The sequence below is a fragment of the Aplidium turbinatum genome, chromosome 2 (assembly GCF_918807975.1).
Source record: "Aplidium turbinatum chromosome 2, kaAplTurb1.1, whole genome shotgun sequence".
In the NCBI taxonomy this organism is placed as follows: domain Eukaryota; kingdom Metazoa; phylum Chordata; class Ascidiacea; order Aplousobranchia; family Polyclinidae; genus Aplidium; species Aplidium turbinatum.
This window is the reverse complement of record NC_137473.1, coordinates 55,249,340-55,393,518: the sequence shown is the minus strand read 5'-3', so window position 1 is coordinate 55,393,518 and position 144,179 is coordinate 55,249,340. Positions and strand designations below refer to the sequence as shown.

Sequence of the window (144,179 nt, the reverse complement as noted above, 5' to 3'; positions counted from 1 at the left end):
TTGTGCTATCTCGCAGAGAGAAGTCAAAAGAGCGTAATCATTTAGCTTGCCGTAGAGCTCCGCATTTAAGGTCTTTAAACAAATTCACCTACGAGTTGGTCACTTGACACGTTTCAATTTCTCATCCAAAAGGTAATAAAATTGACTGGTCATGTCATGACAGACTGTGTCGTTACCTGTCTGGTCTAGCCAAGTTGTTAGTATTGTTGTTACCTGTCTGGTCCAGCCAGATTCGAATTTGGTGCATTCTGAGAGCATGTTCAACAAAAATTTGGGTATGAATATTACTGTAAAATGGTGCTGTCCAGTGGCATAGCAAAAGGATAAGATCATGTTTTCTTTGGAAATTTTCAGAAATAAAGCTGAGTCTCTATGTTTTCTTGTTGCTAATTTCTGGCTGAGATATTTGAATGTTTCATTGGAAATGACAAAAATTACTGCATTTTCTGAGTAAATTGCGATCGCACGGTTTGCACAGCCCAAAGACCGGCACTGGTCAGTGGTCATAGTAGGCCTACCGGTGCCAAAACAAAATAAATTTATCCGTTTGAAAAGTTTATAACTACTTTGATGATGATATAAATCATAAATTCCAAAATACGTCGGAAGCCCTTTCAAAAATGGAAATCTTGCAAGAATTAGTAATCTGTTTTGAGACAATATAGAAAATTACTGCCAAGCTTTCTCTTCAGTCTAATATTTCGAATTTGGGAATGGATTCAAAAAAACAAAGAGTTGGAAGTTCTGAAAGTAAGCATGTTGATCAATTATAATTGCAGTAAATGTGTGATGATGAATAAAAATTTAGATACGATTTCAGATACTCTAGGCTAGACCGCAGTTTACTTCCTCAAACCAAATATTAGCCTCATACAGTAGCCTACTTAGTTGCTCATTGCCGATGCTAGAAGATGAAGTAGTTGTTGAATTGATTTTGTATTCAGTCAGTAGAGAATCGGTTGTTGACTTAGAAGATAATGAAGAGTGGAATCCTCCTCTGCCGCAACACAGAGATGATGACGATGATTTTGACGTCACCAATCCTGCTACTGTTGACAATGTGGATGCTGATGTCCAGTCAGCAAACTACGGCCAGTCCGGTAGATGTGAGATGTACATAGCATATTGCTAATAATAAAATTGTGTTTTTATACATTTGCAGAGATGAGGTTCAGCATGCTCAAAGTCTAAAACTTGAGTTTTTTACAGCCATTACACCCCTACAACATTGCTGGAAAATCACTGAAGTGTTACAAAAAGATTGCGATCTACTTGCTTCAAATTGCTTTGTTGAACGGCTGCACTTTGACGAGCATCAAAGAAGGAAAAAGAGTTACTCTTTTATCTTATGTTCAGGAAGTGAGTCAATGCTAAAACTTTGACATTAGATGATTTTTTTATTTGATTTATCTATTTTGTTTTGTTGTCAGGTTCTGTCGGGGCTAATCTTTCATGAAGTTCTGCTGAAAAACGACACCCAAGCAGATGAAAGCATGCATCGTCTAGTTGGAAGGCACTTCATCGGAAAAATACCAGCTATAGTGAGAAAAAATTGCCTCTTCAGAAACGCTGCCGGGTGTGCTACAAAAAAGGAATGAAGTGAGAAGTGCGCTACCATTGCACCTATTTTCCAAGCAAACCAGGCTTGCATGTTGGAGAATGCTTTACGAAATACCACACGAAAGTGAAATATTGGAAGTAAATTGTAATATTTCCCCAAATAAAAGCTTTCACAATCATAGTGTGCTGAACAGTTAGAAAAAGAGATATTTTAAGGGAAAAAGGCAAAAATAATGACGTCATCAATGATCATTTTTATGACGTCATAGAAACCATCGATGACGCAAAACATATCCTTGTCAGTTCCAAATCTATTTTGACAAAACAACCTAAATCAGCCTTTCAAAAAGGCCCCGAAATTCGTATTTTATAAAAGTGTCAATTTTGGTAAAATACCCTTGGCATAGACGTAAACCCAATTGAAAAAAGCTGTGGCAGTCAAGGGTTAACAATTTTAAACTTTGCACCAGAGCGTCGCGCAGTTTGAGAACCACTGGATGAAGCAACTGATGACTGTGATATGACGTCACATGAACGCATAATAGCAAGGTCAAAGGTTGACAGTAAATTTTTTCCTGTGACAGTTGATCAACTCATTTGAAGAACAAATCTTTATATAAAGTTTAACCTGGTTTTCTATCAAACCAAAAAATTCCCTCTGATCAACTTTGAGAAATATTTACACTTCCGCAAGTAGTCGCTCTTCAGCTGGAAAGTTTACTTATTAGAGATTGCATACATGTTATGTAATTGATTACAGTTATACATATATCACACATTTCACATCAACGGAATAAGTTACCATTACTTGTTATTCTACGATTGAAATTTCGATTATTCAATGTTTCAAACACTCGACGATGATTACAAAATTTCAAACGAGTAGCATTGATACGTAACAATGGTGGGGTGAAGGATGGGTGAAGTAATTTTCTGTTCGATGTTGATCACATGCAATACGATTGTTGCAAAAAAGGTTGTTGTTTGTTTGTCGTATCCAGGTTTACACCTGGTGGTTGAAGATTTAGATTAAGTGGACGGGAAGGCAAGGAAGCCAATCTTCGTGTCCACCTTCAGTGTCCTGCGAAAGACACAGCCGCATGCTCTTGAGCGGTTTCGAACCAACGCCCTTTCGATTGCCGTTGGCTCTCACCACTCGACTATGCAGTCATTCTATAGACAAATGTCGTGGTAGAGTTCAGTTGGGTAAGAACCCGATCTTAATGCACAAAGATACGTCCAGATACTGCAACGCTGGTTTAACTTTCGGAAATTTCATTCTGTCAATCTCGGTGACCGGGTCGCATATTTACAAAAGGTTCCCTATTTTGTGCCTATCTCGAAAACTGACCAATCAGATGCCGTATCGCTTTCTTACGTCATTGCGTCATTTACGTTTTCTTTCTTTGGTCTTCTGCTAGTTGAGTAGTTGTCTAACTTGTCTTAATGTTTGGTACAGGAGCAGGCTTGTAGCTTAAGTTCGCAAGTTAGTCAGTTAATTGAAATGAATGAAAGCGCGCATAAAATAATTATTTATCAATGGAAAATGAGTTAGTGTAATTTTCTTGGCACTCGATGTAGCAGTTATAGCAAGTTAGTCAGTTAACTGTAGCCTAGGTACTGGTGCATGTAAAATTGAGCCTGACAAATTGGCAATGTTAATTTTTTTTTTCGGTAGCCTAACCTAGGCAATTGCTGGCATCATGGCTTCTCAGGTAGCCTACCACCTGTGCAATTGGTAAAGCGGTTAGAACAGGGGTGTGCAACGTGCGGCCCGCGGGCCAAATGCGGCCCGCGAAGAAAAATTGTGCGGCCCACAAAGATGTGCCAATTTTGAATTGTGTGCGGCCCGCGAAACGAGTTTATAATTTAGTTTAGTCTGGTACGTGTGAACAATTCATTGTGGAGTGGATTATTGTAGATTTCTCATCTTCTGTTAACCATTTTAGAAATCTCCCACCGGCCACCGCTAATCCATTGTGTTAATTATTTGGAACGTGAAGATCTATGGTCACATAAAAGGCTTTATGAACAAATTACGACTTTGGAAAGCTCACATACAGATAGGAAATATTTTCCACTTTCCAACTTTGAGAGACTATGGAATGCATCCTGAGAAGAAAACTAAATTTGAAAAATTGTTGTATGAATTTTTGGCTCGTTTCAAGGACTTCAAATCTCATGAATATTTGTTTGGTATATTCTCTTCGCCATTCGACACAGTCATTGACAAAGCATCAGCTGATATCCAACTTGAACTGATTGATCTTCAAGAGAAAACGGATTTGAAAGCAAAGTAGGCTATTTAGAAATGAATCTTGACAATTTTTACCGAAAACATCTCTACCAAGATGACTTTCCACATTGGAAAAAATTCATTGCTTCAAAAATGGCTCTTTTTGGCTCAACGTATTTGTGCGAACATTTTTTTTCTAAAATGGGCGTCATGAAATCTCCCTATCGATCGGTTCTGACAGACGAACACTTGGAAAATGGACTTCGAATCGCGAACACTTTCATTAAAGTACGGTAAATTTGGAAAAAAGCCGTCGGAAAAAGAAGCCGACCGCAAATTTCTCACTGAACTCGTTTAAAAGGACGGTGTGACAATAAATTTGAATAGCAGTTTTCTTCAGAAATTTATGCGTCTTAACTTATTATTTCTGCAAGGAGATAACGCTTAATAATACCAAAAGAATACAATGAATAACAAAAAAACTACTGTTTTGTGACTGCAACTATTATAGAAATCATATGTTAAATAAACGTGCGGCCCGCGGTTACACCCAGATATTTATATCTGGCCCTCCTGTAATAAAGGTTGCACACCCCTGGGTTAGAACGTTGCGAACTTGATAAAGCCTGTGCAATTAATATCTTTCTCCAAGCTGGCTAATAAAACCACAGATAGTTTAGGCTGGGCTTTATTGGTGAGTGCAAAAGGGCTTCAATTGTGGCAGGTGGAAAAAAAGGTTTTTGAGGGTATAGTGGTAACAGTGCTAGTTTTAGGATTGAAACATTATGCTGATGTGATGATACAATTTATTGATAGCTAGCTGTTAAGCTATTGTTAGTTTAGCTACAGTTACCAATTACTTGTTGATAGCTATAGTAAGACCATTGAAGTTATATACTGGAATCGGGGATATAGTGAGCTCGGGATATGAAGTCACATGACCTCGCGAGAAGTACCGTACTTCTGCGCACAGTAGTGTCACTGTTTGGCAAGTATTCAAAGTTTAAACAGCGCTGTTGGTGATTAGGCTGCACGTTGAAGACTAGTTAGTAATGAAGTTTGGTTGTACAATAGGGTCAGAAAGGCTAATGAATGTCTTTTGCATGCTAGTTTTCTGTAGGCTATCTGTAAATACACATCTGAATACTTTGCAAGTGAATTTAAACTAGGTTTATAAAACATTACGGTACCGTATTACATTTTCTATTTCTACGCATAAATTCGTTGTCCTTGAAAGATTTATGATTTCATCAGAAGTGTAAGGCATGCAGTGCATGCCTTACATGTATGGAGAATATGCCACTGAATTAAGCAATGTTTCATTAAAATTGCACACATTTTGCCCCCTAAGGTGGTTTTGTACGGTTATAGCTGTAGGCCCAGGCTATAATATGAAATAAATCAATATAGGCTAACTAAAGGGCTAGCTTGTTAGTAGTCCAGAAAGTTATTTATAAACAAAAGTATATAATAATATCATACATATGTTAAATTTCAGTAGCAATCCAAGGTTTTAATCTGATCTTTCATTTAGGTTTTATTATGATTAATTCAGTGCTTTAAAAATCTATATTTGTGAAATGGGGTTTGTGTGTTGTGTAACACGCTGTAAAAGTGGGTATGTACAAGGCTGCAGTGAAAGTACCAATGTTTTGATTTCCGAAAGATGAAGAAATGAAAAAAAGATGCTGCCTGTTTCTTAAATTTAGTTGCAAATGTGTGGAAAGTTATGTCTGTTACAACACCTACAAAAGGTAAGAATAAGATCAAAAGAATGGCTTTAGTTTGGTTGTTAAATTTAATTAATTAGGTTAAAATTGTGTAGAGTGGCAACAGTAGGCTACTTATTACGGCCCAGCAAATAAGTTTTTGCTCATTTATTCACCATCTTCTGACTTTGATTCGAGGCAAAAAAAGTTCGTTCTGGCGAGGATAGTAGGTCTAAATTGTATGTTGTGTACCAATGTGTATACACTACTCAGAAATTGCTAATGTGCACTGTATTTTTTCAGCTTTTTGAAAAAGAGATGAGATGTGTTCTCCAATTGAAGCTGATGGAATCAAGCAACAACCGAGTTTGACCTTCTTAGGAAAAGTTAGAGATCTATTTATACTTTAGAAAAAAGAAACCTTTCTGGGCTCACTTCACAGACATTTACTGCATGCCTTCAGACCATGGGTGCGATTCCAGAGTTGGCGCAACATTGATAACCAACCATCATTTCACCTATGTTATTTGTTATACCTCACAGCAAATAGAGTTGCTACTCTCATATACACCTTAACAGTTTTTTTCAAGCGTGCATGGTATTGTACTCTAATGTTTATTGTATGCTTACTTCACATTTATTTACAACCAATCGTATGAAGTGAGTATTGGTGAAGTTGCTGTTGTATTCTTATTGAATAAGATCAAATTTTCATTGATTAGCAATACCTTATTGTGGCAGGTTAGATTGTTTATCAGTGTGCTGTGATTTGATTACATAATCTCCTGGTCATTCCGGACTATTTTTGATGGCCATATCTCAAAGAAGTATTTGCTTATTGTTTATTTCTTTTTTGTAATTTGTGATATATTTTATTAAATACAGGTTATCTTTACGAAGCAGACACAAAATGCTGACTTTAATAAGTAATCACTCTATCTACGAAGGGATAGGCCTATAGCTGTTTGCATGATTAACTGTCTTAGTCATTGATTAAGTATATTTACGTCTACTTGTGTATATCACGAAACATAGCGTAATCTAAATGGCGATACATATATAGTAGATATTTACGCTATAAAATATTTGACTTGGTTAAATTTGATCAAAGTGTTGGAAGCATTAATTACGTTGTTCAAATTGCTTGTATCATCAATCTTATCATTTACTTGCTTCCTTGATTGTCACTATTGCATGGTATTGTGCTCTGTCATGTTACACCATCTGATGTATTTTCTTGAAGAAGTAAATTGTATTGATTGACGAAACGTACGAAAATGGATTTATCGTTTTCATGACTGTGTAGCTGTTAATTAGTAACATGTTAATGTTAATAATGTTAGGTAACATGCGTAACTATAATGTGTCAATGAAAGTAGTCTATGTACGCGCTTTAGTGCATTCAATGATGTGCTGGTGCGTGTACTGTAGAGCCAGAGGTAATGAATTTGCCTGTTGACTTCGTGTAGGCCTAATCGACAACTTTTTTTAAACCCCAAAGTAAAAGCTTGTCCTTTTACAGCTGGTCCTTTTACCTCGAGACGTTACCAATATTACCCAATGACATTACCGCACTATGGTGTGACTCACAACCCAGGGAAAGTTGTCACAGAAATTTGTCGCGTCTGCACCAGAAACAATTAACGTTCAACCTGCTCTCCTACCTCCTTACAAGCGCTGGCAGCAATTAGGAAATTGCATCGCTAAGCCTATCTTAGTTCGGTTCTTGTTAGGTTGTTAGTTGTTGCTATTATTGTTAGGTTCTTGTAAGTCGCAATCTTCAGTGAATTTTATGCATAACGTTTATGTTTTCATGTTAACAATAAAGTACCGGTATCCTTAAAGATGACAATCATATTCCAATCACATGCAGGACATATTTAAGCAGGATGAAGAGCAGCTGTTTACATTTGAATCATGCCAGGTGGTAAGATTACAGGTCTTAAAACTCGTGTTTTTTACCGGCAGCCATCGTGGCCTACCGAGAGCTCCTTCTCGGCGGCCAAATCGGCGTGCTTGGAGGCCAAAATACAATAACGATAGCACAAGTAAATAGCATTAAACTTGCAACAATTTTAAAATGATTACTTAGTGTTGTTGAAGTCTGGGCGACGTCCTGCAATAGAATCGTTGTACCACGCATTAAATGCTTTATCGGGATTGTAATCCGGTATTGCTGGACCATCTAACGACCCTAAATTGTTTTAACTGCTCGCAGCTCAGTAAATTGTTTCAACTGCATACCGCCTTGCGCCTTTCATAAAACCTGACCATTTATTCCGTTATGATGTCACCATTGAGGGTGTGAAGTCACTAACCCACAGCGTTCTCAACTATGAAGACACGTGTTTTACCCACGGATGTCAACTAACTTAGTTCTCCTTTTTAACAACGATTCAATGTCCGACAACATTAAATCGATATAAAAACGACAATATTGCCAGCCGATGTAAATTAGCACTTCGGATTAACACTTCGTTAAAATAAACATCGGGAATTGCAAACAAGACTTACAGCGCTGGTGATCGCAGCTGGATATATTCAATACAACAGCAGTGACTATGATGCGCTAACCTAATTCTGCATCACTCTTTGATTCTACATATTTTCGACATTTAATCCACGATCATTCTATTGCGAAATTAAATAATTGGCTAGAAGAAACCGGCGGCCAAACTTGGCCGACGGAGGAGGTAGCACAGGCGGTCATTCAAGCACTACTTAGCGGCCATGGCCGCGATGGCCACCGGCTGCTTTAAGGCTTGAGATTATTGGTATCAACGAGCTCCTGCAGAGCGTGCTCTTTGTGACCATAGATCAATATAACCTGTTTAAAGGTATGAACACTGATCCTCTAGACAAGTTCCATGCAACGCACGTTTCTGCAGTGGCGTAGCAGCCACTTGGCGGTTCTGGCTCTGCGCCAAGGGCGGCAGGCTGCAAGGGGGCGGCAAAATGAGGCTGCACAGTGCACACAGCACGAGAAATGAAGTAATGCAAAAATAAATAAAAAGTAAAACAAGAAAATGATTTACAAAGAGGCAGCTAGTAGCCTATACACCTTAAAAAATTTAAGGATATAACAACAGCTAAAAAGCTCGAGTTGCTTCTTGCGTGATGTTGGATAGCTGTAGTCTGTACTCCGTCTGTTATTCAATTTTTAGTACGGTAACATTTATTACGTCATAAATCTAGAGGAGTTTCTCAAAATGATAAAGTCGTATTTACGTTCTACCCATGAATGATGATCGGCTAAGGGCTATCAGCTCTATCGATTCTTTCTATAAAAAGAGATTTCGTTCAAAAACTTGATTTTGAAGATATTATCGCTGATTTTGCTTCGGCGAAAGCTCGAAAAGTTCAATTTTGAGGCGGCTATTGATCTTTTATTTGCCTAATACATTTGTTGTCCATTTTTTGTCTTTTATTTTGTCGTTGAGTCTTCCACATTTTTCTTTTATTTCATTAGAAAAACAAAGATATCCTCACTTAACGCCAACGGTTTGATTTCTATTATGCTTTGCATTTTGCATTTGGGTTGCAAACGCAGAAAGTTATGAGTCAAAATTTGTAAATTATAAAGTCAACATTTCAAGTTTTTATGTCAAAAAATTGGTTGCCCTAATAAGCAACATTGTTTGAGTATCCTAGTGAGAGCATCATCTTGATTCTTGGGTCATTGTTTTTTAAGAAAGGAGGAATGTTTTAACTCAAGCCTAGTAAACTTAGTTTAAAGTAAACACAACAAGAAAATCACTTTTTGTCCAATGACTAATTATATCTACTTCAGTGAAATGTTTGCAGCATATATAGGAATGAGATGTAGGGGTGAAATACTTTCTTTTTGTCCGATAGTCCAAATCTAAAATTGCAGATAAAACGTATTGTAAGAGTTGGATAATCATCACGGTTCATTACTGCACATTGTATATTCAGTGATTATTTGATATATACAAAAATATTACAAGATATAGCCTGCCACAGTACTAGCCTAGCGATTAGCCTGCAAAACAGCAGAGCAGACACGAGCAGCGAGCAAACTAAGGTGCCAGATGTTTTTAAAATTTATAGCCCAACTGCTACTGAAAGTAGCCCAGTCGACGAAAGTGATGAAACAAGTCCAGAATATAGTCAAAATTTTTTTTATGAATATAAAATAAAATAAAATAAAAAAAGACGCCACTGCTAGCATTTTTCCGTGACTTTGAAATAAAACTAGCCTACTCCAGGGGAAAACCGCAGAACTGGCAATCCTGGAGAAAACCTACGAACTCGACGCAATCACGCAAAGAAACTTTGCAAATGAGTTGACGTAAAAAAGTGATACGGCTTCTGATTGGTCAGTTTTCGAGATAGGCACAAAATAGGGAACCTTTTGTAAATATGCGACCGGGTCTGCGCCAGTGGTTCAAAATCTCTAGAATTATGTAAAGCCGCCATGATGAAATTTGTCAAGAGACTTTTTTGTTTCAGAACTACTGAAAACTTTTAATTTGACTCAGACGCAAGTGGTAATTTCGAAAATATTTATGGAATAATGATTTTTTATAACTAGAATACGCATAATAGTCTCTATCAGTTTATTGTGAAGTGTAATTATATACATCCGATTATGTTAACATATCATTCAATCCTACAGGTAAAATATATCTTTTCAAATCGATTACAATTATACGAAAAATTGTTTATGATTATTACAAAATTGTTACTCATTGTTGTCGATGAAGAACAATGAGATTTTTCTATCAATGTCATTTGACGTAAAAACAACATTTCATCAGTTTGTGCAGAACAGAAGTAGCATCACTGATGACAATGAATGATATCGAAGGCGAATGTTATTGATTGTTGGCGTTGATTATTTGCATCTTGTGTGTAGTTGAAAGTTGATCATCTTCAAGAATTAAAGTTTGATAAGCTTTGTCAGTCACCTATTTAACATGTGACGTAATCCATTCGCAGTGAAGCATATCTACGAAACGTTTGAACAACAAGCCGGAAGTATCTTGCCACCAGAGGGCGTGGGAAATCACGGAGGACGTGCGTGTTTCTATCAGTGTTACCTTGGAACATCTGTAGATGTAAAAATGTTATGTCGTGTTTCTCAAGCTTTCATGAAACAAGCATACCTGGTATTTGAACCGGCGTCGTTTGCATTGAAACACTCACATCGACATTTGCCTTGACAGAGTCGAGTAGTTTTAACAAGTACAAACATTACTTACCTTGTCATTCCCATGCTTGTCCTTTATAGTTTTCAGGGTTGAAACAGAGTTTCCATATTTGATTTTGTAACTTGTTATCCATTCATTTTGATCAGACTGTCCTTGAGTAACAACACCAATAACACGAGTTGGCTTCAACAAATCAACTTGTATCCACGCACCAGCTTCTGCAAATAAAATCAGATTATTATTTTGATATAATGTTTTTAATATTCATCGTTATCTTATTTTGTCAGATTGACTTAAATTTTTTTCGGCAGTCGAGTGAAGTCAGCGATGGAAAACCTGACGCGTATAACGCTGGGCTTATCAGTATCGCACCAAAACTAATGTAGCCTACTGTACCTTCAAAGTTTCTAAATTCTCGGTTTGGAAAGAATTTTGCAAAAGTTGGAAAAATTTAACCCAATCCTGGGAAAAACCGGGATTTTTTAAAGGCAGTAATTTAAGTCGGCTACTTGCATATACATACACAGTCATCATTCATTACTACAATCATCATTCATTATCATCATCATTTTCAGCTTGTGGTGGCCCACTACTTGAGCGAAGGTCTTGCGCTTTTATTGCCTATCCAGTCGATCGTGTGGATTTGAATACCAGTTTATTGTCCCACAATGTTTGTCAAGGTCGTCTTTCCATCTCATTTTGTCTTTCCTTGTTTGCGTTTGTTTTCCCAGGGAGTCCAAGTTGTTAATTTGCTAGTCTATCGGTTGTCCTGATATCTTGCTGTAAGACATGCCATGACCATTTTAGTTCATACTGTCTTGTAACTTGTTTGATTTCGAATTCATCACAAGTTTTTTGTCTCGTCATGTTAAACTAATTATAATTAGTTCATGTGTTCTTTGCATTGATCTTAGTTTAAGAGTTAACTTTTTTGTAAGGTTCCAAGTTTCCGCGCCAAATGTAACAGTTGGAAAGATGCATTGGCACCGGAGGGGAAGAACAGTCGCCTTCACACGGTCCCCCTGTAAGTAGTATCATAAAAATGCGAAACGAAGACTGTCAAAACCGAACCTCGACCCGGAACGCTCAGCACAAGACTCCACGAGGACCGCTCTTTTCAGAGCGCGGCAGTCCCACTGTCGACAAGCACCGTCATCCCACCATTTTACAGCTGAACAATGAGGGCATCACATCCAGCAAGATTGATGTGATCGAGCAGATCGCTCATAAGAACCAAGCTCTTGTTATCCTCCTCCAGGAGACCCACTGCACTTCTGCAGACAAGTTAGTAATTCCACAGTCCACACTACTCACTATAGCTGGGTCTACCCAAAGCAAGAAAACATGGCCTTGCCACGTTTGTCCATGAAAGCTTGAACTGGACGTTTGCAAACTCCGCACGGCCAATGAGGAAATAGAATGGGTTTGCGTAAGCATTGGATATTACATCATCAATGTATAGGAGTGTGGCAAGTGAGTGTGTGCAAGGAGGAACAAACCGCAGACCACACCATCTGTAACTGCACCATCTACCATGTGCCAAATGGTGTGATCTGTGTGAACTGGATGACGAATCAACTAAATGGCTGCTCGACACCTGCCCAAACATCTAGACCGCGTCGCCGCCACTGCCCAAGGGTGGTAAAAGGCAGAGCCCCTCGACCCTTGAAGTGGCAAAAGAGGTTCAAACGAAGAAGAAGAAGAATGTATAGGCTACAAGCCACCATCCTTTCGCCTATGAAGCACCTGCGGTTTTTCTTACGCCCCCTTGTGTCTCATTGTCGTTGTGAAACCTGTGTTTGTTAGGAATTTGAAACGCTACAATTTGGGCGTTGCCATAGAATTTGCACCACTTAGTAGGGCTTGATATACATATTAGGCGGGCTCAAAATCTCGAAACAAATTTTTTTTTCTTTTAAATTTTTCGTCAGTTTGTAAAATTGTTCCTTTTGGTAAATGTATCTCCTACACCAAATTTCACAAAAAAACATTAACGTTTGACCCTGGTTCACCTGGTTTGAATTTTTTCAAAATATCGAGTTTTCGCTTGTCCCTGAAACTGCTCACTCGCCATCTTCTAATGCACTGCAGCATCTCAATGGACACAATAAGAGGCAGTAACACAAACTTGTAGCAAGTAAAGTGGTTTAATTAGCAACTCCATGAACACTGACACGTGTATTACTTTCAAAATGTCGAATTCTACCACATTTCAGACATGATTTTCTTTGTGCAACGTTCACTGAGGTAAATGTCTACTGCTTTTAGTTTCTTGAACCATTTGACGATGTTTATCGATTTTCATAGGCCAACAATTTTTTTTTTATAAAGGCAGGACATGTGAGAGTCATTTTAAGGTATTTCGAGGCCCCTGATTCTGAAAATGCACTAAGTTATCTCAAATTAGCTCTAGTTTTTGAGTTAGCCAAGATTGCAGATACCACTTTTGATAACTAAATTTTTAACTACTACAGTAGGTGGTAGAAATAGTTTTGAGAAAAAAGCTTATCATTACTTCAAAACATTACTGAAGGTATTGAGGTTACTCTCAGCCATGCCCGTTTTCCTATTGTCTCAAGCAAATCAGCACTTGAAACAAGAGAGGGCAAACAAAAAATAGAAACAGCAACGTCCACGCAATGACTGCCTTGTACACTCCATGTAAACATGATGTTCCAACTTCCTTCGAACATGCTCACCGTACAGAAGTATGAATTTTCATGGTGATTCCACGGCTCTCTTTATGCCATGGCACTCTGAACTTCTTAGCCTTGAGCCCAGAAACGGGTTTGAGTGCAATGTTTGCATACTTTAGGAGGAACCCAGGACTTATCTTGATCACCCTGTTACGGCCAATCTCTGTACAAATCAAACGTCATATAAAACCGTTCAGGTCTACTGAATCTTACGTCATGGAAATTCCTAAAACATGAGCAGAGATTGCACCATCGTTTGTAAGACCTGATGAAACATTGCATCACCACCTTTAAACACATGTTGAGGATGGCTTCATAATGATTATCATTATTACGTCACAGTATGAAAGTTATGCGTTTGAGATATTGAAATCTATTCTCGTCATTTTAAAATTGTTGATTCGAAGGTTGGTCGCATATTTAACTGTTTGCTTGGTGCTTGCCAGCTGGACAAAATATCCGTCTTTATCTAAGTAGTTTGTTCTGTAGTGACAAGGTTTAGTGGTGTACGGTGTTGCACCCCGATTTCGATAGCCGCGGGCTAATTTTACAGGAATACACTTTTTGAATTAGACGTTTCAAAAGAGAGATTATGGTTTACCGCTGTGACCACACCCAGCTTCATGTCAAAGTAATTGCCTAACTTAATAATAATTAATGCTTGTTTTTATATAGCGCTGTATCTATCCCAGATTGCGTTGCTCCTCTGCGTTGTCTCATGCAGTAAAATATATCTGGGTTATTTGTACAGCATCCTACTTGTTAAAGGCATATTTTATTAGCCTATATGCCATTTATTTAGCCTTTAGACCAGAAAAAACTTCTTGCAGCAAAGACTTGGCCTTAGCAAAGGCTTAGAATAAAATTTCATTTGTACAATATCCATTTCAGTATGCCTATCTTTTCAATATAAAGCTGCATTCATAAACACATGACTTTCTGGATATTTTTCTTGTGATGTAGGCCTACTGATTCACAATTGTTTTCATTGAATATTTATGTCTCCTTTACGTTAATCACAGTTCATTTCTCCCTTTGCTTGCGTTTTGAATTTTGTGCAATATGAACCAATTGAACTAGACAAATGCAATTATGACATCATAATGGTAAACAGGGCTGAAAATAAGTAATTTGCTAATTGAATGCTTTTGAGAAACGATTTCAAAAATATTTTCATTGTCGAATATCTCGAAAACTAGAGCCAATTCGAAAAAACTAAGTGCATTTTCGGAATCAGGGGTCGTGAAGTACTCTAAAATGACTCTCATCTTTTGTGCCAAAATTTTTTGTTGGTCTATAGGCTATGTTATAGATTCACTGACTGCGAAAAGACTGTAAAATCAACTAAAATGAGACTAAAAGCATGCACTATCAGTGACTCTCAGACTTGGAGTAGGGTGAAAATGTTCCACGTGGAAATTAACAGAGGAAGTAACGTCAAAATCACGCGGTCAAATTTTGAGAAATCCCCTCTTCAGATACTGCAAAACCAGTTCGAAATTTACTAATTTTTCAGAAAAATTCAGAATTTCTCCTTGGGTGAACCAGGGTCAAAGGTCAAAACCCAACAAAAAATTTTGGTTTGCAAATATCAGTGAGCAAAATGGAATATTATTCCAAACTGACAAAAATTTTAAAGAACATCAAGAAAAATGAGCCACCCTAATTACATATACGTAGTTTTATGACGTTTCAGCTTTGTGCATCTGCGACATGCTGCATTGCTTGGAACACTGAGCTTCCTTAAAATCTATCGCTTAGTGCTAAAACAAACAGTCTGTATCAGTGTCTTTTGTTCAGTCAATTAGATGGTGTGTTATTTTAGTTAATTTACCACGGATTCTTCTTCTTGGAAGTCACAGTGTCAATTTAGTTACGGTTATCGTTTAGTTTTCATGTTCTAAATCAGTTTAATTCGTTCTATTTGTAATCAAGGTAATGTTTGGCTGTGACGTTTTCAATCTGGAAGTTCGTTACTTTCCTTACAATAAACTCATAATCGAAAAAAAAAAAGTTTGTTTTCCCTTGTATCATTCCTCAGATGATTCTCACTACCAAGTTGGTGTAGCGTTTACAGCTAGATATAGGCGGATGTTCAGACAAGACAATCCTACGTCCGCTACACCTGACCCCATCATCTATACCCGCATTCCCCTCACCCAGTATTTATGCCGATGACTTTAACTGCTAGCACACCTAGGGTTACAAGTACAGCAACAGCGACGGAGAATGCCTGGCTACTTGTGCTACAAATAACAACCTCGTCCCCTTTAAGACTCAAAATATCCGGCCAGCTTCTGGTTCGTACGCTGGGGAACGGGCATAAACCTCGACCAGGCCTTTGCAAGCATGGATACAGACAAATTTCTTCTAGACAGACATGTGCTGGAGAAATTCTCACGTTTCAAACACCTACGTTCGTTTATCACTGCCCCTAAGCTAGGGCTTCCCGATTCGTTTATCACCCCACACCCAAGGATTGATGAAGCCAATCTCGCACTCCCTGTTTTGAAGCGGAGTGGTTCTGAAACAAAAATTCAAAATACGTACGAAAACGTCTGGCAGCTCACCGGCCTTTGTATGGCTAACAAATAAGAAAAAGGGCAGCCCTTAACAACGCAATCACATAAAATGCAAAGCCATTAAATAAAGAAATAACACAAACTGAGAACATAATGACGTTAATCAAGATCTTTGGCTTTTCTTCTTCCTCTTCTTTGCAATTATTTGTTTGAAACGTGGGACATTGTGTAACAAATTGTGCGCAGATGATTTTCTGGGTCCAGGAGGTTGCGGTATTTATTCTTCATGTAAAGTAGAGATGAAAATCCCGATTCACACAGCCAAGTGGTAGCAAGTGGAACAAACAATAAATGAGCAAACAATTGCAAATAATAAGCAAATTGCTGACACAACATTATCGCATTATACCACCACCAATCACGTGACGTTCGGACCACAGCCTTTTTGTTATCAGCAACTTGTCGGGTGGTATTTTCTTGTTATTGTGCATTGTGCTGTATAGGCCAATATAGAATGCTCTGAGAGATAATCACCATCTCCCTCGTTAAACAATATCCATCTCAATATACGGTATAGCTCTTTTTCCTCGGTGGATTCTCGCACCCCGAGCAACAGCCACTCGCACCCCTAGGGGGTGCGAGCACCCCCAATCGGGAAGCCCTGCCTAAGCTTATCTTTCTCATCCCAAATGCCCTAGTGAAGCGATGGAACTTCAGAAAGGCCTATTGGAATCGCTACAGCCTCATAAGCAATCAAACCGTGGCGAAAATATACCATCATCTTCTACCACCAACGTGGATGAGGCCAATAAGACTTCTGCCGTGCCATCAAATCCGCAGCTAAACAAGCTATCCCCGCGGCCGCTAAAAGAACTGCACGCCGTGCTGGGATTCAGAGTGCGAAATTTTATACCGCTCTTATGTTTGTGACTCAACAGTTGTTGCCTCTAACTCAGCCGCAACAAGACTGCTCGATCGGCTGGACTCACAGGGCTAGAGCAATGGAAAGACACCGTCAACACTATTAACTTTCACACTCTAGCCGGATAGCATGGAGTACTGTCAACAACCTTACGGGCCGTTCAGCACGCCCTTCCCGCCAACGTCCCGTTACTGCCAATAACATCGCATCACAACTAGTGAAAAACAGGACCTATAAAACAGGCCACCGCAAGTTCTCCAAAGTTGTAAAGAGGAAAACGTCTAATCTCGGGAAAATTCCAACACCAGACGAGGAAAGCATTTCTGGTGAATTTCCATCGAATGAGTTCACTGCTGCCCTCTAATTAACTAAGACCCGTTAGGCTCCTGATCTTAACAAATCTGCCCCAAACTTATACTTCATGCTGGCACCGCCATAAAGTCTTGGCTGCGCAAATTCCTGTCTTCCTGCTTATACCAATTAAAAGTTCCCAAAATCTGGAGAAGAGTCAAAGTATTCGCGATCCCGAAGCCTCATAAGCCACAAGAGGATTCGAATAGCTATCAACCTATATCTCTTCTCATCATCTTATCTAGACTTATCTATTCTACACTCGAGTCTATTCTACACTCGAGTCGAACCAATTATAGATCTACTCTTGCATAGGGAGCAAGCTGGTTTTCGACGTGGAAGATCTACTGTAGACCAAGTCACTCTCATGACTCAAGACATCGCAGACTGCTTTGAAGCAAAGAAGAAGGCTGGTGCTGTGTTTCTTGGACTCACAGCCGCATACGACACCGTATGGCACCATATCCTCCATATGCTCCAAAACAGGCACATGGTCCACATGGAGCTGGTTTACAACAGAAGCTTTACTCTCACCATCAGAAGTTGTAAACCAAGCAGGTTACGAGGCCTTAAGAATATCGTCCCTCAGGTATCTGTCTGGGGCAACCTTCTTTTTAACATCTACAGTCTACACCCACGACTTGCCAAACACAGTATCCGCAAAGTACGCCTATGCCGATGATTTAGTCATTCTACACCTGTCGAATCATTGGGAAACATTAAAAGGGACTATAAATCAAGACATGTTGACACTTTCGGTATACTTTCACAGATAAAGATTGAACCTCAGCGAAGCCAAAATTGACGACAGCCTTCCACTTCAACCACAGGGAAGCAAAGCGTGAGATCAAGATCAACACCAATGGAAAACCCTGCCCTTCTACCCAAACCCTAAATACCTAGGGGTAGTCTTTGACAGGTCGCTTCAAAATTTGAAGTCACTACACAAAAATATCTCAACAAGCACAGCTTTGCAAAGGCGTCTGTCCTGCTCAGGCTAGGGAGCCGGATTTGACACTCTGGGCATTGCCACTATTGCGCTAGTTCACTTTCCAGCTGAATACTGTGCACCTGTGGAGCCACAGTGCCCACTGCCATCAAATTGACACTGTCATATACGACGCCTTGCGTATCGTGTCAGGATGTCTGCGACCTACACCATTGGACAATCTCCCTGTCCTTGCAGGCATCCAACCAGCTGAGCCTCGTTGCGAAGAAGCCATCCTGTCTCTCTCTCGTCGCGCTACGAACCCCAACCACTTGCTCTACTCAAGTCTCTACGAGTCTGTGAACGAGAAACCTCGGCGACTGAAATCGAGACACCCATTTGTACGTGCCGCACAACTGCTGATGAAAACCGCTGAAGACCAATCCATCAGTGCGGCTACCTGGGCGGACCACCAATGGAGCTCGGAGTGGAAGAAGAACTCCTCAAGACTCCAAAAGTTCATCTCCGACACCAGCCCCCACCCAACCGGAATGCATTTGGCAAGAAAGGCCTGAGTGCGTCCCAACTGCATGCGTACTGGCGTTGGACTATTCCTCTCCAACATGCACAAACGGGGTATGCTCGATCCTCGATCTGTGAGTGTCGCCGCCACTGCCCAAGGGTGGTAAAAGGCAGAGCCTCTCGACTCATGGAGTGGCTTAAAAGGTTCAAAAATAAAAAAGAAAATCAAGTAGCGACCTAATGTATAGGGCTGAGGCGCATTCGACGAATCAGGCGCAATTGACAATGCAACGTCTATTGAATCCTTGTCCAAGAAAGCTAAGAAGAAAAAACGTAGCAACGATTCATACTGCTCTGGTCTTTCGTCATTCAAACGTACCACTTTTGTCAACAAGGCACAAAAGTCTGACTTGATTACTCGCTTGGTGTTCCAATCAAATCAATGCTTTTGAGATAGACGAAAAGTGGCTCCTCGTGCCCACCCTATGAGTAACACCTGCTTTCAACCAGATGAGAAATAGAACTGGTCAACCAAAACCCCTCACCTGGACGACACAGCACCAGGGGGCAATGGACCAGTTCAAACGCCCCGCTATCCTGCAGCTCAATATTGAAGGTTACACAACAAGCAAGATCAAAGTTGCGGATCAGCATACCAACCGGACACTTGTTATCCTCCTTCAAGAGACCAACTGCACATCTGCAGATAGGCTAACTAGTCCCAACTACACGCTAGCCGGGTCTACCTTGGGCAGGAAACACAGCATTGCCACGTTTGTGCATGTGATCCTGAAGTTGGCCTTTGTCGACCAATCTCCAACTGATGCCGTGATTGAGTGGGTGTGCATTTGTATTTCAGACTACAACAACATCAACATCTACAAGCCCCCACCCTCGCGAATGTTGCTATCATCCCTTCCAACGTTTCGCTCTCCCAGTCTCTACGCTGGTCACTTCAACTGCTAGCATACCGACTGAGGCTGTGCCAAATTTCTTTCAACTCAATAACTTACTTCGGTCATTAGCACGTTTTAGCGTTCGCGTTTTGTCGCTTCTACCTTTTTCTCGACCTTTGCTATGTTGAAGTGTATTGTTTTTGATATGATGGTCAGAAATAAAAACAACTGAACTGAACTGAGGCTACAACGACACAAGCAGCGACGGAGAATTGCTGGCTGACTGGGCCTCTACAAGCCATCTTGCCCTCCTATTCAATCCAAAGGAACCAGCCAGTTTCCACCGCAGTTGCTGGGGAACATGGACATACGCTGACTTGGCCTTCGCGAGTGTCGACAGCTCTCATCCAGACAGACGTGTGCTTGAAAAGTTCTCGCGGTCCAACACCGGCCGTCTCTCATCCCTCAAACATCGCGGCTCCTGTCCCGAGTTCGCCGGTGAAGCAATGAAACTTCAAAAAAGCCGATTGGAATCAATACAGCCTCTTGACCAACAAGTCTACTGCACGGTGTACAGTTACCACCACCTGAAACATGCAACGCAGACTTCATGCAATACACACGCAGGAAACAATATCCGAAGATTTCACTCCAAAGTTTTACCACCGCCTTTCGCCTAATGAAACCACACAAGTCTCCAGGGCTGGATAAGATCTGCCCTGAGCTTGTGCTCCATGCCGGCCCTATCCTAAAGTCCTGGTTACGTAAATTCCTCTCTTCCTGCCTGCACCACCTCACAATCCCAAAAATCTGGAGAGGAGCTTTAGTAGTTGTGATCCCTAAGCTTCACAAGCCACCAGAGAACCTACAGAGCTATCGCCCGACATCTTTCTTCTGTGTTCTCTTCAAAATTCTCGAAAGACTGATCTATAGGTGCAAGCTGGGTTCTAGTGCTGAAAATCTACCGTAGATCAGGTCACACTCTTGATCGAAGTCATTGAGGATTGCTTTGAGGCAAAAAAGAAGGCCAGCACTGTATTTTTATATCTTACACCTGCTTACGACACCGTTTGGCACGGTGGCTGGCTCATTTTTTTTATTTATTTATTTATTTGCATCAGGCACTAAAGAGACAGGCCCATATTCATAAACACAACACAAGTCACAAAACACACAAGCTGCTTCGCTTGTTTCTATACCAACACATGGTCCATATGATTATGGAACTTTCCGGTGGTGAAGGCGAAGCTTCGATTCCTGTTCATGGCTCACGGCGAAGCAGACTGAGACGTCTGAAAAGTAGCGTCTCACAAGGATCAGTCTTGGTTTCACTTCTCTTTAACATCTACACCCACGACCTGCTACGGTCTTCGTAAAAAATGCATATGCGGACGACTTGGCAATTCTCCACCACAAAACCGTAGCAAAACCTAGAAGACACCACCCCCAGTACATAAAAAACCTCTCAGCTTATCTCCAGAAATGGCGACTAAAACTCAGTTACAATTGCAAGTCTGGTTAGTAATTTAGCATTTGCCTAATATGTGTTGATAATTTTTTTTTGTACATTCTTTTAAAAGTTGTGAAGGAGGATTTGCGAATTTCAACTGGTATATTAATCCAAATTTTTGCGCCATAGAACGTTGTAGTTTAGTGGTTGTGCGTCGATAACAGTAGTAGTCTAGGATGGTCGAGTTTCGAGTATCCCAGTAAAGAAAGCAACTTATCGTCCTGATTGCTTGAAGTTATATTTCAGATAGTGCAAGAGACACACAGATAAGCAATGACGTGCGATAGAATTGTAAACTATACGACGCAAGTACGAACGCGAGTAATTTCAACCTCTGTATCGAAAACGCGGGAAGTCTTCAAGTAAATTATGTTGAGAAATTCAATACAATGAAAAGAAGTGACGTAATAAATGAGTTTAACAAGAGCAAGAATTGTTGTTAAGAACTTTGATCAGGCATAGTAAGATACATTCTTTGCTTATAACGTATCACTCCCTACTATTTCCATCAGTTGTTTACTCATGTAGGAACATTATAACTTCTTACGTCGAGAACTACGAGCCAACCAAAATCCTCCATCAGATGGAGTATTATCCAATCGTCCATGCGCAGCAATGCGGTAGCTATTATATACAGAAGAAGCAGTTAACTGGGAATCCTGGATTCTTCTATCCTTCATTCCCACGGAACAGAGAAGTACTGAAACCAATAAATAAAATCAACTAATATCACAGATGGATGCAACTACTACATTTATAACAAATTTAGTTTACAAACCACAATGATAATAATCATCGCTGTATGTGAGTCAGTATATTTAATTATAAATATGGCAGATCCTTGAAGATTAAAACATGGATAGTAGTTTGGGTGGTAACGTTACATAGTTGAGCAAAGCTGCAAAACTTTAAAATACTATTTAATAGCCTGTTAAATAAGTTAGTTATTATTGTTGTAAATGTTAATGTTTCTATGCTTGTGCAATTATTTTCTCCTGTATATATCACCTGCTCTAAGTTATGTCACAGAAAGGAAATCGTATTTTTTCGTTATCCTGCACTGGCTGCATAAATCCATTATAGTTAAATCTTTCAAGGATGACATCTCGCCCGGGACAAATTTCCTTCAGACGTCCAGACTACATGCCTTTGTGAATAAAAGTGCAAAATCGCCCAATACGTAATCTCAAATACTCCTTCTAACGGAAGGAAGTCGATTTACAATCGTGTTTATCTGCCTACCATATTATTTCTTTATTGTTACAGTAAAATATTTCTCCTATCTAGTAACAAATGCACGATGCAGACTTTTGACGTCACCATTGTTGTTGCATGGACTGCTTCTTTGGGGAAAAGCCTTCAAACGCTATGTATGAATCTTTTATGTAACTGTAACGATATATATGTGTGTGTCGCTTTACCTTGAAAACCAGAAAGGGTTATTAGAATGGATGTATGAAGTTATAGAATTATTACTGTTTGAAGTTGACATGGGCTAATATCTGTAACCCTGTATATTTCATAGTCTTTACAAGGTTAAAGTGCCCCTGACAGGTTGGATCCAAGTATAGTAACTTTTTAAAGCATTTCGCGTAGAATTATACTTAGCGAACTTTTTAATCTTAACCTCGTAGCTCGACTGGTTAGGGCGTAATTTACATCAAAGTACCGCTCCGCAGCGCCACCATAGGCGAAACTCCATATTTCACTGCTCTGGGACGACTTTGTTGGTATTACGTCATACTAAGTGGACGTCGTTAGCAACGGATGAAACGAACATTTCCTAGATGTAATTGGTGGATCACAGTTTAGTCGGAGTTGGTACAAGCGGTTGCTTTTTTAGAAGATCTATTGTTTTTGCAGTTTAATAAAACTGTACTGGATACGTTCCTACAAAACCTAAAATATACTTGAAGTGAAAAATGAAGAAATCGTACGAATCATCATTCATATTTAATTCATCATCACTATTCAAAAATATATAGAAGTTCTCTCTCTTATAATGTGCCTTCAGTTGGCCACTGAAATCCGGTGTAACGGCCATCTGGATCTGGAAAATTGTTTCGGATTCGCCAAACAATGCATGACGGCATCACAATCCGATTGTTGCTTCCGAGAGCATCACCTTGTAGTAATGTAGTATACACTTCAACACATGCCTGCAGACAAATAACCGATACTGCCTGCAAGGAAATAAAATCACTTCTTTTAGTGTACAATCTTTAGCGTTTAGGGTATTTTTAGCCTAATGTAGCATCCTTACTGGTTGGATAGGTCTCCGTATTCTCCTTTCGGTTTCTAAGTGGCCTCACCAGTGAAGTAGGCAGTGCCGGATTAAAAGGGGGGGACTGGGCTGAAGCCCAGGGCCCCCACTTTTGGGGGCCCCCACCTCAATGAAAAAATATATTATTTTTTTAGTTGCACAGCTGGAGATTGCTGCTTTAATTCGTATCTCAAACAAGCAGGGGCGGCTCGCCCATATGTGCTGCGGTGCTGCAGAACCTCTGCCCCGCCCCAGTTATTCATTATTTTTTTAACAAAAAACATATTTATATTGCTACTTTCATATCTGGAAATGGTACGGATTTTTTTGAAAACAAAATTTCAATATTGAAAACACGGCTTGCGCTGTTTTTTTTTTTTTTTGCCGCCGCCGCGTCGGTTGGGTAGGTTGATGGGCTAGGCAGCTGGGTAGGCTTTATCAGATGTGCCAGTAGGCAATAGGCCTAGCTGTGCTGTAGAAACATGCCGTTCTGCCGCTGAGCTTTTTGAATTGTTGCAAAGCCTTTATTCATGCCTACTTGTCGCTGGCAATTCCATCGAAAATTCCTAGATGGTTTGAATGTTTTAAAGACATTATCTGATACAATAGATAATGGTCAACTCATATGGTCAACTAGATATGATACAGTCAGTGCATTAAACAAAGGATCAGTGAGACCATTTTAGCGCTTGAAGAACTGGCCTCTGATGATGCTCAATCTCGAGAGAGCAAAGAAGGATTTGTAAAAAAGTTGAAACAACTGGAGACAGCTATTTTGCTTGAAATGTGAAGTGCAATTTTGGAAAGGTTTCGAAAACACCTGTCCCTTCAAAAAAGTGGATTGTGTTTGAATAATGCAGTACATTTGTTACAAAGTCTCATGAGCTTTGTCAAAATTGAGAAAAATCCAAATTTGAAACGTATGAAGAAAAGGTAAGAAGAAATGTGGATCCAACACCTGCGCAAGTTCTTCAAAACGAATTCAAACCCAACGTTATAGGCATTTTGATGAGCCCTCTACAGAGCCAACGATTTTTTCCTCAAGAGATAAATTTAGAGTTGAAGTGTATCTTGCCATAATTGACAAACTATCTGCAGAACTGGATGCGTTTGAAAGCATACCGTGACGTCGAAAGTAAGTTTGGTTTCATTTCAAAACTGACGGATCTTAGCGCTAACGAGATTCAGCAAGCTACTGTTGCATTGATGAAGGAATATCCCATGGATTTCGAAGCCAATTTTCCAACTGAAACAGTTCATTTTGCAGAATTTTTCAAAGTGAAAACTGCTGATGGTGGAAAAGAAGCCTCAGAAAACCCTGATAAACACGAAGTGGAAGATAGTGTTGAGTTCAACATGTTCTTACTTCTAAGGGAAAACAGGTGCGTTGAAACCTTTCCCAATGTCTTCGTTGCTCTGCGAATGTATTTGTGTATGATGGTCTCCAACTGCAGTGGAGAAAGATCTTTTTAAAAATTAAAGAGAATCAAAAACGAATTCGAAATTCTTCGCAGCAAGAGCGAGTTTCGAATCTTTCGCTTCTAAGCATTAAACGCGATATTTTGGATTCATTGAATTTTGAAGAATTGATCAGCGATTTTGCCACGAGAAAAGCAAGAAAGCGTCCATTTTATTTTTTGTGAAACGATTCAGCTTACTTTGATCGCTCTGTATCTCAACAGTTTTGTGTTTAAGTATTTGACACCATTCACACCAAGCACTAAAAGTTTATTGTCATTCCTAAATTTGCTTTTCAACCAGAAAACGAATCTTTTCCGAAACAATACTATTAAAAATTAACCAGGTTTTTCCTTACAATTTTCTTGGTTAGGGTTAGGGTTAGGGTTAGCTGAGAAATGCTTTTAGCGTCATTGATCGATAACCTTTTTAGCGAAAAATGTCACTTGATAAGGGCCCCCACTTTCAGCTCAGCCCAGGGTCCCATAAACCCTTAATCCGTCCCTGCCAGTAGGTACACTGAAATGACTACGAAGGTATATACCTCCGTGTGATGATTTTCCATTAACGTAAAGAGCCACAGAAATGGTACTTTCGCCAACCTTACCAAAGTGCTGAAATTGCAAGCAGTGAGCATTGCGCAATGCAAGTTGTCAGTGCCGGTGTTAACAAAGTCTTAGTTATACAGTTACGTACATATCAGAGTCTATACATGTAAAATCCTAGTTTACCTGTGCAAGGGTACGTTTTTGTAAACGTTGTTGTTTGGAAGTGCTGAAATCATCATCAGCAACTGGTTGCATCTTTGCTTTTATAGATGGTAGCCTATGGCAAATTTCTTCAAAATGTAAAGTTTGCTTAAGACTATTTTTACTTAAGTGGTATTAACAAAATCATCTTCAGTGAAGTGAACATATACGACTAGTTTTGTATGGCCCATCCTACTTTCGAACACTTGAAGAAAACTTCGATCATTTTCTTCTCAGCACCTTGTTTTGTGGGAAAGCGTGAAAAGAAAGCACACTGTTTTTGTCAATAACACTGTCACATATTTATTTATTATTTATTTGCGTCAGACAAAGCTGTCCATATCGAAAAAAAAAACAACGAAATACTGTAATACACAAACTGAAAATGCACAAAGGTCACAGAGAGCCACCTTGGATGCCGTCGGTTTAAAAGCTCACTAAATAGGCTATCTACTGTTACAAATTTACATACAATGAGCGTTGGAAGAGTTGAAAGTATTCAGAACGATAAAAACAATCAGATGACATCATGTCTGATATAAAGCGATTTGAGGAATGTATGCAACGGTTAGCCCATATAAGACATGAAAAATAAAGATGCTTAAAAATTTGTGAAAGTCACATATCATCTTTAATTATGTGTAAAGGGATGATAATTGCCAAAAAAAATTTTAAGTTTTGTTGATTTATTGAAATATTTGCAAAAATCAAACGTTGCGAAAACGCATCGTTTGTCATCCCGCCGGCAGTGGATGTTGCGAAAACGCATCGTTTGTCACCACGCATACTATTGCTGTTGTCGCAATTGATCCGTACAGACTTAAAACATATATATAGGCTATGTCTGTCTAATCTCTTGATCTTCCTAGCTATTATCTTCATCCGTTTAGTTGTATGTATATCAGTTTATGATCTGTCTGCAGTGTTTTTCTGAAATATTGTAATATTTAGTACACTAAGTCAGCTTGGCAGTTTGCAAGATTTATTGCTGGAAAAACGGTTACATTATCATGTACTCACTCGTAAAAACGTATTCACTGTTAGTGGTAATGTTGAGAGCATTTCAAATGTAAAGGAACATCGCATTTCTTGCAGACGTAGCCTATACTGTTTGGCTCTGGCATTGTCTGCATCTTCGGCAGCTTTTGGGTTCACTTGGAACGATATCATGAACAATTTGATCAAACCGCATCTCTGCATTGATCGCATTTGTTAGCGACCGTTGTCCTCCTGTTTTTTGCAGAGGGACTCCATATTTTTTAAGCCAGATTTGTACCAGTGATCTGGTAAAGGTCAGCATGTCTTGGCTGTTGGCGAGTGAAGGTGGTTATTACATTCAACACACATACATTCAACATGTAGGAGAGGATTGAAAAGTACCATTTCTTGCCTCGAATATTTATCCTGTATTGTGAGACTGAAGGAGCCGGGCGTTACCACTATAGCTTCAGCCGTAAGCTGATCACGCGGTAAATGGCCCAGCTGCACATTTCCTTCGTCACCTGAATCTTCATCAGTGATATTTCCATTATCCGGTGGAGCGATAAACACTCTAATTTCTTCAGACGTTTGAACGACAGTGATGTTATCATCATTTTTTTCTTCAAAACTTTCTTTGTCAGAGAATCTTTCAAGTTCTTCCAACTCTTTATCCAATCTCTTTTTCCTAACAATGGAGACAAAAATAATTAACCACACGTGTGGGAAAACTAGAATTAGAAAAGTAAAACAACAATGTAATTTGCTTTCGACAACAATCACTAAATAAGGACAACAGTTAGCTCAAAATATTTCCTGTAACACTGAAAAATTGTTATGATATGGAAGATAAGTCGGGCTTGTGGGGTATTACTTGAAAACCTTCAACAGATCTTTGAAGCACATTGTAGAATTTTAATAATTAATATATAATTCTTGACAAATAAATTCTAACTTGGATAGCGGTTAAATATTTTTCCATGAGGTTTTCGTTATAGGCCTACTGTAATTATGTACGAAACTAATGTAATATGTTATAAAAAATTCAAAGACAGATAGCAGATGGATTGAGTTGGGTCAGATTATAGTTTGTAAAGAAAACTTTATTTACAGATTAGCATATTTCATTATCAACAGCAATCAATTCATAATAAAATACAAAGCGTTCCTACATCGAAAGCTCACGGTATGACAAACGTTGCGAAAACGCATCGTTCAGCGCATCCGTGATGACAAACGTTGCGAAAACGCAACAAAAATTGCCACTCATTTTGAACACGAAAACACTTCTACTTAGAATACAGCTAGATTTTATGTAAGTGAACCAAGCAATACCTAATACATTAAATTAAGATACACACTAAAAAAAATTGTAAATTCGTCATATAAAAATACAACTTACCTAATATTTCTTGCAGCCATCGTATTCCAAAAAATTGTCGAAATTCAGAACTATGTTAAAACTTCAGTATGGCTAATACACAGATAAGCAAAGTTGTTTCTGACTCTGACAGCACTAAACTAACTAATGAAACTGGACTGACCGCAAAATCTCAAGCAGTTCGACCTAGAAATAGAAAAAAGCGCGACCTACTTGTCTGTTGCGAAAACGCAACGTTTGTCTTATATGGGTTAATAAAAGAAAACATGTTTTTCCCCAATAAAGCATCAAACGTAGTTACATTATTAATTACTTGATATTCACGGACACTGACATAACGAGGCAAATTGTGCAATATTCTGAAAGAGTCATTGTAAGTAACACGTAATCGTTTTATACTAGAAGATCTAAACTTGTTCCACAACTGGAATGAGTAAAACGACATACAAAAATGTCATGATCACCAGTTTTTACAGTCGAGTTATGACTTATACGTCTTTTTTTATCATTGTCAAAACATCTTTGCAAATGAAATTGCAATAAACTGTTTTATGTTGTTTAAAACAGACCTAATATAACAAATTTTAGGTGGGTCATGTGTACTGAGCACTTGTTTATACCAAACTAGATTGATCGCGTGATTTAAGGTGTTGGTCTTAAGTACCAATTGTCCACGTGGGTTCGAATCCTACATCTAGTATTTTGATTTTGGGTTATTTTTGAACACACAATTCGATTTATTTTGCTTCTATACATCACTTCAGTTGCTTGTACACACGGTTGTGATTTTTTTTCTCAGTCATAACATGATTCACTTAAAAAACGCAAAAATCTATGAATTTAAGTCACTTTTGTTTGCTCATATTCCAACGTAAATAGATGAAAAATTCCTTTACCTTTGATCTATTTTACTATTTTCTGACAAGCAATCAGGTTTTTTCTGACAAGCAAACACTTTTGCAACAACTTATTAGGTTTTTACGTGTGTTCTAGCTACAATCTACTTATCACGAGTTTACTTATAATAAAAACGGTGGATAAAAAATAAACTCAATTTAGAATGGTGTAACCTTCGTGAATTGCGATAATTTTGTGCGTACAAAATTTCAATTTTGAAACTGAACTAAGATTAAACACATAAAGCAATAACATTTTACTTGTTTGTATACAGTAATACCAAAATTATTAATTTTTTCCAACCATATAACACCGTCCATTGGATTAGAATGGACATAACTCATCATTTTTTTAACCCTATTCGGACTAAGCTATTTTTGTGAGGTAATGGCCTGACGTGTGGACTTATTCCATCCACACTTTCATTTGTTAATAACTTTTGATATAAAAACGTTACGAGGTTGCTTTTTTCGCAAATTTAAAGCAAAATTATTGACAAACTGGTTAAAATTTTAAGTGGACACACATACTCTACCAGTTTTTTGCTATTGCTTTTTTGCTAAAAGTAGTCATTTTTTTTTAATTTTTCCGATGTCTCCGTCATAAACTCCTAAAATCGCTAATATCTTCGTTAAAGGCACATGGTCCAGTCATGCATGTAATCCAAAATGGTCAGTAGTCATGTAGGTCTCGCAGTAAATCTTGGAAGGCACAAAACCATACAAATGTTTGCATACTTGCTTGTACAAGATGATAAAGTTTTTCAGATGACCTGGCAATTTTAGGAGTAGGGTGTCAAAAACTGCTGATAACTAAAAACCTATACCACATAAAAATGTCATTTTATTACTAAAACAAAGATGAATATTTTTTAGGAAAAGTCATAAAACTTCAGCTAATTTGACCCAGTAACTTTTACGTAATCGATGAAAGTTTTAGGTATGGACGGAACCCATCCACCCGTTAGTCCGAATAGGTTTAAACAAGTCTGAACATGATTTATATAAAAAATTAGTGGTTTATTTTAAATCGATCACAATAACGTTTCAACTTGATTTTGTGACAATTAAGTTATTTTTTAGTTTTCGGTGAATGTTCATTTATTTACATCATTTAAAGGTTTTTTTTTTCATTTCACCGTGTTGTTGTTTGCAAACTTTCGTAAGTATCTCAATCTTTTGTGTAACTTTAAGTGTTTTGTAAGATCTAAATAAAAATCAAGCAATGTGTACATTTTATGGTAGCTTTTGAACAGGTCTAAACCGGTTTTGATAAAAAAAATATGCTTGAAAATGCATGATGATGCTTTATTAAATGACCCACGTGTATCAACCACGAACAAAACCAGTTGCAATAATCTTGTTTTACAACATCAAGAACCTTTGTGTTTGTAGATTTTAATAATTGTTTGTCTGTAATCGTCTTTACCAGTTTGTTTACCATCAACTTACGTTTAAACATAATAAAATTACTTGAACACTCACACTTGGTTACATTGCTAGCACATCTTACACAAACAACAATGACATAGATAACCTATTTATGCCTAATATGTCTGAAACATATGTAGACTCAAACTCAACAACGGTCAATAAACTAAAAATGGACTGCTCACTAGGGCCAGTCTTCTCTTCGTTATGTATCAATGCTCGGTCTATTATTAATGTAAAAAATTTCACCAAACTTGAGGCCCTGCTGATCTCTATAAACATCAGTCCTGATTTAATTTCTGTAGTCGAAACATGGATTCAGCCTATTTCAAAAGGTCCTTACTTAAACCTACCGGGCTATACATTCATATCAAATGCTCGAATAAACAGTCGCGGTGGAGGAGTAGGAATATACTTAAAAAGTGATATTATGTATACCAAGCGTGATGACCTAACCATTATGAAAGAAAAAGTATTTGAGTCTATTTTTATTGCTATTTTCGTTGGTGGTAAACAAGTGACCTGTGGTAGCATTTATCGAGCACCTGCATTGGATGCTAATTTGGAATTTGAAATTTGGAATTTCTTGAAATTTTGAATTTTTTGATCTGCTTAGTGAGTGCATTAATAACATAGGTACATCAAAACAATGCTACATAATGGGAGATTTTAATTATAATTTATTGGATTATGAAAACATCAATGTAGGCAATTTTACAGACTTGATGTTTTCAAATTCTTTTTACCCACTCATAAAACTACTAGAATAATTGACACCAGTGCAACAGTCTTAGATCAAATATGAAAGTCGGTGTGGAATTCTAATTAATGCAATCTCAGACCTCTTCCCAGTTATGCATTGTACAAACGCTGGAAAACCCTTAGTTACATGTCATCAATATACCAGATAATTTAATCTCTCAAACATACAAAATTTCTCTAATGCTCTGGAAAATATGGACATCACTTGTTGCTTAAATCAAACTGATGCTGATGAAGCTTATGAGTCATTCATAAGAGAGTATAGCCTACTAGTCAATTTAATAAGCATTTTCCTTTACAAAAAACACTTTTCAAAAAGAACAATTCTTGGTTTAATAAAGAACTACTACATTCATTACGAAGAAAAGAGTGTTTGTTTAAAAATTACAGTAGAATTCGCTTAAAGTGACACCTGAAGGGACCGCGGAAAATGTGTCACTATAAGCGAAGTGTCACTATATACGAAGTCAAGGTAAACTGGCCGCAGATGACTACAGTAGAACTCGCATATAACGGACCAGTCGGGACCAACGAAATTCGTCCGTTGTATGCGATATCCGTTATGTACGAGATATTTTACATTGTTTTCCTCAAAGGGGCTGGAGAATTAGTCCGTTGTATACGGTTATCCGTTATATACGTGTCCATTATATGCAAGTTCTACTGTAGCCTACATAGTGATTGTTGAATCAGCTACTTCAGTATGGTACAATACAAAACTATAGAACAGGCTACTGTCAGAATATACTGTGTACAAACCCAAACCAGTAAACAAACAAAACAAGCCGTTAATTACAATCAACACATCAAATAAAGTTACTTTTTGAAAAAATCGAAAAACGAAAGCCTGAAACTAGCCTAGCAGCCACAGTAGACTCTTTGCTTACGCTTTTATTACATCACAACTATGAAGCCTATTCATAAACCTTTTTTATCATCTTGCTTGCGCATGGAGAAAGTATATATTATTGTATCACAAACTAACTAGTGTCCTTATACGGAAATTTTTGAGCCAAAGTGTAAGCAAAGTGTTCTTATACACGAAGTCACTATAGGCGAGTAATTTCTTTGACACCATTGACCATAAAATATTGTTAGCTAAAATTATATCATTTCGGAATAAGATGCGTATGATTGGTTCATGAGTTACCTGAGTAATAGAAAACAAAGAGTGGTTTTCAATGGCACTCTATCTTTTAATGTTAACAACATATCTTTGGGTGTCCCACAAGGGTCTATCTTAGGCCATCTTCTATTCCTGATTTATGTAAATGACTTTCCTAACTGCCCTAACACGGAACTGCAATTATGTTTGCAGATGACACCACCATTATATATAAAAATAAAACCGTTTCTGCCGTATATGATATGGCAAATCAAGAGCTTGTATGCATAGATCAATGGCTATCAACAAATCGATTGTCTCTAAATATCACCACAACCAAACATATATTATTTTGAAGTCAAGGAAGCAAGACACTATCATGCAACCCACCCTTGAATATTCGAAAAAACAACATAGAACAAGTTACCTCAATAAAGTTTCTAGGAATAATTTTAAACGAGCATTTGTCATGGAATCTCATTTGGACATCTTGCTTCAAAAAATAAGATCAACACTCTGCGTGACAAAAAAATTAAGCCTTTCCAAAACAAACAGGCACTTCTCTCCATTTACCATTCTCTAGTTAAGAGTCAGATATTATATTGTATCTCAATATGGTGTCATGAAAACAAAACTACGTTTCAAAAGCTACAACGTAGCCTACATGCAATAACTTTCTTCGTAAAGTATTTGACATTGACCGCAGAGAAAGCATAAAAGGTGTAATGGAACTCAATAATTTAAAATAAATTAACCACATGAAAAATACAGAGATTGCAACTTTCATGTTTAAATATTCAAAAAAGCTACTTCCCACAACAGTCAATGTTATAATTATGTGCAAACAATCAAGTAGCCTAACAACAAGAAGTAATTCTCCTTATATTCTGATATATTGCAAAGTTAACAATTGCAAACAATCAATACGGTACATGGGGCCAACAGTTTGAAACAAGCTTCCCCCTACTATAAGAAATGAATGCAAAACTGTAAAAGGCTTTAAATCAAAAATGAACAAGTTAAATCTTCCTTGAAATAATCCTATCTAAGTATTATATGCACCAAACATACTAATATTTTTTGCCCGGAAATGATAGGCCAATGTGTGTAGATTTATTAGCAAAATAGTAAGGTTGTAAGTACTCCTACTGGCCTTCTGGTTCTTGTGTTTTTTGTCCACAGAAGTTCTACAGAATCTGCAAAAGTTTTTCCATCCTTTTCGACTGATCGCCATCTTTCGGTGAAGCGGTGGCCATGTGCTCCAATCAGTTGTTTTTATATCAATATCTTGGACTGGATCGTCATGCTATTGTCTGATTGTTCATCTATTTTTCTCATATGCCAAATTGGATTTTTTATTCACTTTTGTTATGGTTTAACGTGTAAAATATACGGTAACCCAAATTTATCATATTACTGTGACATGCCACTACTACATCTCAGCTGGCGATGCCTGTCATTTTGCATTAATTCAACGTTCGCTAACGTTGGATCAGTGTGGAGGTGACGTGTTTAGCTGACTGGGGTCTAGAATTATCGCTTTGTCAACGCAACTTTTATCAAAGCACGCTTGATATCTTTAAGACATAACTTCCCTGGGTATAATTGAATTTCCGCAAGATGATGATGTTGTATTTGCTAGTGTGTTTTATTTGTTTTTGTCATTGTTTGCATGTCGTCAAGTTATAGCCTATCTATTTTGTGAGTCGTGCAATGCCTGGTGCGTTGCGCTTGAAATGGCTTTGCTCGTGGTAGAATTTCTTTGTGGGGTTTTCTTTGCCTGCCTTGCTCTTCTTTGCTATGAGCTAAACGCATGGAGACGTGTTCCCCTTACGAGCATCAGCCCAGCGCTCTTGATAACGCACCATGGCCGATCTTCATAGCAACTGTCCATACAAATCTTAAATATATCAGCTGAAGCTATGTGGGCTAATAAAGCTATAGCCTAAATATATGTTGTTTATTTGTTTTTGTTTTGTAACATTTTCTCTTTTTTATTTACTCTTTATATCTTAAATTTTTCTGAAGGTGTAGGGACCGTGCCAATTTTTTTTCAACTCAATAACTTACTTCGGTCTCAAGCACGTTTTAGCGTTCGCGTTTTGTCGCTTCTACCCTTTTCTCGACCTTTGCTATGTTGACGTGTATTGTTTTGATATGATGGTTAGAAATAAAAACAACTGAACTGAACTAAACTGAGCACTATAGCATTTACGTGTGATGGTTTCTTATAACAACTACAAACCAATGACGCCAATTTATTCAACAGAACCATTAGGTAAAGATTTGTTTTTCATTATCAGCAACTACTTCCATTGTTTTTTCACCATTGAACCAGTTTCTTAGACTTTCTTTTGTCGTATGTAATGTTTAATTCTTAAAAATATGTTATTTGAACAATTTTCCGCTTTTCTGCTTATCCTCATTTCAAACAGATTGCTTGTGAAGACTATACTTTAATAATTTCCGTATTTTAATGAAGATTCTAATTTTTTATTTAACTCTTTTATCTTGCTCCTACATCTAAACTTTTTGTTTGGTTTCTCTTGAACTGTGTTTTGGTTACATGTTCCTGACGTTTCATCTTTATTACCTTATCTCACTTAAAATACATTGGTTTGTGGTTAGTCTATGTAGCCTAGTACTGACATATGCACTTTGTACTAGTTTTTACTTCCAGACATTAGACTTATCCTCTTTTTCTTCACTTGATCTTACAGTACAACTGCTTTTCAGTAAGTTCTTCCCAACACCTTAGTTTTTCTCTGACCTTATTGGATCAAAATTTAATAAGTTTACCAACGAGTCTTTCTGTCTTTACATATCCACAGTATTTTATCACCACTCTTGTGTTTTTTTTACATATATTAACTCAAAGGTAGGCCTAAAGCTTTAATTTTGTGTAACATTTTCAAAATAACTTTAAACTATTGTTTAAGACATGTATAAAATATCATAAAATTGTGTTTGAATCTAAAAACAAGAAAAAAATGTATATTTATGCAATACTTATCACTAAGCACAGATACAAATTGTTAAATCACTCATTCGTTGATAATTATTCTTTGCTATACAAAAACAGTCTATTTTTTACTTGAGCAATCATTTTTATCTTGTATATGAGTCACATATATGTACACACCTTTCCACAGTGATTTTCTACCAAAATAGTGTTTCTTCCTCAACACTTGTTTGAAATATTTGTGGTGGCCTACTTGTATTTAATATGATTATGGTACGCTAAATGCAAACTTTCAAAAAAAAACCTAAGACAATGTAAAACATTCACCAAAACGCATTCGTGAAGAAAAAACTAGAATATAACGCATTTCTCCATAATTTTCATATTTTAGTGAAGCTTTCTTTCTATCTGACTCTTCCTTGTTTCTTCTCCATCTAAATTTGTTGTCTTATTCCTCCTGAGTAACTTTGTTTTTTGCATGTTGCGGATGTTTTATCGTTGAACTACTACAACACACTGACTTATGCTTATACTGTGGTAATATTCATGTTTGAACACTGTGTTCTTTTCACCTGCACAAAACCGATATTTTTACGTTTGAACACTCCGTATCTTTGTTTTAATAGATCTCCTCCATAGAGTTCCTCTTCTCTTATTAAATTTAAACATAATCAATTTACCGACAAGTCATCAGATATTCATTGTATTATATCAAAGCTCTCGTACTTTTACGCTAATGTTAATTGCACTTTCAAGATACTTTCGAAAGATTTGTTCTTCAGACATGTACAAAAAACTTCCCGAATGGTTGTCTATCAACGTCATACTTCTTCCACAGGGTTTGTTCTATTGGCATGTGTTATATCGTACTTGTGATTGATGTTACACAAACGAAAATTTATCAATCACCAAGCCAAGTAGTCAACAAAACAACTTGTTTACAAAAACTAGAATATTCATAGTATATATTACTGAAGTTCCTATAAATACATATACTGTATAATATATAATACTATATTCTACTTAAATATGTATAATACATTTTATAATATATGTATTAATAACATAAATAGCTATAATTTTGTAGGATGACCTACAGTAGTTATAATATGTGTTTTTTGAACATGTTTTGTCTTTGGCTTGGTGATTAAAGCATACGCTAAAAGGCGCTTAGCGTTGTCTAAAAAAACTCGCTAAAGGTGTTCTCTAAAAGCGTTCTCTTAACTCAGGGGTTCCGAAACTTTTTTACACCGTAGCCCCCTTTGAAAATTTTAAAACATCCGAGGCCCCTCCATTTTTTTCATCCTTTTGAAAAATTTAAGAAACGTCATAAAAACCGGGAATAAAAGACCATTTCATGAAGATTTGGACAAAGTGTAGGCCTACTAGTATTTTTATTAAATTTTAATTTATTTCTTTTGTTATATAGTGTTTGAGTGGACTTGAGGTAATAAATTAAAAAAGTTATTATGTATCAAAATTATCCATAGCCCCCTTGAAGAAGGCTCATGGCCCCCTAGGGGGCTATGTCCCCCAGGTTGGAAACCCCTGTTTTAACTGAAGCTTCCACTATGCATTTAACACTACTGTCCGGGTACGCCCGAATGTACTGTATGATGATAAAAATGATGATTGGATAAAGAAATGTGAAAAGAATGATTTTTTTTCGTCATAAACGTTGTAAACTCACTTTTTGCTTGATCGCTGAACAAAGCTGAATTTACAACTGCGGCTTGATCTGCAAAACAATAAAGTAAATTTACAACAACACTTTATGTGCTGAAGGACTTCAATGGTAGTTGTGTTTCAATCTGGTAGGTCTAATTAATATCTTCTCCACAGCAAATTCAAAATGGCGTTGGCATATGTTGCAAAAAATAAAGGAATATCGTAATAATGCATTGAATCACTTTAAACTTCAATGAGGTAGCAACCTGAGTATTAACCTAATCACTACATGTGTCAGCATCAATCCAGATTTTTGGTGTTAACAGATGGCACACGCACCAGCTTCTGCAAAGAAGCTGTGAGATTTTGTTACAACAGGGTTGCCATACGTAGTTTAGATACCATACGATCTTGTTACAATATGGCTATCATACGTAGCTTGATTACCATACAGTTTTGCCATGATAGTTCGAATCTTATTGTGTGCAGCAATGAGTACTTTTGTGCATGTTTACATCAAATCAACAATCCGGCCGCATTATTATCCTGGTTTATTTTGTAATACGACCCGACCTTGAATTGAACCATTTTCTACTAGAAACAGAGATGCACACGCGAATTGCTGAGCTGAAGGTTGTCAATAGAACGTAAACAAGGATACATTAACTGGCACCATGTGTAAACTGACACAACTCATATTTCTGCAATTTATAGTGTTCGGTGTCTGCTTCAATTATTGTAAAAATTATTCGGCATTTAAATACTTTCCAAGAGAGATCGTTTACAAGTAAATTTCAAAATACCTAAATTTTCAAACACTTGTCATAACTTTTTATGACAGATATACAACCTTCCAGCACAATTATACACATATTCAACAAGCATATACTTTACAAAATTATTCACATGCAGTTATTCAACATATTCAACACATATACTGTACACAATTATACTTACACAATTATTTAACATGTTCAACACATATTCTATACACAATATTATACTTACACAATTATTCAACATATTCAACAGATAAACACAATTCAATATTTTAACTTGACGAGTGAGAAATCGGCTAAAATGACCAATCTACAAGGTCACGAGCAGAGGGGCAGTAGCGCGCTACTTTTTTGGTAGAAGTAGCAGTAGCGCCAGATACATTTTTGTTGGAGAAGCTCGGCTATTTTTTGTCAATGTAGCGGTTGCGTAAATGCGTTACATTTTTTTAGTTGCACTCCCGCTACTTTCTAATTAAAGATTTTTCATGGAAACAATGCGTAAAAAAAATTAAAGGAGAAGTCTTTCGACAATTGCGGGAAACATCAGGCCATGTTGATACCGACAAGAATGGCACCAACACTTAGGGATGGACATTTGTAAATAGTTGGGGATTTGAATCTATTCTAGAATAGTTTCTAATTTATAATAGTTTAAAGCTTTGGTAGAGAGTTTGCTTTGTTGAACCATAGAGAAATAAAACATAGGCTACTAACTTTAGCGGATTTAACATACTTTATTTCACACAAAATATAACATAATTAAAATAAAATAAACTCAAACGTTTTCGACACGTACGTGTGTCCTCATCAGGAATTAAATCTGCAATACATAAAATGAGAAATCGTAAGATAAATTTGACTATGCACTGTAACTGTAACGACACTCTGGACTGAAAGCACAAACTGAACAAATGATACGAGAATGATTGCGAGTAAATTATGCGCTGAGAAACAGATCACGTGAGGTGTAGGCTACAGGCATTGGACAAAACAATTAGAACACACACAAAAGGAACGATGAGCCACAGGCGAATAACTGCCGGTTGAGAGATGGATTGTTACATTTGATTCTTAAGGCTTCCATGATCTTAGTCTGAAAATCAGATCTGCCTCGAGAGATGATTTTGAATTGGTCGATCGAGACATTCTATTGCAGATTTAATTCCTGATGAGGACACACGTAAGTGTCGAAAACGTTTGAGTTTATTTTATTTTAATTATGTTATATTTTGTGTGAAATAAAGGATGTTAAATCCGCTAAAGTTACTATGTTTTATTATAGTTTATAGAATATTTATGTCAAAGAAAATGATTCAAGCACCAAATAAAGTCAAAGGATTGTTTGGAGCACAAATTATGTTCATTTAATGGTTAAATAAATGCTGTACTGTGTTCACAGCTTTCCAAACATTTTCCTGTTAAACGTTGTCTCAATTTGATGGTGGTTATCTCTGCAGTAGAAAGTAATAATGTGGAGACTCACGCAATGCACTCGCTGTTCCAGTACCCCTGCGATTAGCAACGTGACATCCAGTGAGAAGATTTTATTTTGCTCTCATTGATATAATACAGTTGTTCAAAACGAAGTGAAACTAACCAACAGACAACGGTTTTCATATTGATTTACGGTCTGCAAACGTTGAAACAAAATAAAAACGACGGTTTTTTCTATCTAGTGAGTCACGCAAGAAAATCGCAGATTAATTTTGGTGATGAAGTGTTATTGAAGCAAATGATTATATTGAAGCAAAAGAGATAAGGACATGTCGTGCGATTGAACCCAACGAGGCTCCTTCGAATAATGCTTTATGGTGAACTGGAGACAAATGAAACCACCCCCAGAAGACTAAAAATGAGATACAAAGATCAGCTAAAAGTCTCCCTCAACCATGCAAACATTGATCTGGATTCATGGGAACAACTTGCTAGTGACAGATCACCCTGGAAAAAGAAACTACGGAAAGCACGGAACTTTTCGTAAAAAAAGGATACAAAAAGCCCAAGATAAACGAAACACTAGAAAAGGAAAGACAAAACTACTCTTTTCCATCGTAGACTGGGCCTCCAAGCCACACACGACATCACCATCCAAGGCCAAAATCGACTTGAAGACGAAACCAATGCTCGGAGACGAGCTGGAGCAGACGACGACGATGATTACCCGACTTATCCTCACTGCGTTATGCAAGAAATAATACAACCAGTACTGTTTTTAAATTCTTCGGACTGACCCGATCTGGAATCGATCTCAGACCTACCAGTACCAGAGCCGAAGGCAAAACCACTCGACCACTGAGCTGGTTCAGCCCATCAGTTATAAATACCGTAAATGTGACGTGAAAAAAATGAGATAGATTACATACCGAATCTTATTTTCGGGCTCGAATTATTCAAATAGTTTAGGAGTCGAATCGATTCAAACCCTCTATTCTGAATTGCTCATTAGGGTGTAGCGTTTTTTAACTTTTTTTCTTAATCGCTTATTATACTGCGGAAAAGTTGTGCACTGACATTGTAAGCACAACACAAAAAAAAAAATTCAAAAATTTTAATATCTTTGGTTGCCCCAAAGAAGTTGAAATATTAGAAAAAGTGGAAAATTTCCAAAAATTTTATTTTTTGTTTTAATTTTTAATCGCTTATTACAGGGGTTCCCAAACTTTCTGTTGATCGGTACCCTTTGGTCAATTTATAGATTTGCTCGTGTACCCCTTAAATTTTCTTATATTTTTGGTTTTAGAAAGTTTAGATATTGCAACAAATTAACAGTAGAGCTGCATTAGAAGACTGCATACATGATATTTTGTACCAATCAAAGCACACAAAGTTATTCATAACAATGTAATCCAAGGTTAAACAAACACTACAATCAATCAATCAAACAAACCATATATCGGCTGAATAAGCCCAGCAATCCTAGCTAATGTGATGGATGAGCCTGCTTTTCATCAACAAGCTCATTAATACGAGGTGAAACATTAGCTTCAGCACAACGAAGATCGTGTTCAGGTGTTTTGAGCTGTGATCTGTTTTTTGATTTGATTCCAAGCAGCACTGAAAATGTTGACTCACACAGCCATGTTGATGGAAGCAACAACAACGCATGAATAGTTCCGCAATCTTTTTGTACGACTTGCACATCGTAAACCAAAAATCACTTAAATTTCTCTCGGAGTAGCCTACACATCGCGTGCAAAGCCATCATGTTGGAGTTCAATCAGATCCTCTTGCATCCCTGTCCCAGCCTGCATGTCTGAGCCTTGGCGGTCAAAGGATTCCTAAGATATGCAACTTCGCAATATTTTTAGGCAGATTAGAAGTTATGCAAAGAATACCCTTATACTTAATCTAATGTACCCCTTGAAAAGTCGAAGTGTACCCCTGGGGGTACATGTACCCCAGTTTGAGAACCCCTGGCTTATTATGAACGCGGAAAAGTTGTGTACTGACATTGTAAGCACAACGCAAAAATAAATTTCCAAGAAAATTAATATCTTGGAGGTGCCCCAACAAAGTTTAAAATTCAAAAAAGAATTGCAAATTTTTAAAAATTCCATTTTTACACATTTGTAGCTGCACTACCTCCCGTGAACCATTGTAAATTACGCAGAAAATCAATATTTACAAGTCGAATTACAAGTAGATGTAGGATACGCAAACCTTTTAAGAACATAATCTAATATCTTGTTTTGTATTGAGACGCAGCACGTCTTTCTTGGACTGTAGCCGACTTCTGATGAATCCACCGCGGAAGAAGATCAACAGTGCTGAAATTTGATTCATTCGTAGAATGATGGGAATTAACTGGATGGATAAAATCATTAACGAAAAAGTGTGGAGACGCTCTGGGTGCACCCCTGGCGTCCTCATCACAACTATCAAAAAAAGGCAAATGACATTTATCGGGCATGTCTACCGCAAACGCAGAATTGAACACTCGGCAATGATGGAGCAATTTCCTGGTCAGAGACACCAGGGGCGTCCACATTTGGAAATCTTCAAAAATCTTTCAACGTGGACAAACCAAAATTTTGAAAATCTAATTAGAAGTATGGACAATCGATCGTTGTGGGGTATTTTTCTATCTACTAATTGATCGAAATATTACTTATAAAGCTGTGCGGTTCAATTTCATTACCATTATACTTGACGATGCTAATTTACTACACTTGCAATACGGTCTGTTTTGTACAATATTTCGCACAAGTCATATTTTTTTTGTGACTGGAATTTCTTGTCTTCGAAAAATTTTGATAAGTCAGTTTTTCTCAATGCAATGACGAGCTGCATGTCTTCATTTTCAATAAACAGTGCCTGGATGACATTATGTGTTTCCATTTTTGCTGATAGGCATTACTTTCACAGATCAAATGTTTGTACTGTTTCAACGTCTGACGGTGGTGAACCGCTGTAAAGCGGCCGATATTTCCTGTGAAAGTTTTGCATAACAAAAAAGCATTCATTCAAGAGGAATGCAATTTGAAACAAACGCATGACTTTCTTAGGTTGTATCGCAACACCGCTGAACGTTGTATCGACATAAGCAACGTATCTATAAGTGTTAGCGCTCGCAATGACACGATAGGACATATCAAGCTGTGCTTATTTCTCTACGATGAGAATTAGGTCAGGGCAAGAGCGGCAAACCAAAGTTGACCTTTCGCTGCTTGATATTTGAGCAAACAAATTATATGGTAGATTATAAATATTAGTGCAATTTCTTTGTAATGTAAAAACGCCCATAAATGCCTTATATTTATAAGGAAAAGTAAATTTTTGTTTAGTTTAGCATTACTCCATGTTATAATTCAAAAATATGCGTTCGAACGGTCAATTTTGAAGCTGTTTTCGTGAAATTAGAATAAAAACCTACTTTCTATCCTTTTTTCATCTCAAACACTTTATTTCAATAACTTTGTGGGGTAAAATTTTAATTTCCACACGCACAATACACATGGCTATTATCTTGCAAAATATTTTGGCTCTGTGATTTTCATAGCTCCCGTTATTAGCGATTAATTAGCACGGGGCTAAAATAGCCCGTGTCGAATATCGAATATCGTGACGTCACACGCGTGCCAAAAGGGGGTTGTAACCCCCAACCCCCTCCCCCCCTTGGCTACGCCACTGAGATGCTGTATCGGAGGATGGGGTAAGACACATCAAAAGACGCATCGCTTGGCTGTAAATCTACACTGTCTTCGCCGTTCGCAATGAAGCGTCCATGTTATAAGTTGCAAACTCTTTCACAGTTCAGAAGAGCTTTGCCAGCGCAGAATTGCACCTTTTGTTGTTACCCAACCAGACATCTCTCACCAACCACAATTTACAAAGCTCGCTCTAAACTATTACTTACATACGTTCGACGTCTGTTGATGTTGTGTATGTCTTGTAAAAGCGGCGCGATCATTTCGGTTACAGCTGCACAAGCTAACGCAAGGCGACGCACGAAAAGAAGACGCTCATAATAATTTGACGTCTACTGGCGTCGAATCAATGCAAATAGGGTGATGTTTATATAAAAGATTCAATTATCCAAGCTGGGCACGTGCTATGCACCAGCGCGTAACACCAGTGAATAAAGAAACAACAGGAGAAAACTTTTGCTCCTAAAAAGAGCAAACTGCAAAAATGTTTCTGACAAGGTGTCATAAACCACGTTGTATTTCAAAAAGTATCTGAGAGACAAATTTTTGAGTAGCATCTCCAATATGCGTATGAACTTTTTGACAAAGTCATGAAATTTTAGCTTTTTAGAATAGTTTTATCGTATGGTTCTCAGCGTTTAAAATTTCGTAAGGCATGAGATGCCCTCGCCCAGGCATGAAAGAGTTTAGACAAAAATACAGGGAGAAGTAGCGGTAGCGCGTACTAGTTTAGCCCAAGTAGCGGTAGCGGATAACGCGCTATACATTTAAAGTAGCGGATGCCTACCTCTGGTCACGGTAACACTGCATTAAATTGTCAAGTTGCAATAAATGATGGAAAAGTTTCCATATCAAAAGGCTTTACCATCGAATGTCATTCATTATGCCCAGATGGTAAAAATATGATATTTTGAAAGAACGATCTTTGAAAGCTCACTGATCATTCCACAAGTTCAAGGATTTGTTGCATTTATGGTAGAGATGTATGCGCCTGATCTAAGTAAATCTTTGAAACAGTGGTGTTGTAAATTTTTCTTTTACTCTACAGTAGTGTGCAGTAGAGCAACACACTGCCCAGATAGTTCTTAATTTAACGACATCTACTGACTGAAACAAATGCTTTTAAACACATCCGTATATCACAAGACCAATGCGTCCTTTCAACTGTTAAGCCTGGTCTACACTACAAGCCCGAAAAGCGCAAACGCTGGCCTTGTCAAGCCTCGACTGACTAAAAACTGTCTACACTGGCAAATTTGATCTTGCGACCGTGTGCATTCAAGCGCTAACAACGTCACTTTCTGCTTGGTTAAGTCATTTGGCTGGAAATTCGCCTTCAATTGATTTATACTTATCAATCAAACGCATCCATCGCTGTACTGACACAGTGTAATAGGTCAACTGAAAATAATCTAGAATAGTATTGTAGACCTAGAGTTATCCTTTAACTTGTACAGTTGAACACTGCAATCAATGCAAGGCTAGCAGGTAGGCCAACCCAAGTTTGACCAAAAGCCTGGTGAAATGCTACCTGAACCTGACCAACAGCTAAAGATAATTTGAATCCGTCTAAGAGGTAGGACCACCATACTAGCTGGAAGGCCAACTTTAATCATACCAAAAGCCTAGTGAAGTGCCACCTTAACCAAACTAACAGCTAAGTAGATCTATGTAAGACTTTTTTAAAGCTAACCTTTTAATTTTTATCTACACACACCAACTAACCTATTAACTGAAACAGAGTACCATTTTTACAGAAAACTGAAACTGTCTTTCCACCAAAATCCCACAAAATGCCAAGACCTGAGCTCAAACTAAATTCTGAGCCAGAACCTTGGTCAAGCGAATCTCTCCAGAGCGTAAAAAAAGCTCGCGATGACCAGACGTTTTCAGGCCGACGTCGGCGCTATTGCCGAGAGAAGCTTTGTGTTAAATAAACAAAGAATGCGCCACGCTCAGCTCAAAATATTTTGTAGTGTAGACCAGGCTTTAGGCTACTATGGCGCAGAAACTTAAAACATTAGAAAAAAGTCAACTCCTAAACTCATTCAACTCCTAAAGTCAACTTCTAAAGAATCAATGCAATGAGCATATAAACTAACTTTCGTTAGTTAACATGGCAAAACCAAATAACTGTTGAATGGATTCGAAATCAAACAAAAGTGAGGGAATGTTGCAAAAACTATCTAAAACTGAACTGGTCATGGGAAGGTCATATAGCAAGACATCTGGACAGCAGGTGGACTAACAAATTAACAATTGGATATATTGGAAAAAAAGACAAACGAGTAAAGCCAAACATGTGATGGAGAGGAGAGATTGACAAAGAATGGGGAACAACAAACTGGTATTCAAGAACACACGATTGACTGGATTGGCAGGAAAAATGAAAGGCCTTCGGTCAGCAGTGGGCTACCACAGGCTGAAAATGATGATAATGAAGATATCACAAGAACTACAGTTTCTTCAGCAGATCATTTGTAGTTTTCTCAATTTAATAATATGCCACTTGTAATTACTTTACGAGTTTTTACTTCTACTCACCACGAAGCGCCTGGACTTGTTCACGAAGTTCTTCTACATCTTGGGGGTCACAAGTGCATGTCCCAGAAGGTCCCATGGGTCCCGGAAGCCCCTGAACCCCAGGAACGCCAGCAGGGCCAATTTTACCGGGCCGTCCCTGCACTTCTACTATTTGAGGGGTTGGAGTTGTGGATTCTACATCTTTTCGAACAGGAATACAAATCTCATCACTTTGTCCTCTCTCACAAATCGATAAGAAGATGAACAAAACAATGCAAACCATTCCTGATGACATAATATTTTTGTTTTATTTGATTATGATGTATCACTTATTGTTGTGACAATACATTAGCAGTAAACCTGCAAATGTAAGATCAGATGTTAAAATCAGATCAGAGCTCCATCTGGACCATCAGAACTCCAATCAGGGCCAATACAAATCTCATAACTTTGTCCTCTCCCACAAATTGCTAAGAAGATGCACAAGACAATGCAGGCCACCTTTAATGGCATTTTTATTTTATCTGTTTCTAGCTTATCACTTATTGTTGTGACAATACATTAGCAGTAAACCTGAAAATGTAAGATGTTAAAATCAGATTAAGAGCAGAAAACCTTTTGCTGAGGTAACAAGCATGTGCTTCGTGTCTTACTACGCCATCCAACAAAATATTTCGTGTGTCTGGAAATTTTCGACTGGTTTTGGCTAGCTCTGGGACGCTGATTTCGAATCTGAAGCTGTTTCAATCACGTCTAGTTTTTGAGAAACTGGAAATAGCCATTTTTGTCTATTTATTTAAGTTATTACGTAATGGTGTCACTGCAATCACCTTTGTAAACAAAAATGTTTTGGCACAGATGAATCTGAGTGATTAATAATGATGCTTAGCAATCACAAAAACAAAATCAATTGACACAAAAGCAGAGTTTAATGAACCACTAACCTCAGTGAATTACATCCCCCTACTTGTGTAACTAAAACTATTTAGGATGCTTTGGAATATCAATGTAAGATGAATCAAACAATAAATAGGACTACTGTTAATACTACAAAAAGTGCTCAATGCCAAGCAAAAAAGCCAAGCAAAGCAAATTACATCAAATACAGTTACTACTTTCGATTATACATCCGAGACAATTTTGAAAAAATACCTTAAAATTGAGCATTCTGAGACTACTTTCAGCCTAAATCAACATTAAAACTTTGTCAAATAATGCTGTAACAGATGGGAAATTTTTTATATTACTTTGGGGGGTAGGAAGGGAATTGATCAAGGTTCATTGTTCAGGGTTTACAGTAAGCAACAAAAACTGAACAGCAATAAGTCCTCTACATTTGCTACAAAATCTCAAGAGCGATCGTTGAATTTGCTGGTAAGAAAATGAATGAGTGCTCGACTCTATCACTCATTCTCATTCACTCCAGGCAAGAATATAGTTGATTCCGCAAATGACGCAACAATGATTCTAACTTTTTTCGCCCGGCTTTTGTCTGTGAGAAAATACTGTTTTGATTAATTTTTCTAAAAATTGCAAGTTGAATTTGTACGATTACTGTGTGTCTGCGAGGGTTTGGACAAAAATTTTAAAGAATTTATACTAGAGGTCTTACAATATATAGTGGGATTCTAAGATCAGGGCTAAAGTTGAAATTAAAATTAACCCCCTCCCCTACAAGTTAAAACAGCAACTTATAGGCTACTGTAAAATTTATAATTTAGATCAGGGGTCACCAAACTTTTTTCTCTGAGGGCCGGATTGCTGCGAGATTAACAGCTGCGGCCGGATAAAAATTGTGAAAAGATATACAACTATTTAGAATCTCCATTGACTTGAATTGAGCACAATAAGTAACAAAGTCAGCGGTGGAATAGCAAAGTTGCGATGAAAATCGAAAGGTTGCTGGCAAATTTATCCCCTGCTGTGATACACTACAGGGCATCGTGCTCTTGAAAAAACAGTACATCTTTCTAAAATTGGCCTCGGCTGTCTCCATTTGTGGTGGCCTAATGATAAACAGCAACGTCAGTCCTTTACAAACAGTTTGGTAACTTTTTTCTTTAAAAGTTGTAGTTCAGCTGTTATTTTCGCAGCACGTGGCGGGCCGGATGAAATCAGTTCGCGGGCCGGTTCCGGCCCGCAGGCGGTAGTTTGGTGACCCCTGATTTAGATCAACGGTTCCCAACCTCTTTTCTCTCATGGACCGGTGCAAACAGCCTCGCGGACGGGCGATAGAATGAACTGTAAGAAGTTTGTTATCTGGGCTACTTTTAGGTATCAAAAATGGGAAAAACATTGATTTATTTGTTTATTTATTTATTTATTTATTTATCAAAAATGGGAAAAACATTGAAAAGCTATTGATTTATTTTCTACTTTTAGGTAGAAGTTTTTTTTATAGCAGTTTAAACTCACTTCACACAAGATTTTCAAAGTAAAATAGACAATGTAAAAGTTGAGGTCAAAAAAGGTAAATAGTTTAGCAGGAGATATAAATGGATTTCCTCCAAGAAAATATTGACTAATCTCAACTGTTCTGATCGATTTTTGTGAACTTTTATGCCCAGTAGCCTAATGATTTTTTGATCAAAACTGACACCTTGTATTTGACCAATATCATCAAATTAAAACTGGGTGTATTTAGAAGTTTGAGTGACAAGTTTTGATTTAAAATTAATGTTATGTTTTAAACATATTTTCTTTTAGCTATCGAAAGATTTCAATAATTTATTTGTTAAAAGTTTGTGTGGTAAGATTGTTAATGTATTCACTTGTCATCCTAGTACCAGCACCACGCTCAATGTATAATCTATATATTAATAAATCATAGATACGTGCTGTCGTGCTAAACCAAACAAAAAAATCTGAAACTGTAGGCTTTTTGTAAAATTTCAAAAATCCTGCTGATGTTCTGTGTGAGCCACTGCCACTGGTGCCAAAGATCTATCTTTTTACCACCCCAGATTCACAATGTACTCGGACTGCACTGGAAAGCTACTAGAGAGCAGCCAGTCTTTGGTTTCATCATCCAAGAAGAGAAGACCTTCTACTTTGTTAGGCGGCTTGAAGATGTGGTCTGCGGTCTGTTCCTCGGCACCACATTCACAGTAGGAGGAAGAGGAGGTCATTCCTCATTGGTGCATGGTTGAGCGGAAAACTCCGACGCCCGTACGAACACGATTGAGCGCACCCACGCCTGTCTTTGTAGTGTCAGGCCGATGGGACATGTGTCGGCTGTAAGGATGAACAAATAGAGTCTGGTGGTAGCCTACTTGACTTCCATTCAGAACTCCATTGGTGCTGAGGTGCCCACACCTTCCCGTGTAGGCCTATACGTTACACAAGGCACATTTCAACTCATCACTCTATTAATTTTGACATAAGTCAATTTAATTAATAGACAGTGCATGAGCAAGGTGTCTACTTCCGAATAATTCATTAGTAGCCTATCTTGATGTTTGAGGGGCTTTAACATTCCATCTGTTCATTAAATCCGCTGCTCAAACCATATGCGTTCCCAATGCCACATGTTAGGTTAATGGCATGGGATTGAGCGAGAAAGTTTTACAAGAATTCAGAAATTTTGGTACTGTTTTAATTTTAGGAGGAGGCAACACATGACCCAATTCCCTTCTCTGGATTCGCTACTGCTTTGACAGATCTTTAGCAAGTTCTAGATAAGATTCATTCAAACTAATTTAGTACACGACTACAATAATTGTTTTCTTTGTGATCAATTTATTTTAAGGCCAAAGAAATACTTTCAACTAACTCGCAATCCTAACGGCCATTTTGATCGAATGTTCTCGTGACCAGGTAGCAACATTTTGCGGCCCGGTATTGGGTCGCCAACTGGTGTTTGGAGACTATTGATTTAGATTATGAAATGATTCTGACTAGCCTGTGAATATCAAACTCTGAGCGAAGAAAAATGTTCATCAACAATGTTCATCAACAGTGTTCTACAATGTTCATCAACAGTGTTCTACAATGTTCATCAACAGTGAAAAGTTTGAAAACCTAATTGGGCTGTGAAGGAATTTTTATATCTGTGTAAATTTGAAAACGCAGTCATACCACAACCTGAACAGTCTTGAAAATGCATGGATACAATTTAGCTTTGGTAGTTAAGTTTGGATTTTCCATTTGTCTGTGGTAGATAGATGGGATTCCTATATCTTCATGTGTGAAGATGGATTAGGTTTGTGAAAGGTATAAAGTGTCAGGTTTGAAATAGATCACTTAGCTTAACTCAGCAAGTTTGGAATTATGCGTATTGTTTTTTAAACTATTGTGCTGCAAATTCCAGAATAAGATTGAAGTACGGTAGCAGAATTTTTAAGGTAGGCTAATTTTTGAATATGAAAATTGAAAAGAATAAAAGAAAGTGGAGCTTTTTTTAGAAAGAAAAAGAAAGCTAGAGAAGAGGCACTAAAAAATATTGAAGGAACCATTTCAAAGTTTGTAAAAATTTCATCTGCTAAAGAAACAGAAGAGGTTATCAGCCACAGTAAATTGCTACCTCAAGTTGAGACGGAAGAAGAAGTGTAGCCTATCTCAAGCAAAACAATAACGAAGTGATCATTGAAAGAAGTCAACCTATAAATGAAACATTTTCAGATAAACATAAAACAGAGGATATCCATTTTTCTCTTAACGATGTCGCTACTTGGCCGGAAATATTAATTCATAACATAAAAGTTGAGATCCGGTTGAGATGATCAAATTAGGGCCAAAAGGTTTCAGAATAAAGAAGGGCCATTCAAGCCAGCTATTAGAGTAATTAAAGAAGGAGACATAGAGAAGGAATCCTTAAGCTTTCTGACCAAAAACTGGTTTTATAAGACGCTAAAGAATGATGATGAAGTTCTCAGATCATGGTTGCTATATTCGGATAGCCACTCCGGATTATTATTGTTTCTGTTGCAGATAACTTCAATCGATAAATTATAATTCTCCATTTGTTTTCAAACCTTTTGTAAATTTTTGGCGTCTTAATCCATGCATTTCTAGTCATGAAAATTCAAAACTTCACAAGCAGTGCTTTGATAAATGAAATGAGCTCGCACTGAGGCTTCAGGTTCATCAAACAACCGCCAAAGAAATCCAAATTCTTATGAATAAAAAAAAAATAGGTGGAGAGAAATCTTGCAGAGCGTAATCGCAGTCATAACGTTTCTCAGTGAACAAAATATTCCTTTTCGTGGTCATCGGGAAGATTCTAGTTCAAGGAACCAGGAAAATTTTCTTGAAATTTTAAAACTATTGCAAATTACAGTACAGTCATTTACAAACACATTTTTAGTAGGCTACCAAACTTGCCAAAAAGGGCATGACAACGTACCTTTTACCAGCTATCCAAAATGAATTAATCGAGCTTTTTGGTAAAAAGGTAAAAGATCTCATGCTGGAGGAGATACACAGCAAAGTATTTCTCAATTTTACTTGACAGTACTCATGCTGACGACTCTCATATCGATGAAATGGCTTTTATTGCTAGATACCTCAAAATCGACAGCAATAACGAGGTACAAATAAAGATATCTTTCCTCATTTTTTTTTTTCACTGCACGGAAAAAATGTAGACGAAATTACTAAGTCTATTCTCAATGAGCTTCAACAAAATGGCTTAAACATAATGACGCATAGAGGCGTCGGCTGCATAGCCGAGTGGTGAGAGCCTTGGAACAGCAATCGAAAGGGCGCCGGTTCGACGCTGCTCAAGAGCATGCGGCTGTGTCTTTGGCAGGACACTTAAATGCCTGAAGGTGGACATGAAGATTGGCTTCCTCGCCTTCTCGTCCACCCCTTTAAAGTACATAAGAGATTGAGACTATTTTTTTTACCACCAGGCGCAAACCTGGATACGATAAACAAACAAACAAAACGTGTAGAGGCAAAGCATACGACAATGGTTCCACCATGGCAGGAGTCTATACTGGAGTAAAATACAGGAAAAAAAATAGTCCTGAGGCCTTGTTTATTCCACGTGGAAACCACTCACTTGACCTTTCAGGAGTTCACGTATTGGTGGTCGTAGGAAGCAAACATCGTTTGTGTGAATCGACACTTTATTTATTTATGAGTCTTAAGCTTTACCTCACTGTTGCTGTTTTTATCGCAAGCTGTGAAAGAAGTTTTTCAAAACTTAACTGATAAAATCTTACTTGACATCGACTATGGGAGATAGCGCAGGCGGTCTGCGTAGCAATAGCCTACTGTCCATTGAAAGTAATTTAGTCGAGACATTATTATCTTTTGACGATTTAATTTCTGAATTTGCTTCAATAAAAGCTGGCCGTATTGCATTTTCAACTTTCAATAAAACTAAACAAACACTGCTTTAATTCTTCTGTTGTGTGGCATTTTAATCAGCTTTTACGACGGTGTTAAGGGGGGAGAGGGGGGGGGGCGTTATTTCGTGCAAAAATCCAAGGGCCGCATATTGCGTTGCTACGTTGCGTTGCTACGTCACTGATTGGTACCAGGCCTAAAGCATCTTCTCAACGCGCTCCAGCTCCAGTAAAGTTTTCAACTTTAAATCTGTTAGCTCTCAGTTATTTGACAGAATTCGCTTCAAACGGCAAGTCTGTTAGCTCTCAGTTATTTGACAGAATTCGTTTTATACTTCAAGTTTGTTAGCTTTCAGTTAGTTGAAAGAATTTGTTTTGAATTTCCAGGCTGTTAGCTCTCAGCTATTTGACAGAATCGATTTAAACTTCAAGGCAGTTAGCTCGGTACCCGGTCATTTGGTCGACAGGACGTTTGGTCGACAGACATTTGGTCGACAGGACGTTTGGTCGACAGGACGTTAGGTCGACAGAACGATTTATTTTAGGGTTAGGGTTAGTTAACTAACCATAACCCTAATCTAACCCTGACTCTAACCCTAACCCTAACCCTAAAATAAATCGTTCTGTCGACCTAACGTCCTGTCGACCAAACGTCCTGTCGACCAAACGTCCTGTCGACCAAATGTCTGTCGACCAAACGACCGTGCACCGTTAGCTCTCAGTTATTTGAAAGAATTCGTTTTAAACTTCAAGGTTGTTAGCTCTCAGCTATTTGACAGAATTCGTTTTGAATTTCCAGGCTGTTAGCTCTCAGTTATTTGGCAGAATTTGTTGTGAACTTCACGGCTGCTAGCATGTCACAACAGAGCGTTAAGTTTTAAAAATCTTCCATAGTGACCGAATTTTAAATGTTTAAAAAAGAATCGTCTTAAATGAGCATGGTAAGTTGCAGTTGGAAAGTTGCTGGCCAGTGCAATAAATAATACAGTATAATTGAAAATCTATTTTCAAAGAACTCATCATCAAGTGTTTGATAAAACAAATGGTAAAAGTTGCGCTCATCACGAGAAATATACTTAAATAAATAATGTTGGAAATTTGTACAGATTAAAACTGAAACCGTTTGATTACAAGCTGTCTCAAACCAACAAAAATCACGTCACTACACAATACACATTTTGTCCAGAATTACTCGTGACCGCTGACGCGTAGCGTGACCAGGAGCGTGACAAGAAGAAAGGAAAGATCTTGTCAGGGCATGGAATGGAGACACACACTGTATGGCCAAACTCCAGCACGCTGTCGACTGAAATAAAGAAAAAGGTTTCCTTGCTTCAGTTGTCGCACTGCATCAAGATCAAGTCGGCGCCAATGTGCGGGTCCAACTGTGGAAAGTGGAGCTGGCAGTTTGGTCGACATTGGCCAGTATGGAGCTCTGTTTTACAGAAAGCCTTTTTTGACAGCATAAACCCTGGAAGTGTTGGCGATGACACTAACGCTTAAGAACTAGTATTGGAATATGTAAACCTTGATGAGACACTGGGGGTATTCCATGGGGAGCACAAGTTGCAAATGCGGACAGGAGCAAACAATGCAACATCTACTCAAATGCCCTGACCTAAAAACAAGATACTCCGCTGGTCACAGCGGAAAGCCATAATATCTCCGTGGGAAAGTTGCAACATAAAATTGCCGAATCCTTTCGTCTGTATGTGATAACAACCAGCAAAACACACTTCTGAAAGCCTCTTCACGAGATGTATTTCATGAAAGACGGGTCAGCAACACGGGCTGTTAAAATTTAGTGCAACACGTATGCACTACGCAGTAGAAAACTTGTCACCACAATACAGATTTCTGGGATAAAAAACGGAAATTTCGTCTAGTCGGTAAGCACAAGCAAGACAGTTTTAATATTCGACCAACCTTTCCAGCGACAATTGTAAAATGACGAAACTGACTTGGGATATTTCAAACCACATAACTTGCATCTGTGACGTAACAGTCGATATTATTGTTGTGTCATTCCAGCACGAAGTAAATTTGTCTTATGCAACATTTCGTAATTCAAGATTTAAGATGATGAGATACCTTATAATTTGAGAGAGAAGATGCAATACATCCTCGTTTATAAAAATATTCTATGATGTTAAGACGCCAGGTTTAATGGTTGAACAGTTTTATGTGACATTTGATCTAGGGAACGATTGTCCGAAACATTTGCAAAAGATTTAGCCGAGTTTAATGATAGAGCAAGACCTTGCGTGATGTTCTGGGCTACAGCCGTGCTGTGAGACACGATGAAGTGAGATAAATCTATGAGCTGTGGTCTGGTGTTCAGAAACATTATAAATTAAATAGTTTAATATTCCAACACGCTTTCTTCATAGCGTGGGTGGAATTGTGTAACTTTTCCTGTAATGCAATATTTACTGTTTACCATTATTTGTAACAAATGTCGCGGCTTCGAGAACGGAACAATGTGGGCAATTGAGCTATGGAAAGTTTAGTGAACAAATCTGCAACTGCTGCTGGATATTTGGTTGTTGAGTTTTATGTTAAAAACATTCTGATCCACAAAAGTTTAATCGTACAATTATTACAGTTTAGTCCAATCACTTCCATCCTGAAGCATTGGAAGCCGTGCGAACAATTTGAGTTTTCTTTGTTACGTTTGCATGAAAATTGAATCAAAAATACGAATTATGACTTTTTGCAAATAGCCAGATTTCCATATAAATTCTTTTTAACAAAGCTCTAAAAACATCGTGATAAGAACCGATATTCGATAAAATATAACTATGCTGATCAAAGATTGATTCTGGAACTTTTGTAGGAATTTTTATCTTTGATCTGAATCCTTATAAAATCTTAATCTTAACACTTTGCTCCTCAAAGGGAGGCCAGATTTGGCCCCCCCCTCATATTTCCTTTAATTATTTGAAGCACAGTAACGCCATGCACTTGGTTTTTCTTGACTTTTCCTAAAATTGCCAGGCGGATCTGATGATATTAAATTTGATGCTAAAAGTTGTGTAGTTTTCTTGTAAATTCAAGATTTTGGTGAATTTTTACTATTTCTAGCTAACTTCCAGCAAAGCGTGAAATGGATTACATTGCGATGACAAGCCATAAGCTCATAATTGCTTCGTGTATCGATATGCGCGAGCAGAGAGAAGCATCCTCTTGCTTTCTTTTGTTTGGTTTGACCTCAATAATACAAAGCGCGTTATTTCTTATGCTACAAAGAAAAGCCAGTGATCGCAAAGCTGTTAATTAGAAACAATAATAGCAAGCTTTTTTGCGTTATCAGCTCTACAAAGAAGAATAGCAATCCACGATCAAAATAGTAGGCTATGGAGGCCACAAACTATTCAAAACAGTTGTTTCAAGCAGATAATATTCATTGACGAATAAAAAACGTTACAATAAGAAATCTTCTCTTGGATAAAGACACGAAAACCTGGTTTCGAAATAAACGTTCTATGGAAATGCTCTCATTGACAAAACTTGCAATTGAGGAAATGTATCACTGCAAATGCTTTTGGGAGAAGCCGGAGAAATAGCGTTTTTGCAAACAGTAATTGTGAGATACACTCAAAATTATGAGATAGGCTCCCTTTACACGTAGCAGCTAACTCGATGGCGTCCCTTCACTGCTTTATGTCGCCTACTTGTTGTTATGTCCTGTATTTTTGTTTCACAGTGCACTGTGTTTTGTTCCAAAGAGCGCAAAATAAAGATGATAATGCCTCATCTACATTACAAAATATTTTGTAATGTAGGCCTACAAACAAAATGTACAATGTACACAATGTACATTACAAAATATTTTGTACTGTAGACGAGGCATAAATTTAGGCGTCACATAAGACAAACAACAAATCAGCTTTCTTCATCATTGATTCAACATCTGAATACGTTGCGCCAATGTATAAGAGGCCGGCTATTGTGAAGACCCGCCATTTATAAACGATCCGATTATACCAAAAGTGGGACAAACTAGTGGATCAAAGAATGAATAAATAATGCTGAGAAAACTAAATCTAAGTGACGAACAATACCGATGTCTTCATTTATCTTGGAAAAATGCTGCCTAAACTTATCAACAAAAAATACAGTAAATAACGGCAAGGATCCCGAAAGCAGAATTTGCTCGACTTTGGCATGAATTTAGTCAGACATCTACAGTAATAATTCCACACATGATACATAATAATCAACCTGGTTCAAGGCGATTTGTGTAACAGTTTAGGGGAAGACACTACTTGAAATGATGCACCACACAAAAGATTTTCAATGAAGACTGAGTCTAAAAACCGATGTGGATAGTGCTGCACAATAACTTCAAGTTTAGGACAGAAGAGGCACAAAATATCACGATAAAAATAAAGACCTTGTGGGAAATTTTCGAGAATCATAACACGATGCAAATACCATAAACGCTTAGTTTGCATGCTGCTCTAAGCTGGCCGGCAACCACAAAGGTAGACAATAGCCTACAGGCAGTTTATAATTCGATAACAGCGCAATAAACATTATAAATACGTAAACCGACAATTTTCTTTTACAAACGTTTTACGTCTAATAGTAAATTTTCCCCCAACAATTTTTTGTGAAGCACTTGCAAACCACGGTTTTGTAAAATAATTCATCATTATTATTTTTTACTTCTCGGATATTGTAAAACGTCATCAGCAAAATCACAAAAAAAATTTCATTACTTCAATGTAGTAGGCCTAAGAATTTTTTATAGAATTGTAGCCACGTTGTTTCAACAAAGAAGACATTTTTTAGCAATGTAAAGTTATAGAAAATAATTTGCAATCATGCAAATGGTTGGAAAGAATCTAGGAAGTCTTCTCACAATCTGGCACAAAATGATTATGTTTATTGTATCTCAGTAAAATGTTTTTTTTTGGCCAGAAACATAATCACTGCCTTGCTGACGTTGTCACTTTTACGCGTATTTTTAGTGCTTCAAACAATAAGGACCCAGTCAGCAATCCAGTTCTTTTACATTGATTCAACATTTGTAAACGTTAAATTTATGTAGATTTGCTGACTGTGGGTTATTTCACATTTCCTTTGTTTACGCATGTTCCTCAATTCGCTGTTGCATTATTTCGACGCTGGCTGACTAAAAATGTATTTTCAAATTGATTGACACAATCTTCAATAAAAAGTGAGCTTCGAACTTAGCTTTGTTGATGTAAATGCTGTATTTTTTGTGGATGTAATTTATGAGTCATGTTTATAAACACCCGTAAGCGAAATGACTTATGATGTGGCCTGCATGATATTTGTGTTGCGACTTGACACAAATCCACAATTTCAAAAGCACCTAATTTGAACTTAGAAATTTCAGATTATTTCAACAACTTGTTCAATTGTCTTCTTTCTACTAAAAATATTCATTCTACAAACTCAATTGTAGACCTAAAATACACAAACGAAGATGTAAACAGCTATTCAAGCAGGCTAAGGTGTTACTTATGAGAAATTTGGTTCCATAAAACTAGAAGCTAGCCATGAGTTTCGGAATGCATTAGTTTAGGATAAAAATGTAAGACAACAAACGCAGTTTTGTTTTTTCAAATTCGTGTAACAATATTACTCTGATTGTAACTATTTTAGAATCAGTGAGTAGCTTACAATAAGATTTGCTCGCAAGTCGTAAATTCTAATCAATGCAATGATTCGGCACACCGCACACACACTTCGTGCGTTCGATCGAGCTCTTTGTTATTTAGAAGTTTGCATGAAATCGGATTAGCACGGTAATTAAATAGCGGCGAGTTAAATCAAAATTGTCGTTTTTGGGTACCTTTGCAAAAATTGAAATATCAAGTTTAACATATAAAATTTTAAAATAATGAGTTTTCAAACTTATAGACAAATGATTTGTTTTCACACCAGTGCAACTTCTGTTGAAATAGCATCAGCGGATAACTCGTAACAGCTGATTGAATTTGATCCAAAAACGGCCCCCCCTTGAGCAGTTAACTTCCAAAAAAACGTTGAAAAGCAAAGGGTTAAAAGTTTCTTATATTTTGAAGACGCTTTGATTACTCAAACCCGATCATCTACGTTGGCGTTGGAGGTTTTCCCTCACAAAGAAGATGAAGTGCTGTGTTTTGAATGGTCACGAATTATTTGACAATTGTCTTTTTCTCTTAAATTATACACATATTTTTTCAAATGGTAAATCAACCCATTTAATTGTCGTAAAAATAAACAAATCAAACAAAGGGTGCAGTTAGTGAACAACCCCCTTCACTAGTCGGTTGTGTTGGTATCAGGAAGTCAGGAAAGGAGAAAAATTGAATCAGATTCCTCGATGTCACGTGACTCCACAACTTTTAGAAGCTGAAGATGATGACGTCACGTGTTCAAACCATCATTCTGATTGGCTTCAATCGGACTCGAAATTAAATTAAATTATTAGAAAATGACATAATCAGGAAAGGTGGAAGTTTAATTACTGTACCGGTATCTACATCGTTGAATTGTTTTAAAGTTATGACATTTAACGAAACAGTTGTAGTTTTTATCAACATCAGTTGAAAATGCGTCACGCCCTTAACAATTTTAAACTTTGCACCAGAGCGTCGCGCAGTTTGAGAACCACTGGATGAAGCAACTGATGACTGTGATATGACGTCACATGAACGCATAATAGCAAGGTCAAAGGTTGACCGTAAAATTTTTTCTGGGGCAGTTGATCAACTCATTTGAAGAACAAATCTTTATATAAAGTTTAACCTGGTTTTCTATCAAACCAAAAAGTTCCCTCTGATCAACTTTGAGAACTATTTACACTTCCGCAAATCAACTTTGAGAAATATTTACGCTTCCGCAAGTAGTCGCTATTCAGCTGGAAAGTTTTACTTATTAGAGATTGGGTGATTACAATGTCAACGATTACCATTGCTTACATGTTATGTAATTGATTACAGTTATACATATATACAACATTTCACATCAACGGAATAAGATACCATTACTTGTTATTCTACGATTGTAATTACGGTTATTCAATGTTTCAAACACTCGACGATGATTACAAAATCTCAAACGAATAGCAATGAAACGTCACAATGGCGGAGTCAAGGATGGGTGAAGTATTTTTCCGTTCGATGTTGATCACGTGCAATGTAATTGTTGCAAAAGAGGTTATGAAATGCGTATATGAACCATAAGTTATACCAACAGTAAAGACAATATAGACGAGGCTAAAGCATTTCAGTCGTTTTCTATGCGAGTCAATATAGAGGAATTGTGTTATATAGACAAATGTCGTGGTAGAGTTCAGTTGGGTAAGAACCCGATCTTAATGCACAAAGATACGTCCAGATATAATGCAACAGTGGTTTAAATTTCGGAAATTTCTTTCTGTCAATCTCGGTGACCGGGTCTGCGTCAGTGGCTCAAAATTTCTAGAAGTATGTAAAGCCGCCATAATAAAATTTCTTGAAAGACGTTTTTTGTTGAAGAACAATTACTGAAAACTTTTAATTTGACTCAGACGCAGATGGTAATTTCCAAAATATTTATGGAATAATGATTTTTTTTTAAACTAGAATACAACAGAACAGTCTCTATCAATTTATTGTGGTGTAATTATATACATCCGATTATGTTTACATATCATTCGATTACGATTACAGGACAAATGATATTTTTACACATCGATTACGATAACACGACAAATTGTTTACGATTATCACAAAATTGTTACTCATTGCTGTCAATGAAGAACAATGACATCTTTCTATCAATGTCATTTGACGTAAAAGCAACATTTCATCAGTTTGTGCAGAACAGAAGTACTATCACTGATGATAATGAGTGATATCCAGGCGAATGTTATTGATTGTTAGAGTTGATTGTGTGTAACTATTGCTTTCAATTTCCAAATTACTTCATCATCAAGAATTAAAGATTGATCAGCTTTGTCAGTCACCAGCTCAACATGTGACGTAATCCATTCGGAGGGTGATGTATCCATGAAACGATTGGACAATAAGCCGGAAGTATCTTCCCACCAGAGGGCGTGGAAAACCACGAAGGACGTGTGTGTTTTTATCGGTGTTACCTTGGAACACCTGGAGGTGTAAAAATGTTATGAAGAGTTTTTCAAGCTTTCATGAAACAAGCAAACCCAGTATTTGAACCGACGTCGTTTCATCCTTTAACGCCAAAAAGAATTTGTTTATGCCATAAAACTCTTTTGTTAATTTGAATTCTTCTGATCATCTAAATTCACATTTCGTTTTTCTTCTACGATAAATACTTCACCACATTTAAGTTTATTTTATTCTGACGATAGCTCCTGAAAAGAGTCAGAGGAAAACCTGCAGCTTCGAGCTATCAGTGACATTCTACTCGGAACATTATTTAATTTCGTCCCGATAGCTCAGTTGGTTAGAGCGTGACTTCATGAACGAAGAAGCTTCATGATCAAGCGGCGCTGGTTCGACTCTCGGGGTGTGCGCTTGAGCAACGCATTTCAAAGACTTCTCTCTATTCAGCGGCACCTCACGAATGGAATAATTTCCCGGCAACAACATTTCAACAATCGGAAACTTCACTCTCTCAATCTCGGTAACCGCCCAGCGTCAAGACCCTCCACAAGTATGCGAAACTACCAGGAATAACCGATCAAGGCTTTGTCAGTCCGAGGATAAATATTTCAAACTAACTAAAACTAAAACCAACTAAACCTTGTCATTCCCATTCTCGTCCTTTACAGTCTTCAGAGTTGAAACAGAGTTTCCATATTGGATTTTGTAACTTGTTATCCATTGATCACGATTAGACCTTCCTTGAGTAACAACACCAGCAATACGAGTTGGCTCCAACAAATCAATTTGTATCCACTCGCCAGCTTCTCCTGCAAATCGAATCAGGTCATTGTTTTGATCCTGTTATTATTCGTTGTCTCCAATGGTTCTCAACCTTTTTAGCTTGCGGACCGGAAAAAATTTCCAAACAAATTTTGCGGACCGGTGGACCTTCAAAAATCAACCTAAAATGTAATTGCGACAAAAGTATGCAACTCAAAAGCAAAGAATGGAAACTTCAATTTAATGAGAAATTTGTCGCTGTCTTTTTGATATCATATGTGTTATACGTGGTTCTGTTGAAGTTTCTGCAAGACGACGCACAGCTTGACTTCTACACGATTTCTTTTTTTTGGTCTTGATGAGAGTTAACGATGAAAGCTTTTCTCAAATAGGTAAGTTGTACAAAAAATCAACAGCAATTTTATGGCTTTGTCACTGAGCTCAGGATATTCATTTTTAAGCGATATCCAAAACTGTGACAATGGCAAGTCTCTATGTTTGGACGACAACGTGGTATCTCAGGAAAGCTCAATCAGCGATTCTTTCTCAATAGCGTTAAGGTCTGCCTTGCGCAATTTAGTGTCATGTGATTTTGCTTCTCCTCCTGCCTTGCCGCTTCATTCTTATGTGTTGCTTGTTTTTGATTTTGTTTATGTAGATCAGTTTTGTAATTTTAATTTATGAAACATCAGTCAGTTGTTTACTTGAAAAGTGCTAACATGAGTATGGCCGAAAACGTTTGTAATTTTAACTTTATTTTCAAGTTATTATGTTAGGCCTAAATGCCGTGTGGTTGTTAGGTTTTATTTGTCCATGGTTCAGAAAAATCATCTCTTTACCAAAATTGTATTATAAAGTTGTTTATTTATATAGCAACACCATAACTTCTTACGACTACGAGAAGAAAGAGGGTGCCAAACTCCTCCATTTCCATTAGATTGCGTATTATCCAGTCGTCCATGCGCAGCAATGTAATCATTGTTGAACACAGAAGAAGCAGTTAACTGGGAATCCTGGATTCTTCCATCTTTCATTCCCACAGAGCAGGAAGCGACTGAAACCAATGAATAAAATCAACTAATATCACAGATGAATGCAACTTGTGGAAACATAACAAGTTTAGTTTACAAACCGCAATGACAATCGCTGTTTATACGTCAGTATGAAATCCTGCAAGCAATAAAATTGACTCATACCAACTTGTTAAATATCAAATGTTTTTCAAAGTAAAAGTTTAAAAATATTCATTGAGTTGAAGAGGTGACAAAGCCTTGAAGTTTAAACCCAGTATCGCCCTATATTGCATATATGCAACAAATATTTGTGGAAATTACAGGAGTTTGGGAGAGTAGAATGAATATTAGTGAAAAAAATGAGCAAAAATACTTTCAGTTGACCTTTTTTAGCCCCATGTTGCAAATTTGCAACAAGTGGTGCAGCTAAATATTTTGTGTTCGTTGAACCACACTTTGATTTCTTTTTGGGCTTTAAGGAAACATGGCTCTACAGTTGTTCGGTAGTAGGCTACTTGCTTGATATACAAAGTTACTAAGACAAAATATACAAAGACAAACCGTTACTTTCCATTGCAGAGGCCAATTCGTTGTGGTACATTCCTATAGTTTCATTAAAACCCAAATCTCACTCTCCACATAGCCTTCTTTCTTTCTTTCAAAGCCCACCATATAAGTTTTCTTAGAACGTTATCAAAGCTTTTGCCAAACCCACAAATATCATGTGCTGTATAGCTTCTTACAAGCCACCTCACACTTACCCATCAACTTTTACTTTGAGAACATTGTGTCGATTGCGTTTTCTTCTGCTAGAAATTATATTTTTGAATTCTCCAAATCTGCCATCTCAAACTTTTTTTTCGCATGAGACAAATTGTTCAAATTCCAAAGCAGATGATGGAAAGCTAGGTGAGTGTAGCGTCGTCCAGTGCTGCTATACCATGCATTCCATTTGGTGTTTCATGGATAGAAAAGCTCAAGAATCACATGGTCAGCAGTTTGCTCCTTAGCACTACAATGCGCAAGCATTTTTCAAATACTTTTGTAGTTGCTTTCATCCCACGTTCCAGCAGTTTGACAACTTTGAAACTTCCACAATATCTTGTATCGCTTTTCCGCTGCGTATTGATCTTTCTCATTAACCAACTTACTCGTATTTTCAGACTATCCAACAAATATTAGCAATATCTACTAACGTCTGCAACTGATTGAGTAAAATTATTGATCAAACAAAAGTGTTTAGATAAAAGCAACAGGTTGATGACAATATTCTTCTTGCTCGTTTGAATCCTTTTTCTTCGTCATTCCAAGGCTTGGGAGCTCTGCTTTCTAACCAAGTTAATGATGTATCGCTTAATATTTATGTTCTTGGTTACTGTTCCTTCAAAATTCTTTTTTTTCTTTTTTGTCGTATGACGAACCCTTTAACGGCAACCTAAAGCAGTGGTCAGCGAACTTTTTTGTCGCGACGCAAAATACTATTTCAAGAGCTATTACTAGCCCACAACGTGAAACCAATACGGCAAAACGAATAACTGTTCAACAAAAACATCAATCGCTCCAAGTTAACCGGTTAACCGGACGTGTCTACCCCTGGTAGTAACGTTTTGCAAAGTCAAACTGCAGTGGCTAATCTCACTTATTCTCAGACTCCAGAGCAACTCGCCTTGAAATTCCTTTAAGTGACAATAACCGCCTAAAACGTAGACCAAATAATAGTAAGACTCGACTTAACTTTAACAATGATTCAAAATGAAAATTCTTTGTTACATCAACTTTTTAAAACAAACCACAATGGATGTACGGCTATCACGGGCCTCACAACTCCGTGATGAAAGTGAAATAATAATAAATAGCTCACAGCCCACTAAATTCTGCTAAAAGACCCAAATGTAGGCCCCGACCTACAGTTTGCCGACCATTGATCTAACGTTAGGAGTTAATCTTGATTTTTTGATTTCGGTTAATCGTGGTTATGGCCTTCGGTTCTAGTGCCAGTAGATTTGCGTTCAGTTCCATGTCGGACCAAAGACTTTACAATCGATGAGGATTAGGATATTTCTTGCATGACACATTGAGGATAAGTCTGGTAATAATGTGATGACATCGTAAACCTGATATTAAAAATGAGATCTGTTGCTAAAAGACTTTATCTGCTGTAGAGCGACAATAAACAAACCATATTATTATTATTGGTCCTGGTCACGTGCAACTTAATTCATGAGTGGCTGTCAGATTAATTTTGAAAAGTTATTTGCTTTTGTAACTTGTGTTTCTCTTATTTTCAAAACAGTGTTAGGGATATATCAATTCTAAGTTTATTAATGATTAAATTATTTTTATTTCTCTAAGGCAACGGTGTTCAACCTGCGGCCGTCGATGAATAATTCTGCGGCCGTTAACACGTAATTTAATAAGCAAGTGTTGGCGGCCGTTCCCTTGTTGAAATAAAACATTATTTCATTAAAAAAACTGAAATGTATTTTAATTATTATAGGCTACAGGGATATCTAGAACCACTGGATACCCTTGTAATTATATATAATATTTCAAATTTTAGAGCTTGAAAAACATTTTAACAGAAGATTTTGTAGGCTAGGATATATTGTTAAAATCGTTTTGAGACAAAACTTTTTCCTCAACCCAATTTCATTGTAACGGTAGCCTATATTGCATTATGTCCTTAAAAAGAAAAAAAACAATAACAGAGGAGAAAAGGGTATTCAATTCCAAATGGGAGTTGGGTTATGTCATGAAGGAGACGGCAGCGCATACTATGCTGTGTTTTAATATGCAGTCAAGTATTTAAAACTGTTAGAGAAAATGCAAAGCAGCATTTCCGTCGTCATATGTCACACAATTATGCATAATTGGCAGGCGACTCAAGGAAAATCTGTGTAGAAAATTTAAAGTAAAGTGTGCGACAACAGGAGACATCTTGGATGTCCACTTTCATTCAATCGAACAATAATCGCTGCAAAGCTTCTTATAGAGTGCTGGCATATCGTCTTGGTGTAGCGGGAAAGCCTTATTCGGATGGAGAACTCGTTAAGCGATGTCTCATAGACGTTGTTAAGTGCATTCATCCTGGTAAGGAAACTGACTATTTTTCAATTGCTCTCTCGCGTAATACAATTCAACGTCAAGATGATATCGCCAAACAGTGGACCCTCCGCCTGCAGACAAAAGTTAACAAAGAAGCAACTTTGTTTTCACTGGCTATCGATGGATCGACTGACATTAAGACTCTGCGCAACACGAACTTTTCTCTGGTGTTTTTGGTACTGTGTTGCAAGATTTTGCTGATGGTTTTCAAGATTTTCAAAAAATTTCTCAAACATTTGACTCGTTGCCTTTCCACACTTGGTTGAAACCAAAAGTGCTCCGTTACATCTTCAGATGTAACCGGTGGAATTAAAAAAATACTGAGCAGCTTGTGACTAGAAGTTCAAGTGCGAAGAAAATTGCTTGACACGTGGAAAAGTGCACTTGATTAATTATCCAATGTTGCGAGAATTGGCAAGAGGAACTCTTGTGATTTTTGGAAGCACTTACTTGTGCGAGTCTGCCTTTCAGTACCTGAAAAACGAGTACCGAACGCGATTGTTGGACGGAAACCTGGAGTTTCAACAAAGACTGATGATATCTCGCGAACTTCCCAACTTTGCAAGTTTATCTTCTCGTATCATGCAAAATCAAAGGAGTCAGTAGTTGCAATGTCACAGACAGAATAAATTCATTTCAAAAATGTTTGATGTTTCATGGCACTATTAGGTATAAGTATGATAAGTTTATTAGACATTAACGAATAAATTCTTCTCTTACTGTAGACAACGCAAATTAAAAAAACATCATTTAAAACTCACTAGCGGCCGTGATTTAATGAATTAATCTGAATGCTTCCGGCAATAGCAATAAGGTTGTGCACCCCTGCTCTAAGGCTTCTTATAGTGTTCACTTATTCGATTATTAATCATTCACTTACCTTTGTCAATGTGATGATGGGACAGCGAATTCAAACTTGCGACTTGATCTGGAAAACATTGAAACAAACAACCAAAGAAATGTTAACGATAATTATGTTGTCTGTTACTGGTTCAACTTAGTTTGTCTTGCCACTTCTAAATCTGTTAAACAAAGATCGTCTTCATAGTAAATTCAAAGCGCGTTTGCCATATTGTTTTCCATCAGTTGACTACTGACCAGGTTGGATTCAGATACCATACGATCTTGTTACCACACTTCACATCTAGCCGTGTGCAACAAGAAGTATTTTTGTACTTGTTTATTACCCGTGTCCGGTAGGCTATATATTGTTTGACGTAGCATATTCTAAAAGTTAACCGCCATTGAACAAGTTATTTCATTACAATGGAAACTCAAAAGTGTTCTTTTATTAAACTTATAGCTTTCTATACCACATACACCACACAATATAAAGTCATCGTTAAAGTGGCGGTCCAAAGCCACAACCATCTACAACCATCATGAGAAAAAATGCAATAAATTGGCACATTACAATAATTGAAGTATCCATATTAGCCTAAGTGGTTAACAATCGAATAGCAGCCATCATGGTGCAACTATATAATGTTGTGAAAAAAGGATTATTGAAAGTTCACTGAACATGCCACAAATTCAAATATTCGTTGCGTTAATGGTGAAGATGAATATGTCTGATGTAAGTAAATTTTTAAAACAATATTTTTATCAGTTTTTATGTTACTCTAATGTGTAGTTGAGCAACACATTTCCTGACAGTTGACTACTCAGCGACATTTGCTGGATGAAACAATTACTTTTGACCACACAAATACATTTTTCTTCAAAAAATAATCATGTTCACAATCCACTACTCCTTTGTATGTTAATAACAGCATTCTCTTCAGAAGATTGTGTAGTTTTTCAAGTTTAGACTTATTCCACTTATAATTAGTTGACGAGTTTCTACTTCTACTCACCACGAAGTGCTTGGAATTGTTTACGAAGTTCTTCTACATCTTGGGGGTCACAAGTGCATGTCCCAGAAGGTCCCATGGGTCCCGGAAGTCCCTGAACTCCAGGAACGCCAGCAGGACCAATTTTACCGGGCCGTCCCTGTAACCCCATTATTTGAGGGGTTGGAGTAGGGGACTCTGCATCTTTTCGAACAGGAATGCAAACTTCATCACTCTGTCCTCTCCCACAAATCGCTAAGAAGATGCACAAGACAATGCAAACCACTCTTGATGACATGATATTTTTACTTTATCAGTTGATGACTTATCACTTATTGTTGTGACAATACATCAGCAGTAAACCTGCAAATGTAAGATGGTAAAATCAGATTAAGAGCAAAAACCCTTTACTGAAGTAACAAGCATATGCTTCGTGTCTTACTACACTGTCCAACAAAATGTTTCATGTGTCTGGGAGTGTTTCAATTACTTTTGGCTAACTTTGGAGCGTTAATTTTGAATCCGAAGTCAGATTGTTTCAATCACGTTGGTTTGCAAAACTGAAAATGAATATTTTCTGTATTTCTATTTTAGTTGTTACGTAATGGAGTCAGTGCGATCTATTTTGTGTAAAAAAGATTCGACACAGATTAATCTGAGCGACTAATAACGAATTAATCATAATGATACTTAGCAGTCACAAAAACAAAGTTAATTGGCACCAACCCAGAGTTTAATGAACATTGAACAACCGACCTCTGTGAATTACATCACGCTACTTGAGTGTCTAAAACAATTTAGGACTCTTGGCACTATGAATACAAGATGAATCATTTTCTCTCTGCATAAACCGCAATAATCACTCATCATGTTAGCGTTAGACTTTCCAGAATACCGGCTTTCAATCAGAGCGATGTCTTGGTGGAATCATTTTGCAAGTATCGTTGAAACAAGTCCTCCACACACACAAGTCGCATACAAACTCTCTAGGCCCAGCACAGTCAGAACATTTTTCCAGTGACACTAGTTTTTATTTTTGTTGCACTGAAATCAATCTTCTTTGGGGTGATTTTGGTAAAGGTCCCCACAGAGCACGTAACATGCTTTGATAGAACCCCCATTAGCTGCTTTATTCTGCTCGGAAGATTTTCTCTTCCTAGACAAGTTTTTAAGTTTTGACTTATTTGTTTAGTTTCAGCAACAGACTTTTAGACTGCTGAAGAGCTTGTTAAAAGTTCTTATTGTCGACTTTTTTTTTATCAGAGTGTGACCTTAGAAGAAGACAATAAAAACATCCCTGCTATCATAATCCTTCTCGGCACCTTTGACGAGGTGGAAATATTTAACAAATCAATCAGCTTTGTAAATCTGTTCCCGTCTGGTCCTTGAGAGATACGTTTTGTCCCAACAGTTAGTCTTTGCTCTGCATGAAACGCATTTTTTTTAAATCATTCAACTGTAAATTCAAACTGTTTATGAATAAATAATAATGAAATATTTCCTTACAATGAATTTAAAAACAAGAAACTTCGCCTTTCGTTCAAGTTTAGCAGCCAACACCAACTTTCACTAGGCTTTTCTTTCGTCAACAACTTACAAAACACATTTTCTTCTCTCACTGCTTTGTTCAAAATGAAATCTGCCTTGTATTTTGACAGAAACGTTTTCTTATATTCATCCCAGCTTAGCAAAGAAATAGCAGGCCTGATACAAACACATCTCGTTTACGAGAAAAATGTGACGTTTGGATTGCCCGCTTACAAATTAATGTCTCAAGAAGTAAACGTGATAAGATAATGTGTCTACAGATTTGGACAGCGCCAGAAATTTATCTTAAACGCTCCTTACGTTATCAGATGCCAAATGTTAGTTGGACAGTGTCACCAGACAAACTCATCTGGAGGCAAACATTCGTTTGTGCTAAGTAATTGGATAAATTTAGCTGACAGGAGTGAGACATGCATGGGCAATCAGACATTTGCAAACAGAAGTGGAAAATTTTTGCAAACGGTTGTTAATGCGATGAAGCAAGACAATGAATGGCACATCACGTGGATGATTTGGCGTGTAGCCAAATGGCATTTGGTATTTTTTCGTGGTATTTCCATAAAATTGTATTTCCATAGGCAAGTGGTATTTCCATAAATTATTGCAAAACTATATTTGGAGCCAAATTGTATCGTCAGACTGAAATCTTAGAAGCTCAATAAGTCAAACATAATTATCTCTCACGAAAACTAGCTGGTGGATTATGAAGCCGGAGTGGTGTCTGAAGTCAGAGTCGTTGAAAATAAGACCGACTACGGTTCTGGTTTGACACCACACAATGACCAATAACTTATTTTTTTGGAATCTTTTTTCAACATATCATTTCCGTATTTCACTCTATGCGAAAATAAAAGTATTTGTTCATGTCATTGTTTATAAAAGTCGCCGTTTCAATTTCGATCACTACGTCTGGCAACCTTTATAGATCTGGCAACACTAAAGCCCGAGTCGATGTCAGCTAGTCACAAACCGAAGAGTTGGAGTCAGAGTCTTAAATTTTTCGCCCTGCTCTGCATCCCTGGTTACAGCTCACTTTATGTTTTCACTGCTACAGTGACGTAACAGAAAGAAGATTTTAGGGAGGCAAAAGCAACTGATTGAAGGGTAAACGTCTTTCAACAAGAATTATTATTTTTTGGGGGGTGCAAGATTTAATTTTGAAAGGGTGATTGCCCTCCCAAAAAACACTAATTTTTAACTTGGCATAAAAATTTAATTTGGGCAGTTTTTAGAGTTGGACGCTAATTATTATTATTATTAAATAATATGTAGAACATCTCATATTATTTAATTTAATGCCTGGTGAACAGCCTCTTTCAATATTAAGTATTATTATTATTGTTATTATTATTATTATTGTTCATTTCATGCATTTGTACAAAATCTTCTCCATTTTTACCTTTTCTAGTTATTTGCAAACTCATGCGAGATGCACACGAGAAACTTAACTGCAAACAGAAATAAAGACCTTGCCGAGTTCAAAAAAACCAAGCTAGTGTTGAAATTACAGTTCGTACAGTCACGAAAATGCATAAATGGATTTTTGTACAGTGAGGATAAGTCGGGTAATACCAATAACGTGATAACGTTGTAAAACGTGATTTACATTAATAACGAACCCTGTCGCCAAAAGCTGTTGTGAAGCGACAATAATTAAAACCATAACATTTTTATCATTACTATACCACTATATTTGATTACTGCGTTATGTAAGAAAAAATACAATCGGTACCATTTTTCATAGTCCCCTGTTTGAACTGACCTGGAATCGATCTCAGATCTACAAACTCTATAGCCGAAGGTGAAACTACTTGTCCACTGAATTGATATATAGCCTAACTTAAGAAATGGAAACAGAGTGAGAGAGCCAACTCAACAGCTGCGTTGGCTAAAGGCATTATAAGTAGAACGTGGCAGGAGTTTCCACGAATACAGCTACACGACAATAGTTCAGTTCAGTTTGTTTTTATTTCTGACCATCACAGCAACAACAAAAACAATATATGACAAAAATAGCAGAGGTCCAGAAAAAGGTAGAAACGACAAAACGGACGTTATAACGTGCATGATACCAAAGCAGGACAATCTGTTTAAAATATGGCACGGTCGCAACACCTTAACAATAACAATAAAACATCATAACAAATCGGGCCAAAGCGTCGAACTACACAACTGCGGTAATGAAACAATCTTTGCAATTAACAAGATGTGGATTCCACGCGATGGGGAAATGTCTTGTGGAAGTTTTCATTTTTGTTTTAGGATGACGCTTGAAGAAGAAGACTGCCAAGTTAGACTGTCATTGATAAAATTTACACGAATCTTTTGTTGCCCTAATTCTGGACTACCTGAGTGGAACGATGAAATAAATTTCAAACATCTTTCGTTTGTTGACCGCAATCCACACGAATGTCTAAGATCAATTAAGTTGCTGTCAATTATCCGATCATAATAGGACAGTGAATAACTTCGCGATTATTAACCCCATTTAGATGATGATCTCAGTGATCTGCTGTCAAATATTGATTCAAACGCCGCTTTCATTGTTACCGAACAGTCAACAACAAACCCCGCTAAGTAATTATCATTGTGTCGTAACAAGGCCGCTGCAGAGGCCGACAACCCCCGATGAGCGCGTGATTCAAACTATAGCGCAAACATGGCGTTTGTATTAATAGAAGTTTGGAAACAAGTTGCATTTATTACATATTTACAACATTGCAATAAAACAGTTTATTCAACATAGCTCCTGTCATAAGCCACTTTTTCTTTGAAATGGTTGCTCTTGAAAAGAATCAAATTCAACTGAACCTGATGGTGTTTCTAGTCGTTTGGAACAGCTGTCAATCAAAAATATTCTTAATGTGGGCGGGGCCACGTCCGGGCTACCGTCCTGACGATCTGGGTCGGACCTTGGGTCAATAAAGAAGCTCTATTGTTCTCTACACGATTTTATGGAACACGGCGGTAATGTCGGATGGTATTTGCGCGATGACATCCCATTGTTACCTTGTCACGAATGTTTACACATCGATTCCGAAATTAAATTCATTTTAATAATCATCTTCTGCTTGCTTGCTTGCTTGCTTACAGCGGGCCACGCGCCATGAGATTTGTGAGCTGAGAGCTTTTAATCAGAATGTCATCAGCGCAAAAGCTTATTTCAATTAAACGCATTTTAAGTTTATTTTTCCCATGAAAAAGAAAAAACAATTTTTTTTAAACAGCCTCAACCCTACGACTACTTTCAGTATCAATACCTTGACTTTACGTTTTGTAAGGAAATGTTATTTTTTATATTTTGCTACACTTTAAACTAAAGTAATGGCAACACTCGTGATATTATCGAGCTGTATTGTACTTTCGGATGTCATAAACGCTTGCAGACAACAAGCACATGTGTCTTAACCTGAATAGAACACCTGGGTGTTGACAATATAAATGGAGAATACTTTTGCTGATATTTTAATTGTACATTAGTAAAGCTGGAGAAAAATTGAAGAGAGGAATGAATGTGAAAACCGCCCTGTTGGCAAGTAAAGTACAAAAACCAAGTCTCGTTTGTCTTCATCTGTTTCTCAAAAATATGTTATTTTCACCAACAATGCAGTCAACCTGCAGATATAACGATTCTTTCCACCGCGATTCAAAACCAGTGCAGATCATTGCATACAAGCCAAGGATCAATGTAGCGCAAGAAAGGTTGCAAAAAATATGCAACAATTTCATGAGTTATCCCATTTTCATGCTGGCATTGCAAGGACCTCAATGATGATGATTTCTAGTGCTACCAATACTTAAATATTACAGTATTGTTGCAATAGTCAATTAATCATTCCAATATTTTTTTCAGATTCAAAAATAACTGAAAAAAATTGATCATGTGAAAAAATATGCTTTGTTCCATATTTTGTTCTCTTGCTTCCGTTTTGATCGATATTCAATTGTGATATCACAAATAACAGTATCAACTGTGTAAAGGCGCTTTTGTTGGATCACTTATCTCGCCCGCTTTGAACCTTATCCGATGGGCCACTTGATACAAACGCCTTTCGGTTGGCAAACTCGTCCATTCCGTCGCCTTTGTTCAAGCGGTAATGGCAAATACACGTTCAAACAGTGTATAATAACGTTGATCTAGCCACACAACTCTCATGAAACCGGAAATTAGATAACAACTCTTTGGTTAATTATTTGTTGGCTAATAGACCACCATCAAGGAGAGTCCGCTGTCAATCAAGTAAAATTGTTGAGCTCCCAACGCGATGTCAATTGCCGACCTCAGTGAAACTGTCAGTTTCTTTTAAACTGGTTTCACTTCACGTTTAGCCTTCCTTACTACAAAACAACTTTGCAACAAATGAAGCCAAACTTTTATTTTAAATGTTTTATTATTTTAGAATATGAAAAACGGATTGATAAAGTTGAAACCATTACTATTTTTCATGTTACAGATGTAATGTTACACAGACGTCGACAACTACAACATGACTCCGACACTAAGTCGATTGAACTTATAATTGTAATAACGTAATAAATGTCAGAATGTAAGAAACTGGCGCAACACTGTCGTGTCAAGGAAGCCTATTTAATGGCGACCAATTACGACGTCATGAAAAGCGCGTAAAGCAAAATACGAGACACAGTGGTAAGGGAAAATTTCCACACAAAATTAAGAGTGCAACGGTGCGGTTTCAGTACATGTTACAGACAGTAGCGGATCTAGAAAAAGATGTGATCGGATTTGCAATGGGGCAAAATTTTTTAGAGAAAATGCATACCATGGCCACCTGGTGATGGAGATATCTTTAGGTACTCATGTACATACTGGTAAAGCAACATTTCAGGTCAAACAAGCAAATAGTTTGGTAAGAGGTGTGAGAGTGAGCTCCAGAAAATGTGACAATTTTTACCTTATTTTGATCGGTTTTATGTGTTTTATTGCTCAATTTTATTTTTGTTCAAGACACACACTTTGTATTTGACTTGATTCATTAAATTAAAACTAAATTTTTGTAGAAGTTTGAGTGGTGTACAATGTGAAGTTGAGTGTACAATGTGAAGATGTACAAAGTGAAGTTAAGCTTCATGTTTAAGTTTTTTTACGTTAACAGAAGAATTGCGATAATTTATTCGTTGACTGAGTTCTGTTCAGTGTTGAGTAGTCTTTAAGCGAAAATGTTAAAATTTGTCAGAGGTGGCCTTACCTTCCCCTATAACATACAAAGCACATCTCAACTCATACCTCTATTAACGCTGAAATACGTTGAAATCAAATTGATAACTAACTGAGTCAGTAGCGTAGCCAGAAATTTTGAAAGGAGGGGGGGTTTGACCACCCAACTGTGGGGGGCCTCCCCCAGAAAATTTTGAAAAATTACTTTGAATTTGGTGCATTCTGAGAGCATTTTCAACAAAAATGTGGGTACGAATATTCCTGTAAAATGGTGCTGTCTGGTAGCATAGCAAAAGGTTAAGATCATGTTTTCTTCTGCATTTTTCGGAAATAAAGCTAAGTCTCTGTGTTTTCTTGTTGCTAATTCCTGGCTGAGACGTTTGAATGTTTGGTATTGGCAAAACTCGCTCCTTTAATGCAATTTTGTTTAAAACTAGGCAATTTTTTATTAGACTGAAAGCATCATTCTCAATATCGTGACGTCACACGCGTGCCAAAGGGGGGGTTGTAACCCCCAAAACCACCCCCCTTGGCTACGCCACTGAACTGAGTTAAAAATGTCTATATTTTGAAATATTGCATTATTTTTTTCAATTTTGAAGGGGCACATCAAAAATTTCCACTTCTTAAATCCGTCTCTGAAAACGTAGGCTACTATATTTACTCTCAGTTTTTCAATGCGATATCTGGGCATGTTTTGATGAACACAAAGTTGATATTAGGAAAGGAATTGCAAAAAGACAAACGTGAAACTCTTGTAGCTTCATTTTGGACTAGTGCTCCATAGAACACTAATCAAACTCATCAATTTCTTGCAGAACACTGAACTAGGATGCTGGTACAGCATATTGCGTATTGCAGCTGATGCTTTCGTTTTGTAAACACAACGTGGAAGGTTGTGAACAGTAACTTTGACAGGAAAGTCCAGGGGGTCCACAATGATTTTAGGGGCCTAAAACCTTTCCAATGGGTCTGAGAAATTACGGCAACCACCTTGTTTTGGTTGGATGTAGTGAATATTTCTTAAACGTGTCTTAACTTGGGGTTCGAAAATTCCATTAGTACCAGGCCCGAATTATCCTCTTAACGGCCTTAGCTATAAAATAGAGAATCCCTGACCTAAAATCATCTTTGTACCTAGGCTACTTAAGTGAAATGATAATAGTATTATTTTGATGAGTAGTAAAGTTTTGATTTAATGATGTTTTTTTTCGCTTTTATATGGCTCAGTTCCCTATATGATATTTACTTCAGGTATTGCATCATTGATATGATGTTGTCGAATACTGAAGAAAGTGAAAACGAAAGATAGAGATTTGTGGAACAATAGACATTCAACTTTTGAATCGGAGTTTATACATCACAATGATTATACCGATAGCTCAGTTGGTTAGCGCGTGACTTCGTGAACGAAGAGTCTTCAAGATCAAGCAGCGCTGCTTCGACTATCGGGGTGTGCGCTTGAACAACATGTTTCATGGCTGCTCTCCATTTATCCATTCAGCGGCACCTAGTGAATGGAATAATTCTCTGGCAACAAAATTTCAACAACCGGAAAACTTCACTCTGTCAATCTCGGTGACCGGCCCTGCGTTAAAAGCCTCTACGAGTATGCGAAACTACAAGGAATGTCCTATCAAGGCTTTGTCAGTCCGAGGATAAAGATTTAAAACCAACCAACCACCATGATGATGACCATCGCCAGAATTATTTATTATTATTTGACATATCTTCATTATTTTGTAAAGTTACAAATAATAATAGTTTGTAGACTCAGAGTCTTCTAATTCATTGACATGGACGACTTAGACTTAATAACCTACTATTGCATATTGTTGCAAAGAGTTTAGCCAACGGTTCTAAATCCAAGTTTGAATTGCCTTTGGAGTTGCATTAACGAAAAAAAATGTCACTTCTTCGGAGTTTGTATTGATTTCAATTCACAAACATTTTGGTTTCTGCTTTCAAGCTATTGACCTCCGCCGCTCCCTGTCCAACCTCATCAGCGTGACGTGCAAACGCGCGCGTACGAAGCGGACGTCGAAATGCAAACACTTGATCTCAGCAGGTGCTTTGTCAGTACCAGCTACACATAGAACCTGCCGGCCCGTGCTTCCGGAGTGAAGCGATCTGCTTGCTTAAGGAAAGTGGAGTACAACAAGGTTACCGTTGATAAAACGTGATCTGACGTTTAAATTGACTACAAAAAAAGCATTTCACTGATCGACTTAATTATAGCATACGTAGATCAAGGAGTTGAAAAGGTAACATCGCTAGGCTTCGATTTGTTATATAGTTCCAACATCGAAGGGCAGCGAGCTAGTTGAAGCATTGTTACAAGAGAGGTAGTTTGTAAGCCTTTTTGGTTCCATTTGTTGATGTAAGCAAAGACAGAAGTCCTTTTAATTTTCTACTTGTACAGGTTAAAGACAAAAAGGAATTTGTTTAATAAAACAATGTTTGCTATATCCAAAAAAACTTTTTAATACTTTTAGTGTTTGTTTTATAAATTAGTTAAGCAATTTTTTCAGTTGCTTTACATTCAGAAGGAGTCTTGGAAACAACAATACTTCAACGTAACTTATTTCAATTGGCTGCAAAGTCCTTCCTCTCGGTATTTTTGTCTTTGTATCGGTTTCATGTCTCGGTATATCAACGAAACGAAACAAATACAGAAAAAAATTGGATCACTTTTTTATTTCGTTTAATGTTTGGTTTTGGTTTAAAAAGGTGACACGAAAGTTAAATCTCGTTCTTGACTTCCCTCCTGCTCAACCTAATCCTTCAACCAGTAGCGTTGACAGGGGGTGGTACTTTTGGACCCCGGATGATTTCAGGGGTCCTTAAACTCCCCAAGAGGTCCGGGAACTTGAAGAAACTATCCCGCGTTGTTTCGATAGACAGTAAATTTTTTCTTGAAAGTGTCACGATTCGGGGCCAGAGGATCACTTTGGTACCGGGCTAAAACTGTTCTCTCTTCAACCTGGTCCTGTTCTGCTTCAACCATTGGGCTTAGACTGAATTTGAGGAAAGAATGATAATATTAGAAACGTAGCCAAAATTATTGTTTTGTGTTTGTGTGTTTGTCTCATTGAGATTCATTTAACCTAAAAAAGAAGTTAAATTTTAAAACGTTGTTCTCTGTTTTCCTAGGACCTAGGTCATAAAAGTCAATACAAATGCTTTCACTTGAATAACTTTGTGCCGAAAATTGTATTTCAAATACGAGGAGTTTGTAATTATATGGTGTGAAAAAAAATGTTTCTTATTTGAATAAATTGAAGATACTACTATTTTAGCTGAATTGGATCTTATGCAATAAGTTTACTGAAAGCTTATTATGAAATGCCACCATTTTAAATTGTTGTGGTGGCTGTTACGTACAAAAGCTTTTATTTATACATGCTGTAAAACATAAAGCAATTTTAAGAATGAAATTAGAAGAACAATTTAATGGTACAAATGCGTATTGCGCATCAACCTGGTTATATTAAAAATTTGAATGTCTTATTTCGTATGCTGTCTATTATTGCTAAGCCTCATTGTATTCTCATTTTTGGTGCTGTGGCAACGCGAGGGATTTTGTTAGAATTAAGTTTGTTTCTGATCAAAAAGTGAAAATCCCAAATTGTAGATACTAACTAAGCTCATGTTCAGCAAACAAACATTTGGTTTGGTATGTTTATTCTCGGACTCGGACTGACAAAGCCTTGATAGGTTATTCCTGGTAGTTTCGCATACTTGTAGAGGCTCTTGACGCAGAGCCGGTCACCGAAATTGGCAGAGTGAAGTTTTCCGATTGTTGAAGTCTTGTTGCCGGGGAATTATTCCATCCATTAGATGCCGCTGAATGGAAAGCAGTCCTTAACGTGGGTTGCTCAAGCGCACACCCCGAAAGTCTAGCCAGCGCCGCTTGATCTTGAAGCTTTTTCGTTCCAGAAGTCACGCGCTAACCAACTGAGCTATCGGGTGCTTGTGTTTTTTAATGTCCCACTACCAGCTATCTGCTCTGCAAGCATCTATGATCCTAAAACTTTAAGGTTTTTCTTTAAACAAATTTTGCTTTCTTGGGAATTAAACTAATTTATGACGGAACAAACAGGTAGCTGCTTCCCGGCAACGCTGGAAAGCAAAAATTTATTTCAACATTCTAACTACTATAAAAGAAATGGTAAAGTGAATTTATGATCAGCCTCTATTTTACCCTTCATAATAACAGTCTAGCGCTAACTCTCTATTCGCTCTTCATTACATGCAGTGGCTTGAAAATAGTTCGTGTAAAGCAAAAAATTACATAAGCATCAGATAAATAAACAAAAAAATTGTGGGTTAAAGATGAAATTCATTTTGTCAATCTATAGACATGTAAGAAATAAATAAATGTTGAAACCATGCCATTAAATAGGACCGCACCCGTAAAACCCAAAGGAAGGGGGATGCACTGACCCAAAAGCACAGCGAAAGGGAATTGAACTTTAAAATCTCCTTATTGAGGTGATTATGACATCACGCAAATGGAATCAGCGATAATAATGAGCAATGTGGGTATTATTATGAACCCAATTATCGTGACATTTGAGCACACAACCCCCCCCCCCCCTTTTGCCATGCAACTGCGCTCAGCAATAAATAGCAATGTTTATTGCAGTAGTTTCAAAGTTTGTTTCTAAACTACACCAGACAACGCTGTCTTGCGTGTTCACTTTACCCTGCGCCATCAAACGCCAATATTTTATGTAATAATAAATGACTGGCTAACGACTCGGTTTTTTCGGTTATCGTTTTGGACATTTACACAGAAGCTTACGGTTGCTGGTAAACACACGGTTTAAGACAAAACTACTTAAGCAAACGAGGCTTGGCGATTTTCCAACAATTTATTTGTTTTTACTGTGAACAGGAAAGCGAAGTTCCATGTGGATTTAAGAGAACTCATCACTCATCTGAAATAACAATTTACGATCGTTTTTTACTTTATGAGCATTTATGATGTCACAATATAGCCACCGTTTGAAAAAGACATTGATATAGTGGTTTACGACAGCGGTCTTCGCCCTACTGGTTTGTTGTCCCAACGATTACGTAGGTTAGTTGAAGCAAGACAGAGATGATGACAAAATTTCAAGTAAAGCGCATTATTTGTAACTTGCCATAAATTATACTTTTTACAGCTCTGTAAGCAGCTTATATAAAATGGTTGTGGATGAGAAAGTTTAAGATAAAAATGTTTCCATTTTAGGAAGTCGAAAATAATGCCGCTGCGTCAACAGATAGGCTACGTCTGGAAACTTTCTTGTTTTGAGAAAACTATAGAAAAGATGCAAAATAAGAATTTTTTTTAAAATTTGGTGAACTAAGTATTTTGAACATTAAATTTTCAGGCAAGGTATCTTTTGACCCGTAATTGGGCTTTTCTCTTGCACCAGCTTTGGGCGTGTAGCTGTTCTCTAATACGTTAAATTGCCTACCCCATTTTTTTGCATATAAGTATTTTGAATTGGTATTTTATTTTGTTAAAGTTACCATACTGCTGCTGTTCGATGTGTTTCCTAGGACTAGGTGACTGGAGTTGTTTTTGGTTGCAACTCGTGGCCAAGTGGAGCAGTTGTCATGGCTAACTACAACTAGTTGTCATGGAAACGTAAGAGTGTTCTATGCTTCTTCTGCATTGAGCAATAAATCGCAAGAACAAGAAGTTACAACGGTGCTCCATGGCTGTGACGTCGTTTATTTCAGTTGGTTATTGTGGAACAATACAAATTTGTTGGCTCACAGAGTCACAGTCATGGTTGCCTACATTGTAAAAGAAATTTCTGGTTCGATAATTTGACTTGAAAGCGAGCAGAGCTGACACATTTTCTGTCCACTGAAATATAATTAATTGATCCATTTGAATTATTGTGGCAAACCAAGTTAATTTATCACTTAGAACTGTTCAAATGTTCAAATTCCCTTTTTAGTTCGAATCAAAAATAAGTTCTATTCTGAAAGAAATTTAAAATGAAACAACTTTTTTGGGCTACGTTGAAATCAATATAAAAGCAAAAAATTAAATTAAAATTAAAACATACAACCCCCAGTATTGCGAAAATTTTTGAAGTATTTTTATTTTGAAATAAGATTTTAGCTCTCACGACTTCAGTAACAAACTTTCGATAGACTGACTCGGGTTTATCACAGAAAGTTTTTAATCTCTAAACAGATCAAGGGCCCCCCTTTGAACCCCCTGTCACCGTTACTGGGCAAGCTTAATAAGTTTTGCATTTACCTTAAGCATGGCCACCTAAAGATACGGCCTGATTTGTCACATTTTGCAGAAATTTCCAGGTTTTTCTAACTTTGGGCGAACGTTTAAATAAATTTTTCTAAAAATTATATTTTTGCGCTTTCTTTACTCTTTTTCCCAGATGACACAATAGGTTTTAACATCCTCACATGTTGAAAAACAAAGAAAATTTGATTTCGAAGATTTTAGTCAGACTGTTAATTTTCAATAACAGTCTGATTTTGCGTTTTTCAACTTACTTTTTCTCATTTGCTACTGCTTCCCCAAGGTAACAAAAAAGTTTTATGTCATTAGAAAACCGCAAAAAGTAGAAACATCTCAAAAAATGTCAGTCAAGCACTAGCAGTAGCTGTAATCAAAATCTGCAAAATGTGACAAATCAGGCCGCATCTCCAGGTGGCCATGTCTTAAGTTTAAAGATAGAGTAGCCTATTACGTAAATTGTATCTGATGCAGTTTTGGGTGCAACTTTGCTGCTCAGAACGGAAGATTCAAAGCGAGATAGTAGAAAACAGCACATAGCCTAGGTTGCGTTGGACGCACATTTAAGGTTTTAAACATTTGGATTTAGCCTACAACGCGTGGATTGCACCTGGTCATCACTTAAACTGTTGGAAATCTCTGCCGAAAAGTGTACAGGACAGCTCGCTGACTAACATTTTATTGAAGCATAATGTAATAAATTGTTGCATCACAAAACATCACTAGTTTACCAATAAGTGGTTCATCATGGTTTTCAGGTTATTAATGATTCATTTTTGTGGACAGGATTTAACGACAATTTATAGCCTGAAGCCTGCCTTTGTTTGAAGTATGCTGCATCAATTCCCGTTAGTTTTTGAAGACTTACAACCCCACAAGAACCTTGTTGATTCAGCACACTTTCCTTATAAAAACCCCAACTCGTATCAGGAAAAAGTCTCTGTGTCTGAAGGCTCTAACTCCAACTGCATTCGAGAGAAAACGTCATTCGTGCACAATAACACGTCATCAATGACGCACGACGCTTCCAATCATGAAAATCAGATAAAAAAATCTTTTCAAAGCCAAAAACGTTTCTTTCCTTCTCCAGATGGAGAAGAAGCATCCGCGAAAACCAATATCACATTTTGTGAAAAGAATAGTTTTTCAAGTGAAAAAGATCAAACGACATCCGGTGTCCCAAGAAAAAGAAAACCTTCCAACACTGAAGCTCCTCCAAGTAAATGCCGAAATAACGCCAATAGATTTGCCGAAATTGATGATTATCGCATCCCGAACATCAAACTTTCCGACGATATTTTACGAGAAAAATGGTCTGCCCTTTCCGGCCGAATGAGTCATTTTAACCCGATGTTTCACTGGTGGAACGCTTCCAGGCTAAAATCTAAAAATGGCTGCCAATCAGCTTCCGCTTCAACTGAAGGGCCTTCAATCACGAATGGATTCGATCTCGAATCTTTAACAAAAGGTAATAATTGGCGTGATGATGAACTAACAATGGTTTATTATTTTCCAATCAGATCTATTGACAAAACTCTTATCTTCTAAATCAGAGGTGACGAACCTGCGGCCCGTCGAAGAATTTTGTGCGGCCCGCAAAACAATTTGACAATCGCTCATGCATAAAAGACAAAATACATCTCAAAGCTGTTTTATGCCTTCACTGGTACACCTTTCCTTTGCTATTTTCTTGCCATAAACACTAACTTTCAGGGAGCTAGAAAATAGGAAAGCTATAAGGTGAAGTTGTAAAAACACTATTTACCAACTTCACCTTGTATTTTTGGTCGATTCCAATCTATGACGTCATGGAATTTTGACAAGCACTAAGTTGTGTGGCCCGATAACTCATGTGTAATTGACAATGTGGCCCGCAACCGTAAAAAGGTTCGTCACCCTTGTTCTAAATGAAGAAGCAATTCGATCAAGCATCATAGTAGTTCAACTACAGTATATCAGTGTGTGGATTAAACCTGCAAACTTTCAAGACAGCTGCTCTCCATTCAGCAACAGTTTCACACTACAAGGCAAACTTTCTCAAAGTCAGGCTCATGCGTACTTTACAATATTTTGTATCTAATTTTTGTTTTTACTTTTTAGCCTGGGACACCAACCACCAATTGAGGTCACCAATCCCAACCCACCTGTTTCCTTCGGACCTTAACCGTGCAACCCTAAACGGAGTTGCAACGTCATCTGTCGGAACAAGCTCACAGAATTTAAATCTTTCTTTCCAACAGCCCACAAATGTCTTTGCAGGGGTAAATTGAACAACTATTCAAATTGAATCCAGAATATTGTCTTCGTGTTATGTTTGTCTCTCTGGGGGGGGAAGAATAACCACCTTCTCGTGGTCCCTCCCGTCACCGTCAGTATCATATCTTCAAGACACAAAAGAGATATGCGAAGCGAAGGTTGTCACACCCAAGCAATACTCATACGCCGATGATTTGTCTCAATGAAAACAGACTTAGATAGTAAAATAATATCAATAAGACCATCTTCTTCTTTCTTAGAAGAATATGAAAATCCTTACGATGGCCTGTTTGATAATTCTAGTTAATTGTTTCTATTAGTTCTTTTTTCATTCACTTAGTTAATAACCCATGGCCGTGGAATTACGCGATAGATAAGGCGTTGGCATTTCAATTATGCAAACCTGGTTCGACTCCCAGCTTCAGCAGGTTGTTGAAAACACCGTTCACCTCTACCTAGGGTTTAATAAATTGGGTGGGTGTAATTGCTGCAGGAAAAGTGGCCAAGAGATAGAAACTGGCCACCCTACTCTCCTTAGTATTCCGAAGGCTTCGTTGGATGAGATTCATGAGAACCTTATCTTCTCATACCCGACACTTGAATCAAGTAGCCTATATGAGACCATAACCCAGTTCTGACTGTTACTGTTTGAACACGCTTGGTTTAGCCTACGTTTTGTTTTTGTTACTTTTTAACGCTAAATAAAACTACAAAGTTTATCTGCGAAAAACGTTTCGTTGTTGTTGTAAAAACAAGCTACTTTTTGCAAAAGAAGGCAAAAAAATTCGAATACTTAGCCTTGGAAAATCCCTATAACATCCCTATCTCACAGAATGAGCTTCCTATCCCATTGCCAGACTTACAGGCCATGCAGAATGCTTACATGAATTTACTCGCCCATTTTTACCACGGGCTTCCGACATCGTCAACCATGTCACCACCGTTTCCATTTAATCCGTAAGTTATTTTTTTAATTATAGTTTGAAGTTTTTCACTTCACATCTTTTAGAAAAAAGTTTATAACTGCAAAACATACAAAGTAATAACAAGCTACATAGATTGAAAGTGGATAAACATAACAATGGAATCCTAGGTTAGAGCAGCCTAAATAAGCCTATTGGTTGGTTTTTGAATCTTTATCATCGGACTGACAAAGCCTTGATTGGTTATTCCTGGTAGTTTCACATACTTGTAGAGGCTCTTGACGCAGGGCCGGTCACCGAGATTGACAGTGAAGTTTCCGATTGCTGTTTCCGCAATGGAGAGTAGTCCTGAAATGCATCGCTAAAGCGCACACCCCGAGAGCCCAACCAGCGCCGCGTGATCTTGAATCGAGCGCTTAACCACTGGCACTGAGCTAACGAAGCGAACTAACGAAACCAACTCTGAAGATCTCTTTGCTACTTGTCGGTTTGTTGTCATTAGTCGAATCCAGGGCTCACCACGTGGAGGTTGACAATAACTTTCTTCCCATGCTGACATGACTTTTTTATTAAATTATAACATAAAATTGCCACGAGACTGCTGAGTTTTGTAGCTTAATGTTCATAACCGTTTTATTCAAATAATTAACGTTTAATTAAAAGTTAATACGTAAACATAAAAAGTAAACTTAAGACGGGTAACTTTAAAAATCAAATGCAATTGTAACATGGTGACCTGTGTAATAAATTATAATTGTCGCCATACTTCAATTGTTTTAGTTTACTATTCGTAACTGTTTATTGTTCAAATAATAAACGAAGATGTAAGTACATTCTGAAAATTATATGAATATCAATGGTCATGCTTCTGTTCTTGGGTGACGTGTTGATCGAAAGTCTAAACTCAAATAAACGTGAATTTCTTGTTAAATTTTCAGAAACATTTACTCCCCATCATTAAAACCTTTTTCTCCATATGCACCTTTTCTCTATCCCCACAATTTACCAACTTTCCCACCTTGCTCCCCCCAACTTTCTCCTTCAACCATCGAAAGCTTTAACATTGACAACCTGCTTCGCAAAGCGCCATCTAGAGGAAGAAATAAAAAGTCCGGAAGACTTGAGAAGCCAAAAAGAGAATTCATCTGCAAATATTGCCAAAGGTGATTTTGCTTTTGTTTATTACTTTGCAAAAATTGCGTAGCCAATATTGAAGACTTGTCTTTTCAGCAAATGTTGACTGTTATGACGTAGTCGTAGACCAACGTACATTCACCAGCATCACTGTAGCTGAACAAAATGGAGTGCCTTGCTAAGCATGGCCCAGTTGCCGTGGGGGGCGCGTAAATGAGGCTCGAAATGCTTTGTGCCCAAGTCTACTTTCTATTTAATGTGAAACAATCGCTTGTTTGTTACAATTTATTATTTGAACTATTGGAAAAAGAGGTGAAAGCAATTGCTGCAAGAATAAAATTTGCCACCCCCACTAGTGGGAAAGAAATAAAATTTAAATACACTAATGATAAAACATTGTTTGAGCATAGATACTAAATTTCATGAATTATGATGTAACGATGTTCCTTATAATATTTTTATTTACTTAACACTGATCTTACGTGTAACCTTTTGATTTTGGTCTTCAGGCATTTCACCAAGAGTTACAACCTTCTGATACATGAACGGACGCACACCGACGAACGGCCTTACGTCTGCGATATTTGCAGCAAAGCCTTCCGAAGACAAGACCATTTGAGAGACCACAGGTGATTGAAGCTATTAAATCTTTTTGTAATATCCAAGCATATGACTGCTGGGGTGGTTTTGACTTGATCTAAAATAGCCAGTCTTCTGTTTCCATCTGAAAGCGAGTGTCTTGCCAACACTTAGAAGTTCGAAAGATTTTTTTGTGGCATGTGGACTCACATCTTATGGTCGGTGATTTAGATTAAGTGGAAGGGCGGACAAAGAAGCCAATTTTCTTGTCTATCTTCAAAAACCTGTTTAAGTATCTTACCACAAACACATGCTCTTGAGCAGTGTCCAACCAGCTCCCTTTTGAACGACGTGCCAAGGCCCTCACCATTCTATCATGCAGCCGACAGCTCTTCCGGTAAACAATAACAAAGACAATCCCTTTTTATTTTGAGATTGCAAAGCCAAAATTAGGTTTTTCAATTTAGTGCCCGTAGGATATTGGCAATGCTCGGCCAGCGAGTAAGTTATTAACTCGGTTGCTATATAAACAAAATAATAAAGAACTGCTTTTTAATAGGTTAGTATTCAACGTTGAAGTAATTGCTCATTCTATCAACGATGATATTTTTTAGCCAGGATAGAAACGTTTTTTTCTTGACTTCACCATTAAAGTTCAGTGGCTTGATTAAGCGGCACCTTATTACAAATACGAATTTTTGAAAATAGCTTTATTTACTTTGCAGGTACATCCACTCAAAAGAAAAGCCATTTAAATGCGAGCAATGTGGAAAAGGGTTTTGTCAGTCTCGTACCTTGGCGGTTCACAAAACGCTCCACGTGCCAACGCAATGAGCAGGTAGGCTACGTGGGTTCGAATCCCCAACAAACCATACGCGTACAGGTTTTAAAGAGCATTTTATTAATCTGCTATATTGAATAATGTCACCGGTTACATTACAAGAGATAACGTATTTAAAGCGCTTCAACAGACCTATAGTGTCATACCATAGCCTACACATAAGCAGCATTTTAATACTTTTGTTTTTAAATCATTATAAAACCTAAAACTTAAAATTTAAATCTTCTGTCATAAAAATATTGAAAATAATGAAATTGTCATAAGCACAATGGCTAGTAGATTCCCGGTGATGCCTTGTGCTGGGACTGTTGGACCCAAAGCGATCAATAGTTGGACCCAAAGCGATAAAAATATTGAAAATAATAAAATTGTCATAAGCACAATGGCTAGTAGATTCCCGGTGATGCCTTGAGCTGGGACTGTTGGACCCAAAGCGATCAAGTTCTCGATTACCAGACAGTTATTCAGTCGTTTTTTATGTCAATGGACGTAAAACCAATGTGAAAAATAACTGATTTGCTGTCTGGGTTGTGAATGTCTGTAGCATACCGGACATAAATATGAACAATAAACCTGAGCCTCACCAAAAGCAATACTATGACTTCCTACATTTACTGTAATTGTCACTTTGAAACTTTTGTTGCATCTTTCTTATTATGGCCAGTATCTAATTGGTAAGAAACTGATATTAAGATTACGTTTCATTAAATTTATAGGCTACAATTGCTTTTCAGGAAAGCCATATTTTCGACAGCAAAGCCAGTTTGAATAACACCAGTCCTCCGCAATGAAATCCTTCACCATCGTTGAAGAGGCTGGCATCATTGAAAGCTTGGTTGTCTTGCAAAACTGTCTCAATATCTTTAAATGTCGCTTTTTCACTAGGCGTATTGTGCACTTATTTGAATTAGAAAGGCTACACATCATAATATGACATTTTTATAACAGTTTCCAAATGCTGTAAACGTTTCAAATAAAAGTTTCCAAAAGTTCCAAACAAGCTGCTGTGTATTCGTTCGATCAAGAACATCACAGTTGTGAAATAAAATGTAGCCCAAACGGTAGGGACAGTAGCCTACATTACGGGTCGCGCAACTCCGTTGTTCCGCCAACATTAGAAGGGTCAATTGCCAATTTGACATTTTTTACGCTTTGCTGCTTGGCTTGCTTTCAACTAAAAACCTTAAATTAGGCCTACTTTAAAACTAACTTCACTCTTCTTACATAACCCATAAACCCATAACCCATAAACCCATAACCCATAAACCCATAACCCATAAACCCATAACCCATAAACCCATAACCCATAAACCCATAACCCATAAATATTATTTTGTAAATTACAAGAAAGCGTAACCCTTCTAGTGTTGCGGATAAGCCAAAAGCGGATGTAGTTTCGCATCCCTATGATGTACATTCCCTAACCAAACGGGCGCATTGCTAAGCTCTGTTATATTTCCAAGTTCATAACTGTTTCAAAATGTATCCATTTCAGCTTTGCTTTCCTATCTTTTGTAGACACGAAGTTGAAATTGCACCACTGTGTGTAACTTGACAAGCACAGCAATTTTTTTTAAGAAAGACTTTTCAAATGTTTGTAGATTATTGCTATTTTTATTTCCCAATCAACTTTCATATTGTAGCCCATTAATTTTTTGTATTGTAGGATATTTAAGGTTGCATTCCTGCATATGCATTCGTGGTACGTAGGCTACTTTTTTGTTTTTAGTGTTTGGTGTTCTTTTGTGTTGTTGATACGTTGAATGTACGCAAGCTTTTTGCAAGTCTACCTTACTCAACAATAAAATGCACTCTTAATTAATTGCGTATGAAATGTTTTTTCTCTGACTGAAAAAAAAATCTTAGGCTGTTTCAAGTCAGTAGCCTACATCTTCCGCAAAATGTAAATTTTATTGATCTTTATATTTGTGCTGGTTCGCCTCTTGGGGTGTGCGTTTGAGCAACGCATTTCAGTCAGACCGTTGAGAGAATAATTTGAGCCCGGTGCCAATGCGATTCTCGGACTTCAAATAAGGACACTTCTAAGAAAAACACACTATAGCTTATACAAAAGATACGCGGTGTTTTTTTTAGTTTTAGGGCCCCTTGAAAAATTTACGGCCCCTTAAAATCATCCTGGGTTCAAAAATATACCCCGGACCCTCCTGTCAATGCTACTGCGTATCAGGACTGCTCTACATTCAGCGGCACCTAGCGGATGGAATAATTCATTGGCAACATCACTTTAACCAAAGTTCGCTTTCATTCAGTGGCAGCAACTACGCCAGTAGTTAAAACCAGGTTCAAAACCTCTACAAGTAGGCTAGGCTTTTTTCATTTTTAATATTTAACATATATATATATATTTAACAATTATATAAGCATATTTAACAGATATAATGACAACCTATCACACAACACACTGAAGATATTTTTAGAACCAGTAAAGCTAAAAAATCAGAACCGGTTTAATTTTTTTTTTTAATTTTAGACTGACATGCTGTCACAAGAAATCTGGACAAAAGATAATAAATTGTAACAGTGGGAAAAACTGTTTCACTATTAAATAATTGATCTGACTTTTTTGTGTTCCATTCCAAGCTTCTTTGCCAATAATTGGCAAACACACGAACCATTCTATTACATAATTAGGGAAATCTCGTCAATTTTCAATTTAATTCAATTTTTTTCCTTTTTTTATTTTTTTTATTTGCTGACACAAACATGTAACTTCAAAGTAAACACAGGAATTTGGCACCAACAAAAGGAAAAGATGGCAAAACCAAAGGGTTTAAAATATGGATAAAACAACGCTTGAAATTAAATTATTATCTTCATCACAAAGCAACAACAAAATTTATCCATAGAAACACTACTTGACAGTAGCCTAAGTGCATGTTGAACCCCAAATTTTTATATCTGCTACAATATCACACCAAGTATCCATGACATTTCGGACAAACACAACAGTAAAACACTTTAATCGCCAGTTTGAAAAACCTAACTGCATCGGTTGATGGCGATTCGTCTAATAAAAATAAATTTGATGTTCCGGAAAAACACAGCGGAGAAAAACACCCAGACTGAAAACGTCGCAAAAAAATTCTAAAAGATCAACGCCTAGTTGATTTCGAATCTTTATCTTCCAACTAACAAAGCCTTCGATAAGTTATTCCTGGCAGTTTCGCATACTAACTTGTCAGTTGCTTCGGAAACTTTATTATTCTCTGCTTGCTTCATGGAATTTTGTGTTTTGGCCAACGTTATCATCAATATGTTTTTTTTTGTGCGTATGCTGTTGTTGAAGCGCGGGAACGTTTCAATTATTATTTTTCTCTTGTAAGCTTATTTTAAATGGCAAAATCGTAATTTCCGTAGGGTGGCAATTGACTAGTAGACCGTATGGTCGTCTCGTTGTCTCCCTGTCGGTATGGGAACTTGTGTAACTTTTGTACTGTGTATACTGCATATTTCAAACATGTACCTATGTTCCTGTTGCTGACAAATAAAACATTGATTGATTGATTGATACTTGTAGAAGCTTTTTGGTGCAAGACCGGTTACCAAAATTGGCAGAGTGAAGTTTACGCTTGTTGTTGAAGGTTGTTCTCTATGAGCTATTCCATCCACTAGGTGCTGCTGAATGAAAAGCAATTCTGAAATGCGTTGCTCAAGCGCATGCCCAGAGAGCTGAACCAGCGCCGCTTGGTCATGAATCTGGTGCTTAAATCACTGAGCTAACGGGCGGATTGAACTAACCGGGCGGACCTGAGCTAACGAGGTATACTTTAAGCACTGTTTGCCATTACTTGTTTGAAAATCTACCATTATAAAGTTTTCATAGAAGATTTATAAGTTCCAATATAAAGACTCCCACAATCGCAGTTATTCAAAAGCGGTAGTGGAATGAAACTGCATTAGAGAGTTTTTGCAGTGGCTTCCGAGGACTCAATAGCAGCGTTTGGCAACACTGACTTACATATTTTCCGCTTCATGGGATAACTGAGAATCATAAGATGGACCACCGTCATTCTGGCAGAATAATTTTTCCGCTTTCCATCTAAAAAAGATATCCGTGAATAAGTGCGAGGCATAAAGTGCGACATGACATACCTTCGAAAAATCTTAAATAAAACTATATTCCGCAACATATGCCACTTAAATTTTGCATGCATCGGATTCAGTTTTAAATTACCTTTCCAGGGATGTGCATCAATAGGTGGGCATTTGGGAGGAACTTCCAGCAGAACGGTTCAAAGATGGAGGATATTTTTACAACATTCAAGAAAATAATACGACTTTTTGCATAAAAAATACCTCTCCAAACATCTTCGAATAAAACTATATTCCGCAACATATGCCACTTAAACTTTGCATGCGTCGGATTCAGTATTAAATTACCTTTCCAGGGATGTGCATCAATAGGTGGGCATTTGGGAGGAACGTCCAGCAGAACGGTTCAAAGATGGAGGATATTTTTACAATCTTCAAGAAAATAATACGACTTTTTGTATAAAAAATACCTCTTCAAACATCTTCGAATAAAACTATATTCCGCAACATATGCCACTTAAATTTTGCATGCATCGGATTCAGTATTAAATTACCTTTCCAGGGATGTGCATCAATAGGTGGGCATTTGGGAGGAACGTCCAGCAGAACGGTTCAAAGATGGAGGTTAATTTTACGATATTCAAGAAAATAATACGATTTTACATAAAAAATACCTCTCCAAACATTTTCGAATAAAACTATATTCCACAACATATGCCATTTAAATTTTTCATGCATCGGATTCAGTATTAAATTACCTTTCCAGAGATGTGCATCAATAGGTGGGCATTTGGGAGGAACGTCCAGCAGAACGGTTCAAAGATGGAGAATATTTTCACGATATTCAAGAAAATAATACGACTTTTTGCATAAAAAACACCTCTCCAAACATCTTCAAATAAAACTATATTCCGCAACATATGCCACTTAAATTTTGCATGCATCGGATTCAGTATTAAACTACCTTTCCAGGGATGTGCATCAATAAGTGGGCATTTGGGAGGAACGTCCAGCAGAACGGTTCAAAGATGGAGGATATTTTCACGATATTCAAGAAAATAATACGACTTTTTGCATAAAGAATACCTCTCCAAACATCTTCGAATAAAACTATATTCCGCAACATATGCCATTTAAATTTTGCATGCATTGGATTCAGTATTAAATTACCTTTCCAGAGATGTGCATCAATAGGTGGGAATTTGGGAGGAACGTCTAGCAGAACGGTTCAAAGATGGAGGATATTTTTACAATCTTCAAGAAAATAATACGACTTTTTGTATAAAAAATACCTCTTCAAACATCTTCGAATAAAACTATATTCCGCAACATATGCCACTTAAATTTTGCATGCATCGGATTCAGTATTAAATTACCTTTCCAGGGATGTGCATCAATAGGTGGGCATTTGGGAGGAACGTCCAGCAGAACGGTTCAAACATGGAGGTTAATTTTACGATATTCAAGAAAATAATACGATTTTACAAAAAAAATACCTCTCCAAACATTTTCGAATAAAACTATATTCCGCAACATATGCCATTTAAATTTTGCATGCATCGGATTCAGTATTAAATTACCTTTCCAGAGATGTGCATCAATAGGTGGGCATTTGGGAGGAACGTCCAGCAGAACGGTTCAAAGATGGAGAATATTTTCACGATATTCAAGAAAATAATACGACTTTTTGCATAAAAAACACCTCTCCAAACATCTTCAAATAAAACTATATTCCGCAACATATGCCACTTAAATTTTGCATGCATCGGATTCAGTATTAAATTACCTTTCCAGGGATGTGCATCAATAAGTGGGCATTTGGGAGGAACGTCCAGCAGAACGGTTCAAAGATGGAGGATATTTTCACGATATTCAAGAAAATAATACGACTTTTTGCATAAAAAATACCTCTCCAAACATCTTCGAATAAAACTATATTCCGCAACATATGCCATTTAAATTTTGCATGCATTGGATTCAGTATTAAATTACCTTTCCAGGGATGTGCATCAATAGGTGGGCATTTGGGAGGAACGTCCAGCAGAACAGTTCAAAGATGGAGGATATTTTTACAATATTCAAGAAAATAATCCGATTTTACATAAAAAATACCTCTCCAAACATCTTCGAATAAAACTATATTCCGCAACATTTGCATGCATCGGATTCAGTATTAAATTACCTTTCCAGGGATGTGCATCAATAGGTGGGCATTTAGGAGGAACGTCCAGCAGAACGGTTCAAAGATGGAGGATATTTTTACAATCTTCAAGAAAATAATACGACTTTTTGTATAAAAAATACCTCTTCAAACATCTTCGAATAAAACTATATTCCGCAACATATGCCATTTAAATTTTGCATGCATTGGATTCAGTATTAAATTACCTTTCCAGGGATGTGCATCAATAGGTGGGCATTTGGGAGGAACGTCCAGCAGAATGGTTAAGACATGGAGGATATTTTTACAATATTCAAGAAAATAATACGATTTTACATAAAAAATACCTCTCCAAACATCTTCGAATAAAACTATATTCCGCAACATATGCCACTTAAATTTTGCATGCATCGGATTCAGTATTAAATTACCTTTCCAGGGATGTGCATCAATAGGTGGGCATTTGGGAGGAACGTCCAGCAGAACGGTTTAAAGATGGAGGATATTTTTACAATATTCAAGAAAATAATACGACTTTTTGCATAAAAAACACCTCTCCAAACATCTTCGAATAAAACTATATTCCACAACATATGCCACTTAAATTTTGCATGCATTGGATTCAGTATTAAATTACCTTTCCAGGGATGTGCATCAATAGGTGGGCATTTGGGAGGAACGTCCAGCAGAACGGTTCAAAGATGGAGGATATTTTCACGATATTCAAGAAAATAATACGACTTTTTGCATAAAGAATACCTCTCCAAACATCTTCGAATAAAACTATATTCCGCAATACGTGCCACTGAAATTTTGCATGCATCGGATTCAATATTAAATTACCTTTCCAGAGATGTGCATCAATAGGTGGGCATTTGGGAGGAACGTCCAGCAGAATGGTTAAGACATGGAGGATATTCTTAAGATATTCAAGAAAATAATACGATTTTGCATAAAAAATATCTCTCCAAACATCTTCGAATAAAACTATATTCCGCAACACAAGCCACTTAAATTTTGCATGCATCGGATTCAGTATTAAATTACCTTTCCAGGGATGTGCATCAATAAGTGGGCATTTGGGAAGTACGTCCAGCAGAACAGTTCAAAGATGGAGAATATTTTTACGATTGGGAAAGGGAAGGTAAGTTGATACGGAAGGTAATTTGATACACCCTCCCTACAGATATGTACAAAAAATGTTAGTCAAAAATATTGTCATTAGGTGGAAGATCTGTGAAAATAATGCCTACAAAAATTGCACCATGCAGCTAACTCGTGCTTTTGTGGCATAAAATTGTGAAAGTGTTTTTTTTTTGAGTATTTTGGTACAATTTTTAACTCATGATTATTTTCGTCTGGAAAATTAAACAAAACTTCCTGAAAGATGAAACCCAATTCATTATTTTGATGGTTTATGGATAAGGCTTTAAGGGCATGTCACGTTTTTTCTGCAATGTCACAGTGTCAGTGTGCAATGTGCATCCAAGCATACAAAAATCAGAATTTTATCACTTTTTTTGAAAAAAGTAAACTGATACATGTGGAGAAGGTAAATTTATACAGTACTGTATATTAAATTCTTTTTTGTGACTGTAATAAATGTTGTCATGGATCTAGTTGATTTAAATAAGTTGTTCTTTATTAACTAGACCTGCTACTTTGGAAAACAACTATTATATAGGCTTTCGTAGGTCTACACGCTATCTACTGTTAAAAAATGAGAACAGCTCAAAGAACCCCTCTTAAATAAGAACTCCAGCCAATCATTCTTCCCATGTCCATCCCACTGCAGAAGCTTCGCCGCACACATGGGTCTCAACAGTCATCCTTGCGCACAATCACGTCAACCACATATTAAATTTTCATTTAGATCTTTGCTGTCAAGGGGGATTTCTGTGTTAGTTTTACTGTATCAAATTACCTTCCGGGTGCATCAATTTACCTTCCGTGGAAGGTAAATTGATACATTTGAGTGATGTTTTTAAAATTTCAATTAAAAAAGAAAAGTAACACAAATACAAAAGTGAAAATGTTTTTAAAAAGTGTGTAAGGGATCAGACTTTCATTTCAGCTTAAAATCAATAGTTTGTGTCAAGTAATTTTCAGTTAACAGGCAAAAATGTTAAAAGTGTATCAAATTCCCTTCCCTTTCCCTATTTAAGAAAATAATACGTCTTTTCGAGTTACATTTTACCTAAAAAGTGGCTTGGTACAGATAGTTTAACTTTAGTAGTTGCTTGTGAAATAACTTATTCATCGGACCTCTAAAAATTGTCGACTTGTCAAACTGGACCTTTGTTAAGGTTAATTAGTTGAGTAACCCTGAGCTATACCATTTGATTGAAGGCAGTGCGTTGACAAAACTGTCCCGGCTCCCAGTTCAGCTCCCGTCCTAGCACTCTTATAGTCCTATTCCCCTACCTCTAATCCTTAATCCTCACATCCCAACCCCATAATAAAGCGAACAAAATGTAATTAGAACGCTAAACCTACAATCGCGTTGGAGAAGATTCGAAGCAAGAATTTCAAGCGTGCCAATCTAACATGTTTACCAGTCCGCCATCACACCACTGACGTGAGCTTGCACATTGCAGGCGTATTGAAGCGAGGACCGGTAGTCAAGTCCAGTGGTTCTCAACCTTTTAACAGTGGGGGACCGGCAAAATTTAAAAAAAAATGTTCGCGGACCGGCAACCAAAGATCGTAGTAAATAGAATGAATATTTGTAACGTTGAGTTATCCAAAGTTGTCGTTGCGCACCATAATGCAAGGTTTTAGCATATGATTCGTATTCAGGACAAAAATTGGAATAAAACGGCAATCAAATCAACTCAAACAGAAAAATGTCAATTCATTTGCATACAAAATCAATGTCAGTGGAAAATTTCCTACTGTTACGCGGCCAGTAGCCTATGTGAGGAAGACGAGATATCAAAGAAGTTTCTAAAACACGTATAGCTCTGTTTCGGCATCCAGGCGATTTCTTTGCTTTGTTATTAAAGCTAGAGATGAAAAAGAATTGTCGTAGTTGAAACAATTAGGCCTACCATCAATTCGATGGCACGAATTCGTTTGCAAGAGATATCCAAAAGTGTTACAATGATGTTTTTCAAATCTTGACTGCAAAGTAGAAGCACAACATATTGTAATTCAATCAGACCTTCTTTTTCATGAAGATTAAGGTCGCATGTGTTGACATCATTCATCGATGCATGGATTGTTTATCCAAAAGTTTCCATGTCGAGGATCTTCATGGTACGCAAAATGATCGTCAAAATTTCTTTCAAGTGTTGACTCACAATGCTCAGCACTTCTTTTTACTTTTTCCACCACTCCATTTTACCAGAATTTTCCACAGCAAATCGTCTTGTCTTCATTCTATTCCGAAGCGCAATTTTCCGCATCGTCTTTGAAAAACAAGATCTTTGCTTTCTCAAACTCCGGTTTTGGTAAATTTCCATTGTAGGCCTGACTATCCTGGAACTTCAAATTTATCTAATTCCAAAATTTCGTCTCCAACGACTATAAAAATTTTCAAAATTAAGGACAAAATTCCCCATTTGGTTATGTATTTCTGTGTTTCAAAACTTTTTGAAAACCACGAGCAACTTGTCACAAAAACATTATCAACGGCACAGAATTAGATCATCAAAACGTTCACCTTTATTATCAAACAATTTTACGTGGAGATATGTCAGTTTTACAGCTGTGCATATTTCACAGTGCAATCACAATTTTACAATATAATAATGACTTCACCTTAAAATAAGCTCTGCAGAAAGTAAGATCTTCTGCGGACCGGCAAAATAATTACACGGACCGACGCCGGTCCGCGGACCGGCGGTTGAGAACCACTGGACTCTAGTCTAGAGCAGGGGTAGTCTAGAGCAGGGATCCGCAAATAGTGGGTCGCGACCCAAACTTGGATCGCGAGACCATCCACAGTGGGTCGCAAAACCGTTTAAACTTACCATAAATATAACTTGTAAGGCAAAAATAAATACAATCATATAGTCTTTGATGTGCTGAGTTTAGTACTATTTGGTACGCTAAAAACAGCAAAAGAAATAGGCATGTACTTAGCCAAACACAATTTACCATCCTTGAAAAACAAATCAAACCTTGTAGATTTTTTGCTTTTCTCTAGTTTTCGTGCAAAAAGTGCTGCCTCCAAACGAAAAAAAATTTTGTTGGCTTTCTGTAGGAAAAACGAAGACTTAATAAATCGTTTTAAAACAACTTCCGTTTCTACATCAAAACTTGCCCCTTCAAAATCAGCTTATGACTTGGCAAAGATTTAAATTAAGTGGACGGGAAGGCAAGAAAGCCAATCTTCGTGTCCACCTTCAGGCATATCTTTAAGTGTCCTGCCAAAGACACAGCCGCATGCTCTTGAGCGGTGTCGAACCGGCGCCCTTACGATTGCCGTTTCAAGGCTCTCACCACTCGTAAGCCTGGATACGACGACGACGACTTGGCAAATTCCATCAGTAAACATTTGAAAAACTTTCCTCGTCCTATGTTCATTCTAAAGTGAGAAAAATTACGCAATGGTGGCGTCTTGATTCTTCCTTTAGAAAATCTGTAAAACTCTTATATCTTGCGTTTAAACAACAAAAAATGGAAAGTGACTTGACATATCAACCCAGTAGGCCTACATTAACTTCAGAAAATGAAAAATATTCAATACAACAACACTGATAGAGAAAATGAAACAAATGATGTCTTCAACTGCCGTAGTGGAAAGTTATTATCAACAGAAAATCATGAAGAGACTTCAATGTACTGGGTGTGTAATAAACTTAACGATGGATTGTTAAACTTGCTTAACGTGGTTTCATCCTCGCTGCATATTCCCCCCCAAACAATCTGGCATTAGCGCTCACAAAAAAACAATGGGACCGCGTTCGTAGTCGCCTTGTATGTGAGGGTGTAAACGTAGTGATGCATTCGTCAAATTCGGTATTTTGTCACAGAACTCTTCAAGTAAACACTAAGTCTATTGAGGCTTTAAACATTTCATCTTCACCATTTTAGCAGAAATCAAGTTTCATTAATAATGATGCAAAATATCTTTCTCTGGCTCGTCTTGATGATTTATCATTGTCTGATAATATGATAGGCCTAGATATAAACACATCTCGCTGTGACAAAAGTTTGAGAAAAGCCGCAACTCACAACGGAAAAGCTGAAATAACTTTTTTCGAAACAAAAATCGACGACACAAAAGTTGATATGAACAAGGCGAAAACAAACAAAACGAACGTATCAGCCAAAAGCCGAAGTTTATGACCAAAAAAACAAAGTTTCTGAACTAAAAATCAAAATTGATGATAAAAAAAAAACAGAACTGGTGGTGCAAAAACTGACATTGATCATGCAAAGAATGCAACTGAAGTGGCAAAAAACAACGTCATTGACGCAAAAACCGAAACTGATGACGCAAAAACTGACATTGATGACGCAAGAAGCGAAATGAAGGGAGCAAAAACCGAAACTGAAGGGACAAAAAACGACATTGATGACGCAAAACTGACATAGGTGACGCAGAAACTAAAAATGACGAAACAGATGGTGTTCATAGAAGCTATGACAACCGGATACCTTCAATTTCCGATGAAACATTAAATGAGTTAGGAAACTTCACAGAATCAATATCACAAAAGCGTGAACGACGTTGTGAATGGGTTGATGTGACTAATAAGTCGTTTTTCCTTACGTTGGATGAATGGAAAGAGATGACCCTCAATCGCACCAAGCATCGATTTTTCTCCAGTCTGTATCGCGATGTTATATGCAAACAACTTAGAAAAAATTATGACAGTTGCGTTTTTTGTTTTAGAAATAATCATTTGGTATAACCAGCAGCGGTTGAATCCTAAAGCAATGGTAATTCAAAATTTTATAATGGTCATGCTAACGTGTATGCAAACACCCAAGTTGTTGTCGATGCCCTGTAAAAGGGGATGTACGCATTTTTTCATATGTTGATAAAATTGAAGTTATTGTAAATGTGATAGGGGAACGTAATCATGAAATGCATTGCGTAAAACATAGGCCGGTTGCTGGAAAGCAGCGTAAAATACTCACACTGTAAATAAAAAAGGTTCGTTTAGGGTTCTTTTAGGATTCTTTGTTCGAGAAAAACCCTAAGCTTAGGGTTCTTTTAACAAAAAAGGTTCTTTATTGCAAAAAGAACCCTTTGCTTGTCAAAAGAACCCTAAGCCTAGGGTTCTTTTTCGCAACTTGTTTCGAAAAGAACCCTACAGAAAGGTTCTTTTCGAAAAGGTTTTTTTTTTAACCTTTCTGTGAGATTATTTTAACAACAACGCAACTATATATGGAGAAATTACAAATTAAAATCGTATTATTTTCTTGAATATCGTAAAAAAATCCTCCATGTTTTAACCATTCTGCTGGACGTTCCTCCCAAATGCCCACCTATTGATGCACATCCCTGGAAAGGTAATTTAATACTGAATCCGATGCATGCAAAATTTAAGTGGCATATGTTGCGGAATATAGTTTTATTCGAAGATGTTTGGAGAGGTGTTTTTTATGCAAAAAGACGTATTATTTTCTTGAATATTGTAAAAATATCCTCCATCTTTGAACCGTTCTGCTGGACGTTCCTCCCAAATGCCCACCTATTGATGCACATCCCTGGAAAGGTAATTTAATACTGAATCCGATGCATGAAAAATTTAAGTGGCATATGTTGCGGAATATAGTTTTATTCGAAGATGTTTGGAGAGGGGTTTTTTATGCAAAAATCTTATTATTTTCATGAATATTGTAAAATTATCCTCCATCTTTGAACCGTTCTGCTGGACGTTCCTCACACATGCCCACCTATTGATGCACATCCCTGGAAAGGTAATTTAATACTAAATAAATCCGATGCATGCAAAATTTAAGTGGCATATGTTGCGGAATATAGTTTTATTCGAAGATGTTTGGAGTGGTATTTTTTATGCAAAAATCGTATTATTTTCTTGAATATCGTGAAAATATCCTCCATCTTTGAACCGTTCTGCTGGACGTTCCTCCCAAATGCCCACCTATTGATGCACATCCCTGGAAAGGTAATTTAATACTGAATCCGATGCATGCAAAATTTAAGTGGCATATGTTGCGAAATATAGTTTTATTCGAAGATGTTTGGAGAGGTATTTTTTATGCAAAAATCCTATTATTTTCTTGAATATTGTAAAAATATCCTCCATCTTTGAACCGTTCTGCTGGACGTTCCTCCCAAATGCCCACCTATTGATGCACATCCCTGGAAAGGTAATTTAATACTAAATCCGATGCATGCAAAATTTAAGTGGCATATGTTGCGGAATATAGTTTTATTCGAAGATGTTTGGAGAGGTATTTTTATGTAAAATCGTGTTATTTTCTTGAATATTGTAAAAATATTTCCCATCTTTGAACCGTTCTGCTGGACGTTCCTCCCAAATGCCCACCTATTGATGCACATCCCTGGAAAGGTAATTTAATACTGAATCCGATGCATGCAAAATTTAAGTGGCATATGTTGCGGAATATAGTTTTATTCGAAGATGTTTAGAGAGGTATTTTTTATGCAAAAAGTCGTATTATTTTCTTGAATATTGTAAAAATATCCCCCATCTTTGAACCGTTCTGCTGGACGTTCCTCCCAAATGCCCACTTATTGATGCACATCCCTGGAAAGGTAATTTAATACTAAATCCGATGCATGCAAAATTTAAGTGGCATATGTTGCGGAATATAGTTTTATTCGAAGATGTTTGGAGAGGTATTTTTATGTAAAATCGTGTTATTTTCTTGAATATTGTAAAAATATCCCCCATCTTTGAACCGTTCTGCTGGACGTTCCTCTCAAATGCCCACCTATTGATGCACATCCCTGGAAAGGTAATTTAATACTGAATCCGATGCATGCAAAATTTCAGTGGCATATGTTGCGGAATATAGTTTTATTCGAAGATGTTTGGAGAGGTGTTTTTTATGCAAAGTCGTATTATTTTCTTGAATATCGTGAAAATATCCTCCATCTTTGAACCGTTCTGCTGGACGTTCCTCCCAAATGCCCACCTATTGATGCACATCCCTGGAAAGGTAATTTATTACTAAATCCGATGCATGCAAAATTTAAGTGGCATATGTTGCGGAATATAGTTTTATTCGAAAATGTTTGGAGAGGTATTTTTTATGCAAAAAGTCGTATTATTTTCTTGAATATTGTAAAAATATCCTCCATCTTTGAACCGTTCTGCTGGACGTTCCTCCCAGATGCCCACCTATTGATGCACATCCCTGGAAAGGTAGTTTAATACTAAATCCGATGCATGCAAAATTTAAGTGGCATATGTTGCGGAATATAGTTTCATTCGAAGATGTTTGGAGAGGTATTTTTATGTAAAATCGTATTATTTTCTTGAATATTGTAAAAATATCCTCCATCTTTGAACCGTTCTGCTGGACGTTCCTCCCAAATGCCCACCTATTGATGCACATCCCTGGAAAGGTAATTTAATACTGAATCCGATGCATGCAAAATTTAAGTGGCATATGTTGCGGAATATAGTTTTATTCGAAGATGTTTGGAGAGGTATTTTTTATGCAAAAAGTCGTATTATTTTCATGAATATTGTAAAAATATCCTCCATCTTTGAACCGTTCTGCTGGACGTTCCTCCCAAATGCCCACCTATTGATGCACATCCCTGGAAAGGTAATTTAATACTAAATCCGATGCATGCAAAATTTAAGTGACATATGTTGCGGAATATAGTTTTATTCGAAAATGTTTGGAGAGGTGTTTTTTATGCAAAGTCGTATTATTTTCTTGAATATCGTGAAAATATCCTATATCTTTGAACCGTTCTGCTGGACGTTCCTCCCAAATGCCCACCTATTGATGCCCATCCCTGGAAAGGTAATTTAATACTGAATCCGATGCATGCAAAATTTAAGTGGCATATGTTGCGGAATATAGTTTTATTTAAGATTTTTCGAAGGTATGTCATGTCGCACTTTATGCCTCGCACTTATTCACGGATAACTTTTTTAGGCGGAAAGAAGAAAAATTATTCTGCCAGAATGACGGTGGTATAAGATGGCGCTAAGTTCAAAACATGAAAGGTGGATTCAGAATTACCGGTACAGTGCTGTAGACTTGTTGAATTAGGTTGTTGCAGTTGCTAAGAAACTTGTTTTGTTACACATTAAGTCAGGCTAACTGGAAATACTAGTGTTTGTATTGTTTATAATTGCACTGTACTATTCTCGCAACAGACAAAATGAAAGTTTTCTCTCTTGTCAAAAGAATTATATAGGCTATAATTGTCTGGTTTCCTTCATCCTTTTTTTATGATAAAGCTTAGGTTGAGAGTTTGCTTTGTTGAACTATACACAGACAAAATATAGTAACTTTCAGGTTTAACATGTCTGTATTACACAAAAACATAACTTAATTAAAATAAAGGAAGTGGCTATGCTTATGGCACCGAAGATATACGGTAGCCATTCCATGCCTTTTTTTATCTTTACATCGCTTTTACTGCGCATACGCGCTGTTCGTGCATTTGCGCGCTTGCCTGGTGTTTTTTCTTTCACCTTCTCTTTCAATTTAGCAAAAAACGAAAGAAAAATTAAAAAATGCATATGTATATACGGTAACTTCTAAATTCAACTGTTTTTGCCAAGTGAATCAGTGGGGCGTGCGATTTTTGTCTGGCTCGTACTCCCAAGGATATGAGTTCGATACCACCAGGAAGTGCTTTTTTTAAACTAAATTCTATCCCAAAGTGACTCAATCGTTAGGCTACACATTTTTGTGGCCATTCAGTTTAGTTTGTTTTTAGTTTTGACCATCACAACGAAAAAACAGTATATATATGACAAACATAGCAGAAGTCTAGCAAAAGGTAGAAGCGACAAAATGCGGACGTTACGGTATAGCGTACAATCTGTGCATGATACCAAAGCAGGACAATCAGTTTAAAATATGGCACGGTCGTAACACCTTAATAATTTTTTTTATAAATTTAAAACAAAGTGAAAAAAAGGCTAGTGAGGTTTTTTTCTTTAACAATTAATATGAGTAAAAAAAATTCTAAATTTATAAAATTTAGAACATAAGTTGCAGATATACATATATATATATGTAAATAATTTAAGCTGCTGCAAACAATCGTCAGTGTTTTGTGTTTGCAAGCCCAGAAACAAGTTTTCTAGTTCTACAAACTTTTTTGTGTGTTATTATTGCATGTCAATTTAATAGATGTATATATATAAACATCAACACACTTAATTTAATCGAATTTGACTTTAGTTTATTTTAAAACATACAGTATTAATATTATCCATTTTCTTATTAATACGTTCTGTTTATGTGCAGTTAGTTGATCTGTTAGACATCATTCTTCATCAAGATCAACTTTCCTCTTCTTGCTAACCTAAGGGAGTGGTTTATTGTCGATTTCTATGGCAACATTTGGTTTGGATGAGCTTTGCTTACGATGTAATGCTGCAAGAGAACTGAAAGATGTTATTGGCATTAATGTTTCAAACAATATCCTAGAAGAACTTCAATCTATTAGCACTGACAGTGCAAAAGTGAGTTTTTATGTGAAATTTGAGAAATATAATACTTCTTTGGTTAATAATTCAGGTGGTTAATATGTGAATTCACATTAACTTTTATTAATGTGATTCAAATGAAAAAGTGCTGCCATAGAGTGAAAAATATTATATTGAGATTGTGATAGCATATGATACCAGGCCTCGAAATTCACGGCGGACATGTCCGCAGTCACAGCATGTGATGTCCGCGGGAAGTACCCTCTAGATCGGTCATATTTGTCCGCCGAGAAATAACGCAGGAACTAGCGATGCAAATCGTCATTCATAGCACGAGCAACTGTTGCAAGAATATAATTTGCGCTGAGAATGCGAAATTATCGCATTCTCAGCGCGCATCTAGAAAAAGTTAATACTGTATCCCCTAGCTTCCATTCATGCAGGAAAACTTTCGATTTTTACGTTGCTTCTACGATTGATGACATTGAGTCAGCGTAACAAAAGTGAATTCTTCGCTAAGAATCGATGGGAGTAGCCTACCGACCGCTACTTCTACACTAAGCACGCCCAACTTAGTTCAAGTCTTATGTCACAATGTCTGGCTTTGATCTCCGAGTAATATTGATAAGGCAATGTTGGTTACAAAGTTAGATGATACGAGTAGGTTACTACAGCAAGATGCAGCAAAACTTAAGTTTTGGTACTACAGTAAGAAAGAAAAGACCCAGGATAAATTCTGAAAGTGAGAATGAAGGCGATGAACCTACTACTAGGAAATTTAGTGGTGATAGACGCATATATTAAAGAAACAACGAATGTAAGGATTAGCTCTGCCAAAGATCACAACACATCGTTACCTCATATGGCTGCAGCTTCAACATATCTGGCCGAAGCCATCAATTTCCGATCACCAAGGCCCTCGACAATATGAGTGACAACAAAAATAATCAAAATTAAGAGGTGTTTTGAAATCGCATATTTTATCGCTAAACAAGTGCGCGCATTTACGCTTTTCCCTCAATTAGCCAGTCTGGAGAGAAGACACGGAGTAGATCTCGGTATTACGTATCTTAACGACAAGCAATGATCACGTGGACATTGGCGCACGTTTTTGAAGATCGATACTATTGAAGCTCTCATGCGCATATGCCTGGATGGCCCTGACTGCGCTGAATATAGCCCCGAGCCTGCCGTGATCTCGTGGAATACTGATACTATTTTGGAGAGGTGACCGCATCACGGAGAGAGCAAAAAGTAATTGCGCTTTTTCTAATGTTTTGTTTATTCTTTTCGTCACTTTCCCTCACATGACACGCAAAAATGAACCTAAAGAAAAAGCCTAGTGAAGCTTCGCACAGCAGAAAATAGCGTAGAAGTTTTCCGACTCGTGCCCAGAGCATTGTGACGCAAGAAGCCATACGACCTCGGAGGTGGAAGTTAATCAGTTATGCGGCGTATTTTTTTTTTTATTATTTATTTGCATCAGACACAAAGTCCATAAAATTCAAAATTTTAACAATCATCATATTATCATCATCATCATATTTAGCAGCTACACGGCGCTTTGACTCTTCAAGCGCACCTCATTGGTTTGATGAAAGCCTTTTAGAGTGACTTCGCTGAAATTTTAAAAAGCCTAAACCGTAACTATGGTTCTCAAATGGCGAAGACTTATCAAGATAACGTGATTAAGTATGACGATCGACGTTAAAACTGGTGTGTCCGCCGTGAGACTTAATTTGTCCGCCGAGATAGCTGCTCAGACCGGACACGTTTGTCCGCCGTCAACAAAAACGAATTTCGAGGCCTGGATACAATGTACCTGCAAAATGCAATAATGCATATGCTTCCAAACAAGTGTCAGTGCATGTTTACAAACACTTGTTTGGAAGCAGGAAATGACTATCTAGAGTTCTAGACATTAATTCTGCTATTTTCATTTTGACGTGCCATTAAAGTGCCGTGGCATTTTTGCAAACATAGCTGATTACCTGTGTACCATTGGGCAGGCGTCCGTTTGAGAGTCATTCTGGTACACTCACCACTTGGTGATGCTGCCAACTAGAACAAAACATTTCAGGAAAAATGCATGAAATAAATCAAATATAAACACCAAACAAAGGAATTTTGTTTCATACCAACGTTTTCTTCAACTTGTTTTGTTATTTTTGTTTTAGGTTTGTAGCCAAACAATATTCCTAAATTACTGTATTTTACAACAAAATGCGATTTTTGACAACCTACAGATGAAACCAAGACGGAGAATCTCGAATCAAAACAAAATACCGTACTTTTAATGTTTTCATTCTAAACAATCTCACTAACAACACTTGATGAAATAGAGCAAGTTTCTAAGAAAAATCATTGACCGTATTCACTGCATTGCAGGAAAACTCCTCAGATTGCCAGTGGTTTGGGAATGACCTCAACAGTATGGATTGCTGCAATGCAATAATAAGCTGGAAATCAAATGAAGAAATAGAAGTAGGGAAACTTATTTGCAATGATTTTATTTCTACAAACATTTTGTTGTCACTGGGTTGAACTACTCTACATACGTTCACATTCACACTTTATGTGCAGCATCATGAAACAACCTTTAGCTTACAAAGTAGGTCTAGTGTTAAATAGGATGATGAGTTTTAATAACGATTTTCAATACCGGGTATCATAGGCGTCGAAACAGGGTGGGCCGGGTGGGCGACGCCCACCCTGTCGTGAAAGCAAAATATGTTTCGCCCACCCTGTTTTCGCCCACCCTGCCGAATAGGGCACTCGCCGAAAAAGGCTCTCGCCGAATAGGGAACTCGCCGAATCGGACTAGCCGAATCGGATTAGCCGAATCAGACTCGCCGAAACGGGCCATTCCGTTTTCATGACACTTATGAAGTGTTCGTTACAATTATTTCCGTTTTTGTTAAACGCTGAATTATCCAACCAACTGCATCGCAACTGCTTATTTTATACTATCGGTGTGTCTCGAATCGCTAGGTAACCGACAGAACAAAACAATTCCGCGACAACAACGCTGTGTTGAAAAAAAGGCGGTAATGAACATGACTGCATTGTTGTTGCTGCGGCAACTGCCACACGCTGGCGCATTGGTGAGAGAAAGCCACGTTTGATCTTTTCTCCGAATGGTCTCACTTTCGTTACGTCACAATCAAACTTCACTTCCGGGTCAGCGTAAGGGAATATGAACATGACATCCTGGTTTTTTTTCGCTGAGATTTTTCGGTCATTAATTCGAAATGACGTGCAAAAATTCGGTTATTTTTTTTTCAGGCATTTTTTCTGATGAAAATATTTCCTTTCAAGTAGCTGATACAAACAGTCTTCGAAATTAGCGTCGGCAATTACCGAGGTGATTGCCGACGCAGATGCATGAATGGCGCATTAGCCTCGGCAATAAAAATGCCGAGGCCACACTAGCGGATTGTAAGGTTAGGGTTGGGGTTAGACATTCCTCCCAGTCGTTATGCCACAGCCATAGATTTGATCCTTAGTCAACACTCTGATGGAGCTCTGCGAAAGAGGCCTGTGGATGGGTATCAAAGCACGAAAGCAGCAAAACGTGGACGCTTCATTGCGAACGGCGAAGACAGTGTAGATTTACAACTAAGCGATAAGCCTCTTGATATTTCTGATTCCAGTGATGACGCGACAACCTCATCCTCCCATACAGCATCTGATGATTCCGATTCTGACAGCTAGTTCTTGATCAAACAGACTTTGCGTTGCTCGCAGTATCCCAATTGTGCCGAATTATGTTAGTGTACTGTATACGTATATAAATCGAGGCAATCTTTTCGCAGGGAGCTATTAATTTGTTACCGGTACCTGGTTGAGCAATTAACCTTATTTTATGATAATTCAACGTCTCTAGATGTCGAATTAATGTAAAACAAATGTAAATTTCTTATTGGGCAGTGTTGTTACACAATATAACCTGCTGGGAAAATTATATCGATTTGTGCTGACTCGAACGTTGAATCAACCTAAAATTAACTTACTTTTCCCCCCCGTTAGTTATTTAACGTGAATTGTCATAACAGTGTGCATAATCGCGTTGCTCGCTATATCGCTACTTTTGGTATTATTACATCACAACAAATCAAACAATGCGGTCGTGATAGACTACTCTAGTATATTTTTCGCTTCTTGTTTTGCATGTTTTGGTACAATTTTTTTGTAATAAACGTTCACAGCAATTGCGAGACAATTTCAACTTTTGCCGTTTGGCCTCGGCAACGTTTTTGCCGAAGTAAAAATATGCTAATTTCGAAGACTGTACAAACCAAAATTGGCACTTCCTGACTAGCTACAACATTAAGTTTCGCTGAGAAACGTTGTCGTGTTTTATCTGAGAAAAGTTGGAACAGACAAACGTTTCTTCAACGTTCATCAGCGAAACTCAACCTTGCAACACTTTTTTCGGACATTTTGACCGAATTGACTGTATTTTTTTCGGACATTTTGCTAAAAAATCGGTCAATGACCGATAAATGACCGAAAAACCCCCCAGATGACATCATAATGAACATGACAATAAAATAACCGATACAAACTAAAGACGTATGAACTGAAACAATCGCCTTTTCACAAATCTTTGCCTTTTACAAATCAAAATGCGGCAAATCCGAAGGCGCCACTTTAAAGATAACAGGTCACGCACTTTTTAGGTTGCAAAGGAAAACAGAAAAGAAGCTTGTTTAGTTTAGCAGGGCTCATAAGATCGCAAGGCGCAAGAAAGCAAACATCAAATCTATTAAAGCTTAATTGCTGCAGCGACGCTAAACGCAGTCTTTGTGAGAAAGACTAACCATTGCGAATTTGCGAACATTCAACACATTCAATGAAATCTGTTTGAAAACTCTCGCCCACCCAAAATTCCTCTCTTCTAAGAAAAAATCGACGCCTATGCCGGGAATATATGAATCAGCTTTGTTTGAACGTTGACTGCCAGTTTTAAACTTTTTTTAATAAAACTCCTTTTTTAAATAAAACATTTCTTGTTGAAATATTACTGGCATTTTAAAAGCTTTTAAGGTACCGTACAAAAACAAACTGATAAAACAGTAGTTTTCATTTGTTCAATCTCAACATTTTTGCTTTTAGATACAAGTGCCGTTGCTTTTACACAAGATTTGTGTTTTTCTCTCCAACCATCTGGATGTTGAGGGATTGTTTCGCGTCTCAGGCTCTTGGAAAAGAATTCCTTTAATAAAGGTGCAATTTGTTTCTCGGCAGCCGATTTGCAGCAAGAATTGACAGGGATAGACACGTGTTTCGCCCATGAGGCTGGGCTCATCAGTATCGCACCGTATTCTGCCACAAATTTATTCGACCACCGCTTTACCAGTCAGTTTAACTCTTATCTTTGTGGAAACAAAGAAAGAGCCAACAAAACCAGCAGGCGCCAGGGCAGAGGACATTGTGAAGAAAGGGGCGTTCTTCCCGGCTATCAGCACAAGGCTGAGCACTCACTAGTACAGCGAGCAGCTGCGATTCGCCAACCATAACGGTGTAGCTTCCACGCTAGCCATCGCAGCTGCTCGCTGTACTAGTGAGTGCTCAGCCTTGTGCTGATAGCCGGGAAGAACGCCCCTTTCTTCACAAAGGTGCAATTTGTTGATAGGCTTATTCACTGATTGATTTTTGTTTACACGATAGGGGTGATGAAGTTGCTAACTGCCAAGCTACTACAAATGTTAATTGCAAATTTAACAACTTATAAATACCTGTAGTATAGGGCATAGGCTATTTATTATACATGTTTAGACTAGAGATGTAGGCCTATACTGGCAATATTGGCCAAATTTGTCGGAATGGCCCGTTTCGGCGAGTCCGATTCGGCGAGTCCGATTCGACTAGTCCGATTCGGCGAGTTCCCTATTCGGCGAGAGCCTTTTTCGGCGAGTGCCCTATTCGGCGAGTTTTTGAAATTTTTAAAAGGAAATTATCGGGTACCGTAGCCTAATTGCAATTGCCGTTTTTACATCGTTTTAACGTCGCTAAACGTTGAAATCGTGCAGAAAGGAATAAAAATAAAATGTTTGAACTATTAAATTAAAATTCGTCATGTCAGTTCAGTTATTTTTATTTTTGACCATCATATGAAAAACAATACACGTCAACATAGCAAAGGTAAAAGCGACAAAACACGAACGTTAAAACGTGCTTGAATTCGTCATGTCAGTTCAGTTATTTTTATTTTTGACCATCATATCAAAAACAATACACGTCAACATAGCAAAGGTAGAAGCGACAAAACGCGAACGTTAAAACGTGCTTGAATTCGTCATGTCAGTTCAGTTGTTTATCTTTCTGATCATGATATCAAAAACAATTCACGTCAACATAGCAAAGGTGTAGAAAAAGGTAAAAGCGACAAAACGCGAACGTTAAAACGTGCTTGTGACCGAAGTAAGTTATTGAGTTGAAAGAAATTTGGCAAGGTTGTATCACCTTCAGAAAAATTAAGATATGAAGGAAAAATAAAACATAGAATATGTTACAAAAAAAATAATGTTTATATATGTCTATAAGTTAGTACTTTTGAATAGTTAAAATCATAGGCGCCTAACTATTTTTTTGGCCGTGGGGGCGAAAGCGTGTTTCATCAGCAGCAACGTAAATTCAGCGAAATGTCACGCAGATGGATGACGTAATTATGTCGCCACACTAGGATTGCTTTTATTGCCACACTCGGAGTTATCGCTACGTTCGACCTACCGTTAGTTATTATAAACAAAGCTCGACCAAAACACATGCTATGCGTCTGCGTTGGCTAGCGGTTGACGGACTGCGATTCTTTAAGCTAAGCGCAACATAAAGTTTAGCAACAAACTAGATTTATTAGCATGAAACAAGAGACGAAAAGGTTTACTAAAAGGTATACTGTAAATGGAATGAAAATTACTAACTTGATCATATGCTTGAAAATATACCTGTTGAAAGCAAAATCATTCATGTTTACAGCAATTCAACAGCACGTCACCTTTAATAAATTTAAAAGTTGCTGACATCCGTAAACAGCCCTTGAAAAATAGTTACAGAGAGACGTTTGATTAAGTTTTTGACTTGACATTGCTCCCTTTTCACTACAATATCGCAACTTATGGCTGAGGCTGACCAGCTTTCAAGTTTCAATTCGCTGTAATACGCCCGTTTTCGTGTTGCAGATGAAACAAAAGATGCGCATATTCCCCGCCTTTGAGCGGGTGTCTGCGGATTGAAGTGCGGATCTGCGGATTGAAGTCACTGCGCAAAAAACTATCTACACGCGTCGCACTTTTGAGGCGATTGGCGGGTTCCGGCTGGGGAGCTGGTGCTAAAACTCTTCGTACAGCTACCCTAGCCCTTGTTCATTCCACCGCTGAGTACTGCGCGCCGGTCTGGTGTCGTAGTTCTCACACCCACCAGATTGATACCGCCATTAACGACGCACTGCGTACTGTGACTGGATGCCTGCGTCCCACTCCAACGGACTGCCTACCCATCCTAGCAGGCATCCAACCCGCTGAGCTACGCCGTAAAGGAGCCACGATTTCTCTCGCTCGCCGCGCTTTGGACCCCGACCATCTCCTCCATGCAACACTCAAGAGACCACCACCTATAAAGCAGCGCTTGAAATCAAGACGCCCCTTTGTGCCTGCCGCACAACAACTCCTTAAGAACGCAGAAGAACTTAGTTTAAGTGCGGCACACTGGACGAACCACATGTGGAACACGGAGTGGCAAAATCACACCTCCACGCTCCGTGACTTCATACCCAACGCCGATCCCCGTCCACCAGGGATGTCCCTCGCAAGGCTTGCGTGGGTCAGGCTTAACCGCCTGCGAACTGGCGTCGGCCGCTTTCGTTCGGACATGCACAAATGGGGCCTGGCTCCTTCATCAGAATGCGAGTGTGGTGCCACGGAACAGACCGCAGACCATGTCATCCACCACTGCCTAACCCACCGGCCTCCACACGGTGCGCATGGTCTGAGAATCCTGGACGACGAGACTGCCGAGTGGCTGAAGATTTCCTGCCCTCCAATCTAGCCTGGAAAGATCGCTCATACGCCATCATCATCATCGGGTTTCTATGGCAACGGACGTGTGTGCGCCATGCAGTTTGCGCGAGTCCGTTGTTGTATTGATTATGCCGCTTGTGCGACTGTGGGCAGTGCGGTTTGTACCAGCCCTTGTTACGTTGGTTAGTGGTAACCTCGGGCCGAGACTTCAAGTTCATTTTCACGGCAACCGATTCACTGCCGCGACAATTCTCTGCAGAGGTTTCAACTTTTCAAAGCGACAGCGAGGCTGTTTGCAAGCGCATTAAGTTAAACGCACGCTGCGTCAACGTAGCAAATTATGTTGTTTTTGGGTGCATTCAACATCTGATGACATTGAATCGACGCTAAATGGTAGATTTTTGCTATGTCACAGGCAGCAAAATCAGTCATTTTTACATTGATTCAACGTCTGCAGACGTTAAATCAACGTAAAAGTGATAGATTTTTTTTGTCTGGAGTGGGATTGTAGCATCGCTACTCGTTCTAGTGATTATTTACTGCGAAGCTGTTGCGGTTTGCATTTAAAAATGTTTTCCTGCTGCCGATCGCTAGTTCATCTATTGTTTTATGTATCAATGCAGCATAAAAAGTTGCTCCCACGCGGAAATGTGCGTGGGGGCCTGGCCCCCACGGCTTAGGCGCCTATGGGTAAAATGATTAGTTTGGATCAACAAATGTGTGACCTACACTCTTACAGCTTAGATTGAAAGGAAATTATCGGGTAGGCTACCGTAGCCTAGTTATCCCGACCAGCAAAAATTTGTTCCAAGAACCCAGTTAGCCTAACAGTTCATTTTTACATTGTAGTAACAGAATGAAAAGGCTAACCAAATGTGTGGCCTATCGTTTTAACGTCGCTAAACGTTGAAATCGTGTAGAAAAGGGTGCTTTTGCTGACTAGGATACTTTAAAACTGAGAAACATTCACAGAAGCCCTACGATACGTTGCATTTTTAAGATAATGTATTCAGACGTTGATTCAATGTACAAATGAAATGTTATGCTAAATGGGTTCTTGGAACAAATCGTAGGGCTTCTGTGAATGTTTCTCAGTTTCAAAGTATCCTAGTCAGCAAAAGCTCCCTTTTCTACACGATTTCAACGTTTAGCGACGTTAACACGATAGGCCACACATTTGTTTAGCCTTTTCATTCTGTTACTACAATGTAAAAATGAACTGTGTTCTTGGAACAATTTTTTGCTGGTTGGGATAACTAGGCTACGGTACCCGATAATTTTCTTTCAATCCAAGCTGTAGGCCTCACATTTGTTGGTCCAAACTAATCATTTTAACTATTCAAAAGTACTAACTTAGTTATAGACATAAACATGATCTATTTTTTTTTTTGTAACATTTTCTTTGTTTTATTTTTCCTTCATATCTTAATTTTTTCTGAAAGTGTTGCGACCGTGCCAAATTTCTTTCAACTGAATAACTTACTTCGGTCACAAGCACGTTTTAACGTTCGTGTTTTGTCGCTTTTACCTTTTTCTACACCTTTGCTATGTTGACGTGTATTGTTTTTGATATCATGATCAGAAAGAAAAACAACTGAACTGACATGACGAATTTAAGCACGTTTTAACGTTCGCGTTTTGTCGCTTCTACCTTTGCTATGTTGACGTGTATTGTTTTTCATATGATGGTCAGAAATAAAAACAACTGAACTGACATGACGAATTTTAATTTAATAGTTCAAACATTTTATTTTTATTCCTTTCTGCACGATTTCAACGTTTAGCGACGTTAAAACGATGTAAAAACGGCAATTATAATTAGGCTACGTACCCGATAATTTCCTTTCAAAAATTTCAAAAACTCGCCGAATAGGGCACTCGCCGAAAAGGGCTCTCGCCGAATAGGGAACTCGCCGAATCGGACTAGTCGAATCGGACTCGCCGAATCGGACTCGCCGAATAGTAGCAGACCCAAATTTGTAGTGCAGTAAGGTCTCATATTTTTTACAATCAAGGATGATAAAATTGTTTATTATTTGAAGTAATAACGTCATGTTTTAGTCATAGAGCCATTCTTTCTGTTTTCAAACTTTCATGTTTTAAACTGTTTTCAAACTTTCATGTTTTAAACTGTTTTATCAACATATTGTATGTCATGTGCTTTTGCACTTTTAACTATATATGTTGCCTACATCCTTAGTGAATTTAAATCAGTGTTAGTTAGAAGGCCTGGAGATGGCATTTGCTCAATGTCAGCTGAGCAGCGGAGTGGTAAGAACGTCTGCGCGACTCTGAAAAGACGTTAGTTGATACCGCTCCAAAACATAGGCTGTGTCACCGCAGAACACTCAGTGGCATGGCACAATAATTGAAAACAACTGATCCAATATTTTTATGTCTCTTTACTGCTTTTTGCATAAGAATTATATTATTAATAAATTTAGATCACAGCTCTTGCATTCATTTCTTACTAGCTTGGCTTAGCATGACGTAGATTTGCTTGAACATTGGGTGCCGCAAAGTTTTGTTCATATTATTGTTCCAATGAAAATTTTTTTCCAGAAACGCTTGGAAAGTGGTTTCGAGTTAAGTGATGAATATCCTCATGATGTTGCAAACATTTTTTCTCAAATTCTACGCCAACTCCCAACCAGCTTGATTCCAAAATGCATGAATGAACTCATCAATGACGTCATGCAAAACGAAGATAGCAAGTTAGAGGTAAGATGCAACCCATATGATGAACTGCATCAACGAAGTGCTGAATATATTTGTGTTCTTAAAGTTAAGTTATTAAGTGATTTGAAACAACAGACCACTGAAGAAGTATGATCCCAAAAAAACGAATGTCATTATGAATCCCGAATGGTGCAGTAATCTCCCTGCACGTTGACAGGCAGGGACATTTTTCCTATAATAATAATATAATAATATTTATTTGCATCAGACAAAGCTGTCCATATCCAAAACAACGAAATACTACACAAACTGCAAATGCACAAATAACGAACAACAACAACGAAATAACAATGTAAACTAGACAGTCTTGCATTGAAAGAAAATGAAGGAGTGTACCAGCAAACATGTATATTGTATACTATAGGATTGGCCCATGATAAAAGAGAAGGTTCCACAGAGAATACAAACTGATATGCATTAAATCTACAAGTGAATAAAAAAATATCAGTAACCTCTCAAATACATGTGGCTCTATGCAAAGCGAACTTTACATGACTTTTGATTATTGTTTTTTTTTTTAAGTTATATAATGTCTAAGAAGACATTTTTAACTGCGGACAGTGGCTAATCTTTCGATCAGTGGCCAATTCAATTTTTCGGACAGACTTGGTCAATGTAGAGATCGAAACATTGGCCACTGTCCGCAGTTAAAAGTGTCGTCTTAGACATTATGTTTAAAAAAAGTCAAAAGTCATGTCAATTTCACTTGTGTGGAGCTACATGTACTTGAGAGGTTACTGATATATTTTTTTTATTTACTAGTCCTACATTCGTTGGGAAATGTTTATAGAGTCCTACTGGTTTACATTATCGTTGCAGGCTGTGGGCTTGTTCTGTCTGATGCTTCCCACGCGTCATCTTCACACTCTCATGTATGTCTGCCGCTTCTTCCACAAGGTGGCGTCGCACTCAAACAACAACAAGTGAGTTGTGGACTGTGAAGGGTTTGATCAAACGTTGTTGATAAATGCAAAATGGCCGTTTTCTGTTGGTTTGGTTAACTCACCCAAGCCATCAATAACTTGTTCTTTGTCACAGAATGTCTGCAGACAGTTTGGCGACTGTTCTAGCTCCTAACGTCATCCAGCTACCGATGACGCAAGACGGGACATCTGAGTTTGTTGCTGCCATGACTACACTGGCAGACTTTACTGGATTCCTGGTCAAGAACAGTGAAGTAATCGGTAAGATCGGCACCAACATGAGTTACCGGCCATAGCAGTCATGACGTCAGCAAGTTGCTGTGCGTGCGGGACATTAAGCTCCGAACCGAGGGGTCTCGTGTTCGGTTCCCAACGAGAGCACGACACTTTGTCAACTTTGTCAGGTCAAGGATGCTGGAATTCGTGTTTATATTCCAGGATGCATTCCTGATCTTCTTCGGGAAGTGACTTGTCCCCCAGACCAGTGCATCCACCGGGATCAGTGGATGTCCATGATGGCTGAAGTATCTATGTTGAAGAAAGGCAACCGAAGGAAGAGCTTTTTAGGTGATGCAACGATTTCTTGTGGTCGCTTTTTTACTTATTTGCGTCACACCAATATTCACAACACACAAAACAATAAGTTAGTTGGTAATCACAATAACGCAATCACCAGACAGTGCCGATGTGGCAATTTGTCAATAAGCAAACTGCGAATGACTCCATAGAGATATCACGATTTGATATGAGTGTAAAAGTTGCAAAATGTAACATTTTTTAAAGATTTGCATCGCACGATTATGCAGCGACATCTTTTGATCATTACTTTGAAACCTTTTTACTTCAAATCCCATCCTAGTGTTTCCAGGTTGAAACGTTGTATTCGTCCTCAGATTACACAACTTCAACTATCCACCTCGCAAATGTCAGTCACATTACTTCCAGCTTATAAACAAGTTTGTTCTTTTCAGATCGAGTCTTTAAGGTTTGCAACAAAACGAGGTCCACCAACGTCAGCATCACCAAAGGTTGGTTCAACTATTGTGGCTCCTCTGAGTAAAACAACATCATTCTACGTTATGTAAACGTAATTTTTATGAATTTCTTTTTTCCATAATTATTTGGGATTTTGCATTAGTTTGAAGAGAATAATTTTCTGCTCCCCTTGTCAGTACGCACCACGCCATTGTGATGTAACAGAAGCTAAATTGTTGCTCTGTTTTATTTGGTTGTGACTTCACAAAGTCGACTTTCATTTTCAAGCATGGCTTCTACTATGTGACGTTTGCTATTCATTCTCAGATCGGAAGAGAAGACAATGCGACATTGCAGGCGACGAAGCTCCCGCTAAAAGGTAAGGTTTTCTGTCGAGTCTTCTAAATTTGGTTGCACCACAGATTGATACGTTCTTGTGCGACGGAGTTGTATTATAGAAAGGTCCCACTCGTTGTGCTGGGTGGTAAGCTGAGGGCACACAAGAAGATGGTCCGCTGTTTGGGGCTTAGTGCCACAGATACATGCAACTGGGCCCTTGTTGTAGCCCCACTTTACCATTGCAGATTTAGTACAACCAACACCGGTTCGGAGTCGATTCAAGATTTTCCACTTTGCCCAGGGGCGTTTGCTCTTGGGGGAAGAGACTCTAATGATGGAACATTAATTTCCGCGTATGATGGGTCATTTTCGAATTGTTGTTTCCATTTCCTAAGCCTTGTTTCTTTTTTGTTAGAATAAGTGACTGATAGGTATTAAACCACATTTATTTCAATATGTACAAAACTTGCACCGATTCTGTCTCCAAAGCTGACAACTTTCATTTCTACATGAGTTGCTGTTGGGTATAAATTATTCCACTCGTTGTTGCTGCTTCTGGAATTTACACCTCAACAGATTAATCATGTTCGATCAGCTGTGACTTCCCATATGAACTCCCTCGATTTTCCTCTGTCTTATATTTTTACTAGTATTTCCTGCATGCTTTTCATTCCCGTAATTTTCATGATATTGTCAAAATATACCATTTTTGTCGTTCTTTTATTCGTTTGTCTTGTACCCTCCCAATCAACATACAAATTTCCAAGAAATGTTTTTTTTTTCCAAGAAATGACATGTTTTTATTTGATTGAAATATCTTAATTTTCTGAGGTTGATGTTGGTAATTAGACTCCAGTTGTCGTCCACGTCACAAGATTTAAATTAGTCACCGGTTATCTCATAGTTTTTGTTGTTTATTAATAATGCGGTTCTGTTGGTGCCTAAAATAAAACGCAGCATTGATGAAATTAATTCAAACAAGCGTTGCCTGCTCGCTTGGTGTAAATTCTGCATCACAAAGTTGCAATGACATCACTTGACTGTATCTAATGGAAAAGCTCATCAGAACTAATGCCATTGCTTGGCTGTATCTGATGAAAATGCTCATCAGAACTAATGCAATTGCTTGACTGTGTCTGATGAAAAGGCTCATCAGAACTAATGAAAATGCTTGAAAGTTATTAGATAGTGAAGGTTGCATCGGTTGGGAAATGTTGCCTGAACTGCCTCTTCATGAACAAGATGGTCATGAATTAACACTGAGCTATTTAAGTGAGTGGTGAAAAACAAAACCTTTGGCTTTAAGATGCTCAAGCGAGGCTGAGCGGTATAAGAATGATATTGCGCAAAGCGCAATTAACCATGTCACCTCCAGACAGCAAATCAGTCGCTTTTTGCGATGTAAAAATCGGCTAATTTGCTGTCTGGGCCCTTTCCCGGCCCTCCCCTCTTGTGTATTGGTCTGGCGGTTTAATGCATCCTAGCCTCCTGTTTGCTGCAGGTCCGTTGAGTTGTGGTCATATTTTGCAGGAGGAGTCTTCAGGGAGCTGCTGAACAAGTGGCACCTTTCTCCTTCAACGGTACGCCTTGGTTTCTTTTTAACAAATCTGTTCATAAGAGTTTGTGTTAAAACTAAAACCAGTTGAAGTTCATTCAAGCATCTAGTGGAAGATAATGGCTGACACAACCAATCGGAAGATTTGTCAAGTGATGAACAAAATTTATGTTTGTGATTCAACAAATTAGAGTTTTACGTTTAGGAACTCGAGTTATACGTTACAAGTTGAATTGCACTGCACACATTGAGTAGTTCCGGCATTCGTCTTCGATCTTATCATAACATCATGGCGGATGATTCAACATACCCCGGTATCTATCTCCCTTACATGTTTGCCTCAAATATCCATCACTGTTTTGTCAATTATTGTCATGTTTTAATGGTAATGATGTCACAGATAATGATGTCATTTCTTCAGGTGTACAACCTCCGTTGATCAACTTCGTCACGCAGCAATCCATGAACGCACGGGAGACTTCCTCCTGCGTTAGGTGGGTTCCTATTGATCCCATGTGGAAGTGGAACGCAAGTCCTTATTTAATGATAATATCTAAGACAACTTCGGATGTGAGCCAGATACATTCTTACGTGTTCATCTGAAGCGTTCATGTCAGGGTCGCGTTTGATACGACGAACTAGAGTCACATTCCTGCTAGCGGGGACAAACGCCAGGCCTACCTACTAAAGAAGGGATAAACCGATGATGGTGCACTAAAACAATATGGTGAACTAATATCACCTGTTTCGCTTTTTAAATATTTCTGTGGCCTCTTCCGACTTAAAGTGTAAGTTATAAATTACTTAAAGTACTTTTCGTGTAAGTTAGACGGCGTATAACAATCGCAACCATCAATCACTACAGCTCCTATGTGTATGTTGCTTTGCCAAGATACTGCGTCATTTCCATGTAAATAATTACGTCCTTTTGAATTGTGCTTCATTTGATTGACAGACATGGTTCAGGAAGCACTACCTGCTTTGGCGCGAAACCTCGAATAAAGCAACCTTTGAAGAAAACTCCGGTAAAACCCCGACTCGGTAGATTAGGGGTTCCTTACCCCGTCACCCCATCCAACGTCGACTTGACCACCCCGTCGTCATGCGTTCCAGGTAGCTTTCTTGTTGAGCAGGGTCGTGGTATTTGAAGGGTTTGATTGAAATGATAGAATGAAAGGTCATGAATTTTACTTTACTCCACTGTCCCAGTTTCGGTACCCGGTCATTTGGTCGACAGGACGTTTGGTCGACAGACATTTGGTCGACAGGACGTTTGGTCGACAGAACGTTAGGTCGACAGAACGATTTATTGTAGGGTTAGGGTTAGTTAACTAACCATAACCCTAATCTAACCCTGACCCTAACCCTAACCCAAAAATGAATCGTTCTGTCGACCTAACGTCCTGTCGACCAAATGTCTTGTCGACCAAACGTCCTGTCGACCAAATGTCTGTCGACCAAACGACCGTGCACCCCCAGTTTCAATGCTTCTTTTGTTACAAATTTCAGGCCCAACTTTTACCGCTGGAGTTGCCCGTTTACTCTCTGGTAAAGGTCTGTAGAAGCGGGAGCAAGTCTTTTAGGCGCAGACAGTTAGGCGCCGGTCAAATAGGTGCTCACACTGTGGCGTCTAGATATTTAGGTGCGGAGCACTGTGGCGCCCGTTCATTTAGGTGCTATCTCTAGTAAAGTCTGCAGATTGTATCAGCTTGGCAGGTAGGGCAATGCTTTTCACACAAAATCTTATATTGAACAGAAAAATATGCCATGGCTTCCGTTAGTGAAGCTGCTTAAACCGGCAATGCTTTTCACACAAAATGTTATATTGAACAGAAAAATATATTGTATTGTAATGCGCGTGTTCGGCATTTATTTGTTGTTAGTCCAAGTTTATCAATAAATTATTCAAGTTTCCGAACATGACTGGGTTCACTTTTAGTGAGTCAAATAATAACTACACTAAACATCAGTAAAAAATACACCATAGCCTATATTCAAGCGGGTGGTAGGCTTGAGTGAAGAGTAACTTAGTTTTCCGTCAAAACCCAGGCTAGGTTTAATAATGGAGCAAAGTCGCACCATTATGCTTGCAACGTGTAGCCAGGGTTCGTATTGCAAATAGAAATGTATTCATGTAGTAGAGCGTTGTCTCATACGAACTCGCCACACGACCAATCCATCCCGAGTAGAAGTAATTGCGAAAGATAACAGATTAAGTAAGGTTCCATCTGGCTGCAACCTGTGTTCAGGATGCATAGCAAATGTCCTGTGGAGATGTGCTAATATCAAGAGTAGTAGAGCGTTGTCTCGCACCTCATCTCCACACGCGCATTAACAAAACAATATATTTTTCTGTTCAATATAACCTTTTGTGTGAAAAGCATTGCCCTACCTGCCAAGCTGATACAATCTACAGACTTTACTAGGAATAGCACCTAAATGAACGGGCGCCACAGTGCTCCGCACCTAAATATCCAGACGCCACAGTAGGGTGGCTCTTAAAATTGAGTTTTTGAATTTTGCTTGGGACACCCTTTCAAATGGTGAGGTTGTCAGAAAAAATAACTCTTGCAAATTTTTTTTAAATTTGAAGTTGATTTAGAGGTGGCCCTCCCCCCCTAAAGTTCTGTGCCCTCCCTCGAAATACCAAATCTGCGTATCTCGAAAACCACTTGAGCTGGAGATACAGTTTTTGTGTTAAAAGATGCAGAAAACATGGTTTTCTATCTGCTTTCTGAACATTGAATGCATCTATCTTGAGTAGAAAAGCAGTTATTTAGAAAAAACGCACTTGACCAAATCTTGATTTTACAACCTTTTTTGTGACCACAAAACCGTCTACAAAATTTCGTTTTTTTGTCTTAATTTTTGCACCTTAGAGGGAACACTGGTAACGATATTCATTTCAAAATATAATTCTGGTCAGTACTGGAAGAAGCGATATTATCGACAATACTTTACATATTGCCTAGCGTATCGTGACAGGATGTCTGCGACCTACACCATCGGACAATTTCCCTGTCCTTGCAGGCAATCAACCAGCTGAGTTTCGTCGCAAAGAAGCCATCCTGTCTCTTTCTCGCCGCACTACGAACCCCAACCACTTGCTCCACTCAAGTCTCTACGAGTCTGTGAGTGAGCAATCGAGCATCCTCGGCAACTGAAATCGAGACACCCATTTGTATGTGACACACAACTCCTGATGAAAACCGCTGAAGACCAATCCATCAGCGCGGCTACCTGGGAGGACAACAAATGGAGCTCAGAGTGGAAGAAGAACTCCTCAAGACTCTAAAGTTGTATCTCCGACACCAGCCCCCATCCAACCGGAATGCATAATTTGCCAAGGAAGGCCTGGGTGCGGCTCAACCGCCTGCGTACCGGGCTAGCCTACTGGAGTCAGACTATTCCGCTCCAACATGCACAAATGGGGGATGGCTCCATCCGCAATCTGTGAGTGTGGCAAAGAGGAACAAACCACAGACCACACCATCTGTAACTGCGCCAAATGGTGTGCGTGGTCTGCTTGAACTGGATGACGAATCAATGGACGAATCAAAGGATTGCTGCTCGACACCTGCTCAAGCATCTAAACCGCATCGCCACTGCCCAAGAGTGGTAAAAGACAGAGCCCTTGACCCCTGGAGTAACAAAGAAAGTTTAAACGGAGAAGAATCGATAATATTGTTCTTGTTGGAATTTGGAAACAGTTTCCTGTGTTCAGTAACAACTTGCAAAAGAAACTGGTTGGTACTCATCTTCAGTTAAGATTTTGTTAAAATCCTGGATTAGACTTAGAGCAACTCCTCTCTCTGGTCTGTCATTCACTACTGAAAGTCCCTTCGCCATGTGTAAAGCTTGAATAAATGCACCATCTTCTGTCCAATGAGCAGGATCCTTTGAAAGTATAATTATTGCTTCATCTTCACCCAACAGCTGAAGAAGCCATTTTGAATTAGAGGTGCAATACTGTTCTAGACCCTTATTGCTAAGAAACGCATCTACTTTGATGCTTGGTCTCCTTGGTGGACGTTCTCCTGTTTCATCTAACATGGTTGCCACCATTAGCTTTTTATTTTCCACAGACAATCAAGAGTCAAACAAGGCTAGTCCAACCATCTCTTCGGACAGATACCATAAATGCAGACCAAGCTTTTTGCATAAATCGCCTCTTCGCGTCGCCATCCAACAAGTGCGATGCATAGCACCTGAAGCTTGAAAGCGAATTCCATGCTCAGGAGTTTCTCCAAGAATATGATAAAAAACGGGCATTTTAGCTATGCATGAATGCATAAAAGTTTAGGAATACTTATTTCGTTTATTGCTTTACCAGTTTTACTTTTGAATAGCTGAACTTTGTTTATTGAATAGCTTGGGCCACAATACTTGTTTAGCACTGTTTTGTGCTAGAATACCGAAAACATGTTTTTTCTAAATAACTGCTTTTCTACTCAAGATAGACGCAATCACTGTTCAGAAAGCAGATAGGAAATCATGCTTTCTGCATCTTTTGACACAAAAACCGTATCTCTAGCTCAAGCAGTTTTTGAGATATGCAGATTTGGTATTTTGGAGGAGGGCGCAAAACTTTAGGGGGGGAGGGCCACCTCTAAATCAATTTCAAATTCAAAAATTTTTTGCAGGAGTTATTTTTTCTGACAACCTCACCTTTTAAAAGGGTGTCCCACACAAAATTCAAATTTTTTTCATTTTTTGCCAAATAAGAGCCACCCTACGCCACAGTGTGCGCGCCTATCTGTCTGCGCCTAAAAGACGTGGACCCGTAGAAGCTACATATATTCAGGTTTTATTGATTTCAATTATTACGGAACCTGTGTTGTTGTATATTTGTAATCAACCTCCCTCATAGTTTAATGTTGTCATCATTGGGACGTAATATTTGGATCATTTTTATGTTTACAATTTGACAGCCCCATGTTCGGACATACCTAGTTATTGCTATAAGCAAACTTTCCATGTCCACCCAACTTGAATCGTACGACCGAGGAACTACAGTAGCCTACAGGACATACACGTGCGAAAGCGACAAAACTTTAATTCTTCAAACTTGACTTCCAAACTTTTTTGTTCTTGTGAGTTCGTGCACCATGTCACTGATCTTCGCGCCTATAGTCACGTCATAACACGTTTCAACAAAGACTAGCCTGACGTCAGCACTGGTGCGGTAAACTTCATAGATTGTGATTATTAGACAAGTATGTTTGTTTAAATAAAAGTAAGTGACTTAGCGAGGAACGAACATGTGTCTCTTGCTCTTGTCGGCGGTGTCTGGATTCTCTTGACTTACAACTTTATCTGCAGAGAAACAACGAAAGACATTTCTCAAGAAGCTAACCCGATCCTTCCTTTCTCCCTCTGTTCGAAGGAGCGCTCGAAAGAAGAAAGGTTCGTTTCAAATAGGTCGTGAAATCATTTTTATTGACATCAATTTCGTTTATAACAATGGAAACAATTACCATTGCCTACAGTAGATACGCGAAATTTCTTCACGTTGTCACTTGTTTTGAGCAAGATTTTTAATCAAAATTCTAATCGCATAATTTAAAGATAAGAAAGTGCATGCCAGAGTTTATACATTTTAAACTATTCTTGGTATACCAGAACGAAGAACAGCACAAGATGACGTCACATGGCATGACGAAACGAAACCTGGCGTCACTCTAGATGACGCAGCAACTAAAGTTGACGTACCACCAAGCAATGATCGGCTTCCTACTGCAGGCAAGCAGTAGCTTCATATTCAACATGTTGTCGTTAGTGCGCCCGCTATGTTTTGGTTTAATTTAGTAAATAGTTTTGAGTGCTTGGCAGGAATTGCCAAAGACCTTGCTTGAAGTGCGTACAATTTTTAAGTCTGTTTCTAAAAGCAGCGTTGTGTGTGCTGCTTCGGACGCCGGTGTCTGCCTGATGCCAGAGTTGAAAACGTCGCTATCTAATCAAATCTATTCATGCGTGACTTGCGTCTGGTTACGTCACAGATCCTTTACAAACTACCAACGCAGCCTGCGAACATCGAGGTGACGCATCATCGGAACTGCTTGATATGGAGCTCATTTCCAAACAAGGTGAGCGCGGTTATATCATACACAGGCTTACCACACGTCCCGTTTTAGGCGGGACAGTCCCGCTTTTCAACGTCTTGTCCCGGCGCCCCGATCGGTCAGCCAAGCGTCCCGCTTGGGCGTTCAGCCAGCCAGCATAATGCACGAACATTACCAATTAGCATGTTCTCGTTTCTGTCGTTGCTGTGTAACGTATCGGTAAAGAATACTTTGCAAAGAATACTTGAAATGTTTGAGGGATTGAAAAGTTACTTCAACTCCCAAGAAGGTTGTCCTACTCATCAAAAAATGCTTCGAAGAACCAACACAAGAGCTCTATTTGAAATTTGTTTATGGGCAGTTGAAATACTTCAACGAGACTATTCTGGATTCGTAGGATATCTGGATCTTTATGATGGTTCTTATAAAGATGTGCTTCCTCATCTTTGGATCGACCTAAACAAAGAAATATCCTGGGTGCGAGTGTGTGAGTCTGCGAAAAAGATCAACATGATGTTTGGGAAGCAGGTGATCAACAGCGACTCTCTTTTCGACGAACAAGTACCAGTGAAACGGCACATGTCTGAACGTTGTAACGAAGAGAGCTGGCAAAATGCGTCTTTGGAACAAAGTGGGTCGAGATGTTCAAAGAATTTGAAAAAAATGCATACGCGTTTCAAACTTTCAAAAGCTGGTAAAGTTCATATTTTGTTTACCCGGAACATCCGCGCTCGTAGAAAGAATTTTTTCCATCATGAAGAGCATGTGATCTGAGAGCAGAAGCAGGATGCTGGAGCAGAACGTTAAAGCCGTTATCACATGTAAAATCAATACTGATTGGTCCTGCTTTGACTTTTACGAGAATGTAAAATTGAACAATGTCTTTTTGAAGAAGGTGTTATCTACAAAAAAGTATGATTGGGCGAATAAGTACAGTAAATTCGCAAATGCTTGTACGCAGTGTTGGGTTAATTCAGTGCAATTGAGAGTTACTTATCGAATTGAAAACCGCAGGCTATTTTATTCTTCTTTCTTCCTTTTGCTTTACAGAAAAAATCTAAATTCGAATTATTTTGTATCGTTAACGTCAATTCCTTTCCATTTTTCGAACTGAAACCGATATTTAGACAGAGAATGTGCGCAGGAACTCTCGATGACAATACGATCAATGAAAACAGCCGGGATGGCTTTAACTGTAGGCCTATGTAATAATATCGGAAAATATAAAGTTAAAAAATCACAGCTAAGTGGTCTTGGTTTTTGGAGGCGTCCCGTTTTGAAGTCTCAAAAATATGGTAAGCCTAATCATACAGGGCACCCCAAAGTGTAGAAGACTCGACATAATTGGGAACGTTGCTAGATTTTTTAGACTCGTATTATATTAACATTTTCAAGTTATGATGTTCTCTCGCCAAGTTCATCTACTGTATTTGTTTGCTAAGTAAATACGCTTACCAAGATGACCACTGGAACTTAGTTTTTCAAGCTGGGTTTAATCATGTTCCCATAAGATAATAGATTTACTTCAAAACTTCTACCTTTCTTTTCCCGGCGAGTTTGTGTTACAACTCTGCTGTTACCTGTAGGCTTTCAACCCCCCTGTTCTATTATGTTGTTGCTAACCATGTATTCTATTTTATCCAGCATCTAGCGGGAAGGCGCCACTGAGTGTTGATATGAACAACTTGAGACCCGGAAGTTCCCACGTTTTCCGCATCGATGATTCCATCACTGTCTTTGATTTGAGCGATATTCCCAGTGAAAACGTTGCTACAATCCCGGATGTAGCTTCTGCAGTCCCGGATGTAGCTCCTACAATTTCGGAGGTACATTCTACGACCCCGGATATAGCTCTTCCAATCCTGGAAGATAACAATTCAAGCCTGGATACAAATCTTTTAATTTCCATCACTTCACCTTCTTCTTCAAACCATGATCTACATCGTCCGATAGTTAATTATTCAGTGTCTTCCGAAGAGGAAGATGGCAATGACAGAAAGATTAGTAATAAATCTTATGAAGACATTTTAGATGCTCGGTTGGAAAGTGCTAGCTTTGTTGTCGCTTCTCCAAACTGCTCGTTTTTTAAGAAAGGAGATTCTTTGTCAACGTCCGATGTGCAGGTGGAAGCAGCATTTTCATCTATTCCTCCAACTCCAAGACATGAAGATATTCTTTTGGAGTCTTCTGATCAAATCCTCAGTGAATGCAAATTGATCCTTCAAAAGATGCTCCAAGATGTGGCTTCATCAAGTCAAACTATTTTATCCTCTCCATCAAATCCTCAACAAAGTCGCAGTTCCACCTCTTACAGGAAGCCGACCCCTCCAGTGCGTAGCAGCAGCAAGGGGGTGGTGTTGAAAACCAGAAGCATCGTGAGAGAAATCCCGCGTGCCAACTTGCAAGAGCGGTGCATCGTGAAAATGTACAAATCAGCTGAGAACTTATCAAGCGGCGTTTCTGCCACCACTGCTGTGGCATCTCCTGTTAAGTCCATCTCACAACCGTCGCTCAATGAAAGATCCTTAGAGCGACTGCGGCAAGTCAATGCGGTTGAGAAGATCAAGCTTTTCGAAGACAAAAATACTTCCAGCCGACCTAGTACCCCGGTTAAGATGCCACCCATCCGTGCAGGGAAAGTTTCAGCTAACATCCAGCTCTTCAATCACATGTGTGAAGCCACCAGTGTGCGGAAGCTGTCTCCTCTTCCATGTCGTGAATCCGTAATCAGAAGTTCTTCCTTCAAGTTAGGCCCGCCTGGCCATCCAATGGCTAAAATGAATCCCCTTATTCCGGGCCGCACGACAGCAAGTGTCCGTTTAGTTGAAGCCTTCAAGTGCAGATCGACAGACACTGGTTCCATCCCTGCACAAAGTGGACGGGGGATGCCCCTTACAAAACCCCCGTTGCTGCCCCAGCAAAGCATGATTGACGATATGATCGTCGCTGCTGAGAGTGCAGGACCCCAGACCGCTCGTCACCGGAAGTCGAAGAGCCTTGATAGTTTATTGGATGAAGCTCAAGAATCCCAACTTGAGCTTTCAAACCAGGCAAGAAAAGCTGCCAGAACCAGGGAACAGACGCCATTTTACTTTAAGTCACACGGCACGAAAGTACCAGGCACACCATCCCACAAGCAACTGGCATTGCAAACGTTCAACATCGATCAAGACTATCTGGACAACTCCCCTGTTATAAGAGCCACCCCCAAACTTCCCCGATCGCGCTTCCCAATCGCCCCAATGCCACGCGACCGCTCTTAAAGTTGTGGCTAGGTTGGCATGCACAGTTGCACGCTGTTTCTCTAGTTGAGAAGGAGCGATCTTCATGACGTCAGGCCGTCAGCACTACCTATTTCTCTAGGCTGCATTTAGTAGTTGATGACAGTTTTTGTTTGCTCCGAGCTGCTGCCAGATTGGAATCGTTCTTGTCATGATCGCTCATGTATTTGCAGAAGTAACTTTTGATGCCTTCCTGGTCAACCTAGTTTGATCATTGAAAGTATTTTGTGTCATTTGTCTATTCACTTGCCAGTGTCAGATGAGAGAATTGCTGATAACATTGTCTTTGATTGTTGCTAAATTATTTCCAATGATAAATCCGGTATAGACACTTTGTGATGACATAAGGCATTGCCGCAACCTGCACGTGTCAATCGCGGTGTGTGTTATGAATGTGATCCAATTGCACAACATGGTTGCAGCTTATTATGGCGAAGTGCCAGTTATCTTGAGCCGTTTCGAAGTCCTTAAACTCGTGTTAAGAAACTACATCTCACTATCTACCGCAAATCTTCACCGTTTCGAAAATATAAGTCTTGAATTTGTAAGAAATCTTGATTGACTATCAATGCGTCGTGTCCAAGTGACTACTGATAATAATAATTAAAGCGACCTACTGTAATCTGCAGTAGTCACTACCGACAGCGGCTCTGAGCAATACTCTTCACTGTCCGGTTTTCTTATAAATTTCGTGCAATAAATGTTACAAGAAATGTTGCTTCATTGTTGCCACTCGCCGTTTATTTGATCACAATCCAACTAAACAAGTTGGGGAACCACCTCGCCATCAATGTGCTGAGCTCATTTTTTTTTAATTAATCATGTTTTCACATTCTTCAGCCCTAAACACGTGCTGTCTTATGTTTGTATTTGAAAGTCTACACACGCATGCGACACTGCCGGCTGCACTTATATTCAATTTTTCAAGTGTGGTTAACCTAAAAGTGATCGGCCCCTCATTGGCTGCCACAGCATGCTTTGTTGATTCTGTTTGCTTCGTCAGAATGTTGCTTATTACGTCAGTTGCAAAGCAAGTGCATTGTTTGTGTCTTTTTGCAATTGTGGCGTGTTGTGGTGCTTATATTGGGGAAAACATTGTAGAACCTACTGTATAACGTCGCATGTTATGAATAAAATATAAAGTTACCATATTGCTTCCTCTACCGCAGTGATTCTTAACCTGGGGGGCGCGAACGTGGTAGGTTGTTGTACAATACAGTAGCACACTAGCACAAGTCGTGAACAGAAGTGTAGGTCACACCTTGCCTTGGGTCACGATTATTGTCTGGTAAGTGGCAATGTGACCTGGATTTGACTTTAATTTCCTGCACCTATTCTTCCGTTTTTTATTTAGTCCATTGTTCGGTTACAATGGCTTATTGTGACGTTATTTTTTGTGAAAGTTTGTTTTGAAGTGTGAAGACACAAGCTCGTCTTCAACAGAGCCACGAATTGAACTGCTGGTTCAAAAAAGCAACTATACACCCTTCTCATTAATGCGAGGAAAAGTGGATTGTGTTCCACTTAATCTTTTGATTAATGCATGATGGAAAATATAAAATAAACTTTGTTTTAAAATCCAAAACATGTAAAAGGTATGCAGTTTGAATTTAATTTATAACTAGAAAGGGGGCACAAAGTTTTACAAGTGACGTCAAGGGGGCGTAGCCCAAAAAGTTCAAGAACCCCTGCTCTATCGGCAGGTTCTACAGAACGTCTTCCCTCCAAATACACATCTTCAAATTTTTGGGTCTCTTAGAAAGGCTCCGGGCCCCTAAAACTATCTCGGGAACAAAAGTAACCCCTTGTCAACGCAACTGACAGAAGATGGTGCGAAACGCTATCGATCATACTCATAGTGTATTATTTTGTTAATAAATATTTACAATTTATTTAATTGCGTCTACCATAATAACATTTTAGCTATTTCGTGAAGAAAACCGTCTACAAAAATATAATCTCAATGCACAGTATAGCAACAGCACCACAACTTCGAAGTTGCTACTCTTCGTTACTGCAAACTATTGATATCCACTTGAAGTGACCAGTCCGAGTGCAATGCTGGTCCCATCGGTAAGTTACCGCTTGCCAAGCACAGCAGAGTGAGGAATCGGTGATTCAACGCCACAATTGCATCGTCGCATGTGACAAACACAATAAAATTTTCATGGGATGCCAAAAAAGTAAAAAGGTATTTTTATGTCTGTGGGCTGTCAACTTATGGCCTGGCAATGAATATCATCCTACCAGCCATTCACCAGTCGGGAGCGACTTCTCCCTGTGTAATGACATGTTTCCACCATAAATCCGTCAATCTAAGTTTGTGCATCGTTTAGGAAATCGTAGACATCCAGTAACTGATCACGTGTCAACAAAACTTATCAAAATGGCTGGTTTGGCTGATGGGAATTGAATTTCTTGGCATCACATGCCAGTGACGTCACCAACGAGATTGGGCGTGAGTGACGTGAACAATGATGCCGCGAGCCATGACGTCAGTTGTCAGCGAATATGTCACGGTAGTCGTCATCGTAAGAGGTTTCCACGTCATCGGTGACTGCGTAGTCGTAATCGTCGCTTGGACGAGAACCTGGCTGAGCTACGTTTTCCATGACGTCATCTGCATGAAAAGCATTTGTTTTGAAACAACAACGGCGGAACATTGATGTCACCCTGGAACCAATTCATTGACATCAAGGGACGGCGTCTAAGAAACTTACCAACCAAGCGGGCAACAGTCCACAACCTATCCACCAAGAGTCATTCAGACTTCACTTTCATTTATTGGAAAGCTGACATGCTGGGGGGACCCATTTCACAGTTTGTCATATAAGGGAGTGCATTATCTGAGGGGGGCAACATGAAGGCACGGTAGGCACTTTAACAAGCAGATTTCTTATAAACCACGAACCAATCAGAAGCTACGCTGTTCATGACATCATCAAGGTTGCGTCTAGAAAGAATAAAGGAAAAACGCAAATTCTAGCTAAATTAAATCAATGCTTTGCCATCGGTTGACTTGGCGCATTGGTAGTCATTACATTGATGTGGGTTTGATTCCCACCTCTACTATAGCTCTTTTTTCTTCTGTAAATACCAAACAAAGTTCAAAGTAATAATTTCATGTAATTCTCTGGCTGAATGCTGATATGGTCACAATTGGACAGATAACGTAGCATCTCATTGGTTCGTGGTTGGATTGGACAGAAGTCCATGGATTGGATATCTGCATGTTAAAGTGCCTTCCTGAAGGCACACTAACACGTGGGCTGTCATCGGGGCGGCACTTACGACACCAATACTAAAGATGTCATTACTTCCGTCATCAAGAAGCTCGTCGGGGTTAGCGTAACAGGAAACCACCTTTCAAATGGTTCACTAACTTTACTTCATTGACGTCACCTGTGTCGTGGTAGATGGAAGATTCGGAGATGCTCACTTCAGGAAGACGCACGTCTACTTCTGGGGGTAAGAGGCTAGAAAAGCAACATAACGGATTACTCAAACAGAAAACATTTAATGAACAACTTTGCAACAATTCTGGCGCAACTACCGTGGCGTTTGCTTAGAACAGTGGTTCCCAATCCCAAATGGCTAAAATGAGGCGGGAAGCTTTGATTGCAAGAGATTGAGAACTAATGGGCCGTTAATTTTTTCAACCAAAACAAGTGAAGTAAAAGCCTCGGGTAAGAAGATTCAAGAAATACTGGTCTAGAATAAAACTGTTAGCCCTCTAATGGCATGAGCAACAAGTTGCTGTCGACCCAGAGGTGTATGAGAGAAACACATCAACAAAACCATGGAATGCAAACAGGATGAAATCTTACTCCAATGCTTCGTCAAGGATGCTCATTTGTGGTCGCTTGCTCTCTTGCTTTGGGGTAGCTGTAATATGCAGAATATTAAAATAATAAAACAATTCACCCAAAAGCGTTCGCACGTGGCAATATAAAGAATTTTCACATTGATTGGTGCATTCAATCCAGAGCGCTGTTTGGCGACGAAGACAAAGTTAAAAACTTGCAATCGTCCTTGCGTTGTTATCGGTGACTCGGCAGTCAGCATGTTGCTGAAGTCTGTCTGCCTCCACAGAGTGAACCTCACACAACATAGATTTGACTTGGTTAGGGGTTACACCCAAACAAACACAACTGGATCACCATCAAACCAGCGCACCCACCTTTGACGGGGGATGAGTAAGATCTGTGTGGGGAGGGTAATAGCTTTCCTCCTTTTCCGAGTCGATCCAACAAAATAGCCAAGTGCTTCTTAATCTGCAAAGATCATCAAAAGCTTCTGAACCTGTGGTAGACACAAACTAAGACAACAAGAGTGTCACCGCAATGAAACATAAAAGTTTTTATTGAAGGGAAAATGTGCATCTTTAGTAAGTAAATAATAATACTACATATCCTAAGGATTAGACATGCTTTTCATTTTTAGCATGAGAAAAAGTTCAGTTTGTTTTTAGTTTTATTTCTGACCATCACAACGAAAAACAATATATAGGTCGAGAAAAAAGGTAGAAGCGAGGACGCTATGACGTGCTTGACACCGCAACAGGATAATTATTTTAACATCTGGCACGGCCGCAACATTTTAGAACAATATGAGACCTTGACAGTGTCTTGAGGGGTGTCCAGTGAATTGTTGGGGGGAGCAAAGTGGTGTCCACCCTCGGTCTTGGACAGGCTGGTCTTCAGCAGCATTGTCAGTGCCGAATCAACTGTTTCCTCCCATCCCTAAACGTAACAAGACGTTAGAACAGCGTTGGTGGTCCATTCAGCTGCTGCCAATCAACTAAGGTGATCACTGACATTGACTTGTTCGGTCATAAATAACCTGATAGAATAAATGCAACAATGCGCAGTTTTTCAGTGATTGAATATTATATTATTAAGCAATCATGGCTTACCACTGCACTGCTGCCATTGTATGTGTGGTCTACACTGAGCACTGAGGTCAGATAGTCGGTCTCATCTTGGGACAATCCCACCCACAGCTTGACGAGGAGCACAAGGAGCCTACATGCGCTGCTTAACTTGGTGCATTGTGACCGTAAGATGGCGTTGTTCTCTTCAATGGCATCAGCCAGAGCCAGCAACTGAAAGTGGAAAAGTTTTATTTGACGAACTCGTTGAGTAGAAGTAACAGCGAAAAGAGAAAGAGAGGCATCAGCGAAAAGTTTTAAGATTCAAGACCCCAACCGAATGGCTCATTGAGCCCGGTATAATCAATCGCCAGACGATTCAATTAACTTCTTACATCTGAAAGGTAGTAACTCTGTACTCGAGATTCGAATTTGCGGCTTTACAATGGCCAGAAAGAACAAAAAAATTGAAAACGTTTCCAATTATATGTTTTCTACCTCTCAAACTTCAAATGTTTTTGGTCACATTCACAACTATTATAAACTGCGAAAATTAAAGAAACTATTGAACTAAACTAAATTTCATAAAACAAATGTACTCGCAGAGCAATAATACTTTTAGAAAAAAAACAAAAAAATACATATTGGAACTTACAATTTGGTAGAGACTGGAAATGTTACTTTTGCATCCATAAACATGGTTTTTATAATAATATTGAGATCTCTGAAACTTCACTATTTACCACTTTGGAAATATGTATCAGCCTATACTTTTAATTTTTATTTAGCTCCTCCAGAGTGACCCACCTGTGCATGTGTCCCTGTCAAGAGAGTGTCCAGGCAGTTGAGAGGTTGTGGAGTCTTATCTTTAAACCTGGTTAAGAGGCGACGTTGGATCACTCTGTACTGATGTGCACGATGCTCCAGCAGGGAGCGGATTTCATCTTCCTCTTGCCGGAGCTGGAAGAGGAAGGATCATTGTTATAAAGTTGTAAATAGAATAAACAAGCGAAGCCCTGTATTGTTACTTAAGTTTGTGCGTTTGTGCCATAATAAAGCCAAACTCTTTCAATATTTTACCTTAAAAAAAACTTAGGAAATATGATTCGATGTTTCTTTTATTGATGAAGAAGAGCAGGTTGGCATAGCAACCAGCGGTGTTCACATAGATGTAGGTTTGGTGCCACACGGAAGACAATGGAGCTTGTGTATCGTTGTGTCTTGTACTCAGCAAGACAATGTTGAGGCCAGCGTTCTCTCACAACTGCAAGCGACACGGTGTATCTGATATTTTTCTCTTCACTTCTTCTCTTCGTATTTTTCTTATCCCTAAGTTCTTTGTATCTCAAACCAAACAGTCTCACGCAAAGCCGCATATGTTTCCACTGTCTGAGAGTATAGGAAGCAATCTATTGCATTACGAAGTCACCATGTGTTGGAAATGCTTGCAGTGTCGCTAAATAGTTTGTGAAGGTGCAGCCTTGAATTGTCCTAGTTTTTAAGAGACTTCACATACCCAAAAAAAATCAATCTAGTTTTTAAGCAACATCTTGAACTTCTTACTCTAAAATGACAATCCACAATCGGCACAAAATCCTCCAAGGAGGGAGACTCCTGGCTGGAGATACGTATGTCCGGATGTTGCTGGTGGAGCCGGTGAATTAGCTCATCTGTGATCAGCCACAAGCCGTCGTACTCATCACACTGTATCCTGTAACGATCTGAACAAGTCCAAAAACAAAACGTTGAAATAACAGGTAGAAACAATTCAAGTAAAATACCATGCGCCTCATTTGGTCCCTAGTAGATGTGAGACTTAAGGGTAACATGGCCAGCGGCTTGTTCCTTGGAGGCACATTCGTAGGCTTTAATCATATTTTAGTGTTAATTACGCCAAACGTGATAAATCAAAATTTTGAGTTGAAAAATTTGATTTTGAAAAATTTTGATTGTGAAAAGTTGAGCCAGTCAACAACACGTCAAGTCGTTCAACAAATTAAAGTATCTTCCATTTGCTAATGTTGTGTTCGACTTTAAACCGTCGCGCACCACTGGCTGTGTTAAGTTAATATGAAACCTTGCAACTTTTGAAATTGCAACAAATCATCGCGTGAACAGGTGGACTACAACGAGGCGTTGCACTTGCTACCGCGCATCACTTCTTTGTGGATAGTGACGTCATACAGAGATCGAGTTGATGTCTTACTTGAGGTCTTCGAGGTCAGGACGGTTCCTTTGTAGCCATTTCTGTAGTCGACGCCGATACAATTGGGGCCGCTCTCGTCACAAATAAGGTCTGAAAGACAAAGATGACGAATTTTGAAACCAGCACCATGGTAATTTTAATGGAGACAACATGATAGGGAAGTTCCCCATCAACTACACAAGGATGCAGATGTGACAGCCTACTATCCTCATTCCTCCTTGCCAAGTGCGGGTGCACCACCAGTCCACCATCCTTTAGTGAAGGGCAGGTATGCTTCTCGGGCAAATGCAAACTGTATCAGTAACAAGACGCATGTACTGATTTCATTGAACATTGCGACAACTGTGGGAAGTTGTAGACTTGGCACTGTTGGCAGCTATCTATTTTTTTTGTTCATAGTTGGAAGCCCTGATTGTATAATAATTTACTTAATGATACTGAGCAAGTCAAGATTTTACGTAACTATTTCACTGTGACAAACTATTAAACTCACCAGGGAATAGCTCGAGAAGGTTCACACATGGCTTATCCGTGTCCAAAGTAATCCGGTGATCCAACTTCTTGACAGGGCTCCCACCAGATGCGACCAATGAGAACGGCAAACGTATTTCTGACGTCACCACTAGCGGATGACCTGTCAATTAAGTCGTTGTAACAAAAACAGAGTTGGGCAACACTGACAACAATGAGCCAATTGTGAGATTGATCTATTCGTGGATAAGACGTTCCCACAAACAATAACAATCGTTTGTGACTTCAATTATAAACATCAAGAGGAATCGTTCGGGTATCAATGGTTGTGTAAGTGAAACATTTTCATTTTGCTTTTCAATTATGAGACAGTAGGAGCGCAACACTTCAACTCTTCTGCACCGCCATCCTTTTGATTGTTTAAAACGGCATCACGCTTCATTGATTTGTGAACAACATATCACGCTATTCTGATCAGCGCCGTTCTGATTGGTCAAATTTTGAAATAGTGCCCTTTCGAAAATTGCTTCCGGGTGCTACATACCTGCGGCCTGTTTGTAGCTTGTGAAGATGCACTGGTTGAGAGTAGAAGGAAGATCTCGACTTTCCAAGAAGAAAGAAATCCGCACCACTGGAGGTTGTTCATGTTCCGCTGGAAGTACAAAAGTGAAAGTTCAGAGAAACGCATTGAGACCCTTAGACCAGGCTGAACTAACAACCGGGATAAAGCGGCTGATGTCACAATGACGTAATTATTAGTAATCTTTATGACGTCACAAGACAATCGTTGGACACGCGTTTGTATCATTGCGTGCAATTGATGTAGGTTGAAGTCTTTTTTTCAAATAATATTATTGTTTATTTTATAAAATCTGAAATGAACGCAAAACTGGTTCAACATTTCAGTGGTCACATCGTTTGCCTCAGAATCAGTTCACGTGGATTCGATATTTTGTCGGGACTCACAAAAACCTTAAATCTTATGTCTATTTGGCATTCAGCAAAGGAATAGAAGCTGGCACTGTTCGCTTTGTAAACCGCAGAGAGCAATACATCTGTGTGATGGAACGCGATTCACGAACGCGCAATATCATCATTGATATCACAGTCCTCACATATAGCAGGGATGCCCATGTTGTTTAGGGTTGTGAACATCGGCTTGTTCCTCGGCACGACCACTTGTACATCGGTAACGCGTCGGTTCACTTTGAGGGAGACCTGGACAACACAACAATTAAAGGATCGTTACAGACGCTCGCCTTCTATGACGTCACAGAATACACAATACAATGGCGGCAATCACTGTATGTACAATAATGTTAAAGCGATTGCTTTCATCGCATGGATAAGTTGCTACATTTTCTCAGCTATGACGATTGATGCGGTAAGAAATTTAAGGTTCTATGAATGTTCCCCACTCAATTTACTTACAATGACTTGACAACCCTCACTCAAACACACCAGATTCACCAGATTCACCTTTCAAACCCCGCTTACCTGGACAGTAACAGAAGGAAACTCTTCCAGGGTTGACTTCAAATGCTGGGAGGCTACCTGTCACATAGTAGCAGAAATTAAGAGGCAATGCGCACCACATGATGTCATCAACATACGTCACAAATACACATTTTTATAGTACTTGACATCACAAGTGAAGCATGGTACCAAGACCGTGGGAGTAGAAAGACATGAAAGGATTCAAATAAGCAGTGACTTGATTGAAATTGTCTGTGAATAATAATTCAAACAAATGCGACAAGAAGCCTTTAAAAACCAGTAGCACCATATTAGAAAATATTAATAGATAATCTCTAACAAAATTTCCAAATAACACGAAAAACCCCTTACTGATGTATTGTCTAAAACTTTTGGCACCACAACTAGTATTTTCAAGTCTTCCTTTGTCGTCTGTGTGGAAAGGTTATCGCCTGGAACAAAGGGAGAAAGGCATAAAATTAACCAAGCATTCATGGTTTGTTACACATGCTACAATAGACAACTTTCATTTTGCCGTGTCGGTAAATATCTTGCCACAAACATTTGCTCTCCCTGGGAACCGAACCAGTACCCCGAAAATCGTCAGCCAGTTGGCTTCACCACGCTATCTGTCTAATCATAAATGCATGTTGCGTAGTCGCATCCTCTGTGGCAACAAAGCCAATCTTCGTATCCACCTACAAGTATGTTATTTTGTATCATGCAGTCATGCGCTATTGAGGTCGTATACACGCCTCTCATCAATAGGGTACGCTGTCGAGTTGCTTGATGCAATTTTTGTATGATACGAAGATAAAATATATTCCACGCTTTAATGGCCGATGCAAAAATATATTAAATGAACTGAAGCTTTGTTTAAACTAAAAGCTAAACTCAAGTCTAACATCTCTGTGCTGCCACCCAGTGATGAAACGAGGAAGATAACTGATCCTACCTTCTGAGGCGTGGTGGTTTATGATCTTCTTCTTGATCTGGGCGAGCTCTACATCAACCCTGTCATGTGTCATATCCCTGTGCTGGGAGCGAGGGAGAACAAAGACAGTAGGGGCAGTACCAAGGTAGTGGCAGGATACCTGGCATTGGTCGTTTAGAAAGACCAACATCCCTTTCACTCCCCTGTCACAAAAGAAGCTAAATCAAGGTGAGACTACTGAGATTGAATAAAGCGTCTTGAAAAACTCTGATAAAAATATAGGAAACAATAAGCAAATAAATGGTTCGTTTAGCATTGATACCAAATTTCAGTTTTGTGAAAGGCATTAAGCGTTTTATTCTTACATTGAAAAGCAAATATTATAGAACCAAATCTTACTTTACGATGCAAATATTGAACTGATTTAACTAAACGATTTAAATACGCTCCAGGAATGGCAGAATCAGACACTACTTGCGCTGAATCCAACCAGTGGAGCTTTGAGCGTATTATTGCAATTTGCAAATACTCTATTACTCCAACACTAAATGTCAGTTAAAGTACTGATCTATGTTCCAAGTGGTTTATGGGAATTGCTGTTCTGTGAAAGTCTATAAAAAGAAACTTACATGAATGTGCCTGTTTCCACAACGATTGGAACGTCTTCTATTCTAGCAGCCCACTTCAGCTTCGCGTTGTTGAAGACGAGGATTTGCTTGGAGTGAGTGCACATGATGGTTTGAAGGCTGTTACCGTCGGGGGCAGGAAAAGTTTTGCAGCAAGCGAGTGATTCCTCGAATCTCCTCATGAAGAGGAGAGTCCCTGAAGATTCGAAACAGAACAGCGAACGTTCTCCTGAAAGACACGTTTTTAAGTTTGCTTCCTCAAAAATAAATTCTAACAAGAGAATCAAAATTAAAAATGAATATGATATTGGCTTCAGAAAAATTTCCATCAAAGCCAGAAATGAGATGTTTACATGGTTATTGTCAACCACAGCACACGCGCCATTGAAGCGCCACATAAGTAAACAAAAAGAAAGAACAAAAAACAGGCGCTCTGTGTTTAGAAGCTCAGCTGAGATACATAAGTGTGAATCTCGGCCGGGATTGGAACAGCAAAGGGAAAACAGTAACGTAACAGCAGCAACGTACTTCCTCGGCGTCGTTAGAAACCTCTCAGCACTCTGCTCTCTGGGGCAAGCCAGCTGTCACGGGGGCTGAACGAATTAAGTTAGGATGTGGAGGAAAAAAACCTTTAAACACCAGGCAGTTGATTGCCATTCAAGACACCGTCCACCGTTAGTCCCAGGAAGGAACCCAACTTGCTTAAAAAACTAACAGCAGGTGGCATTGATGTCAAACCAACCCGCACTCGTCGCCGATTTGGACACGAGGCGTGGAACACATGACAACATGTTGACCACTACGATAAATGGTGCTGCAACAGTGTTGCCAGGTTAGACGATTGTTTCTGGCAACGTCTAGTACATACCAGTATGAAATCAATCCAGGCATACCTAATACTGCAATGAGAGGTTTTCTTTCGGAAAATTCAACAACATTTATTTCAAATCCATATTCCCCAAGGTTGTACGTCCAATCCGCCTGGAAAAGATCAGAAAGATGATCAAGAACTGTCCTCCTAATGTTTAGTGCAACTTCAAGATTCATTCAAGCACTGTGAATTTTAAAACACGTTCGGAAAAACCATCATGTTGTCTAAGTCTAAATATATACTACAAGGCTGATAGTCCTGAAAGTGAAGAACCAAATAATTCCTGCAAATCTTTACAAGTTGTTTTGTAGCCGCAATATTTTGGCATTGTCGCGTTGTTACCAGGCCATATCTATTACACAAACTCAAAAAAAAATTTCAAACAGAATTCCAAGGCAGAGTTTTAAGGAAAAGTTCAGTGACGAAGTGTTATTTTGGAACACAATTATTTTGAATGATGTTTATTTTATTGAATGGATGCATAATGCATATATAACAAAATGTTTAAGCAAGGTATAATATATGAAAAAAAATCTGTAGCGAATTTATCATTGAAATAGTTATATCTGAATATTTTGTCTGAGTTGTTTTGTAGGTAGCTATTTCGCCAATTGTCATTACAGTTGATAAGAACCTTTTAAATTCACTGCAAGAACATTATATACATGTTGTTACCATATCACTTCGCCTGGTGATTATAAGTGATTCTTTACATTTTGTGCTTTGTGGTTTTGAAGCAAAGCATAAAATATATATAGGGAACATACCGGTATCAATATTATATTGTGTCAAACACACGCTCGGCATCCTCTGCTGATCACAAACAAAATCATGTGAATTCTAACAGAGCACAATTAAAATAAATGGTTTCCTACCTCGATGCGTTTGCCTTTTGATATCGCCTGACTTTCATTTTCATGTTTGGCGGCAGATGCAACGGCAAGTACTTGGTAACTGAGAAAGTTAACAATTGTTAACAATATTCTTAGTGTTGGTAAGAAAGCAATTGCAAAGTCAAGCTGTGTTCCAACAGGATAAAGTTTCAAGAAATGTAACAACTCACTACAATCGTGGATCCCTACAAGGACTTCTAGTTTCTTACAAAGGCACCGGTTCTTCCAAAGTCAGGACACTGACGAGGCAGTCCGGAAGATATCACCAACTTGAGGTGGTGAAAGACCCCATGAGTTCAAACGAAAAGATATCAAGAGAACAAAAACTTTGTGCCGAAGTCCTATTTAAGGTTAAATGCAACCAACAGGCAATAGAAAATTTTTCAAGGAGCAGGTTAATAAAAATATCCTATCGAGAACGCTGTAACGCTATTGTAAGCCAAAGTCAGAAGCAAAGAGTTACCTCAACTGAATAACCAAAAATGCAACAACATCAACAATTGTAATTTGAAGAACTACCTGTAAGACTCCAACATATAGCTCGAGGAAACAGTTAAACACGAATCTGAATGTTTATTATATGCCAGTGGCCCTGGTAATAAAAATCCGGGTAAAAATCTCGTGAAGGCAAATGTTTCTTGTTCGAAGAAGGAGACTGTGCCATCTAGTGATTGAACACACATAAAATCACGATCTAGAAACAAAATAATAAACCGATTGTTGCAAAGAAATGATGAGCAAATTAACAGATAACAATTTTATTTAACTACAGTAGGCCTACTATGCTGGTGGTACTATTTTAAAAGTTACTACGGTATGCTAATGAACCACAAACTCAAGATAAAGCACAAGATACAGTCGGAATGGCCAGTTTCGGTGAGTCCGATTCGGTGAGTCCGATCCCTTAACGAGGGATTTTTTCAAATTTTTTTTAAATTATTGGGTACCGTAGCCTAATTATCATTGCCGTTTTAGGGTTAGGGGTTAGAGGTTAGGAACTCACCGAATCGGACTCACGGAATAGTAGCAGACCCAGATACAGTTGCTAGATATCAGAAACAGAGAAAAACTGTTTCTTTAAATGCATTTGCATTCATGCAAATAGCCAAAGATGTATCACACAATTTGCCTGCCCTTGCTGCTCTGGATATTTTGCAATACACATATATCTAAATCAGGGGTGTGCAACCTGCGGCCCGCGGGCCAAATGCGGCCCGCGAAGAAAAATTGTGTGGCCCGCAAAGATGTGCTAATTTTGAATTGTGTTCGGCCCGCAAAACGTGTTTATAATTTAGGTTAGTCTGGCACGTGCGAACAATTCATTATAGAGTGGATTATTGTACATTTAGCACCTTCTCTTAACTATTTTAGAAATCTCCCACCGGCCGCCGCTCATCCGATTGTATTTAATTATTTGGAACGTCAGTAGATCAGAGGCACAGCTTGCACAGAGAATAGCTGAACTATGAAACCGTATTCTGACTGTAATTTTGTGAAGCAGTGTCTTATCGATGTCGCAGAAGAAACGTGCCCTAAAATGAAGAGTGAGTTTGAGAAAATAAGTCTGTCACGGTGGACGATAGCGAGGCGTAGGCTATAGATGATTTTGCTTGTGATATTAGTGACACTCTCAGAGATAAGGTGAAGAACTTTGTTTCATGGAGTTTTGCGATCGATGAAAATACGGATTAGAAGGATAGCACAGTTGGCCATATTTGTAAAAAGGAGTGGACAAAGACTTGAACGAAACGGAAGAGCTTCTGTCACTACAGTCAATGAAAGGCACGACAAGTTACTGGTGCTGACATTTTTACTGAAGTAATTGATGCTTTTGACAAGTTCGAACTGGACTTGTCCAGCTTATGCGGAATCGCAACTGATGGTGCTTGATCCATGTCCGGAACTAGCATTGGATTCATAGGTCTCTTGAAGTCTGCCTTGAGGGAGAGAAAAATCAATGATGACATAGCAATTTTTTATTGCAAGTTATCATTCACTAGAAAAACCTGTGCGCAAAATCCTTGAAGTTCAAACACATCTTGAGTCCGGTTATTATGGCAGTAATTTCATTCGAGCACGAGGGCTCAACCATCGTCAGTTTCAAAAGTTTCTGGATGATCTCAACACGGCACATAAAGATCTACTGTACTTTTCCGAGGTGCGTTGGTTAAGCAAGGGCTGCATGTTGCCACGATTTTATGAACTGCTGAAAGAAGTCGTGCATTTTTTGATTTTTACCGAAAACATCTCAACCAAGATGACTTTCCACATTTGAAAAAATTCATGACTTCAAAATGGCTCTTTTTGGCTCAACGTAGTCTATTTGTGCGAACAATTTTTTTCTAAAATTGGCGTCATAAAATATCCCTATCGATCGGTTCTGACAGGCGAACACCTGGAAAATGGACTTCGAATTGCGAGCACTTCCATTAAAGTAAATTTGAAAAAAGTCGTCGAAAAAAGAAACCAGCTGCAAATTTCTCACTGAACTCGTAGTCAGTGTGACAATAAATTTGAATAAGTTAGCAGTTTTCTTCAGAAATTTATGTGTCTTATCTTATTATTTCTGCAAGGAATAACCTCTAATAATGCCATAAGAATAACATGAATAACAAACAAACTACTCTTTTGTGCCTGCAACTACTATAAAGCATAATAAATATGTTAAAATGTTAAATAAATGTGCGGCCCGCGGTTTCACCCAGATATTTATATATGGCCTTCCTGTAATAAAGGTTGCACACCCCTGATCTAAATCATGAAATGATTCTTAAAAAGTTTTAGAAGCTTTAAAACTCTTACCTTTAATGCCACCAAACTGACCCCACGTCATATTAATGGCTGACCTTTCCAATTTATGCTGAAAAAGTAATTGCTTCTTGCATTCAGCCATCTGGTCGCTTGCTCCTGTGGTTTTTACAAACTGATACACTGAAAGTAACTGTGGATGCAGGACTGCCAGCGTGATGTTCGTTGATATTCTAATAAGAAGCACACATGGACAAAGGTAGTTGGTAGAAAGTATGTAGTGTACCGAAAGTGAAGCTCTTTTTATAAGCAAACAGTTTCATTAATAATAAACAGATCATTTTACATATATAAAATACAGGATATTTATTTTAAAACAATAAAAACTATTAATACTACAAAAAGTGCTCAATGCTATGCAAAAAAGCAAAGCAGAGCGAATTAAATCAAATATAGTTATTACTATCTGAATCCTTAACAGCCTGTTTCAGCTTTAACGGCTCATCAGATCAATAGAATGAATTCTATTTGAATAAGAATTTCTGATGATCCGTTAAACGTGAAACAGGCTGTTAAAGATTCAGATAGTAATAACTATATATATTTGAATATTTATCTTATATTTTTTCTTTCACAAGTAAACATCACCAATGTGAGGGGTGTATCACATTATGAAACATCAGTGCTTTGCGCTTACGACATAAACCGTCCAGTTGCAAGTTGTAATATAGGATACTGCAGATTGACTTCCAATAAACAGGTATATGAGCTTGAAGTTGGAATGCCAGATTTGCCATTGTTGCTATTTTGAGGTGTGTAAATGTATAGAAATCCATTGTAACTTCCAACTATAATTTTGTCTATCAAAACATATGCAGGTATTATTAATATTGCTAATTACTACTAATAACCCTACCACATATTTACTAATATTAATCATACTAATCAACTTGTCATTACATTTGTCAAAGGAAATCTAATTATATACAAGTTGTTTTTAATTGAAAATATTTATACTATCGGCCGTAACAGCAATTACAGTAAAAACAATAAAACAATGTGTATATATATGTCTGCTTCTACTTTCGCATTTATCAGATGAATGTTGCAACCACTGCATTGCTAGGAACGATTATATTCCAGATCAACACCCAAACTTTTCAACATGCATTATAGTAAATGTCAGACAGTTTCAATAACACTACAATAACAATAACACCTACAATTTATAAACAAAAACGAGACGACAATAAATATTAACTCTTCAATCATCATTCCGAGTACTGCACTAAATTTCAAATTATAAACTAAACCTTACCAACGCCATCGCCAGCATTGTCAATGTTAGCAACACATAAACAACCAGACCCGCATTCTGCTTGTTCAACATGAGAGCTCCTCCACCACTCATGGACTTGAAACAAAGACATCCTCACCAGCTAGTTCAGCATATCCATCAAGGCAGCAAACTATTCTATCATAGACTGCATATAGTGATTCCCCTAAACACAAATTTTTGGTAAAATAACCCGAAACATGAATTTCAAATAAAACAGGCTAATGTTTGCTTAAATTCAAAAACTGAAATGGCACAGGTAAGAAGATTACTATCCCTATTTCTGCACTAAAAATTAGATTAAAACCGCTTTTCACATTTCAGTAATCAGCAAATATTTCACCTAGGCCCAAAACCCTGGGTCCCTAATAAAATTGAAAACTTTCTGACCGTCTGCACTAACTTTGCTGTTAAATCTCTTCTGGTGAACCTAGAATTGCCATTAAAACATCAATAAAATCGGAAAATAATACTCTAGCGCCATGTAGCAAATAAAAGTTCAAAACAGCAACCACTAGATGGCGATAGTAAATTTCGGGTTTCGAGCAATTTTACCATTGCGCAAGAGCGGCCATGCTTTTATTATATCCGTTTTGATCTGGTCATGGAAAAGGTACCGTAAGAAAGTGTAATGAAGAGTAGCCTTTGCCTAGGATGCAATTATAATTCAGATATATGCATTAGAGAAGGTAGAAACTTATTTAAACATGTATATTATACAGGCTAGTGTGGGGGTGTTCACTGTTCAGAGCCGGCAGCAAATTTACAAATGTCAATCAATTAATGGTTTATTTGTCAGTAACAGAAACATAGTACATGTTTGAAATATGCAAAATGTCCCGGATCATTTAAATCCGGACATCTCCATTTTCCCAGCATGTGACGTAATAACTGAGGTCAAACTGTCTGGTCACAAAACATTATCATAATATGCTATATTTTCATTTTTCTATATGTTGATTGATTGATTGAATTTTTATCCTCGGACTGGGAAAACTTCTTGCAGAGCTTAATCCTAGCAGTTTCGCATACTTGTAGAGGCTTTGAATCACTGACGCAGGCCCGGTCACCGAGATTGACAGAGTGAAGTTTCCGATTGCTGAAGTCTTGTTGCCGGGGAACTATTCCATCCATTAGATGCCGCTGAATGGAGAGCAGGTCCTTAACGTGTGTTGTTCAAGCGCACACCCCGAGAGTCGAACCAGCGGCACTTGATCTTGAAGCTTCTTCGTTCCAGAAGTGACGCGCTAACCAATTGAGCTATCGGGGCAGGCAAAGCAAAGAAATTATAAAATATTTAGACTATATGAAGCTAAAACATGTTATAGATCCACTAGATTTTATAAAAAAAATACAAGGCTTACATTTTTTTATGTTTCATTCTGAGAAACAACAGGACTTACAATATTTATTGCAATATTACAAATAAGGTAACCGTTTCTGCATTTATATGACACTCAGCTATTCAAGAAAAGATATATTTGTTCTAAATTGACCAAAAATGAAACTTTAGAAAGAATAGACTTTGTTTGAAGATTATAAAATTTTATGAAACAAAATCCAGTCCATGTAGTCATATTTGCAAGTACTGGCCGCCTCCACTAACGTTGACATTCACTACATCTTGTAACTTGTACAGTACGGTATATAACGTATGTAGCCCACTATTGTATGATGTATTGTATACCTATCTCTACTGACAGTTATTCTATTTTATATGGTGTCTCCAGCCCCAGGTGTTTTTTGTTTAATTTTAAGTGTTATGCTGAGCGTTTATAAGATATGTATGCTCTAGGTCAGCGTTTCTTAACCGGGGGTGCTAGCACCCCTTGGGGGTGCTGGAATAGACTATAGGGGGTGCTAAATGCATGCAGTATAATATCAAAAATGCCATTTTAATTTTCTGCATTTTTTTGTTATTCTGCCAGTATCAGCAGTTGTCATATCAATGATTGCTGTTTCGAAGTAGCCTACATGATTTGCTGTCATTGTAGTCATCTCCCAGTCAAATACTCAAATTGATCCTGAGTAGATTGTGCAAACTTATCTGGTGGGTGTTTTGTTGTAATATTGTTGCTCACCTCTCGCTTCTAGAAACCACCATGGCAAGGTATCCAGAG

The 144,179-nt window shown here is 38.2% G+C and overlaps 6 protein-coding genes across 6 annotated transcripts; 3 read left to right on the top strand and 3 right to left on the bottom strand.

Annotated features, from left to right (window-relative positions):
* Positions 1 to 8,984: 8,984 nt before the first annotated feature.
* Positions 8,985 to 45,423, bottom strand: LOC145764448 (lactadherin-like). Its single transcript, XM_082576062.1, has 5 exons — positions 45,150 to 45,423; positions 36,702 to 36,749; positions 21,574 to 21,726; positions 10,731 to 10,897; positions 8,985 to 10,578 (listed from the first exon to the last, which is right to left on the bottom strand). Exons 1-5 carry the CDS (start codon positions 45,421 to 45,423, stop codon positions 10,441 to 10,443), a joined length of 780 nt encoding a protein of 259 aa, XP_082432188.1. The 3' UTR covers positions 8,985 to 10,440.
* Positions 45,424 to 59,261: 13,838 nt separating this feature from the next.
* Positions 59,262 to 66,518, bottom strand: LOC145764447 (retinoschisin-like). Its single transcript, XM_082576060.1, has 5 exons — positions 66,245 to 66,518; positions 65,269 to 65,316; positions 61,163 to 61,324; positions 60,148 to 60,317; positions 59,262 to 59,529 (listed from the first exon to the last, which is right to left on the bottom strand). The coding sequence occupies exons 1-5, from the start codon at positions 66,516 to 66,518 to the stop codon at positions 59,392 to 59,394; spliced, it is 792 nt and encodes a 263-aa protein (XP_082432186.1). The 3' UTR covers positions 59,262 to 59,391.
* A 13,484-nt stretch (positions 66,519 to 80,002) lies between these two features.
* LOC145764527 (uncharacterized) lies at positions 80,003 to 86,761 on the top strand. Its single transcript, XM_082576144.1, has 7 exons — positions 80,003 to 80,680; positions 81,313 to 81,473; positions 82,301 to 82,425; positions 83,330 to 83,554; positions 84,035 to 84,154; positions 84,830 to 84,942; positions 85,680 to 86,761. Exons 1-6 carry the CDS (start codon positions 80,044 to 80,046, stop codon positions 84,936 to 84,938), a joined length of 1,377 nt encoding a protein of 458 aa, XP_082432270.1. The 5' UTR covers positions 80,003 to 80,043; the 3' UTR covers positions 84,939 to 84,942; positions 85,680 to 86,761.
* Positions 86,762 to 101,617: 14,856 nt separating this feature from the next.
* Positions 101,618 to 113,712, top strand: LOC145764446 (inactive Rho GTPase-activating protein 11B-like). Its single transcript, XM_082576059.1, has 6 exons — positions 101,618 to 101,769; positions 104,122 to 104,217; positions 106,852 to 106,962; positions 112,317 to 112,475; positions 113,313 to 113,416; positions 113,532 to 113,712. The coding sequence occupies exons 1-6, from the start codon at positions 101,638 to 101,640 to the stop codon at positions 113,710 to 113,712; spliced, it is 783 nt and encodes a 260-aa protein (XP_082432185.1). The 5' UTR covers positions 101,618 to 101,637.
* Positions 113,713 to 113,923: 211 nt separating this feature from the next.
* LOC145765163 (uncharacterized) lies at positions 113,924 to 124,119 on the top strand. Its single transcript, XM_082576939.1, has 9 exons — positions 113,924 to 113,983; positions 114,388 to 114,444; positions 114,719 to 114,770; positions 116,261 to 116,310; positions 116,707 to 116,779; positions 117,241 to 117,398; positions 121,608 to 121,691; positions 121,908 to 122,371; positions 123,992 to 124,119. Exons 1-8 carry the CDS (start codon positions 113,929 to 113,931, stop codon positions 122,036 to 122,038), a joined length of 660 nt encoding a protein of 219 aa, XP_082433065.1. The 5' UTR covers positions 113,924 to 113,928; the 3' UTR covers positions 122,039 to 122,371; positions 123,992 to 124,119.
* A 3,354-nt stretch (positions 124,120 to 127,473) lies between these two features.
* Positions 127,474 to 142,219, bottom strand: LOC145787617 (protein PTHB1-like). The gene is made up of 22 exons (XM_082599394.1): positions 142,042 to 142,219; positions 141,421 to 141,583; positions 140,778 to 140,956; positions 138,495 to 138,669; positions 137,958 to 138,036; positions 137,105 to 137,192; positions 136,215 to 136,440; positions 135,607 to 135,788; positions 135,024 to 135,103; positions 134,673 to 134,729; positions 134,291 to 134,393; positions 133,720 to 133,827; positions 133,198 to 133,338; positions 132,705 to 132,794; positions 132,062 to 132,219; positions 131,306 to 131,458; positions 130,544 to 130,732; positions 130,245 to 130,370; positions 129,809 to 129,902; positions 129,456 to 129,513; positions 129,031 to 129,104; positions 127,474 to 128,248 (listed from the first exon to the last, which is right to left on the bottom strand). Exons 1-22 carry the CDS (start codon positions 142,151 to 142,153, stop codon positions 128,124 to 128,126), a joined length of 2,760 nt encoding a protein of 919 aa, XP_082455520.1. The 5' UTR covers positions 142,154 to 142,219; the 3' UTR covers positions 127,474 to 128,123.
* Between the last annotated feature and the right edge of the window lie 1,960 nt (positions 142,220 to 144,179).

What these genes read in the sequence shown, in the direction of transcription:
- LOC145764448 (XM_082576062.1), bottom strand. Translation starts at nt 45,423, where the DNA reads ATGTCATCAGGAATGGTTTGCATTGTTTTGTTCATCTTCTTATCGATT. An exon ending in ACAAGTCCAGGCGCTTCGTG is followed by an intron (nt 36,750 to 45,149) that starts GTGAGTAGAAGT and finishes ATTGTTTTGCAG; the next exon opens with ATCAAGCCGCAGTTGTAAAT. An exon ending in ACAAGCATGGGAATGACAAG is followed by an intron (nt 10,579 to 10,730) that starts GTAAGTAATGTT and finishes TTACATCTACAG; the next exon opens with ATGTTCCAAGGTAACACTGA.
- LOC145764447 (XM_082576060.1), bottom strand. Translation starts at nt 66,518, where the DNA reads ATGTCATCAAGAGTGGTTTGCATTGTCTTGTGCATCTTCTTAGCGATT. An exon ending in ACAATTCCAAGCACTTCGTG is followed by an intron (nt 65,317 to 66,244) that starts GTGAGTAGAAGT and finishes AATGTTTTCCAG; the next exon opens with ATCAAGTCGCAAGTTTGAAT. An exon ending in CCATCATCACATTGACAAAG is followed by an intron (nt 61,325 to 65,268) that starts GTAAGTGAATGA and finishes CATTGGTTTCAG; the next exon opens with TCGCTTCCTGCTCTGTGGGA.
- LOC145764527 (XM_082576144.1), top strand. Translation starts at nt 80,044, where the DNA reads ATGCTGCATCAATTCCCGTTAGTTTTTGAAGACTTACAACCCCACAAG. An exon ending in CCACCGTTTCCATTTAATCC is followed by an intron (nt 82,426 to 83,329) that starts GTAAGTTATTTT and finishes TTAAATTTTCAG; the next exon opens with AAACATTTACTCCCCATCAT. An exon ending in ATCTGCAAATATTGCCAAAG is followed by an intron (nt 83,555 to 84,034) that starts GTGATTTTGCTT and finishes TTTGGTCTTCAG; the next exon opens with GCATTTCACCAAGAGTTACA.
- LOC145764446 (XM_082576059.1), top strand. Translation starts at nt 101,638, where the DNA reads ATGGCAACATTTGGTTTGGATGAGCTTTGCTTACGATGTAATGCTGCA. An exon ending in TTAGCACTGACAGTGCAAAA is followed by an intron (nt 101,770 to 104,121) that starts GTGAGTTTTTAT and finishes ACTGCATTGCAG; the next exon opens with GAAAACTCCTCAGATTGCCA. An exon ending in TCGCACTCAAACAACAACAA is followed by an intron (nt 113,417 to 113,531) that starts GTGAGTTGTGGA and finishes TCTTTGTCACAG; the next exon opens with AATGTCTGCAGACAGTTTGG.
- LOC145765163 (XM_082576939.1), top strand. Translation starts at nt 113,929, where the DNA reads ATGATGGCTGAAGTATCTATGTTGAAGAAAGGCAACCGAAGGAAGAGC. An exon ending in CAACGTCAGCATCACCAAAG is followed by an intron (nt 114,445 to 114,718) that starts GTTGGTTCAACT and finishes ATTCATTCTCAG; the next exon opens with ATCGGAAGAGAAGACAATGC. An exon ending in CCCGTCGTCATGCGTTCCAG is followed by an intron (nt 117,399 to 121,607) that starts GTAGCTTTCTTG and finishes CTTTATCTGCAG; the next exon opens with AGAAACAACGAAAGACATTT.
- LOC145787617 (XM_082599394.1), bottom strand. Translation starts at nt 142,153, where the DNA reads ATGTCTTTGTTTCAAGTCCATGAGTGGTGGAGGAGCTCTCATGTTGAA. An exon ending in ACCTCTCATTGCAGTATTAG is followed by an intron (nt 136,441 to 137,104) that starts GTATGCCTGGAT and finishes CGTGTCTTTCAG; the next exon opens with GAGAACGTTCGCTGTTCTGT. An exon ending in CATGGGCATCCCTGCTATAT is followed by an intron (nt 133,828 to 134,290) that starts GTGAGGACTGTG and finishes TTGTACTTCCAG; the next exon opens with CGGAACATGAACAACCTCCA.